This window comes from Notechis scutatus, chromosome Z (genome assembly GCF_049901735.1).
Source record: "Notechis scutatus isolate UNSWTSFEM ecotype Mainland chromosome Z, rNotScu1.2, whole genome shotgun sequence".
NCBI lineage: Eukaryota > Metazoa > Chordata > Lepidosauria > Squamata > Elapidae > Notechis > Notechis scutatus.
The window spans coordinates 108499843-108621023 of NC_142025.1; the positions used below are offsets into that span (position 1 = coordinate 108499843).

Genomic DNA, 121181 nt, shown 5'->3' on the forward strand with positions numbered 1-121181 from the left:
GTACATTCAAAGTATTACATTTCAAAATAGTAAAACAAACAAATAATATTGAGTTTGATAAGTAATAATAAAACTAAAAACAAATAAAAAAGAAATATTAAATTTGTAATATAATAAAAACAATGTTTCATAGGAAATTAAATTCTATTATTAATTCTTAAACAATAAAGATAATATTTCATAAGAAACTAAACTCTATAATTAAATCATCTTCCCTTTAATACATTTTTAAATCATATAATATTCTAATTTTCTAACTCAGCTGCAAATACTAATGTCTACAATGCATTCTTATGTACTTTTGCAGAATCATTTTTTAAAAAAAATTATCTCACCCCTTATCTCTGAAAAAAAATCGTTTTTTTTGCATCTTGTTTAAAGCCTTTATGACTTCTCTTTCCTTTCCCCCTTTCTTTCTTCTCCATTCTAACTTTCTGACCCCCCCCGTCTCTCCAATTTCACTCTCTTAGTCTTCCCTCTCTGTTGTATTTCTCTTTTCTGTTGCTTTCTGACATCATATCGCTTTTTCATCTCATTTTTCTTTTTCTTGGTTGCTTTTTTTAAGTTCTAAGTTCATCTTTTCCTTGCCCCCCTTCCGCTTTTCTTCCTCCACTAAGTGTGTTTGTCCATTAAAGATGGCTTCTTCTCCTTCATCCCAGCCTTCCTGTCGTCGCATTTCTTGATAGGTAGAAATCGACATTTCCAAAAAGCGAAAGATAGATCCAGAAGAGCCCTTATCCTCTTTTTTCAGTTTTTGAAATTCCATTTGTAGTCCTTCAAAAGATAATGCCATTTTTTCTTTCTTTCTTTTTAACGCAACCCTAATGTCTTTAGTCCCTTTTTTTTTAAAACAAAATTTCACAGAAATCTCAAAGTCACAAAGCAAACCAAATCAGAACAAAAAGTTTCATTTAGCACTTTCTTCTTTCTATATTTTCACCTCCTGGGGTAGAATTCAAATAAACACTTCAAAGATGATCTTCTAGAAGTCTTAATGTCTTTTAATCCTGTTCTTATAGACTCAAAGCAATCTCCTTCAGTACAATCTTATAATAAGTCTTTATCTCTTCCCTTCCCCTTGTAAAAAATAAAAAGAATTTTAAGTTTTTTTAAATCCAATGTCCAGAAATCCTTTATTCCTTGGCTTTAAATTTCAAATTGAGTTACCTTCTGTGCCCAAGTAGATTTTCCAGATCTCCGTCTGCTATTTCTATGGGGAGGGAGAGTGAAGAAAAAATTTTTTCCCCTTAACAGCTTTCCGATCTTCTTTGGGAAACAATGTATCCTCAGGCAATTCAAGCAGTTCAGTTTCCAGGGTATTTAAGAGTTGTTATTGTCACGGCTCAGCCAGCACTTTCACTTTTCCAGCTTCCTCCAGCACAAATCTTACCCGGCTGCAGGCTTCTTTGTGACGGCCATCACTGACCGCCGCTCCACCACCTTGGGAAAAAGGGGTTTTTCTGGCTGGGGAGGGTGTCTGCAACACCCCCAAACCCGTGTCCGGATCCCCTCTCTCTTCGGCTGCCTCTACTGGGCAGCCATATCCCCCAGACCCATTTGGATCGGGGGCACCTTGGCAGCAAGCGCAGCAGGAATCGCGGACAAGCGAATTCCTGCTGCTGCCGAAGCCACGTAAAACCGGAAGTCCGGGTCTTTTTTTTTTTTTGAGCCCCCAAAAATGGCTAGGCCATCTTTCGGGGGTGACTTAATCCCCCCTCCTTGCATCCTCAGGTGGGCGGGTGGAAATGTCTTGGGTATTGACCTCGGCGTTGGTGGGGCACTTCGTATCAGGAGACAAACGCCAAACGCCACGTGGCTGCGCCAAATGCCGCAGCGATGCTCCAAATGCCGCAGTGGCACAGGACCTTCTGCCACCGTTGCTTTCCCTTCTCCCCGTGCCACTGCGGCATTTGGAGCATCGCTGCGGCATTTGGCGCAGCCACGTGGCATTTGGCGCAGCCACGCGGGCCAGCCAGGGCTCCTCCCTGAAACCGGAGCGTGGCAGAGACACTCGGCTTCAAGCACTCCTGTCACCGCCTTCTTGGGCATCATTCGAAGGCAAAGCCCATTCTTTTAAAAATGACGCCCTACTATGACAAAGCCTCCCCTGCCTGAGAGGCCAGCCCAACCCCACATGGGGAGGCAAATCTCCCGGGGCTGCAGCACAAGATCGGCCCACCCCGGGAGAAGCACCCAGCTGCCATCCCTGCCTGGCACCGCATCCTCCGAGCTGAGCTCCGCCAAGTGAGCGCTGATGCCAGTGTCGCTGCAGCATTTGGAGTGTCGCCACCATTGGGAGATGTGTGGGGATGGGGATGGGCTGGGCAAGAGGTGGAAAGGATGAGTGGCTTTGAGCTTTCTCGACCCGCCAGCCAGGGGAGCAGCTCTGCCGGCACTTTGCCTCCCATCATTGCCTTGGGCGGCCTCTCCCAGTGGCCCCTTCAGGGTCGGGCTAGAGGGACTTGGGAAGCCAAGCTCGGGTCGGCCCGGCTCTTTTGCTTGGCAGGCGGACGTGCACCTGTGGCTCGCTTTCCCAGCTCTACCCAGCCCGCCTGGCTCTGGCGCAGCCCTGGCAGGATGAGTGGAGGGCCCGGCGGGGTGGCACTCGCTGCCTTAGCCAGAGATCTGCCGCCGGGCAGGAGGGCCCACCTGTCAGCTACGCTGGGCACCCCAGGCAAGGCTCTTCATGCTCTGCCCGGTGCCAGGCAGGGATGGTGGCTGGGCACTTCTCCCAGGGTGGGCCGATCCTGAGTTGCGGCCCCGGGAGATTCACCTCCCCACGTGGGGTTGGGCTGCCCTCTCGGGCAGGGGAGGCTTTGTTGTAGTAGGGCGTCGTTTTTAAAAGAATGGGCTTTGCCTTCGAACAATGCCCAGGAAGGCGTCGACAGGAGAGCCTGAAGCCGAGTGTCTCCACCGGGCTCCAGTTGCAGGGAGGAGCCCTGGCCAGCCCCGCATGGCTGTGCCAAATGCTGCAGTGATGCTCCAAATGCCCCGGCAGCACAAGGAGAAGGGAAAGCAATGGTGGCGGTCAACGCAGGCAGCACCATACCCTGGTGTGCAGCAATAGTACTTGGCAACAATAGGGAGGTTGGTGGCGAGGTATGGCTGCCAGCAGGGCGCTCCTAATGGCAAGCCCCCCGCCCTTCCCCCCCATTTCACATGTTTTAAAATAGGCCTTAATTTGGGGGAGGGGCTTGATTTATGCCTATAAAACATGCTGGGACTTCCTACTGGGGGAAGCCGTATTGTTGGAGAAACACTGTATGCTTTCTCTTTTCTATTGACCATTTACATAATATGGTAGTTTTCAATGTAAATATCAGCTCAGCATTTCAGTAGCATTAGACAAGCTGCTGTGTCTCATTTTCAGGGACTTCAATTTGTATTATTTGGACTAAATAGCATACTCCTTTACCAGACTGTTGTGAGATTCAATGATAATTGTGCATATTAGCTTTTCAATAATTCAGTACACAAAGTATTACCAGTGAATATTAAAAATAGTATTACAGTCAGTACACAGTGGAGTCACATAGATGACAAAACACGCATTGAAAATGCTCTCAGAGATTTGCCATATCAACTTCTTGGTTCATGGGAATCTGTGACTGAATAGAAATCTAGATCACTTTAGCTACATTTTATTATAAAATATTTAATGTAAGAAGTAAAGTTCTTTTTAATAAAGAACATCAGTTCTAATTTCATTCTTCTTTCAAGAAACTTTGACTAGCGTACAGGACTTCAATTCCCCTTTTATCCTTTGAATGATAGACAGGGAGCAGCTTGCTCAATGTAACCCAGCTTTGAAGTTACTAAACTGTTACCAGTCTTAAGGGGTTTGAAACAAAATCAGCCCTGGTTCAACACCCAACTGTTGTACCATCTGAGTAACTGATTAGACAGCTGCTACAACTGTCAAGTAGATCAGAAGATTTAAAACAACAACAACTAAAGATACACATGTTGGGGACTATAGACTAGTTCTATGCTACCACCAGGTGGTAACATAGAGTTACAACTATCTTCCCAAAAGAAGAGGGCCTCAAGGCAAAGTCTAATAGATTAAACCCTCTTTGAATTTTTTTTAAAAGGAGAAAATCTCAGTGAATTCAACAAGCATGGAACTTCCACTTTCAGCTCCTTTTCCATCCCCATATAGGGTATTAAAAATGGCAGGAGAGAATAACCTATAATATACATGGTAAAAGAAGAAGAAATATAGGTAAGAATGAATGAGGCAAGAAGGGAGACTGAATATTTGGTTGTTGAGAGAGAATGGATGTGGATCGTATCACAAAATATAGAGAAGAGTAAATGGTTTAAATGGAACAGCAACACTACTGTGCTTGGAGTTGATGAGATTCTCAAAAAAAGAAAAATTCAAAGTTCCAGCCTTTCAAGTTGGCTTTTTTTGTGCTGACACAATAAGGTGGAAGCACAGATATGTCCATGAGAATTCCCAGAAATATTTCCTGCATGTAAGGTTAGATAATGAAATTCACTTTTCTGTATGTAAACAAAGATCAGGAAAATCTACATCAAGCAATTGAACGTAATCAACCATAGCGCACAACTGCTACAAATTATGTTTTAATCCTAACACAATTTGTGTTTGAATTTCACATACCTGTAAGGCATTTCAATCTTTATCACATAGAATATTTCAAGTTCGTTTCTGTTTCTCTTTTCATGTAACTCTCAATACTTTCAACTTCTCTCTTGCCTTTTCTGAATACTGTATTTAGTAAAATACTGCTAGAGATACCTTGGCCTTGCATGCAAATAGCATTTCAGACTGAAATACAGCTTCAGAAATTAACCTTTCTACCAAATGTGACTAATAAATTTCTAACTGGATTGCTGCTCAAATATATTGGGAAAAGTTATCCCTAATATGGAACCCAGATTACAGACGATGTTAGGAGAAGCAGCACAGTAACATTACAGTTAGTCCTTGACTAACAACCATTTGTTTAATGATAGTATGAAGTTATAATGACACTGAAAAAGTTACCAATGACCATTCTTCACTTGTACAACCATTGCAGCATCCACATAGTCAAACAATCAAAATTTGGATGCTTGGCAACTGGTTCATAATGGTTGCAGTATCCCAAGGTCATGTGATCCCCTTTGTGATCTTCTGACAAGCAAAGTCAATGGGGAAACCAGATTTACTTAACAACCATGTTACCGTATTTGCCGGCGTATAAGACGACTTTTTTGCCCTGAAAAACATGCCTCCAATTGGGGGTGCGTCTTATATGCCGGGTCGCCTATACGCCGGCAAATAGTAATTGGGAAGCACTGCGGCTGCCGCGGCTGAGGCACTTTTTGCGCACCGTGGAAGCGAGATCCCGTGAAGCCGAAGGAGCAGCCAGCCTTCTCCCAGCTCCCAAGGAAAGCGAGGCTCGCACCGCCCGGGCTCCGCTGAGGTATCCGGCTGGGGCTGTCAGGAGTTGTTACCGCTGGTGCGGCTCCGCGCGGCTCCAGTCCGCGTTGCCTCGGGAAGGAAAGGCAAAACCAGGAGCCGCTGCTGCCATTGCAAGCGCCGCCGCTCCTTTTGCCTTTCCTTCCCGAGGCAACGCGGACTGGAGCTGTGAGCTGCGCCAGCGGTAACAACTCCTGACAGCCCCAGCCGGATACCTCAGCGGAGCCCGGGCGGTGCGAGCCTCGCTTCCTTGGGAGCTGGGAGAAGGCTGGCTGCTCTTTCGGCTTCACGGATTCGTTTCCACGGTGCACAAAAGTGCCTAAAAAAAAGAAAAAGTGCAAAAGTGGAAGGCGTGCGGAAGAGGGGCGAGTATATAACAAACTATATTTTGAGTGGAAATGTTGGGGGTCGTCTTATACGCCGGGTCGTCTTATACGCCGGCATATATGGTATTAATATATGCAGTGATTCACATATCAACTGTGGCAAGAAAGGTCATAAAATGCAGTAAAACTCACTTAACAGCTTGCCTTGCTTAACAACAATAATTTTAGGCTCAGCGGTAATCATAAGACTACCGATATTGTTCTCCAAAGAACAGAAAGAATTCTCACAGGTAGAACAACATCAACCAAAAAACTAGGTCTCTACCATCAGAAGTCTCTATATATCTAAGGGAAAGTTCCTAGAAGTATTTTTTTTTATTTGTCACTATTTCTCTTTGCAAGCAAAATACTGTCAACTAGCAAAATACAACTATCAAAAGTGTTTCATGATTCACTTTTCATCCTGATATTTTAAAAACAGCTGGGAAATAGAAAGTTCAGAAATCCTCGTGTTACCAGTGGACAATTTTCAAGCATTCTCAAGACTGGGCTGGTTAACAAAGAAAAGAAAACAAAGATACATGATTTTCTAGCACCATCTTCCATTTCTTTCTTTCTTTCTTTATTTATTTATTTGATTTGCCAATTGTTTACAAGATAATAAGTATAAGTGTATACATAGTTGTGAATACATGAAATGGGTACATATAAGAAAAATAAAAGAATAAGAGAAACAATAGGACAGGGGACGGTAGGCACGTTGGTGCGCTTATGCACACCCCTACAGACCTCTTAGGAAAGGGGTGAGGTCAATAGTAGACAGTCTAAGGTTAAAGTTTTTGGGGTTTGGGGAAGAGACTACAGAGTCGGGTAGAGTATTCCAGACATTGACCACTCTATTGCTGAAGTTGTATTTCCTGCAATCAAGTTTGGTGCGGTTTACTTTGAGTTTGTATCTATTGTGTGCTCTTGTGTTGTTATGGTTGAAGCTGAAGTATTCATTGACAGGTAGGACATTGCAATGTATGATTTTATATACCATGTTTAAGTCAGACCTAAGACGGCGTAATTAAAGGTTTTCTAGTTCTAGAATTTCAAGTCTGGTGGCATAAGGTATTCTACAACGAGTAGAAGAGTGGAGAACTCTTCTTGTGAAATATTTCTGGACTTTCTCAATTGTGTTAATGTCAGATACGTAATGAGGGTTCCAGACTGATGAACTGTATTCGAGTATTGGTCTAGCAAATGTTTTGTATGCTCTGGTTAGTAGTGTGATATTACCAGAGAAAAAGCTACGTAGGATTAGGTTAACAACTCTTAATGCCTTTTTGGCTATGTAGTTGCAGTGGGCTCTAGCACTTAGATCATTAGAGGTGAGTATTCCAAGGTCCTTTACAGAGCTTGGGTCATCAACAAGATCTTGGCTATTCAGCTTGTATTTTATTTTCTGATTTTTTTTTGCCAATATGTAGGACAGAGCATTTATTTGTTGAGATTTGAAGTTGCCATTTGTTTGACCATTCAGATACATAGTCAAGATCTTTTTGTAGGGTAGCAGTATTGTCTGTGGTATTGAACAGCTTTACATCATCAGCGAAGAGAACATAATTGCTCTTAATATGATCACAGAGGTCGTTTATGTAGAGTATGAAGAGAGTTGGTCCTAGAACACTGCCCTGGGGGACACCACTATTGACAGGTACTGGATTTGATAGGACGCTCCCGATTTTGACCATTTGTTGTCTGTTTGACAGGAATGCTTCTATCCAGTTATTCAGTTGTCCAGAGATACCATAGGATTTTATTTTTAGGAGTAGTTTGTCGGTACCACTGAATCAAAGGCTTTACAGAAGTCTATGTAGATTGCGTCTATTGCTTTGCCTTGGTCGAGTTGTGTCGTCCATATGTTTTTGCAGTGTAAGAGTTGCAGATTACAGGATAGTTTTTTTCTGAAACCAAATTGTTTATTGGAGAGTAGGTTGTTTGTCTCTAAGTGGAGGATGATGGATTGGTTAATAATTGATTCCATGACTTTACAGGTGACGCAGCATAAGGAGATTGGCCTGTAATTTTCAACTAGGCTTGGGTCTCCTTTTTGAAGATGGGGATGACTGTGGCTTGTGACTATAGGTTAGGCAAGGAGCTGGTCCTGAAAGATTTTTCAAAGATTATGCTTAGAGATTTGGCTATGGCAGTGGATAGCTTTCTTAAGAAGTAGGCACATATTCCATCCGGTCCAATAGATAGAGATGGTTTTAGATTGCGTAGTGATTTTTTAACATTGTCTTCTGTGAAATCGATATGTATTAGATCATTGTTGTTATCTGTGGTACGGCTAGGAAATACTGGGCATGATCCATTGCTGTTTACAAATACTGAGCCGAAGAATGTGTTAAAGATGTTGGCTTTAATGGTGTCGTCGTTGCAGTCTTTACCATCAGGTCCTATCAAGGGAGGGATGGACCTTGAGTCTTTTAGTTTGTTGTTTACAAAATTGTAAAAAGCACGGGTGGAATTGGTGCGTAGAAGGTGTTCCTCTTGTTTAATGTGATAATTGGTGCATTCGGTCTTTATCTGGTGGCATAAATTTTTGTATCGATTTTTGAAATTGGCAACGTGACCAGATTTGTTTTTCCGCCAGAGTGATCTCTTTTTGGATTGAAGTTTCCTTATTGATATGGGTAATCTGCTTTTTTGTTTTGTTTTGGGAGTTGTTGTTGGAACATATAGTTTGATGACTCTTTTGACTTCAAGTAAAAATATGTTGTAATGGTCTTCAACGGTATTGCATCCAGTGAATAAAGATTGCCAATCAAGGGATGAGAGATCGTTGCCTATAAGATCATAGTTGCCTTTTTTGAAGTTACAATTGGGGATTACATCATTGTGGTGATTTTTGTATGGACGTATGTTGAGACAAAAGTCAATCATATTGTGGTCACTACTGGAAAAGGGTTCTTTAGTTTGTATTCCGTAAATTAAATTCAAACTATTGCAGAAGATGAGATCGAGGCAGTTGTTTAGTCTAGTATTGTTGGTTACTAGTTGTTCCAGTCCCAGATTTGTAATAGCATTGTAGAAGGTTGTGTGTATGATTTCAGTTGTACAATCATTTAGGGTCCAGTCAATATGAGGTAGATTGAAATCACCAAGAAGGATAAAAGGGTATGGGCAGGATGCAGCCCATGTTAGTAATGTATTTAGCTTGTTTACATGTTCGATGTCATAATCAGGTGCTCTGTAACATAGTAAGAATCGAATTGTGATATTATCAACATAAAACAAATTATACCCAACCTTGGAACAGTACACAACAATGGGCTATTGACTAAGAGACAGCAAAAATACTATAATTCATTGGCAGAGCATACATTTAAAAAACCCACTTACTGGAGTGGACTGGAACAATGGAACAAACCATTTTTTTCTCAACCATGGCTATTTGGGTAATGAGATTGAAAGTGTCTTATATAATAATAGAGAATGCTGGATGTTCTGGAGATCCTTCTACTTTTTACTTCTGTTAAAGGAGTTAAGGAAATGAGGAAAGAAAAGCTAATGTGAGCAAATAAATTATTACATACATTATTAATATTTTCTGTTTCTGTTTTAAATTTGGTGTTAGCCTCATGCTTTGTTAGAATGTTTTTTTCTTCATCCTGATTGCTTGGGAGTCTGTGTTTATTGGTCTTGGAGTTTGCTGTGTTCTGCTTGATTGGTGTTTCTAATATCTTTTGTCTGTTTTGTAGCATTTTTTTTGTCTTGATTAGCTGGTAACATTTGTGTTTCGTGTATTGGGGCTTTCAGCATGGCTCATGTATTGACTTTGGGTGAATGGCTGGCTATCTTTTATTAGGAAGCTAGGTTTCATCTGGGTGGCTGGCTGGGGCGTGTTTGGGCTGGAGGTATCGGGGGTCTGTTTGTGCCCAGGTGTTTGCTTGGCTTGTGGTATGGAGATTTTTTTGTTTGAGTACACTTCCAGATGATTGACAGTCTGGTGGTCGTCTATTCTATTCATGCTTTCAGGTCGTTTTTCAATCTCAATGGCTTCTCTGATAATTCTGTAGCTGGGGTTTTCAATAGTGCCTAGGGTTTTAGTGCCATTGAAGTCGATACTATGGCCTGTGGTTTTCATGTGTTGGACTAGTGAGGAAGTGTGTTACAGCTTTTTTACTGCATTTTTGTGTTCGTCAAGGCAGGTACTTATTCTTCTATTGGTCTGTCTGATGTATGTGGCAGGGCATGATGCGCAGGGGACTTCATATATGCCTTGGTTTTCCAGGTCAATTTTATCTTTGGGGTTTCTTAAGATGGCTGCTATTTTTCTGTCTGTTTTGAAAGCAGTCTTGATGTGATGCCTGTATAGTATCTTACTGATTTTGTCTATTGTACTTCTTATGTCAGGCAGGACAGCTGTTCCATAGGTCTGTTCATCTTCTAGGTCTCTATTGTGTCTCAGTGTGTTTTTGTGGATCAGGCCTGTGATTTTGCTTCTGTGGAAGTTGTTGGCTGTCAGTACTTTGGTCAGGGTGCATAGTTCAGTCTTTATGTGTGTCTTGTCTGCCAGGCATTTGGTTTTGGCAATTAATGTTTTGGCCATGGAGTTTATCTGTGCTGGGTGGTAGTGGGATTGGGCATTGAGGTAGCAGTTGGTGTATGTTTTCTTCTGTTATATGGTGTGTCCTAGTGTGCCATCTGTTTTTTTGTAGATTAGTACATCTAGGAATGTTTGTTTGTTTCCATTTCCATGGTGAATTTGATTTTGGGATGTGTGCTGTTTAGGTGTGTTAAGAAATTGTTTAGCTTTGTTTTCCATGGGACCAAATAACAAATGTGTCATCTATGTATCTTAATCATATTTTGGGTTTGTGGGTGGCATTTGCCAGGGCTCTGGATTCAAATTCTTCCATGAACAGCTTTGCAATAATGGGTGACAGTGGTGATCCCATGGGGGCTCCTTCAATCTGCTTGTATACAAAGGACAAAGATACAAGCAGATTGATGATGATCCAAGCTCTGTAAAGGACCTTGGAATACTCATCTCTAATGATCTAAGTGCTAGAGCCCACTGTAACTACATAGCCAAAAAGGCATTAAGAGTTGTTAACCTAATCCTACGTAGCTTTTTCTCTGGTAATATCACACTACTAACTAGAGCATACAAAACATTTGCTAGACCAGTACTCAAATACAGCTCATCAGTCTGGAACCCACATTACATATCTGATATTAGCACAGTTGAGAAAGTCCAGAAATATTTCACAAGAAGAGTTCTCCACTCCTCTACTCGTTGTAGAATACCTTATGTCACCAGACTTGAAATTCTAGACCTAGAAAACCTTGAATTACGCCGTCTTCGATCTGATCTAAGTATGGTATATAAAATCATACATTGCAATGTCCTACCTGTCAATGAATACTTCAGTTTTAACCATAACAACACAAGAGCACACAATAGATACAAACTCAAGGTTAACCGCACCAAACTTGATTGCAGGAAATACGACTTCAGCAACAGAGTGATCAATGTCTGGAATACTCTACCTGACTCTGTGGTTTCTTCCCCAAACCCCCAAAACTTTAACCTTAGACTGTCTACTATTGACCTCACTCCTTTCCTAAGAGGTCTGTAAGGGACGTGCATAAGCGCACCAACGTGCCTACCGTCCCTGTCCTATTGTTTCTTTTATTTTTCTTATATGTACCCATTTCATGTATTCATAACTATGTATATACTTATACCTATTATCTTGTAAGCGATTGACAAATCAAATCAAATAAAAAAATAAACTTGAAAACTTAGCAGGAAACACTAGTGACAGCTTCATTATAGCTGAATCTTTCGGTATTGCCTTCTTATAGCAAAGCTCTAGGATCTTGAAATCTTCTACCAAGAGTAAGCTTTTAAAAAAACTCTATATGCCAATGGATATACTTTCTAACCAATGGATATACTTTCTTGAGACATAGGTGTATTGTTGCCATGCAACCACAAGATTCACTTTTCTGTCTATATTATTTCTATATTATTTCAGTGTGCCAACTAGACATAAAGAAATAGCAAATCTTAAGAAACCACAAAGAATAAACAAGCTCTTCATCTTTCAGTAAGTTTGGAGGTCACATGTAGATTTATTTTCAGATTCAGTGCTCATAGGTAATAGCACATATGGCTCTGAGTGCATAAAAAGTACATTTTACTTATTATTGATTAACCCGTTATTGGCAATCCACTTCAGAGAGGGTAACCTCCAGGCTGCAGGCGGTAATGGAAATATAAAAGAGGCATCTTTACTCTTCCTATCCCCCTGCCATGACAATTTCCCCTTCTGCCCATTTCATTTTGTTTTGTTTCATTTCATTTATAAAATCTTTTCAAAAATATGGGTTAAAGCAGGGATCCCCAACCTTTTCGACGCCTGTGCCCGGTTCAGCGTCAGCTGGGCGCCAGCCCGGTTCAGCGTCAGCTGGGCGCCGCCATCTTTTGACGAAAATCACTTCCGGTGACATCACGGAAGTGATTTTTCGTCAAAAATGGCGGCGCCAGCGCTTCTGGTGAGCTTTTTCGGGTAGAAATGGCTTTCTACCCGGAAAAGCTCACCAGCGCTGGCGCCGCCATCTTTTTGATTAAAAATTGCTTTTTTACCAAAAAGATGGCGGCGCCCAGCAACCAGCGGCCCGGTAAGGCTTGTTCCTGCCCGGTACCGGTCCGCGGACCGGCGGTTGGGGACCCCTGGGTTAAAGGACCTGACCTGCTTTCCCTCTTCTTCTTGTCTTAGGAGAAAACCTTCCACCAAGGCCACAGCCTGGGTGCAGGTCTCAGGCCCATATTTCTGAACTTTATTTTGGATTTCCTTTGATAGGATGGTTAAGAATTGCTCCAAAATCAGCAACTCCAGGATCTGTTCCTTTGTCCGTCTTTCAGGCTGCAACCACTGATGGCACAGTTCTCATAAACAGCTACAAGCTTCACGGGGTCCCCTGACTTCCAGGAACTGGAACCGATGGAAGTACCGATGCTGCAACTCCACATTTATAGATTCTTCTTGTAGAATGGTAACCTTTATCTCTCCACAAGTGCCCTTTTCGTTGGCTTTAGGACTCTTAAAGGCCTCCTGAGTTTCTCCATTGAGATTTGGCATAAGTTTGGCCATGTCCTCATTTGGTGGCCATTGACAAGCTTTGACTGCCCATTCAAATGCAGACACTCATTCCAGGGCAGCAAGTCTGACGATTGAAAATTTGCCTAGATGGAGTGAGAGGTCTTTACTGTTTTCAGAAGTCCTTGCCATTGGAGATCTTCATGGAGAGGCATTCCCTCTTGTCTTTCAATCCTACTGTGCTGGGAAGAGGCCCATCTTAAAAATTCATTCATTATCCCATTCTGAATGCCCCAATGTTTTCTTGCCCCTTCACCTGAGTCAAGATATTTTTCTCTTTGTGTGTATTGTTCACAAAGGCAGATAGATTGGAAGATTGAGTCTTATAAGTTTTCTTGTATTTAAATTCATTTGTCTCTTTGATATTAGCCTTAGCATGGATCAAGTCCACATCCCCTGAAGCCCTAGAACCTGGGACATTAACCACCATACACAGTATAGCAATCTTCCATTCTGAGAAACTCAACTTGTTCTGAAAAAGAGAAGGAAGCAGAAAGGGCCAAAATATTTGCACATTAAGATATACAACAAAAATAATTTCCTTCTATGCAACTCTTGCTCCAGTTGTTGGCTGAAGCTATGATGTCATAAAATATTTACCAAAATGGTGACTTCTTGTAGAAAGTATAACTGAATGTTGGAAAATCAAGGAAACAGAAGGCAAATTTTATCAGTGAAAGAAATATATTCTAAGACCTTGATGTGGGAAAGGGAAATTAAATACTGAAGACCAGAAATGGAATTTGGAAGACTTATAATATTAGAAAATTCAAATAAATGAAAAAGTTTTTAAAAGGGATTCCACAAAATGTGTTGGATTACATTTCCCTGAACTGCAGTTTCCAGGAAATGTAATATTTGAAATTGAAAGTGTTCACATGCAGCATTAACAAATCAGGTATGGTTGACTTAACGACCTGCTAAAAGAATGCAAATTTCCAGCTGTCTGCAAGGAATATAAATCCTTCCATTCCCCACCATCCAGCCAGAGCTGAAGAAGCTTCTTGAATGAGAAGTGAAACATCTTCAAAAAAACCCCAAAAAGTCCAGTTGCCTCTTGAAAAAGGCACCTTTGGGATGATTAGGCCCGCCTGCCCCCAACTACCTCAATTCAAACTACAACTGGCCTAAAATGCAAGCTACTCAATGCAAGAAGCCTTGTAAATAAAATACCCGAATTTCTCCTCTTACTAAATACAGCTAAATTCGATATCATAGTTGTCTGTGAAACATGGCTCAATGCATCTCTCCCTGACTCCATTACCTCAATAAGAGACTATCATGACTATCATCTGATCATGAAATCCATAGAGGAGGTGGTGTTGCTATCTTCTATAAAAAGTCCTTACATCTAAAAAACATCCAAGTTACCCAAGAGTTTGCTCTTCCTGAAGCCATTATCTGTGAACTGACCTTAAATATCACATTTCAGTTCTTACTATGTTACAGAGCCCCTGATTGTGACATTGAACATGTAAACAAGCTAAATACACTACTAACATGGGCAGCATCCTACCCACACGCTTTTACCTTTCTTGGTGACTTCAATCTAATTCATATTAACTGGACCCTAAACAAATGTACAACTGAACCCATACGTGCAACCTTCTACAATGCTGTAACAAATCTGGGACTAGAACAATTAGTAACCAACAATACTAGGCTTAACAACTGCCTCGATCTCATCTTCTGCAATAGTTTGAATTCAATTGACGGAATACAAATTAAAGAACCCTTTTCCAACAATGACCACAACATGATTGACTTTTGTCTCAACATACGTCCACACAAAAATCATCACAATGACAAAATCCCCAATTATAATTTGAAAAAAGGCAACTATGATCTTATAATCAACAATCTCTCTTCCCTTGATTGGCAATTTCTATTCACTGGATGCAATACTGTTGAAGACCATTACAACATATTCTTACTAGAAATGAAAACAGCCATCAAACTATATGCACCAATAACAACTCCCAAAACCAGGAAAAACAGATTACCCATAACAATAAGGAAGCTTCAATCCAAAAAGAGATCACTTTGGCGAAAAAACAAATCTGGTCACGTTGCCAACTTCAAAAGCCGATACAAAAATCTATGCTACCAGTTAAAAACTGAATGCACTAATTATCACATTAAACAAGAGGAACACCTTCTACGCACAAATTCCACCCATGCTTTCTACAATTTTGTAAAAAACAAACTAAAAGACTCAAGGTCCATCCCACCCCTGAAAGGACCTAATGGCAAAGACTGCAACGACAACACCATCAAAGCAAACCTCTTTAACACATTCTTTGGCTCAGTATTTGTAAACAGCAATGGATCAAGCCCAGTACTTCCTAGTCGAACCACAGACAACTACAATGATCTAATACATATCGATTTTACAGAAGACATTGTTGAAAAAGCACTGCACAATCTAAAACCATCCCTATCTATTGGACCGGACGGAATATGTACCTACTTCTTTAAAAAGCTATCCACTGCCATAGCGGAACCTCTAAGCATAATCTTTGAAAAATCTTTCAGGACCAGCTCCTTGCCTAACCTATGGTCACAAACCACGGTCATCCCCATCTTTAAAAAGGGAGACCCCAGCCTAGTTGAAAATCACAGACCAATCTCCTTATGCTGCATCACCTGTAAAGTCATGGAATCAATTATTAATCAATCCATTATCCTCCACTTAGAGACAAACAACCTACTCTCTAATAAACAATTTGGCTTCAGAAAAAAAAACCTATCCTGTAATCTGCTACTCTTACACTGCAAAAACATATGGACTACACAACCTGATCAGGGCAAAGCAATAGACACAATCTACATAGACTTCTGTAAAGCCTTTGATTCAGTAATACACAACAAACTACTACTAAAACTAAAATCTTCTGATATCTCTGGACACCTACATAACTGGATAGAAGCATTCCTGTCAAACAGACAACAAATGGTCAAAATTGGAAGCGTCCTATCAAATTCTGTACCTGTCAACAGTGGTGTCCCCCAAGGCAGTGTTGTAGGACCAACTTTCTTCATACTCTACATAAATGACGTCTGTGATCATATTAAGAGCAACTGCGTTCTCTTTGCTGATTATGTAAAGCTATTCAACACCACAGACAATACTACTACCCTCCAAAAGGACTTTGACTATGTATCAGAATGGTCAATCAAATGGCAACTTCAAATCTCAACAAATAAATGATCTGTCTTACATATTGGCAAAAAAAAATCAGAAAATAAAATACAAGCTAAATAGTCAAGACCTTGTTGAGGATCCAAACTCTGTCAAGGACTTTGGAGTACTCATCTCTAATGATCTAATTGCTAGAGCCCACTGTAACTATATAGCCAAAAAGGCATTAAGAGTTGTTAATCTAATCCTACGTAGTTTCTTCTCTGGTAATATCACACTGCTAAGTAGAGCATACAAAACATTTGCTAGACCTATATTTGAATAAGGCTCATCAGTCTGGAACCCATATCAGGTATCTGATATAAACATAATTGAAAAAGTCCAGAAATATTTCACAAGAAGAGTTCTCCGCTCCTCTACTCATTGCAGAATACCTTATGCCACCAGACTTGAAACTCTAGACCTAGAAAATCTAGAACTACGCCGCCTTCGGTCCGATCTAAGTATAGTATATAAAATCATACATTGCAATGTCCTACCTGTCAATGAATACTTCAGCTTCAACCATAACAATACAAGAGCAAACAATAGATACAAACTCAAGGTTAATCGCACCAAACTTGACTGCAGAAAATACGACTTCAGCAACAGAGTGGTCAATGTTTGGAATACTCTACCTGACTCTCTGGTTTCTTCCCCAAACCCCAAAAACTTTAACTTTAGACTGTCTACTATTGACCTCACCCCCTTCCTAAGAGGCCTGTAGGGGGCGTGCATAAGCACACCAATTGTGCCTACCGTCCCTGTCCTATTGTTTCTTTTTATTTTTCCTATAAGTATCTATCTCATGTATTCAAAACTATGTTTATTCTTATACCTGTATCTTGTAAACGATTGACAAATAAAATAAATAAAATAAAAATAAAATTTAGCTTTTCTTCTGTTCTCTGAGACTGCTCATGTGCTTTTAGGCTTTTTTCACAACTTTAAAGAAAAAATTCTTTTAGTGCTGATCTAGTCTAGTATCTCCCCACAAGCAATGTGACAGCAGGACATGTGGCCATGAATAATCTAATGTTCTCCTGATGAAAGTGCCTTGTCATGATATTATTCTAAGCAAATTCAGCAGTGTGGGGGTAGTGTTTGCTAACTTGCTAATAATTTCATATTCTCAAAAAGAAGTCACACAAGCATGCACATAATTTTATCTGTAATTCTTTGCCCGTTTACCTGGAAACTGCATTGAATACTGGTTTTCTTTGGAGCAGATATACACTATACTGATATTTTCTGGATTTTTAAAGAAAGGAAGATAAACAAAATATCAATAAAATACAGTACACGTGCTGTCCAGCCTCTTCTTAAAAACTTCCATCAATAAAGTACAATACACATGCTGTCCAGCCTCTTCTCAAAAGCTTCTAGAAGCTCCCACAACTTCTGAAGGCAAACTGTTCCATTGCTTAATGCATATGAACATAACCTCTAGATATTTGATCTGTGAGTAAATTTGCTCAAGGAAGGCAATGTACACAGTTAAAGCAATGCTGTTTATTGCAATCCATTGACAAAATAGCCAGAAAATATCTTTAGTTCTGTCCAAATGCAGAATTAGAGAGACCTATCTCACTGAATAGATGAAAGACTATTTCAAGATTTTTAGCTCTTCGTTTATTACAGAATGAATCGGACCATGAACCCTTTAGTGGAAAGGATATCCATTTCCCCCAAGTTTCTCCCAAATGCTGCGGGCCATCATAACAGACTTTCCTTATTCTTGAAGACTCATCTTCCCTCTTGTTAAGAAAACATGCATCCAGAACTGATGCACCTGCAAACCCATTGCTGACTCACCTCTTAGCTCCCCTTGGAGAATTCTATTGCCAGATCTGTGATCTTTGGTGTTGCTGGGGGCACAAGTGGGTGGGATCAGAACTATCCCTGAAAGAAAGGAAGCACTCTATTTATTTTATTTATTTTTTTATTTTATTTATTTATTTTTGTCAATTGCTTACAAGATAAGAGGTATAAGTAAAAACATAGTTATGAATACATGGATACATATAAGAAAAATAATAAAAGAAACAATAGGACAGGGACGGTAGGCATGTTGGTGCGTTTATGCACGCCCCCTACAGATCTCTTAGGAAAGGGGTGAGGTCAATAGTAGACAGTCTAAGGTTAAAGTTTTTGGGGTTTGGGGAAGAAACCAGAGAGTCAGGTAGAGTATTCCAAACATTGACCACTCTGTTGCTGAAGTCGTATTTTCTGCAGTCAAGTTTGGTGCGATTAACCTTGAGTTTGTATCTATTGTATGCTTAGAGGTTCGGCTATGGCAGTGGATAGCTTTTTTAAAAAGAATTACAATTATGCGTTCCCATGCCGCTCCCATGTGAGATGCATGGGGAGGATTAAATATCCATGTGCATTTGTTGGCTTTAAGGTAGCCGTCGAGTGGCGATTCAAGGCGAATGCTGCCTTATATCTGTAGTTCTTTACACGCACCTACAAAGTTCGTTCCATAGTCTGAATATCTTGACTGGGCCTTGGCTTGAAACCTTCTCAGGGCATTGATGAAGCAAGAGGCGTCCATAGATTCGATGACTTCGGTATGGACCACTCGAATGCTGAGGCATGTGAAGAGTACTTCCCATCGTTTGCTGTTAGCTTGACCGCCCCGGTCCGTCGGGCATACACAGACCAAGGGCTGAATGCATTGAGGCCTACATTGGTGAACGGTTTGTGAAAAGCTAGCCTACTGGGAAGCTGGCAGAAGCCTGCAACCCAAACTCCTAGATCCCCTGGGGGAAGATGGTGACCTGCTATGCATTAGAATCAAGAGGGTTGACTATAAATTTGTGGGTCAGACAGAGTAGGCTGGAATGTTGGCTTTTTTTCAATGTATATTTTACATTTAAATGGAGGGAATTTAATTAAAGTTCATCAGGAGATAGTGTGAGTTTATCAGTGTGGATTTTGTAGAAGTAGAAAAAATGAGGAAGTACTAAAATTCCTAAATGTGTGTGTAGGGTGCAGGGAGCACAGGATAGCTTGACCTGGCCTTTGATTCTGTAGTCCTAGAGAATTTAAGGAGTAGAAACCTGGAGTAGAAACCTGGAGCAGGAACTCCTGATTCTCTGTAGAACGTGTTTAACTTTATGGAATGTATTTAACTCCTGAGCCAATTAAAGGCTTGGCTTAGTCCACTCAAGACTCACACAACATTTCTGTCCTCTCCCTCTCCCCCTCCCCCCAAAAGAGGTTCTCCTTTCCTTGTAGAATCAGCTATTTCTTGATTAATATCTTTACCACTGCATTTTCCTTCCCTTTTTTTAAAAGAAAGAACTGATAATTATCATTCATGTCAGAAGAAGTGACTTAATTCTTACCGTACCATCTAGAACTGTATTACAAGTTGGCACATGAGGTCCCCTATCTGCAAGTTAGATCCAGGCAACAGAATTGCTGGCATCATTTGTTTCATCTTTTGGTTCAATGATGGTTTGCCAAACACACTATAAAGGCCTTGTTTATGAATAACTGTCAGCCCTAAGTGTAAGTTTATAAGCCCCAGTGGTTGCTTATCAGTTGAGTTAAAATTCCAAATAAGCTATCCTTACAGCTTAATAACAACAACAACAACAACAATAATAATATGTAGTAGTAGTAAGTAAATAAGTAATTTTACTTAAATTGTTCAATGCTTGTATAGATTTGGGTTTTGTCCTGTCTCATGCACAGAGGTGGATTTGCAGCTGTGCAGATGCAGATATATATTCCACAAAACATCCATAACAAAGTACATTTATTGGTACATCAGGTATCTTCATGACTCACATTTGTGACGGTTCTTCTATAATGACCAATCTTTTGTATATCAGCCTTGCAGGTAAAAGATGGTTATTTTCCTAACCCATCTCATAGTGGTAAGCTGCTTATCAGTTCATGAGTCCAGGCAAGAATGGAGGAAACCTCCCTCAACCCCTTGAGGGTCAATTTAGTGACCAATCAGGATTACAGATGTAGCCACGTGACATGAACTACATTTCCCAGGATACCTTTAGCTACATTTCCCATGATGCATTTCCTTAAGGGGACAACTCACAATTCCTAAGTAACTATCCAACTCCCATAGACTGGCTGGGACAGCACAGGTTTGAAGGAGAATGAGGGAAAAACTAAGTTTCTGGAGGTTGTTGGGTGTTAATGTAAGTTCCTTTTTGGCAGGAGGACACAACTTCCTTCCATTTAAGCATCACAGTAACCCCACTGAGAGACGGTGTGCCTAAAAGCAGACAGGAAAGGACCCATTTTGCAGACAACTTCAGTCATTTTAATGCTGTGTTTCTCAGCCTTGGCATCTTGAAGATGCATGGACTTCAATTTTCAGTATTTCTCAGTCAGCACGCTGTTGTAGTTTGAATTATTTTTTCTGCATCTTTTCTTTTCTTTCTATTCAGAAACATACAAACTTTTCTTGGTTGAGGGCTCTTGGCTTTTTAACTGCTTTGTAAGCTGCCACTTCTGGGTTAATAAGAAGACATCTTCATCCAGTTTCCAAAGTAGGAATTGTGCAGTTGTATGATGTCTTTCTTTTATTTATTTGACATTCCACACATGAATTTGGAGACAGCAGGCTTAAACTTACTTGTTGAGAGTTCGGTCTCTACGCCTCCAGGTGGACAGAGGTAGATTCTCTTCTGAGGAACCCAAATCTATGTGACTTTTTTTCAAGATGGAAAAAGACACCCAAGAAGGGCCTGTGTCAGAAGGGCCTGATGGACCAGGAAGAAACACTGTCTCAAAACATTCTAGTGGTGCTTGAGACCGGTTCTGTGGGCATGGCTTGGTGGGTATGGTGTGGCTTGTTAGGCATGGCAATGGAAGGACACTGCAAAATCTCCATTCCTTCCCCACTCGTGGGGGAAAGTTACTAGAAAATCCCATTCCCTCCCCACCCCACTAACCTGCTTTAGAGCTCCGTTGTGTAGGGCAACAAAAGAAGACCTAGCCAATCGGCTGAGACTCGGGAAGCAGAGAATAGATGGGGATGGGGCCAGTCAGAGGTGGTATTTGCCAGTTCTCCAAACTACTCAAAATTTCTGCCGAACGGTTCTCCAGAACTGGTGAGAACCTGCTGAATACCACCTCTGCTCAAGATCTATTTCTGCGGGCCATATCAACAAGGAAGAGGTTCCTCACTGCCTCGAAGGTCGGTGGAAAGAATATTTGAAAACAGTCCCACATCCAATCTCAGGATGAGAAGCTTCAAAGTTGCCAGATCTGATCTTGTGGGATGATCTGGCTACCTTTGACCATGTAGTTGGTGCCTGCCAGTGGTCTCGGGAAGAAGTGAGCCACCTCCTGCCCACCCTTTGGGCTGAAACCCAGCAGATCTTAAGTAATCTGAATGCCAAAGGGGATGATAGGAGGATTAAACCAACTTCCATAAACAACAATTCAAGTACTGCTGAGATTCAGCAGCACTGCTTCCACCGCTTCTGTTATCAGCAGGCTGAGGGACCCCAAGAGGTCTGTAGCCAGTTCCAGGAACTCTGCCACCACTGGTTGGAACCAGAGAGCCTCATGAAGGAACAGATCCTGGAGCTGCTAATTCTGGAGCAGTTTCTGACAGTTTTGCCAAAGGGAATCCAAAGCCAGGTCCGAGAACGTGATACTGAGACATGTGCCCAAGCTGTTGCCTTGGCAAAGGAGTTTCTTTTGCATCAGCAGTAAATTTGGAAAGTGAGCCACAGGTGGGGAGATTTATTGTATAAATTATGTAGAAAACAGGGGTAATCTATACTTGAGAGAAATAAAATACCAATTATGTTGCATAAAAAGCCAATCCATGTTAGCAGCATACATGTATACATCTTTCGGTTTATGATGGCTGAACTCACACAACAAGCGAAACCTCAAACTGGATTAACAGTATAAAATTACAGGTGACTTACAACCAAAACGGAGGTGAGAATTTATATTGTTAAGGCAGTTGCCAAGTGAGACATGCCCAATTTTACAACTTTTTCTTTTGCCATGGTTGTTAAGCAAATCACTGTAATTGATAAGTGAATCATGTGATAATTAAGTGAATCTGGCTTCCCCATTGCCTTTGCTTGTCAGAAGCTGGCTGGGAAGGTTGCAAGTGGCGATCCCATGACCCCAGGATATTAGAACTGTTGTAAATATATATTAATCACCAAGCACCCAAATTTTGATCATATAACCATGTGGATGTTGTGTCAATTGCAAGTGCGAGGACCAGTCATAAGTCACTTCTTTCAGTGCCATTGCAAGAATGATTGTAAGTCAAGGGCTATCTATGGTGAGTTCGTGTGCAGTTATGCTCAAACTAACCTTATGATGACTTAATGCATGCTAAGACAATGATTAGGATTTCAGAATACACAAAGCTTATGAACCTTAGTCAGTTCTAGTGCATTGTTCCAAACCAAAAATGTTTCCATGTGGCAGTTATCTATCCAGGAAGGAATGTTCACACACACACACACACAAAGCTATCATCCATATTGGTCTTGTGGATTGTGTTATGTAGGACATTTTGTATAGCAGGTTGTTCAATCATGTTAGTCTGTGGGATTGCTAAGAATCGACACCAACTTATTGACACACCATCATGGAATGCTTCCTCACTACCACCACTTTTACATGTGGACCACATTCTGAAGTGTTAAGTTTCAGAAACAATTACATAGCTGAGTTTTTTCAGAGAACCTCAGCTTTCCTATTCCCCATGTTTGGAACCTTGTGGTTTTCAACATGTAACTCTTCTACCCACAAGAAACCTCTTGAAGAAACAAGGTGAGAAAAAGCTACTGGCTTTACCTCTGATATCAGCATATTTGGCCGTGGGATACATTGATGTGCATATTGCTTAATGCAAATTTATTTATTTATTTATTTATTTGATTTGTCAATCACTTACAAGATAATAGGTATAAGTATAAACGTGAGTAAGAATACAGGAAATAGGTACAAATAAATGGGGACCAAAGGACAGGGATGGTAGGCACGATTGTGCACTTATGCACGTCCCTTACAGACTTCTTAGGAATGGGGTGACGTCAATAGTGGATAGTTTGAGGTTAAAGGAGTGGAGGTTTAATTAACCAGGGGAAGTCTGTTTTTAGACATGGTGCGGTGAACTCTGCAGAGTTATGCAAGGGGAGAGGAATTATGATTCAGCCAAGCTACTCAGAAGTGCACACACAGCATTCCATACTATTTTCTCAGTAACAATGAGATTTAGTCTCACTTCCTTTTGCTCTCATAATGTGTGCTAGAAACAATAACAAAAACAATCTTCTAGAGATCAGCTCTTCTGATCTTCTAGAGAACAGCTGGGAGGAAAAGAAGGTTGAATCTTTCTTTCCAGTGGTCCTTAACAAAATTGATTTTTGCCACTCAACTGAAAATGCCCCTAAAAAAGATAGATATCCTGGGATTTGAGAGCAGGTAGATTATATATATAGTATCTCACATATTATCCTTATTTGACATCAACTGTAGCCACCTGAGTTGGTGTTCATATTGTTAGTGTGCCTATCAATACTTTTCTTGGTGCCTCTTGTATACCCTGTCCTACCTGAAAATTTATACATTTTAATGGAAATCAGTCCCTCCATACTGCTACTATTGTAATTAGCTATGCATGCCATGATGCCTCAGAATGCCTGTTATGCATTTTCAAAATTCCAAATACCCAGATGGAAAAAATTCCAAATGGGTCCAGAAAGTTTGAAACTTTAGGCCTAGCCTTGCAGTCTAATCATGAAGAATTTTTGGAATTTCAGGTTGGGCAACTTGCAGGCACAGCAGGGGCCTCTGGTGCCATGATAGCAGCAAAAAAAAAAAAAATCCCAGCTGATTTTTTTTTTTAAGATGGGGGAAAGCCAAACAAAAATTAAGTGTACTAAGACCCCAAAGGTGCCATTGGAGTGGATATCAATTATTGTATGTATATATAGCTTTAAAAAAGTAGGAAAGGGGAGAGAAATCCTAACTCTTCTGAAATCATTATGTTACTTATTTTCCTTTGCTTTGTGACCCACAGTTGCCTTCCTCCCTCTGAAAAGAAAAAAAATGTTATGCTTTGGCCAAATATGTAAAACCACTGAGTTAATACCACTGAGTTTGCACATGTTGGTCCCTTCATTTCTTTTTTAAAAAAAAAATTTTTATTGGTTTTTAAAACGAACATAAACAAAACATAAAAACGTCAAGCCATCTTCCATATATATACATACAGTGTGCCGGTTGGTTTACAAATTGTTTTGTGCTTCCATTTCATAGTCTTCAATTACAATTACATTGTATATATTCTCATATTTTCAATCAAGTATTAAATACATTAATATCATTATTAATCAATCATTTATACTTTTATTCATTCATGTTTTACGAAGTAATCATATTTTATTTAATTTGTTTTATGACAGTTCATATTATCATCTCAAATCTATCCTACAATCATTTTGTAGATATAATAAGAAAAGAATATATCTTTATATATTTATTATTTTCTAAGAATCTACATATTTCATTACTATGTTTTATTGTCTAACCATTAATAGAATAGATCACAAATTTTATAAAATTGTTTATCATCTTGTTCTCTGATTTCAAATGTCAATCTACTCATTTCAGCACATTCCAATATTTTCTTAATGATTTCCTCCTGTGATGGTATTTTCTCATTTTTCCAGTTTTTAGCAAATACAATCCTAGCCGCTGTCAAACATTTACAATCAGGTATTTCAATTATTTACTATATATTTCAGGTAAAATTCCCAATAAAAATATCTCTGGTTTCAAATCTATATGCTTTTTTGTCATTTTTTCCAACCACGTGTGGATTTTAGTCCAATATTTTTTAGCATCCGCACATGTCCACCACATATGGTAATATGGGCCAGGTGTCTGATGACATTTCCAACATTTTTCAGATTTATTCTTGAACATTCTTGCTATTCTTGTCAGGGGAAAATGCCACCTGTAAAACATCTCATACAAATTTTCTTTATATGCTGTTGATATTGTCATTTTATAATTTTGAGACCACAATTTTTGCCATTTCTCTAGATCAATCCCATATCCAAAATTCTTCCCCCAAGCAATCATTGTTTCTTTAACTTGTTCTTCTTCTAGTTTAATTTCTAATAAATATCCATACAATTTTTAAATCACCTTTTCATCAGTACCTGTCAAAATCTTACCTAAATCAGTCAGTTTATCATAGAAACCTTCTGTTTTAGAGTCTTTATCATACCTTGAATGTATTTGCGCATATGAAAACCAATTCATCTTTATACCTTGTTCCTCTAATTTTTGTATAGATTTAAGTTCACCCTTTTCATTCAATATTTCACTATAACTAACTGTTTGTTCCTTTTTATATATTATAGGATAAGAAAATGCTTCAATAGTCGATAGCCAGACTGGAATTTTCAAATAACATTGTCTTTTAGTCTTCTCCCAGTTTAACCACAGAGACTCCCGTATATAATGTCTTCTAAAAGCATGCCACCCCAACAACAGATCATGTCCTTCTAATGTCAACAATCTAGTATTTCTTAATGTTATCCATTCCTTAACCCACATCAGCTTTGTAGCTTGGTAATACAACTCCCAATTAGGCAAACCAAATCCTCCTCTTATTCTAGCATCTTGCAAAAGTTTTAACTTTATTCTCGCTTTCTTACCTTGCCGTATATATTTCAACACAATTTTATTTAAATCTTCAAAGTAATCTTTTCCAAGCCTAATTGGAATTGTTTGGAACAAATATAAAATTCTGAGTAATATATTCATCTTGATTGTTGATATTCTCCCTATTAATGACAGTTGTAAATTTTCCCATTTTGCCAAATCTAGCGCTATCTGCTGCTTAAGTTTGATATAATTATTCTCTTTTAGTGTCCTGCATCTTGCTGTCAAATGTATCCCCAAGTACTTGATCTTATTCGTGACCTGAATTTTCAATAGATCTGCCAGTTCTTCCTTTTGTCTTATAGAATATTCTTTGTCAAGATCTTTGTCTTATCTTTATTTATTTTCAAACCAGCCACCTTTCCATATGTCTCTATCTTTTCTATCAATTTTGATGCTGTTTCTAGTGGATCTTCTAAAATGAAAACCAGATCATCTGCGAATGCTTGCAACTTAAATTCTTCCTTTTTAATTTTCATCCCTTTTATGTCCTTTTCTTCTCTAATATTTCTGTTTAACACTTCCAAGGTTAACACAAACAACAGAGGTGATAGTGGGCACCCTTGTCTTGTTCCTTTTCTTATATCAATAGAGTCTGTCAGTTCTCCCTCTATCATTACCTTTGCTGTTTGCTTATGATATATAGCTTCTATTGCTTGAATAAATTTTTTAGAAAAGCCCATCTGTTCCAGCTGTAATAACATGAATTGCCAATTCACATTATCAAATGCTTTCTGTGCATCTAGAAATATCAAAGCCATTTGTTTTTCAGGATGTGCCTCGTAGTATTCCAAAGTGTCCAAGATTACTCTCATATTATCCTTAATTTGTCTCTTTGGCAGAAATCCATTTTGATCAGGATGGATAAAATTGTTTAAGTATTTTTTAAGTCTTTCTGCCAATATTGAAGCAAAAATTTTATAATCTACATTTAGTAGGGAAATAGGTCTATAGTTCTTGATTTGTAATGGATCGGCCTCCTCTTTTGGGACAAGTGTAATATAAGCTTCTGACCATGATTTAGGTATCTTCTTCTTTAACATAACTTCATTCATAACTTCTAGCAATGAAAGGTTCAACATTTCTTGTAATGTTTTATAAAATTCTGCCGGAAGTCCGTCTGGGCCTGGTGCATTTTGCTTCTTGAGTGCTTCAGTTAACTCCATCATCATTGTATTGCTTTCTAACATTGTTTCAATCTCTTTAGGTATCTGGGGTAAATTAGCATTCTGTAAATACTGTTTAACTCTTTCATCATCAATATTCTCTTGTGTGTATAGTTTTCCATAATAGTCTCATATGATTTCCTTCTTCTCTTTGCTACCATAGCAAATTTGGCCTTGGTCATCTATTAATTGCAATATTTTCCTTGATTCTTTCTCCTTTCTCAATTTATATGCTAACCATCTACCTGGTTTATTTGCATCTTCAAAGTAGTTCTGTTTAGCACCTCTGATTTTCTGTGCTAATTCTTCTTTTTCCATTAGCCCCATTTTATGTTTAATTATATCCATTTTTAACTTAATGTCCTTTTTCTGTGGCATTTTCTGTAGCTCTTTTTCAAGTCCTTTATACTCATCCTCTAATACCTTAGAGGCTTGTCTTTTCATGGTATTTCTTTTCCTTGTATAGTCTATTATCAAGCCTCCGGCATATGCCTTCATTGTATCCCATACGTTCTGGATTGATGTATCTTCTTTTTTGTTTTCTCTAAAGAAGAAAGCCAATTCTTTCTCCATCCACTGTGTGAAATCTTTTTCCTTTAATATAGTATTATTTAACGTCCATCTAGATCTTCTCCTTTGTCCTTTCCACTTAATTGTCATTGGATTGTGATCTGCCCAAGTACTTGTTTCAATATTTATTTCTTGAATATTAGTTAACAATTCTGTTGACATCCATATCATATCTATTCTGGACCATGATAAATGTCTATTTGAGTAGAAGGTGTATTGTTTAGTTTTAGCATTTCTTTCTCTCCATGTATCTTTTACGTTTATTTCATCTACCATTTATAAAAAAAGATTTAGGGAGAGTCTTTCTGTTTTGCTTTGTTGTTTTCTGTGCTGTATAGTCCAGTTTATTGTCTACAATTCCATTAAAATCTCCCATCATAACTATATTAGCATAGTCCAGTTCAATTATTTTCCTATGTAATTTTTTATAAAATTCTTCTTGCTTGTCATTCGGGGCATAGATTGCAATCAGAAGTGTTTTCATATTATTGTCCATTATTTCCACCATTAGTATTCTTCCATCGTCATCAGTATAGATCAATTTTGCTGGGATAATATCTTTAATGTATAAAACCACTCCTCTTTTCTTGCATTGTGTCAAAGAAGTAAATATTTCCCTAATTTTGGCTGTATCAACAATTGTTCATATTGCTTTTTGATATGTACTTCTTGTAGGCGGATTATATCAAATTTTAAATTCTCTAATTTATGGAAAGTTTTCCTTTTTTTAACAACTGAGTTAAGTCCATTTATATTAATTGTAATCAGTTTTTTCTCTTCCATGATTATACTTTATAGGTAGGTTTGGCAGCTCTCGTAGATCTTGGTTCATGTTGTTCTTTAACTTCCACCTTTCCGCCTACTGCACCTTCTTCTTTTTCAGTCGCTATTTGGCAGTCCTCTTGGAATTCAATTAGTGAGATTTCTTTTTCTGCCTCTTCCTCTTTCCCTCCAAAAAATTCTGTGTAAAATGATTCAGCTTTTTCAACTGAGTCAATTCTATGTCTCTGTTCTTGCCATGTGAACATTAAACCTTCTGGAATCAGCCATCTATAATTCACCTCTTTTTTAAGTAGCATTTTGGTCAGAAATCGGTATTCTCTTCTCATTTCTCTCATTCTTCTGGGTACTTGTTTCAGGACCACAATCTCCTTGTCTTTATATTTCAATGTTTTCTCTCTTGCCACTTGCAGTATTTACGTTTTAATGGCTTTCTTTGTAAATCTGATGTGAACTTCTCTTGGTAAGCTATTTCTCATTGCATAACTTGTGAAGCCTCGATAAACCTCATCTATGCCATCCATCATCTTCTCTTTAGTTATTTCCAAAGCTTCAGCCAAAATTTCTATCATTATCTCAGCTAGGTTTTGTCCCTTTTCTTCCTCTATATTTTGGAATCTGAGATAAAATTCTGATCTGTCCATCTCCCATCTCAACATCCCACTTTTATCTTGTTCAACCACGGTTAATCTGCTATCAATATCTCCAATCTTCTTATCTCTTTGTTTATCTTCTTCAATTTTTTGGAATCTCTCATCATACTTCATCATCATTTGTTGAATGTTCTCCACCTTTTCATCAGTTTTTCCTGTTCTTTGTTCAATGTTCTCTGTTCTCTGTTCTCTTTTCAATATTCTCTGTTCTTATTTAAATATTTTGAATTCCTTGTATAATCATCTGCAGGGTCACTTTTTCCTGTTCTTTTTCTTGCTGTAACATCATCTGTATTGAGCGTTGTCCTCCAGATGGTGAAAAGGAAGAAGTAGGAGTTGAGGAACCAGGGGCTATTAGTTTCCTACTCATTTCGGACAATTCAAAATCTTCAGGTTTTTCTAGACCAGAGGTCTCATTCTCATGGCCCACGGGCCAATTGCGGCCCGCAGGGTGATGTCCTGTGGCTCCCACCGTGATATGAAAGTATAATATTAGTGCGGCCCGCAGGGGGAATGGACCTCTGAAGGAAGTCCCGCCCGTCGTTCCTCGTCATGGCTGACATTCGGTGCTAGGCTAAGCTACACCGACTTCATGCACACTACGCTTGTAACAACAGTGTGGTGGATGACGAACAGTCCGGTAGCAGTCGCCTTTTTTTGCAGTCGCCATTCCGGTACTTTCTACCATCAACAAATGCCACGATCAAACGGAGAGAAAGGCGACTGCTACCAGGCTGTTCGTCATCAGCCACGCTGTTGTGACAAGTAGAAGCAGAAATGATGTCATGCGTCGAAACGTTCTCCATGCGTCACTAGCTGGCTAAACACTTCTATGAAACGTAGAACAAGAGCGACGCCAAGTGGAATAAACTAAATTTTGTCACACCCTCATCATGTCTTTGTCAAAGCCTGCAGTGAAGAGAAAGATAGGTGATGAGCACAGACAATTTCAGCAAAGGTGGGAGACACACTATTTCTTTGTTGAGCACAGGGGTATCCCGACATGCCTTATTTGCTCTGAAAAAGTTGCAGTGCACAAGGAATACAACCTGAAACATCATTATTCAACTAAACATGCTGAGGAATGTGCAAAATATCAGGGGGATGAGAGAGCCAACCAGGTTGCCAGCCTTAAAACATGTCTAGTGAGGCAACAAGCTTTCTTCAAGAAAGCAACCAAAGAGAATGCTGCAGGAGTCAAAGCTAGCTATATGGATAGTGTGATGATTGCTAAGGCAGGAAAACCATTCACAGAGGGTGAGTTTGTAAAAGAATGCATATTACAGGCTGCAAGTATAGTTTGTCCGGAAAAGAAAAGTCAGTTCAGCAACATCAGCCTTTCTGCCAACACAGTGGCAGAGCGCATTTCTGATCTGTCAAGTGACATTTATCATCAACTGTGTGAGAAAGCCAGATGTTTTGATGCATATTCAGTTGCTCTTGATGAGAGCACAGACATAACTGACACTGCTCAGCTCACAATTTATGTCCGTGGTGTTGATCGCAATTTTGAAGTGACAGAGGAGTTGCTCAGAGTAATTCCAATGCATGGCCAGACCACCGCTCATGAGATATTTCGCCAGCTGTGTGATGCCATTGAGAATGCCGGTTTGCCATGGAATAGGTTTGTTGGAATAACAACCGATGGAGTGCCATCAATGACAGGGAGGAAAAATGGACTGGTGGCACTTGTTCAGAGAAAACTTGAGGAGGAGGGTGTAGAAGAGGCTATTGCTCTGCACTGCATTATCCATCAGCAGGCTCTTTGCAGCAAATGCCTGAAGTGTGACAACATGATGTCTGTTGTTGTGAAATGCATCAACCACATCAGATCCAGGGGCTTAAAGCACAGGAGGTTCCGTGCTTTTTTAGAGGAAATGGAGTCAGAATATGAAGATGTGCTCTATTTCACCGAGGTACGTTGACTCAGCAGGGGAAATGAAAAGATTTTTTTGAACTGAGAGAAGAAGTGAAAGCCTTCATGGAGAAGGATGGGATGGCTGTTCCTGAGTTGAATGATCAGAAATGGCTCATGGACTTAGCTTTTCTTGTTGACATCACACATGAGCTGAATGTACTGAACAAGAAGTTGCAAGGCCAGGTGCAGCTTGTCAGTGCTGCCTATGACAACGTGAGAGCATTCTCCACAAAACTTGTGTTATGGAAAGCCCAGCTCTCTCAGGCAAACCTTTGCCATTTCCCAGCATGCAAGGCACTTGTGGATGCAGGCACACCATTCAGTGGTGAGAAGTATGTTGATGCTATTTTGAAGCTACAGAAGGAATTTGATCACAGATTTACAGACTTCAAGACGCACAGAGCCACTTTTCAAATTTTTGCAGACCCCTTCACCTTTGATGTACAAGATGCCCCTCCTGTGCTTCAAATGGAGCTTATTGACCTGCAATGCAACTCTGACCTCAAGGCCAAATTTAGGGAGGTGAATGGAAAAGCAGACAAGCATGGGCAATTTTTGAGAGAATTGCCCCCCAGCTTCCCTGAGCTTTCCCGAATGTTCAAGCGGACCATGTGCCTTTTTGGGAGCACATATTTGTGCGAAAAGTTCTTCTCCATAAACACACACAAAAAAGAAAAAATTGTTAAATCCTGAAAAAGGCAGAAAAGTAAAAAATAAAAAACTAAAGAAGAGAAAAGAAAAGTTCTTCAGGTTCTTCAACACCTTAATCCAATTAAAAAGTCTCAGGTATAAAAGGATGCATAAGAAAAAAAAAGAAAGCCACAAAATAAAAATAAAAAAACAATATGGAAGGTAAATAGAAAGAAATACAAGGGAGGGAGAGAGAAAAAAGAAAAGAGACTACTCCCTTAAAAAGAAAAGGAAGGAAATCATTAATACTAAAGCTTTTCCTTTAAAATAAAATGCAAACATAAAAATTTAACTTCAAAAGACAAAAAGAAAGACAAAAACAAGTTCCAAAAGGCCAAAAATCCAAATAGCTATTACGAAAAGTAAACTAATGAGGAGGGGTAGCGCAGCTTAGAAAAAATAAAAAGAGCACACTGCACCTTGTTTGATTATCCAAGGCTTTTGTTAAAATTTATAACTCTCTTCTCCAGAGTCTTGTCACCATTTTTTCCCCTATAAGCTTCAACACCAGACTCCAGCTGTTGATAGAAACCCAGAAGAGCACCTGCAATAATACTCTCCCATGCTCTTCCCTCTATCTTATCAAATAGCAATGTCCTTGAAAAGAAGTCTCAGTTCTTTCTCAGCTTTGTCTGGTCAAGAAAAAGAAATAGAATATTTCCAAGCCTCTAGTTGGCAGTGTTAAAAAGTTTCTTTTGCTTTCACTTTCCTTCTCCTTTCCCAAACAAAATATAATAAAATTAATTAAAAAGGGGAAAAGATATTTAAAAAATGACTAAAAGGGAGTCTCTAGCCTAGAATATTATAAAGTCAAAAAGGAGAAAAAGAATAGGTGAAAGAAAAGGAAAAAAACAGTCCAGTTTCAAAATATAAAATCATCTGTAGAAAATCCAGCAATGAGAAAAAAAAAGAAAAATATTACTTTGACATTCCTGTTTAAAATTGCTGCTTAATCACTTCTGTCAAAACTTTTACAGATTCTTTCTTTTCCTTAGGGTGTTCTTTCAAATCTTAAAATAAAAAGTTCTCACCAAATCGGCACACTCTCTCTTTCCGTTCTCTTTCATTTCGGAGCTGTCCCAACTTCAGCAGCTTTAATGGCTGCCTCTTTGCCTCTGGCAAAAAGAGCTTCTCCTGGATCTACCAGGGACTTTGCGGTATCCCTGGGATTGACAGGATGCACTCTTTACATTCACCATCTCTTTGGGACAGTTTAGATCCAATTGGACTGTCCAGGAGCAAAGATATCAGCAGCGATCTCAGACCTCCGAGATCGCATGCCGTATCGTCACGACACCAGCTCCGCCCTCCCTTCATTTCTGACCATATACAAAATGTTCAGAAACACCTAAACAGTATTCTGTATAATAGCTAATGTTTTAATGCATGACTTCTTATCTGTTTTCATTTCTTTTGGCTTTATCTGTTGGCATGATATCATTTTGCTAAAAATTGTTTTTGGAAAAAGGGGCTTGGATATTAACTTACAGTGTCATTTCAGGAGTCTGACTCATTTCAAGAGGCAGCTGTAAATCTCTCTGAAGACCAGCAGGCCGTGTCAGATGCCAGACAAAGGTTTCTTGCCAAGGAAGTCAAGAAACTTGATAATGGGAAAGCAAGCTTGTTAGGTAAGCCTTTAATTTGCAAGTGGTGATAGTCTTGCTCTATTCAGCTCAGTGTAAGGTCATATGGTCAGGCCCATGCCTCATTTTAGATTGCAATATTCTGAAAAGGACTACGAAAATGCTGGAAATGAGGCCAGCTTCACTCTTGAGATGTCCCTTTCAAACTTTGAATAGGCCGTTTTATAAAATTTCACTCAAAACATTTTAAAATTACATTTTGCAAATTCCTAGCTGTATTTCAAAAGAAGAGACTTTCTACAGCAAAGTTAAGAATTGCAGCTTGTGAAGCCTTTTTTGGTAACTCCTGGCACCAAAAACTTCTGACTTTTGCTTTTTCTCTGGGTTGGAGCAAAAACATACCCAAGTAAGTCCGAAGTAGGAAAACTAAGTTAAAATCCCAGTCTGTGCTGTAAGCATCATATAAAGTAAGGTTATATTTGAATCAAACTTGATACCTAATATTGGAAGAAATATCCTTTTTGGTTCAGTTCCAAGTGGGGAAAAGACACTGGATTCATGAAAGTTGCTTGGAAAGAAGATTTCATCTTGGATAAGATCACATACCTTGGAGCTCCTGGGTGAAAAGGAAAGAGATGCTGAGAGTCCCTTGGTTTTACACCCTCTCTAAGCTTTGAACTTCCTGGGATACAGGAAGAGTATCCTGATTGGATGCTGTCAGGGGTCATAGTTAGCTTTGTAGGTTGTATGTGTGGTTAAGTTTGGTTGAATCCTGCTGGGTATACAATCTTCCCAGGTGCCATGTGGTGAGATGAGTAATCCTATCATTTACTGAGGGCCATGTCTTAATCTCATCACCCTGGAACTGAAGGGGGGGCAGGGAGCTGCAGGAAGCTGCTTTGTCTTTAAAACATGTTTCTCCTTTTCTTCATCCAGAGAAATATGATATTCTGCCTTTTTAATATTTCCTAGTAGAACATTTCATTCTTCTAAGAGATGGAGAGATAGAGTGGGAATAAGTAGATGGCTTGCAGGCAGGGCTTGAGGGGAAAAATATCAGTACTACAGTTATTAAACAGATAAATCAGTTTCAACAAAATGGAGACACAACAGATGAGAAAGAAAAAACTGGATTCACATGCTTCAGGAAAAGATGGTAGATGAAATAGTTCAAACACACAGTAAATGCAAGAATGAAACTTTCCCTGTAAATTAACTTAAAACTTTTGCTCATAACCTTGGGCTTTTCTTAAAAGCATAGAAAGGAAAGGAAACTGAACTCAATGTTCTTCACTCTGTCTAGTTGGCCAGATCAGATTGGGTGAAGGCATTTTCTTTCAGTGCTTTTAATAATTTTTTGTAGCAATTTAAAAATTTTGTCTTTTGGATTGGAGACATTTTTCAGTTACACTTACCTCAAGGGCACACAAAGATTTAGACATATACACACACACAAACAAGGAGAACAAAGAGAGGAAAACAGAACTCTGAGGAAAATAAACAATATACCTTTTATTCAAATACACATGCATCATGGTCTAGAATAGATATGATATGGATGTCAACAGAATTGCTTTCTAACATACAAGACATTGAAATAGAAGCAAGTACTTGGGCAGATCACAATCCAATAACACTTGTATGGAAAGGACAAAAAAGGAGATCTAGATGGACTTTAAATAATACGATATAAAAAGAAAAAGACTTTAAACAGAAAATTGAGAGAGAATTGACATTTTCTTTAAAGAAAAATACAAAAGAGGATACATCATTACAGAACCTCTGGGACATGATGAAGGCTTATACAAGAGGTTTGATAATGGACTATACAAGGAAAAGAAATATAAAACAGAAAAAAATCTTTAAAATATTGGAAGATGACTACAAGAAGTTGGAAAAATAACTACAGAAATTTCCACACAAAAAGGACATTAAAATTAAAATGGACATAACTAAGCATAAAATGGGGCTAATGGAAAAAGAAGAAATAGCGCAAAAAATTAGAAACGCTAAGCAGAACTATTTTGAAGATGCAAATAAGCCAGGCAGATGGTTAGCATATAAATTGAGAAAGGAAAGAGACTCGAGAAGAATAAATCAATTAATAAATGAACAAGGACATGTATGCTATGGAAATGTGGAGAAGAAAAAATTATTCAAGATTACTATGGAAAACTGTACCATCAAGAGAATGTTCAGGAAAAAAGAATTCAACAATACTTACAGGAAGCAAATTTGCCCCAGATACCCAAATATATTGAAACAATGTTAGAAAGTAATATAACAATGATGGAATTAACAGAAGCTTTAAAAAAGCAAAACATTGGGAAAGCACCAGGTCCAGACGGTTTGCCAGTGGAATTTTATAAGACATTCCAGGGAACATTGAATTTTCACTTATTAGAAATTATGAATGAAGTTATAACAAAGAAGAGAATACCCAAAACATGGTCAGAAGCATATATAACACTTGTACGGAAGGAGGACACAGATCCACAGTAAGTTAAAAATTACAGAGCTATATCACTATTAAATTCAGATTATAAAATTTTTGCTTCAATTCTGGCAGAAAGACTGAAAATATACTTAAACAATTTTATTCATTCTGATCAAAATGGATTTCTGCCGAAGAGACAGATTAAAGATAATATGAGAATAATTTTAGATACACTGGAATACTATGAGGCACATCCTGAAAAACAAATGGCTCTGATGTTTATAGATGCACAAAAAGCCTTTGATAATGTGAATTGGCATTTTATGCTGTTACAATTGGACCAAATGTGCTTTGGTAAAAAATTTACTCAAGCCATTGAAATGATATATCATAAACAAACTGCAAAGGTTATGATAAATGGAGAGTTGTCAGACTTTATAGATATAAGAAAAGGGACCAGACAAGGCTGTCTACTGTCGCCTCTGTTGTTTGTGTTAACACTGGAAGTGCTGAATAGGAACATCAGAGAAGAAAAAGAAATAAAAGGAATGAAAATTAAAAAGAAGAGTATAAATTACAAGCTTTTGCAGATGACCTGGTATTTATATTAGAGGATCCATTGGAGTCAGCACCTAAACTGGTAGAAAAGATAGAAGAGTATAGGAAAGTAGCAGGTTTGAAAATAAATAAAGATAAAACAAAGATTTTAGCAAAGAACATGTTAGTAAGACGAAAGAAAGAATTGGAGGAAGTTTTGGGGATCCAGGTCACAAATAAGGTTAAGTATTTAGGGATACATATAACACCAAGATGTAGCACACTTAAGGAGGACAATTATCTCAAACTTAAACAACAGATTGCAACAGATTTGATAAAATGGGAAAATTTAACAATTTTCATGATAAACAATTATCACTGATTGGCAGAATATCTACAATTAAGACGAATGTATTGCCCAGAATCTTATACTTATTCCAGACAATTCCAATCAGATTAGGGTAAGAATTTTTTGAAGATATAAACAAAATAGTGCTAAAATACATTTGTCAGGGGAAGAAAGCGAGAATAAAACTTAAATTGTTACAAGATGCAAGAATAAGAGGAGGATTTGCTTTGCCCAATTGGGAATTATACTACCAAGCGACAAGTCTGATGTGGGTAAAGGAGTGGATAACATTACAGAATACTAGACTTTTGAATTTAGAAGGACATGACCTGCTGTTAGGGTGGCATGCCTTCCTTTGGTATAAGGGAACTAAAATGCAGGGGTATTTTAGAAGACATTATATTCGAGAAGCATTGTTTCTAAACTGGGAGAAGATAAAAAAGCAATATTATTTAAAAATTCCGCTATGGTTATCTCCTATTGAAGCTTTTTCCTATCCAATAATATATAAAAAGGAACAAACAGTTAGATATGGTGAGATATTGAACAAAAAGGGTGAACTTAAATCTATGCAAGCGTTGGATGAACAAGGTGTAAAAATGAATTGGTTTTCATATTTGCAAATACAATCTAGATTTGTTAAAGATGTTAAAACAGAAGGTATCTATGATAAGTTGACTGATTTAGATAAAATTTTGACAGGTACTGATGAAAAAGTGATAAAAAACTTTATGGACATTTGCTAAAGTTTAAATTAGAGGAAGAACAAGTAAAAGAAACAATCATTGCATAGGGGAAAAATTTTGGATATGGGATTGATTTAGATAAATGGCAAAAATTGTGGTCTCAAAATTATAAAATGACAATGTCAACTGCATATAAAGAAAATTTGTAGAAAAACTTCCGGTTTGTTGGCTTCAGCAGCGGCAGGGATTCGCGATCCTGCGCGATCCCTGTTGCGCTAGCCGTCTTGGTGCCTCCGATCTGGACGGGTTTGGAGGCTAAGGTTACCCCGTGGAGGCAGCCGAAGATAGGAGGGATCCGGACAGGGGGTTGGGGTTTTCGCAGACCCCTTCCCCACCCGGCTTAACCCTCTTTTCTCAAGGCGGTGGAGCGGCGGTCAGCAATGGCCGCCACAAAGAAGCTGACAGCTGGACAAGATTGTGCTGGAGGAAGAAGGAGAAAGTTCTGAAGCGAAAGTTTTTTGGCTGAACTGGGACTATAAGATACAAGTATTATCCTGAAAATCCTGATTTTTTGAAAGATACTTTGTTTCCAGAAGAGATTTACAAGCGGCGAGTGAAAGTGCTTAAAGAGAAAGTTTACTCTCCTTCCACATGGATTTAACAAATGGATATTGAAAATCCTGCTATTTTACAGAAGGTAAAAATTTAAAGCTTTCTGTTATAAGTGGGAAGGGAGAGGACAAAAGGAAATTTTTTATTAAGATTTTGTTGGAGGAGATGCCTGGAAGATTTTGAGATTGGAAGTTAATTGCAATAAGACTTTAAAATACAGATTGGTTTTTTTTTTTCCCTTGCCAATTGATATTACCCCAGGAAGAAAAAGTGTGAAGAACTTTGTGCTCTGTTTGGATTGTTTGATGACTTTGGGATTTTGGGGAATTGTTTCAAGCTTTGAATTATCTTGGTTGTTTTAAGAAGAAGAAGAAGAAGAGAAAAAAGAAGAAGAAAAGGTTTATAATGGCTTTATCTGTTGATGAACTGAGAGAGGAATATGGTAAAATAAAAAAAGAAGGTAAAGACGGTGTGAGAGAAATTTTTCGCTTTTTAGAAATGGCGCTTGCCACTTATCAACAAACAAAGCAATTAATGGAGGAAGAAGAAGAAGAAGAAGAAGAAGAAGAAGAAGAAGAAGAAGAAGAAGAAGAAGAAGAAGAAGAAGAAGAAGAAGAAGAAGAAGAAGAAGAAGAAGAAGAAGAAGAAGAAGAAGAAGAAGAAGAAGAAGAAGAAGAAGAAGAAGAAGAAGAAGAAGAAGCCATCTTTAACGAGTTTACAAAGTTGATTAAAAAGGACATAAGACTTAAAAAAACATCCAAGAAAGAGAAAAATAAGATGCAAAATCAATACAATGTTAGAAAGCAAAAGAAAAGAGAAATACAACAGAGAGGGGAAGCTAAGGGGGGGTAAAAAGACCAGATGGGATAAGATAGGAAGGAAGAAGGGGGGGGGAGCCACAAAGGTATGAAACAAGATGTGGAAAAGAAATCTTTTTTTAGGGATAATGGGTAATGCATAATTTTGTTCCAAAATGTTTCTGCAAGGTACATGATAGTATTGTAGTATTTGTATTAGAAATAGAAAATTAGAATTTTATAAGATTTAAGTAAAGATTAAAACATTAAAGGTTTAATAATGATAGATTTTAAGATTTAATAAAATATTAAAAGGAATGTTTAAAATACTTAGTTTAAGTATAGAGTTTAATTGACTATTGTGTGGATGTGTGTATGAACTTATTATTATGGTATTTGTTTTTGAGATAGATAACTGGAATGCTATAAGATTTAATGTTTAATTATATATTTAATTACTTTATGGATTTACTATTTTAGTAAGTAGAATGTACTAAGCAGAATTAGATAGGGAACTAGGTGTTACCTTAAATGTTAATTTAGGGGAGCGATGGAAAGGCATCATACTTCGATTAGTGATTTCAGGAGAAATTTTTTTTTTTTCCTAATATGAATGAGATAAATGGATAATTGGAAAAGAATGGACAAAAGATACAAATATAATGATTTAAATTAAGATGAAATAAATAAAATAGAATTAAGAAGAGTGGAAAGCGGGGAGAAGTTATAATGAAGATATAGAAGGGTAATAAGATAGGTAATGGCATATAAGTTGAACATGAATTTAATTGAAGTCCATACAAAGAGAGGTAATCCGGGGCCAAGCTACTTTTTAAAAAGAAGTTTTATGTTTTTGTGTTTTGTGTGTGTATGTTTGATTGAGATTTAATAAAACCTTGGGAGAAAGCGAGAAGAATATTTGTAAACAAGGCAGAGGGAAATATGAATATGATGAGTATAAAATGGATAAATATAGAAGAAATGTAATTGAATAAGAGCAAAGAGAAATAATGAGAAATTTGCTAAAAAATATTTAAGTGGAAATGGGATATATTAGAATTATATTGTATAAAATAATGTTTTATCTGCCTTGTAAAAATCTATAATGGAAAGAGGTTTAATGTCTTTAATGTCTAATGATGCTTTGTTTGTCTTTAAAATTAATAAAATTTGTTTCAAAAAAAAAAATTGTATAAGATGTTTTACAGGTGGCACTTACCCCCGGCGAGAATTGCGAGGATATTCAAGAATAAAATGGGATAAATGTTGGAAATGTCATCAGATACCTGGTTCATATTACCACATGTGGTGGACATGCTCAGATGCAAAAAGATATTGGACTATAATCCACACATGGTTGGAAAAAATGACAAAACAACACATAGACTTTAAACCTGAGATATTTTTATTGGGAATTATACCAGAAATATATTGTAAAGAATTGAAATATTTGATTGTAAATGTTTTAACAGTGGCTAGAATTGTATTTGCTAAGAATTGAAAAAATGAAAAAATACCTATGCAGGAGGAAATTATTAAGAAAATCGTGGACTGTGCCGAAATGAGTAAATTGACATTTGAAATTAGAGAACAAGAGGATAAACAATTTTACATGATATGGGATTTATTTTATCAATGGTTAGATAAAAAGACATGGTAAAGAAATAGATTAGTAAGCCTTTCAATAAAAGTTAATAGACTGATAAAGAATACAATATAAAATATATAACCATTGGATGAATGTATAAGATTAAATCATAATGAAAATTAGAATATCTCGCATAAAATGATGAAAAAATAGTCAAATGAATGTTTAATAATTGATACTATATAAGCACAAGCTAGACTGATAAGGTGGGAATTTATATAACTTGTGAATAATGGTAAAAAAAAAGATAGCACAAAATATTGTAGCCATCTGACACACTGTATGTATGTAATTGAAAGAGGGCTTTATGTTTTTATGTTTTGTTCGTATGTTTGTTGTAAAAAATAAAAACTTTGGGGGAAAAAGTTACCATTCTCTGCTGTACAATATATAGTTTGGCTTATTTCTGGAATCCTCTAAGCAACTTGTTTAGAATAAACTGTAAATTCCCATGTTAAATAGGTGTGGAATATCCAAAGCTGTTTATTTATTTATTTTTTATTTATTTATTTATTTATTTGATTTGCCAATTGTTTACAAGATAATAAGTATAAGTGTATACATAGTTATGAATACATGAAATGGGTACATATAAGAAAAATAAAAGAAGAATAAGAGAAACAATAGGACAGGGACGGTAGGCACGTTGGTGCGCTTATGCATGCCCCCTACAGACCTCTTAGGAAAGGGGTGAGGTCAATAGTAGACAGTCTAAGGTTAAAGTTTTGGGAGTTTGGGGAAGAAACTACAGAGTCGGGTAGAGTATTCCAGACATTGACCACTCTATTGCTGAAGTCGTATTTCCTGCAATCAAGTTTGGTGCGGTTAACTTTGAGTTTGTATCTATTGTGTGCTCTTGTGTTGTTATGGTTGAAGCTGAAGTATTCATTGACAGGTAGGACATTGCAATGTATGATTTTATATACCATGCTTAAATCAGACCGAAGACGGCGTAATTCAAGGTTTTCTAGTTCTAGAATTTCAAGTCTGGTGGCATAAGGTATTCTACAACGAGTAGAGGAGTGGAGAACTCTTCTTGTGAAATATTTCTGGACTTTCTCAATTGTGCTAATATCAGATACATAATGTGGGTTCCAGACTGATGAACTGTATTCGAGTATTGGTCTAGCAAATGTTTTGTATGCTCTGGTTAGTAGTGTGATATTACCAGAGAAAAAGCTACGTAGGATTAGGTTAACAACTCTTAATGCCTTTTTGGCTATGTAGTTGCAGTGGGCTCTAGCACTTAGATCATTAGAGGTGAGTATTCCAAGGTCCTTTACAGAGCTTGGGTCATCAACAAGATCTTGACTATTCAGCTTGTATTTTATTTTCTGATTTTTTTTTTGCCAATATGTAAGACAGAGCATTTATTTGTTGAGATTTGAAGTTGTCATTTGTTTGACCATTCTGATACATAGTCAAGATCTTTTTGTAGGGTAGCAGTATTGTCTGTGGTATTGAACAGCTTTACATCATCAGCGAAAAGAATGCAATTGCTCTTAATATGATCACAGAGGTCATTTATGTAGAGTATGAAGAGAGTTGGTCCTAGAACACTGCCTTGGGGGACACCACTATTGACAGGTACAGAATTTGATAGGACGCTCCCAATTTTGACCATTTGTTGTCTGTTTGCCAGGAATGCTTCTATCCAGTTATTCAGTTGTCCAGAGATACCATAGGATTTTATTTTTAGGAGTAGTTTGTCGTGTACCACTGAATCAAAGGCTTTACAGAAGTCTATGTAGATTGCGTCTATTTAGACTTCTGTAAGCTGTTGTTGGTAGAAAATAACTTTTAAAAGATTGAGATATCTTTTAGCTATTTTCAAGATCTTGATCATATCAGTGCATTAAATACAACCTCTGAAATTCTTTCTGCGCTATCTCATAGGTTCTGGAGTCACAAACAGAGGAGAGGAGCCATTCAAAATCAAGAGATCAAAGACGAGGGGACACATGGTACTTTGCTAGGGGCTCTCAAAAAGGAGAAACCCTACAACTCTATTGACTGTGGGAAATGTTTTGTGAGGCCATCAGACTTGGCAAAACATGACAATATCCACACGTGCCAAGCCTTTTCACTGCATTGTCCCACCTGACTAGATATCAGAGAATTCACACAGGGGGAAAAAAAAAACCCCACACATGCACTTTATGTGGTGCATCATTTGCTCAGAGAGCGTCACTGGTTAGTCATCAGAGAATCCACTCTGGAGAACAGCCTTATCATTGTTCTCATTGCCAGCAGTGCTTCAGTCATCAGTTAGCACTTAAAGTGCATGAACCTATCCATATGGTCCAGAAACCTTATATCTGCCTGAAATGTGGGGAAAGGTTTGTTTCTTCTTCTACCCTCAAATACACAAGTGGATCCATACAGGAGAAAAACCATTTTCCCATGTCGAGGGTGGGAAACTATTCATCCAACGCTCTAACCTTATTTCACACCAATGGACACACTATGGGGAGAAACCCTTTTGCTGCACCGTGTGTGGAAGAAGATTCAATTATCCATTGGACCTCACCCAACACCAGAAAATTCATACGGGAGAAAAACAGTTTCCTTGTGTTGAGTGTGAGAGGAGATTCACTAAGTTTTCAGATCTCCTTATACATTGGAGAATCCAATGCCAGGGAACACCCATATCACTGCCTGGAATGTGGGAGGAGATTCCATCAGAAAAGTGCATTGGTGACACACCAGAGAATCCACATGAAAGAGATGGCAGCAGGAAAAATCAAACTGTTACAGAAAAACAATGAACTGAAAATCTGTGAAACCGAAGAGAAGGCAGGAATAAAATGCTTCAAAGTTTCAAAATGCTTCAAAATTCACCTCAGCTTGTCTTCCTGATTCCAGGTCCATGAGATGATCTTAGGGAAGAAAGTCTAGAGAATGTGAAGAGCTCATATATTGTTCCGTCAATCACTTTCATTCCTCCTTCAGTGCTGATCTTCAAATTTCATCTTTATCTATATGTCTGTTTGTCTATCCACACACATACAAGCATGCATACACAGATATTTTTATTCATTAGAATCATTATTAGGTTTTTCTTTTGATGGCTGAATGATTGGTGTCTGAAATATTTTCCATCCTTGCCTTCTGCACCGGAGTATAATCTTTTCTGGGAATTTGAATCTAAACAAAGGTACCTGCTTTTTGAAGAAAGGTACTTGGAGCCTCTGAAAAAGTAATACATTTCCTAATATTATTTCTGGATTTTAGCCCTTTGGTATGTGCTGTTCTTTTAAACAGTTGCACACTTTTGTTTGATTTGCACTGCTATACTAATTTGCTTTATATTAAGAAACCCATAGTTTCACTGTACTGATCATTCTTGGTGTGATAGAAATGCCTAGATATATTTCTAAATGCACCTCCATTTCCTAGTTTATATATACATAGATGGTAGCTCTGAAAAACTTTCTAGACCTGTTGGGGAAATAATCTACTCTCCTTTTCCATATCTGAGTCACAAAGATTCTTCCAAAATAAATGAAAATGTTATTTTTGTAAAATCAAGAAGAAATACAATCTAGCTGTTATTTTACTTTGCTGCTTTCACTAATATAGTTGGAATTCATGCATTTGTATTTGACTTCTTGGCTGGGATTCTGGGAAGTTGAGGACATCAAATTAGAGGAAATTATTCTAGGTGATAATGCTGGATTCATCCAGAGACAGACACTACATAGAAGAAGAAAGTAATCTATATATTTAAAAAAAAATCCTACCACTTTAGAGCTACCTTCAATCACAGATATTTGTACATATCCTGAGTAAACAAAAACATACATTTGTTCTCCCTTTTATGACTTGCATTACTGTTGCTGCTACTCTTTAATTATTTATCTTTTGTAATAGGTGTCAGACTGTGCTCCCTCTAAATCCCAAGAAAGAAATACTCAGACTCCATGGTGTAGAGCAGAATTATTCTTTTACTGGAAGATGATGTGGTAGCAACAGAATCAATTCCGAAACTAAGAAACTGGCGGGCAAAACACATATACAAAAGGATAGAATTGTTCCCCCCCTCCAAAGGATCAAATGATTCTTCCAATTAAAACTTCTGAATAGGATCATGTGGTCATCTCCAGGTGATGATGAGGCTACTGTCAGTGACCTTGACATATTTTGATAAAAGTTCGCAGTTGCGCAGAAAAGGACAGAGGCTAACGAAGAAATGGAAAGTTAAGGAAAAGAATCCCCCCCTCCCCTTCTTAACCCAGCAAAGGAATGCAAAACACCTCCTGCCTTCTTCCCTTCCAAGATTCCCCCCTCCCACCATTTCATGGCAGCCGAAAGAGAAAATGGCATAACAGCAAATAAAGAATAGAGAGCAGCAAATAAAGAATAGAGAGGGGTGAAGATATCTTGAGGCTGACATTAGGTAAACTAGGGTCTGCACACTGGCTAAAAATATACTGCATTATCTATTTACTACATTGTATTGGGCTGAGAAGGAAATGAAAATAAGAGTGTTTTGGCCCCACCCTTAGTCCTTCAAATATGTAGAATGGAAAACAGATCATAAATATTTACATATTTAATAAGAGATAAATAATTATTCAATTTCAATTATTCTCAATGTAGAGTCATGACATAAGTTGCATTTAATTTTCCAAATTTAAAAATTCAGGGTAAAATGAATATCTACATCTAGCTATAATCTCCATATTTTTTTAGTTGAAGGGCATAGTTATAATTTTGAACATAAACAAAATGGTTGCTGAAGAGTCATGGCCATTCACAAAATGGCTGCCCCGAGGAATATAACTTGGTAAAAAGCAATAAGTTACTAGAATGTAACTTAACTTTCCCTCTAACCAGCCTAGAAGATACTTCTTGCTATCCTCATTTCATGTACTAGGGGAAGGCACTTGCAAATCAGATATAAGGTTATGACCATTCATTTTTATTTCCTAAGTATAGGTGGCCTATAAAGCTATTGAAATACATATTAACAGATAATCAGAGTTGGAAGGGACCTTGTAGGTCATCTAGTCAAACCCCGCTGTCCAAGCAGGAGACCCTACACCCTTTCTGACAAATGGCAGTCCATTCTCTACTTGAAAGTCTCAAGTGATGACACTTCCACAACTTCAATTGGTTAATTGTTTGTCAGAAAGTTTCTCCTTATTTCCAGGTTAAATCTCTCCTTGTTCAGTTTCCATCCATTATTCCTTGTCTGGCCTACAGATGCTTTAGAAAATAGCTTGACCTCTTCCTCCCTGTGGCAGCCCCTCAAATATTGGAAGACTGCTATCATGTCTCCCCTGGTCCTTCCCTTTAGTAGACTAGCCATGCCCAATTCCTGTAACCATTCTTCATATGTTTTAGTCTCCAGTCCTCTAATCATCCTGGTTGCTCTTCTCTGTACTTTTTCTATTTTATTTTATTTATTTATTTTGTCAAGCGATTATAAGATAACAGGTATAAGTATAAACATAGTTATGAATACATGAAATGAATACATATAAGAAAAATGAAAAGAAACAATAGGACAGGGATGGTAGGCAGGTTGGTGCGCTTATGCACACCCCCTACAGACCTCTTAGGAAAGGGGTGAGGTCAATAGTAGACAGTCTAAGGTTAAAGTTTTGGGGGTTTGGGGAAAAAACCACAGAGACAGGTAGAATATTCCAGACATTGACCACTCTGTTGCTGAAGTCGTATTTCATGCAATGAAGTTTGGTGCAGTTTATCTTGAGTTTGTATCTATTGTATCTATTATTCTAGAGTCTCAACATCTTTTTATACGGTGGTGACCAAAACTGGATGCAGTACTATAAGTGTGTTCTTATTAAGGCTTTAATAGAGTGGTATTAGTACCTCACTTGATCTTGATTCACAATGTGAGTAACAGACAAGAGCTGGTGAGATCTAATACTACTACTATTCAGTCTCAATCCAATCAGCCCTCAGCATCACTTATAATGATAATGGGTTAGACTTCAATTCCTTGGATGAAGGAAGAAGGGATCATAAACATATATAAGGTATTCAGATTATATTTAGACTAAGTTAGTGATAGCTAAAGTTTAGCTGAAGTTTAATCCCTTAAAATTAAATGCTATGATTTAATTGCAAGGTTCAATGGCGCCAGCCCCCTTTTTCCACTGCCCTGAGCTTAAAGCTGTACAAAATCCTTTGTACAAAATCCTCTATAGGATTCCTCTTCTGTGTTTTGATTTTCCTTCTGGAAGGATTACAGATCTCTGAAGCTGAGCTATATTTGGTGTCTCATATGCCTCAAAAGGCCACCAAGTTCTGAGACTTTCTTCTACTCATGTATATTCAATTGAAAATAGTACTTAAATATAACTGGGATGACTTCTTAATCTCACAGTCCTGATCTGCTGGGAGATGGTCCACTGAAGGAACTCCCAGATTGAACTAGTCAGGAAGCCGCAAGACACTTTTCTAAATTGTGCCAAGTTGGTTTCCAAATAGGGCCAAGTAATGTCCATCATTGAAGCTAACAGGACAGTCTATAAATTCTTAAACTAATGTAAACTTCAGAATTGCCACTTGCTTTCTGGCTTATTTTATTCCACATGTAGAGTTACTGTCACACAGAAGAAAGTGGCTTTCTCCACATGTATTAATATGTTTGTGAAAATTGGCTAGATATAGGATAGAGCATCAGATGTAAATCCTGCCTCTTTTGTAATACATCAACACATACATGTTCAAAAGGGACAAGGTTTGGATTGTGATGCTACACCCACCACCTTGTAGATTTTGCATTCTTATATGCTGTGGTGTATCTTACATTTCCTGGGGGAAAAGTTTCAGGGGTTTCTCAAGACAATGCAATCTCTTTTATTGTTATGGAAAAATCCACAGTCTGTAGATGGAATGCTCTGAGGAAACCATCACTTCATCAGCAGTGATGCCTACTGTTGATCAAACAAAGGACCAAAGTGACAGAACAATGACAGAGAATCTAAAGAGCCCTGTGGATACTTGTGGTCAAGAGATAGAAATTATGTCTGAGGGAAGATAACAGATAACAGATAAACAGATAACACATAACAGATAATCAGAGTTGGAAGGGACCTTGTAGGTCATCTAGTCCAACCCCCTGCCCAAGCGGGTGACCCTACACCATTTCTGACAGATGGCAGTCCAATTTCTTCTTGAAAGTCTCAAGTGATGGCGCTCCCACAACTTCCGGGGGCAAGCTGTTCCATTGGTTGATTGTTTTTACTGTCAGAAAATTTCTCCTTATTTCCAGGTTAAATCTCTCCTTGTTCAGTTTCCATCCATTATTCCTTGTCTGGTCTACAGGAGCTTTAGAAAATAGCTTGACGCCTTCCTCTCTGTGGCAGCCCCTCAAACATTGGAAGACCTCTATCATGTCTCCCCTGGTCCTTCTCTTTACTAGACTAGCCAAGCCCAGTTCCTGTAACCGTTCTTCATATGTTTTAGTCTCCAGTCCCCTAATCATCCTGGTTGCTCTTCTCAGTACTTTTTCTAGAGTCTCAACATCTTTTTTGTAACGTGGTGAACAGAACTGGATGCAGTACTCTAGGTGTGGTCTTACTAAGGCTTTATAGAGTGGTAGTAGTACCTCACTTGATCTTGATTGTATCCCTCTGTTAATACAATTTAGGATTGCATTAGCTTTTTTGGCTGCTGCTGCATACTACTGGCTCATATTTAGCTGGTTGTCCACTCAGACTCCAAGATCCCTCTCACAGTTACTGCTATTGAGCCTGGTTTCACCCAGTCTATATGTGTACTTTTGGTTTTTCTTGCCTAAGTGTAGGACTTTACTTTTCTCTACATTGAATTTCATTTTGTTAGATATGGCCCAGTGTTCTACTCTGTCAAGATCCATCTGGATCTTAAGCCTACCTTCTTGGGTGTAAGCTATTCCTATCAGCTTAGCATCATCTGCAAATTTGGTAAGTTCCCCTTCGATTCCCTCATCTAAATCGTTAATGAAGATATTGAAGAGTACTGGGCCTAAGACGGAACCTTGTGGCACTCCACTGCTTACTTCCCTCCATGTAGACTTAGACCCATTAAGGACTACTTGTTGAGTACCATCTAGTGGTGGTGCTATCTATTCCACGTTTTTCTAGCTTACTAAGAAGTAGGTTGTGGTCTACTTTGTCAAATGCTTTGCTGAAATCTAAATATATTACATCCACAGTATTTTGCTGGTCTACTAATTTAGTCACTTTGTTGAAGAATGAAATAAGATTGGTTTGGCATGATCTGTTCTTAACAAACCCGTGCTGACTGCTAGTTATTACTTTTCTTGTTTCTAGATGTTGGCAGATCTGTTTTTTTATTATCTTTGTCAGCAGTATCTTCCCAGGTATTGATGTTAGGCTGATTTGGTCTATAGTTTCCTGGGTCTGTTTTTTCCCCTTTTTTTGAAGACGGGAACCATACCAGCTCTTTTCCAGTCCTCTAGTAGTTCTCCAGTGCTCCAGGATTTTTGAAAGATATGGTGCAGTGGTTCTGAGATGACCTCTGCCAGCTCCTTTAAAACTCTGGGATGTAATCCATCAAGCCCTGGTGATTTGTGTTCATCAAGATCAGACAGGTGTTCTCTTACTATATTTTTGCTTATTATAACTTTTATTTCTGGTCTGTCTTTTACAGTTATTTTTTTGATGGGTTGAGCTATAGTTTCTTTTTGTGTGAAGACCGATGCAAAGAATGAGTTAAGCAGTTCTGTTTTCTCTCTATTGCCTGTTACTTCCTTGCTGTCTTCTCTCTTTAATGGACCGACTGTTTCCTTGATTTTTTTCTTGTTATTTATATGTTGGAAGAAACTTTTTTTATTATCTTTGACTTTTGACAGTGGAAGACCACTGCCCTGCAAGGAAGACTGGTAATATGGAAATATACCATACACTTTTCCTACCAAGAGACTAAGAACTAAAGATATAAACAGATCTTACAGAAATTCTTAGCCACATACCCTAAGGAAATCCAAACCATTTTCAGGAAGCTGGCCCAAAGACCTGAACAGGGAGTTTCCTGCTAAGGCTGAAAGAAGGCAAGAGAGAACAGCAGACAGTAATATTTATGCCTATTTGTCACAATCCTGAGAACTCCAGCGGCAACAAAGGAGAAGTAATATCTTTGTTAGGAATTAATTTCATGCCCTTACATATCAGTAAGCCTCAATGAAGGGGTAACTAATGTCTGACATGCAAATTTTGGAAGACAGAGCATCAGGGGAATACTCTAGTGAAGAGTGTGGAAATGGGAGGTCAAGGCCGCCTTTAGTATTTTTAGTATTTATTTGATTTGTCAATCGCTTACAAGATACAGGTATAAGAATAAATTCAAACTACAACTGGCCTTAAATGCAAGCTACTCAACCCAGACAGAATTTTCGTAAGCCATTTTAGAACCAGTCGGCATTAGGATGGGATGGAAGCTTTTATCTGTAGTTTTGATTATGGTCACCAAAGGAAACAAACCAACATGATACAGATGCTACCAAGTCACAAACGTACAGGAAATTTCATGGATGCCTCTAATCTATTTTTAGCAAGTGTGTTCGCTAACTATAAAGATAATAATTAACAGCCCTAAAGGATTTTCAGTGAACCATGTTGTTGAACTTTTCTGTATTGATCCTAGGTAATTGGTAATCTTATTTTTTGGGGGTGTTTTGAAATACATTCTCTGAAATGTTTCAAAATGCACTCTCTGAAATGAACATAGTAATCAGCATCACCCTCACCTTTTTTGGATATTTTTGAAGCAAATGAAACCCAAATGTTTTAAAGTTATTTGATGTTTAGAATCTACATTTCTGTGGTGTCTTAAATGAACATAGCCCTTGAATGAACATAGAAGCCATAGCAATGCAAGAAGAACAAGAGTGGGGCTTTGTGCTATCAAAGTTGCCATCTTGACTTTTGCACTCTGCTATGCACCCCTCAGTTTAGATGAATTTTAAAAGCCTTTCAGGTCACAAAGTGGCCCAAAACAAAACAACAAGACTCCCCCAGCAATTATCAATCAGGAAGAAAAAGTAAGCAAGAGATTCAGGGAGTGAAAAGCCAGAAAGAGGAAGGCAACTGAAAGGAAGAGAGAAAAATGGCATCAGAGAGAGGAAAAGGGAATGCCCCAGTTTATGACAATCCACATTGCTCGCCTAGACTTTGGATTCTGGATCAAATGGGCTATGGAGCTTTACTTAGTATATAATGATCTTCTGGCAGGGAAAGATGGTCAATCAGTGATAGTCAATCAGTATTGTTTGAAGAATTTCAACATCTAAATGCCTGTGTTTCAGACATTTCCTGCTCTTGCTCCTGTAGAAAGAGCAAAGAAAGGCTAATAATTATGCCAAAATCCTAAGACAATTCTGCTGAAGAAAAAGACATTATCCTGTTTCATTATCCAACCCCACTCCTCTTACTAACTCAAGGAAGAACTATAGTAGTATAATATCACAGATACCTTGTATTTCTGTTCTAAAATCTTTTGTCTTGAATCCGTTTTTGCTAAGTCTCAGTAGATTTCCTGAAAGGCAATCTTCAGAAAAAGAAAAAAAGCCCATCTCCTCAACAATTAACTTTAAATATCTAATTATTTAAAAGCAGCTAGAATATATAACATTCAATGGAAAGACTAAGGTGAAAGAAGTGGGAACAGATTAAGTGAAAAAGATGGAGTTAGAGAACTACATTTAGCTTGACTGGAAGGGTGCATTACTTTTTAGTACATTAAAGAGTAATTCAGTTGCATTTTTGGACAGGCCCACAGTCAAATTTTAGGGTCCACCAGTTGTACACCTTTATTTTTTGAGACAAACTTTTGGATTGTTGAAGGGATTTCATCAGTTACATTACATCTTAATTATAGTTTTTTTAATATTATAAAAAATAATTAATTACAAGTTAGTGAATTTCAAATTAAAATTCCTGGTTTTATGGTTGTATTCTTTAAATAGATAGAAGGAACATGGTCCCCTCTTCCCTTCAAACCTGCGTCCCATGCTTGTGGATTGAAAATTTTCTCTTCACACACCTTCTTAACTAGGATATCGCAGCTTATTGATGGACACTCTCCCTTTTTCTTTGGTTTATTAATGTTTATTAATTTCCCCCAATAGTGTATTTTTTATACAACAAGAAATTTTGGTTATACAGATTGCTCCTAGTAGAAATGCTCAGAATGAAGTTACATAACAAATATCTATGTAGTTTAGCTTTAAATGTAAAATTCATCTAGATTACCATAAGCAGCTAAACCATTTCCCCCATTAGACCAAAGATTAAAGTAGGGAAAATTATAAATGGGAGTGAAGTTTTAGATAGACATACATGGGATGGAAAAGAAATTATGTACAGATTTTAAGGGATATAAATGTTATTATTTGTAAAAAATGGCCCCTGGTGCAGCTTGAAAGCATTTGCTTTTCTCTGTCTCATCCCTCCAAAAATGCACAAAAAGGAGAATATTTGGAAAAAATAAATTCAGAAATGCCCATTTTGAGGGAACAAAAATACAATTTCCTTGAAGATGAAATTGGCTTCTGATGACAACATGGATATGTCCATGCTTGGGTTTTTTTAATAGTAATACTGAAATGGTTTCTTATTGCTGTCTTCAAGAATTAGCCTACATCACTGAAATTTCCTAGTAGTTTTTCATCCAATTGATATTACCCTTAGTTTTGTGATATCAAATAAGGTTAGCTAAATTCTACTACTAAGATAACTGATATATTTGGAGGAGTTGGATATAAAAAAATGCTATTTATAATTTAGAAAAAATATACCCAAGTGATTTTAAGATTTTAAGAAAGTTGTAAACATCAAATGTGCCTTGTCTAGCATTAAAATAATACAAAGAAAATTTTGGTGGAAAGTAAATAAGTTTTGCACATCCCTGACACCAAGATGGACCCTATTCAGGTTGATTTGTTTATCCTAATATGCTTCAGGGATTGTCTAAACCTTAAAGGTCAGTTAGTTCAACTCTGCTTATATTTCGATCTGGATTTGTAGGAAAGTTGATCTAAATGTGTGATATAGGATTTGTCTACACCTTGTACAAAATCTGTACTGTCTAATATTTTTTACACTGAGGTACTTCATCCTGTTTGTACGTTGGCTTTTTATTATTTTATTAGGGATTGGAAGTATAACTTCTGGATCTACCTTTTTAATATGCAGCAAGTGTGGTCTGTGGTGGTTCTAACGAGGATATTAAATCAAATGTTACATACAACGAACAATAATGAAAACAAGGAGTTTGAAAGCAATTTCCCAAAGCCCCATCTTGTAAGAACACTAGCATCATGTATATTTCTAAGTACATCTATGTTGTCTTCAATCCTTGCCTAATTACTTCAATTTCTGGAATAGTGAGGATAGTGTATGATCAATCCAAGGGATACCAGCAAAAGAGTCAAGTTTCTAAACATTCATGCTAACAACATGAGAACTGGTGACATGGTTATGCCATCCTGTAAATGGATCACAGGATGACCAATTTCTGATAGTTTGCTTCTGTTTATCTAGCACTTAAGTTTTTGTCCCTTCCCAGTCTGTCAGTCAGTACTGCTTGCTGAAGGATCAGATGAGGCTTTCACAAGGCAGATGGTATCCCCTTCAGGGTCCCCTTCAGAGGTGATTTGTTCTCTTCCTCGACTATACATTTCTCGAAGGCCGTTAACCATATTTGACCCAACACTGATGTTTTCCATGAATGGCTCTGCAAGAACAAAGAAAAGTGTTACACACAGCTTCTATTTCGATTGGATCCTCTTTTCTTCTACTTGTTTCTTCATACATTTTAATACTGAACTATTTGAAGCATCCCCTGGTCATGTGACCATGATTTACAATCTTTCTGTAGGAAACTGGTGTTTATTTCCAGTTTCCAGCAAAAAAATACCTTACAGCAAATAACGTGTGCTTTTTTAAAAAAAATGACCAGACCATTAATAACTGTGGCACTTGCTTTACGGCCGCTGCAAAAAAGGTTGTAAAATTGGGTGTGGTCACATGGTGACCTGCTTAATGACCATCAGACTTAATTATTGTAATTGGCTCAATTAGGGCTGTATATCTAGGTGTATTTGTATATTTTTTTCATTTAGAATCAAGTTCAGACATATTGGAGCATGTCAGAAACAGATGTCATCTTCCATTTTTTCCTCTTACATTTTCATATTAGAGAATTTTGTGATTGTTATTGGTCTGAGCCTCATGCTATATGCCTTCAGACTATCTTCCCTTAAAGACCATGGAACAGGGCTTATATACCATATTTTCAGTGTATAAGACGCACTCTCCCCACAAAGTGGGTGGAAATGTCTGTGCGTCTTATACAGCAAATGTTGCTGAAGTCCCGCCCACCCACTGCCCCCCCCCCCTTGGCCTCTGCCTCCCAGCAATTTGCCTCCTTGCAGCAAACAGCAAACAGCCTGGTCAGCCTCAGCACAGCCTGATTAGTACAAGCAGCTGATTGTCATTTGGATTGGCCTCCCGCTATAGCCTATTGCCATCTCCCTGCACCCCATTTTCAGCCTCTTCATTCTGTTTTTAGTCTCCATGTGTCCCATTTTTGGCCCATTCCAATCCCTGCCTCCTGGAATGGGCCGAAACAGCTGATGTGCTGAAGCTGACCACACTTTTGCTGTTTGCTGCAAGGAGGCAAATTGCTGGGAGGCAGAGGCAGATTATTTTTTTCTTGTTTTCCTCCCCAAAAGCTAGGTGTGTCTTATACTTCGGAGCATCTTATAGTCCGAAAAATATGGTAGCTTCAGATGTTAAATTAGCCAGTGACTAACAGGAGGCACTCTGTGATCAGATTCATCCGTATTGGGACTCTTCAGGCATAAGTATTCTCCAAGGATTTGGGTTCAAATCTCATTAAAGGGTTGAATAAAGAACATCTAATATGGAGGATGCCTACACCAGAAAATGTCCAATAAGGACAAAAGATATAGTGCCTTCTACTGATCACTAGCTAATATAACATCTATAGGAGAAGACTTTGTCAGCTATTCAGCAAATAGTGAACCTTGTACATAAGCAAATAAAATCTGGGATACCCTGCCAAGTGGTCAAATATTGAAAAACTGTTGTTAACTTCTTACCTCGTCTCTGGTTGAAAGGATTCAGTGCAGATAATTTCACTCCCTTTTTCCATAGGTAAAACAATAAACCCCCAATGAGTAAAACAATAGCTAGCAGAATCAAAATGACTGCAGTAGTTGTACTTGAGCCTGGAAAGTGGGCAAGAAGAAAAGTCAAGAGTAAGAGAACTGCAGTATTGTTCCCTTCCTGATCATAATTCCTAAAATTTGGACAGGATGTATACCTGGCTGTCTTTCACATACAGCTCCTGCATACAAGCCACAGATGCACTTCTTGGCACCTGTGGTTGCGGCTTGGCACTCAGCAAGGGATGATTCTGTTCCTTTACATTTCACATTATCCAGAAACGCTGGGCCAATACCCATGCCATATTCATTGCCCTTGGGCACAGACAATGCTGAACCACAGCCCAATTGTCGACATATCACTGTGGCTTCATTAAGACTCCAACCCGAATCCCCAATCGAGAGCCAGGAGCCATTATAGTTCAACTCTACTCGTCCAGTACAGGCATTGGGGCCATTTGCTAATCGTATATCCAGGGGACCTAGAAAACAAAAGAGAGTCATTCACACAACTTGATCTTCCAAACTGATATGGTGTGTCCCAGTGCTCATTTCAGCCACAATTAAGATTTTTGAAATATTTGTTTTCCTCTCTAGCATTCTAAGAGAATTTAAGAGAATAATAGAATTGGGAGGGACCTTGGAGATCTTCTAGTCCAGGGTGTCAAACTGGATTTCTTTGAGGGCCAGATCAGCATTGTAGTTCTTCTCCATAGGTCGGTTGGTGGGGTGGGGGGAGACAGGACAGATATCTCCTACAGAAACCTGATGGCCAAAGCTGGACATGGCGGGGGGGCCTCACGCACCCCCCCCATGCCCTATTTTCAGCCTGGATGGCCTCCTGCAGTACCTTGCCAACCAAAATGGGGTGCTTTCTAATTTGAGCATATGGTGCAAAAGACTATGATTGGCACAGTTTTGTAAGAAACGCTTTCATATAAATTCACCTAATTCATTATTCAATTACAAATTGGAAATTAATACTGAAAACATTTAATCAAGCAACAAAGCACATCAGGCAGCATATACACTTTCTTAAAGTTCATTTAAAATTCAAGTTGGAAGATGTTAGTAAAATAGTTTACTGGGGGTTTTGTTTTTTGTTTATTTGCACTATGTCTAAAGCAATTTATTAAGTGAAACTGACAAATTGGGGACAGGAAGAGACCTTTATATAATACTACAGAACATTAGTGCAAAACTTTTTTTTTTTTGGCAAATAATTGGGTGGGGATAGAATAGATAGAATAGAATTATTTAATGGCCAAGTGTGATTGGACACACAAAGAATTTGTCTTGGAACAAATTCCAAATAGAACAAATCTCATTAAATTGCATTTAATTAACTTGAACTACAGGATAACTAGGGAGTAATCATTCACACAATTAGCCGCCATTTATTTAATTAGGTCTTTTAATCACATAATTACAATTTCGTGGTAAATTTAGAAAGTTGCAGCTAAGGCATCAAGATGTCACTTTGGGCAAGGCTGTGCATCCATTCTAATGTATTTAATGGGAAAGTATAGATCCTTGATTTATGCTTGGTTCACACCAAAAGAAAAAACTCAGGAAATTTCATTTCCACTTTAAAGTAACCACAATTCCCTGCTAAATTTGGAAACTATGGTTTGTTAAAACAGACCAAAACCCAAAGCACAGTTTGGTGTGACTTTTTTTTTTTTTTTTTTGCAAACTAGTTTAAAGGGGAGGAGATCTGTTAGGCTATGTCTAGCCCACTGATCAAAAGGAGTAAAATAAATTGCTTTAGTAGGTTTGCTTTTTTGCACATACTTACTAAGTCTTTAAGTGAGGGCTAAGGGATTGGGGGGGGGGGGCATATCAGATTTGCTTTGAAGCTCAGAGTGCTCCATTTATATCGTTGTGGGGAAATTTATAACTGCACAGACTTTTGTACATAATGGAAAATCTGTAGTTACATTTAAATTGATTTAAATTTCTGGACAGGCATATTAATGCAGAGGAACTATTGCCTTTATTGAAGAAGGATATGCAATAACAAACTGAAAAGCTATAGGAAACAAAGATGTGTATGTTGTTTTGCTCTAGTTCATCTGCCTTCCATATTGCTTTCCATTCTCCATATTTTCAACTGTGCATTTCAGGGTAAATACAACTCTGGAACATTTAAAGGATTTGGGGGACTTCCTTTATTCCAAACTGAAGTTGCACACACCAACAATATTAAACTTTAAACTACAAGCATTCCTCCATCTGTAAGTTACCTGAGCAAATTGCACCAGCATCTTCTGCATGATCACAATCATGCTCTCCTACGGAACGTCCTCGGCAATCTTTGATTGACATTTCTGTCCCAGTGCAGTTCACGTCATCCAGAAAAATAGGGCCAGAACCTCTTCCAAAGTGGGCCCCAGACAGGGATTCCAAAGGAATACCACACTTTAACTGCTTGCACACCACAGCTACATCTGAAAGGCCCCATCCATCATCACACACAGTTCCCCATTGCTGTTGGTGGTAGACTTCAACCCGACCTGCACAAGAGTTTGGACCATCTTCCAATCTTATCTTCGCCACATTGAGGGTGAAAGTGTCTACAGAATAAACAGATTTCATACAAATTAAACAGTGTGTTAAGGCTTTCAATCCACCCAGATAGAGCTTTCTGCCCTCTCCTCAGAAAACCTTCCTGATTACCTCCCCTTATCCCAAGCACGTGACAGTGCAAGTACAAAGTTTAGAAAGAATCTCCTCTTATTCAGAATAGACTCATGACTTCTCTTCTTAGAAGACCCCTCCCTACTCAATTGCCTCAAAATCTTTTAGGCATGCTATTCCCACACTGAAAAAAATCTGGAAAGCCACTAGACAGCAGCATCTCTTCATTATCATGTAATAATTACCCAGATGTTTGCAATTCTCTTTACCCTCATTCTGCATGAGCTGGAAATTAGTGGTGGAGGAGAATCAAAAGAGAGAGAAACCAGGCCTTAGCAGATGCCAGGGAAGCATTCAGGGTCTTTCACCAGCAGCAAAAACTGGGGCAACAGCATACTGTCCCTGTCCTATTGTTTCTTTTATTTTTCTTATATGTATCCATGTATTCATAACTATGTTTTTACTTATACCTGTTATCTTGTAAGCAATTGACAAACCAAATAAAATAAATAACAGGAATAGCAAGAGAGAAAGAACTGGGAGCAACAATATTCCTTCCTTCCTTCCTCCCTCCCTCCCTCCCTTCCTTCCCACTCATTTGACAATGTTCCTATTGAGGCCCAGCATTCCAGGTAATCACAAGAAATGGCAGTGAAGACATATCTTATTTTTTTGCTTTCACATAATAATTATCCACATTTTTGTGCCCCAGATGTAGAACTCTTTCCCTGAGCAAAGATTTGATGAAGGTGTGGGGCAAGGGAAAGTGATGGAGACTTCTTGTATCTAGGCTCTAAGGAGTCTAGCTTACTTGCCTTCACTCTATTTCCATCATTGCCTCTATCTAGCAACTTACTAGAACATTAGGACCTTTGAGAAAAAAAGGAAATTGTAGGCTCATCCTGTCTGTTAGAAATGAATGCAAGGAAGATATAGAGCAAGAAAAGCTCAAATTTGCCAAGAAACACAGCTGAGCTAATATGGCAAAACAGTTTCCATTAATTGAGGCAACTAAAGTCTGGGGTCAGTTTGTTACCAATATCTTTGCATCGGAAAGCTCAGTAAAGGATTAAACTGACATCAGGAAGTCTTAAAGGAAGATGTTAAACACAGTTGCTGACAATGATTATTCTTTCTTTATAGTATGCAAACTTTGTATCTCTTATGAATTAAGAGTGTCCAACCTAGGTTCCACCCCAATTTGCAATCTCAAAATACTACTTCTTCCAAATAGAAAATTTGATAGTAAATGTATTGTGTTTTCTTGGAATTCGTATAGCATAGGCATATTATACATCTGTAGGACTTATGTAGGACTTAGCATGCTTAAGAATTTTTTAAAAAATACCAAGTCTTGTGAGATCAATGCCATGCTGACCTGAGTTGAAAAGTGATAAGCTGGATTGCTAAAGAAAATAATAAAATTTAGTAGTGTTCCTTAAGATAGAATCAGGTACAATTGTCTGGAAGTTGAGTCATGGCAACTAGAGTTCTTTTCTTATTGGTTTGAAATGTTTAACCACTTATCCAAGTAATTTCTTCAGTCTGAGCAAATTGGTTAGGGGGACCTCATATATGTCCTCTAGGGAGGTTTCATTACTTCCCTTATCCAGATAGACTCATTAGGTGACTAGATAGAGTCGTTGGGGTGTAAGTGTTCCAACTCCTAAACACTTTACCCTAGGTGATTCCTTAAGTGTAACTTCCCCATGAACCTTTGAAGTGGTTTTAATCCTCCTGAGAACTGATGAAAGAGCAGCATGAAAAGGGGGAACAGGTTGTATCTGAGGCCTCCACCTCTATTGAGGAAAGAATTTTCCTCTCTGTCAAGATGTGAACATTATTGTCCTCAAAACACAATAGACAATGGGCTGCAAAAATATCAAATGAAGTCCAAGACTAAACCTTGCCAAAAATATCATTAGAAGCAAAATCACCAAACAGAGGCTTCAAGTGATATTTGTTTCACGTGATACTTTGGCTACGTCATGTGAGCTGACTCACCTGAAACGTCAATCATACTAGGAGTGATCAGCCAAAAAAGGAGATGGGGAGATCCCAGTTTCTGCTGGCTGGACACTATAAAGGATTACACTATAAAGGATGGTCATAGTGGATCTGAGGGAGATAGCGTGAGACAGAGGAGAATGGAGAATGCTAATCCATAGACTAGCTAAGGGTCAGACATGACTGAATGGTTGACAACAATGAAAGCCAGAACTTTTTCTGAAGTATGCCCCAAATAATATTTCTAAAACAATGCCACAATTTAGATGCTTATAACACTTACTGTATATCTGGAAGATCCTATTTGCCATTTCATACCAATCTCCACTGCTATTAGTTTACCCCCTTTTAATATGTTTAATAAAGCTATGTGTTATGAAGATTTAGTCACTAATGCAAAAATGATCACAAATCACAACTTTGCTATCATGAATTACCTGAACAAATAGCACTTGCATCCTGACTATGAACACAGTTATTTGTCCCCTGGGTATTTGCTCTGCATTCTTGAAGGGTATTTTCTGTGCCTTCACAATTGACATCATCCATCCAGATGCGGCCTGATCCACGCCCAAAATGAGCTCCTTTTGGAGCCGATCCAGCGCTTCCACAGCCCAATTGCCTGCACACAACGTCTACCTCTTTTAAGTCCCAAGTCCGGTCACAGACTGTCCCCCACTCATCACTCCCGGATGTTCGAATCTCTACTCTTCCACTGCAGCGATTTGTGCCATTGACCAGTCTGAGATTCTCTGAAAAAAACAATCAAAGAGATAAATGGATTAGTCTCCTAGAAAATGTGTTTTAAAAGATCAAGATGTGAATAAAACTTTTCATGAGAGACAAAAAGCATGTTTCAAACTGAGCTGGACCTACAATGCTCTTCAGAAAAACCAGCAAGATCAGAACAATTGAGAGAGATGATTTGTTTTGTAAGCATACACTTTGCTTCAGATTATGGAGATACATCAGTATTGTTTTTACATACCACTCTTTCTAGAAGTTAGAGTTACCCTGAGGTTAGATGGGTGGCCAATAAATTTTATAAGTAAATAAAATGATCTCCTTTTCCTGTGGAAGAAATCATTATTGCCTGGCAAAATATAAGAAGAGACAGGACTGGATAAGATCAAATACCAATGTAGTCAATATTCTATTTCACACAGTAGAGAAACAGATGCCCTTGTGAAATCTATATGTAGAACATCAGTGTAATGCTCTATTACTCCTGCTTGGCTTTATTCTGAAGATTTTGGTGAAGAACAATTTACAAAGTAATTCTAACCAATAACTTCTCTGAAGATCAGGAATTGTTGAAGATTGAACATCAGTCTGATTATCTGTCCTTGTGTTTCTTTCTCTTAGTATAGAATGCATATTCAAAACCAGTTACCTGAACATACAACACCAGCATCTTCCCCATGGTTACAGTCATTAGTTCCCCAAGGCTTGGCCTTGCAAGAAGTAAGGGAAGTTTCACTTCCTATACATTCAACATCATCCAACCAGATAGCATCATTTCCTCGACCAAACCGAGCTGAACGAGGGGCAGAAATGGCTGATCCACAATCAAGGTATCGACACACTACAACAGCTTCATTCAAGTCCCAGTTGTCATCACAAACAGTCCCATACTGCTGGAGATGAAATACTTCTACTCTCCCGGTACACCGGTGTGAACCATTGACTAGTTTGAGCTCCACTGGGTCTGAAAAGGTAGAAGATATTATCAGAAGACCATTGACATTGAAGAAATTCCCCACAAACAACTTTTATAACCTTTGATCACGTTGTCCCAAAATTCTAACAATCCTTATATCCACTAAAAAAGTTTTTGGCAAGGGAACATGTCGAGGAAGTCTGCTATAGACTGAGATAAGCACAACTTATTCTGACAAAATTTCATTTTTCAAATGTTGCTTACCTGTAAGCATACATGGTAGAAACTCTCATTATAAAAAAAAATCAGCAATTGTATCTGGAGGTGCTTATTCTTTTTTAACCTAGTAATTATCTCTCCAAATATATCCTGATTGCTTTAGATTATTTTTTTCTAATCTAATTAGAAAATAATCTAATTATATTTTCTAATCATCTTTAGAATAAACTGGATCATGTTCATCTTTAGAATGAACTGAATTATGTTCAGCATAATTCTTGTTTGTTTTTAATGAAAAGAAGGGCTAGGAATGGCATGATAGCAGTGTTCCAAGGGGGTGCCATAAGGGGGTGCTTTATTTGTCCTCTCTTATTTGCCTTATTTGTCCTCTCATTCTTTTGTTTTTACAAAGAGGGAGAAATAAGGGTTTCCTAATAACTGAGAATAAAAAAAATTGTTGCCATGATGTGGCCACGTTGTAAAAAAAGAGTGCAGAGAAGAGCAACAAAGATGATTATGGGACTGGAGCTTCTTATAAAGAATAGTTAGAGGAACTGGGCATGGGTAGTCTAGTGAAGAAAAGTTCTAGGAATGACATGATAGACGTGTTCCAATATCTCAGGGGCTGCCACAAAGAAGAGGGAGTCAAGCTATTCTCCAAAGCACCTGAAAGCCATACAAGAGCAATGGGTGGAAACTGATCAAGGAGAGAAGCAACTTAGAACTAAGGAGAAATTTCCTGACAGTTAAAACAATTAATCAGTGGAACAACTTGCCTCCAGTTGTGGATGGGCCCACACTAGAAGTCTTTAAAAAGAGATTGGACATTTGTCTGAAATGGTATAGAGTTTTCTGCTTGAGCAGGGGGTTGGACTAGAAGACCTCCAAAGCCCCTTCCAACTCTATTGTTCTTGTTTTTCAGCATCAGATTTTCATTGTTTCTGACTGTTAGGCTTTGGGTTTATGGTAACAACCCACTGTTACTTCTCCTTTCTTTGTAATTTAGTTATTATTATCTATCATTAAATTAAATGTGACTTTGTTATTATTAACTATGAAGAACAATGATATTGTTTTTTGGTTGCTAGCCACTGGAAGAACATTACTGAAGATTATCCTCATTCCTCCTTTCTTTTCTTTGCTGGGAGCTTGTAAGGCGATAGATAGATTGCAAGATAAATAGATAGATCAATATTTTTTCTCAGTTTAATAGAAGGAAAAGCTGAGCAGAAAAGTTGTCTTTTTGACAAAAAGCCAGGTTGATCTTTGTGAATATAAGACTGTAAAACCTTCCTCAATCATTATGTCAGTATTGCAGTAAAAAGTTTATAATCATTATTGAGTAATGAAATTGATCTATAATTTTTCATCCTCAAGACATCTTGACTCTTCTTTGCTAACAGTGCAATGTTACTTTCTTTCTAAGTTTGAGGCACCATTGCTCCCTATAATATACTATTCATTATGTTTGTAGGAGTTAGTCCTCAAAACATTTATAGTATTAATTTGTGAGACTATCTGGGCCTGGTCTTTGCCTGTTTTTATTTGTTTTTTAATAACTTCTGATATTTCAAAGACAGTTGCTGGTTTGTTTATAAATTGCCACTGAGCTTGTGAGAGTTTAATGAAGTGTTGCCTTTATAAATAATAATCTAATTTTTGCATGTCCAGTTCCTGTTTCTTGTAAACATTGTAGTAGAAATTATAAAAGGACTTTTTAATGAGGCTAATGTCTGTTTTTACCATGTTGCCATATTGGATTTTGTCTGTTTCTCTTCTTTCCAACCAATTAATTTAGCCAAAAATTTAATCATTCTCAGTCTAATGTTTTCTCCAGTCATTTCAGGAACTGCTCGAAAGTTTAGTTTTCTGGTGGAACTCTAGTTGCAAGAAAGAAAGCAACCTCTGGAAAAGTTTCATCATTTTGAATAATATTTCTCTCCCTTTGTCTTTATGATATTTTGTGGAAAGACTATATTTGCTAAAGAAGGACTTTCTGCCTACCTTCCTCTTTTCCAGTAAATACACCACTATGAAGATCCATCTGAAAGCTTTTTTGTTCTACACTTCACGACTAGTGGAAACCAATCTTTACAAATTTAGCTTTCCTACACCATCAACTATTCCCAAGGAGCACAACCCTAAGCTGCATTTGCTTCTAGTTGTTCCTACTTAATTCATGTTGCATTTTTCAGGGTGGGGGATAGAAATGACAGGGAGTGTGAATCTTCTTTGTTCTTTCCATTGCTTATGACAGAAATGGTTCTGCTTTCAAATAAATAAACACCTAACCAAGAGAACCATGTGTTCTGTACTATGGAGTTGGAAGAAAGCAAAACCTGGCTCTCCTGCCTGATCAGTAGTCAGATGCAGAGGTGGTATTCAGCAGGTTCTGACCAGTTCTGGCGAACCGGTAGCGGAAATTTTGAATAGTTCAGAGAACTAGCAAATATCACCTCTGACTGGAGATTTTACAGTATCCTGCCCCTGCCACACCCACCAAGCCCACACAACCGGTAGTAAAAAATTGTGAATCTCACCACTGGTTAGATGAGGTGTTTTTTGGTTTTTTTTGCATTTTATTCTGTGTTTCCATTCTTTAGTATCTAGAATGTCAGGAGCTGATATGGTCTGATGTAGATAATATGCTCCTTATGGTGGGTCATAATATAGCTTATTAGTTTTCAACTTAATGCAATGTGTGAAGTCGGTCACCATAACTTGCAAATGATTGATCATGTGTATATATCAGGGGTGTCAAACTCGCCACCCACAGGCTGGATGCGTCATGTGTTGGCCCCACTCCTGTCCAGTTTAGCGAAGGGGGAAAAAGTCCCGATAGATCACGTGATGCCGCCGTGATGATGCAAGTTTGACACCCCTGGTACATATTATGTGAACTATAAGAACTCTGTGTCATTTAACAAACTACTTTTTTTAAAAATACCCTTATCTTTGTGTGATATGAAAATCTGTAACCGTAAGACTCCAGTCTGATTTACTAAACATCAGAATGAAGCTCTCTTCACCCTCTCTGATAGCAAGTTGATGCTCAGCCATGAGTTTATTTAAAATGTGTGAGAATTGCTTGTCTTTCTTGGAACTATCTTCTTGGAGGTTAGAGGAAAATCTTGTAGATTAGCAAAAATATTATTTCAAAAGATTTGTATTTTATGTTTCCTCCATATTATAAATGTCATTTCATTATAGATTTATGAAGATTAGAATTTATATTGCAACATTCAGCCATAATAAATATGCCCAAAACAATTGGAATAAATAAAATATAAATCCCAAATCAGCTAAAACTAACCTGCACACTCCACCCCAGCATCTTCTCCATGGTGGCAGTTATTTGTTCCCCAAGTGCTTGCTGTACATTGACTGAGGAAGTTTTCTGTTCCTTGGCAGTTCACATCATCTAGCCAAATTGGCCCTGTTCCCTGTCCAAAATATGCCTTTCTTCGGGCTCTCAAAGCAACACCACAGCCCATTTCCCTGCAGATCACCTCAGCATGCTTGATGTCCCACCGGTCATCACACACAGTCCCCCACTGCTGGTCATGGAAGATCTCCACTCTTCCTGAACAGTGGCCTGAGCCGTTTACCAGTCGGAGTTCTGATGAGAAATAAAAGGTTGAAAAACCACAACATCATAAAATAAATTGTGGGCAAGGTTTTTGAATATCTAACTGCTGAGCTGTTTAACCCGAAGGGGAGGAATCTAAGAAAAATCAGCTTCTTGCTAAGAAGCATGGTGTTTCTTCTTCCTCCTCCTCCCCTCCTCCTCCTCCTCCTCCTCCTCCTCCTCCTCCTCCTCCTCCTCCTCCTCCTCCTCCTCCTCCTCCTCCTCCTCCTCCTCCTCCTCCTCCTCCTCCTCTTCTTCTTCTTCTTCTTCTTCTTCTTCTTCTTCTTCTTCTTCTTCTTCTTCTTCTTCTTCTTCTTCTTCTTCTTCTTCTTCTTCTTCTTCTTCTTCTTCTTCTTCTTCTTCTTCTTCTTCTTCTTCTTCTTCTTCTTCTTCTTCTTCACATCTAATTTTTGTTTTTCTCCATAAGGAGAAGTTCTTGACCTTTTTTGTTTCCAGAAATCTTGGTTCCTGACATTTATAGAAGAGCATTTTTAAGAAACAAATTACTTACTTGAGATGAATAAATTCATCCTTACTGAGGAAACAACTTTTTAATCTCAATATATAAGAAATAGAAGCAACAGAAGATGAGAAGGAACAAATACTAATTGAATAGGCACTTAAAGCTTCTTCAACTCAACAGCTACATTTGACTATTGGATGACATACCAAGAGCCATATATAGGGCAATTGTATGTAGGCAGCCAAAATCTAAATGAGTAGTAGATGCAGAGCAAAAAAGAAAACAAAACAAGGCTGACTTATTATTTGGGTCAATCTCCAAACTCATTACCCCTCCTAAGTACACACCTGAACATACAGCACCAGCATCCTCTCCATGGTTGCAGTTGTGTTCTCCCCAACTTTTTAGACGACAGTCATGGAGAGCAGCTTCTGTTCCTTTACATTTGACATCATCCAGCCAAATGGGATCATTTCCTTTTCCAAATTTTGCTCCTCGTGGGGCTGATAAAGCTATTCCACAACCCAATTCCCTGCACACAACTTGCGCATTGGTGAGCTCCCAGCCATCATCACAGACTGTTCCCCACTGTTGGTTGTGCAGCACTTCAACTCTACCAGAGCAACGACTTGTGCCATTCACCAGTCTGACTTCATTGGGATCTGAAATGGTTAGAGTCACTGTTATTTTCCTACTTTTCACAAGAGCCTGAATGAAAACTAGGTAGAATCGACACAGGAGTCTGGACCTATATCTGACTTCATGTGTCACACTGAGCCATAATATCTTGTTTAATTGTGATTTGTGAATGGTCAGGAATTAAACCATGATTTATTCTAACATAGTAACTCATGATCTGTCATTGTTGACTTCAACTGTTGCTTAACATGCTGGGTCATCAGAAATATGCAATTTGTTTATCATTTCCTGATTTATTCCTGATCAGTTTTATGCCCCACTCGATATTTTAATGAAACCTAAAGGACAAGGACACAAGAACAACAAAACTGCTAAAAAGGAAGGAACTAGAAACTGGCCAAACAAAATACTACTTTCCTGATCTGCAAGATTGTTTTCTTTTGTCTGGGTATGGTCTTGAAACAAGCCATGGCTTAAAGGGATGCTTCAAACCATGTGTTTTTAAACAATTTCCAAGCTTATAATTAGTGGCATCTATGGTGTGGAGTCAGGAGATTGTCGAAGGAGAGAGAAGAGGGCATCCAATGATGGGATTCAGCCAGTTTGCACCACTTTGGGAGAACCGGTTGTTAACTTTCTGAACAGTTTGGTGAATTGGTTGTTGAAAGAAATCATTAGGGCAGAGAACCGGTTGTTAAATTATTTGAATTCCACCACTGAGGGCATCCATGACATCCCAATCCAAGACTGCTCATTTGGTAGTTAGTATGTGTGTTGACATGCACAGAGGACAAAAGTTGTACAGTATTGTTGCAACTGCCATCTTTGTTGTTGTAACAACTTCTAACTTCTCCTCCCATGTTGCTGCTGATTATAACATTTCTTACTGTTTTTTTACCAAGACTAAACAGCTCAAGCAATCTTTGATTATGTGTTATGTAGTGATTGTTGACTTTAAATGGCAGGTGGTTGTTAGATAATTGCTTGTTCACATACCAGTTTGGGTTCCTCCCTCCTTTCTTTCTTTCTTCCCTACCTCCCTGCCTCTCTCCCTCCCTCTTTCTTTCTTTCTTTCTTTCTTTCTTTCTTTCTTTCTTTCTTTCTTTCTTTCTTTCTTTCTTTCTTTCTTTCTTTCTTTCTTTCTTTCTTTCTTTCTTTTCTTTCTTTCTTTCTTTCTTTCTTTCCAGAGGAATCTGATGAGAAACCATTTAGCTACTTTTAGGACGATTGACACAACTTTAAATGCTGCTATAATCTGCCTGCATGTCTGCCAAATATTTCTAACTTATTTCAAGAAATCATTCTTTACCCTCAGCTGAACCAAGCCATGTCAGTTTTATCCAGAAACTGTGCCATGGCTGAACAACTGGCAGCTAAACCAGGAGTCTGATCTTGATCTGAATTACTGGTTACAATATAACTGACCTGAGCATTCCACACTTGCATCATTGCTGTGGTCACAGCTATGCTCTCCCCAAGGCCTTTTGTGGCATTCATTCAGAAAAGCTTCTTTCCCTGTGCAGTTTACTCTGTCTAGCCAAATTGTTCCAGATCCTTGGCCAAACTGTGCTCCTCCAGTGGCCTTTAGGGCAGTTCCACATTCCAGTTCTCTGCACACCACGTTGGCATCATTTAAATCCCAGTCCGCACCACACACAGTCCCCCATTGCTTGTTGTGGTACACCTCAACCCTTCCTGCACAACGAGTGGATCCATCTACTAGTCGAAGTTCTGATGGGACAAAAGAAGTAAGCAAAGTGGTATATCCTCCAAATACAATATCCACAACTTTGAGGAGAAACATATTTACCAAGGGAAAACAAAAATATCATGTAAACTTTGAACACATATTAAAAAATATAACCAGAAGTCAGATAATAATATTGGAGTAGCAGAAAGAACTCTGTGAGCAAAATCACATCTGATTGTTTCTGATATGTCCAAGCCAGCCCATTCAAAGTTCCCCAGGGTTTTTGTCATCATCCGCATCTACACTCTCAGTGACCATCTGAAAGTCTTCAAGCTACAGTCTTTTGGACAAGTTTTTGCTACATCACTTAATTTGAAGTTTTTCTTTTCTCTCTAAGAGGAGCCCCACTAGGTAGCAAGACCTTGATTAAAAAGTCAAGCAGCCCTGGATCTAAATGTCATGTTAGTGTTTGAATGGGAGAACCCCTGGAGATAGGTTGGACTGGTATGTCAACAAAACAAATAACATACAGAAAAGAAACTCCCTCCTGGAAGAAAGCAATGGCTAACAACTTCTATATTGCTTCAAAAAAGCAACATGATACGTACACACAGTCTACTGGAATCAAAGCTTATTTCATACTTCTTCATTATTCTACCCTGACAGGAAAACAAGTTTTATGTTGCCATGATTCCACCTCCAATTCTCTTGACAAAAATATTTATCAAGAGAGGGGAAAGACTGCCTTATTTCATTGGCCATGTCCTTTTCTCACAAGCATTATTGAAAGTTTTCTGAAATAAGAGGTGACAACTTGTTGATGTGCAAGTTTCAGAAATGTTTGCATCACAACAGGCCTTTGATAGCTCAGTGAATTTTACTGCACTGGAATTATTTTGAATACTATATTGATTATTTATTTTGACATGTTCTTCCAGGCTTTCTTTCCTCTTAATAAGGAAACATGAAGGGCCTCTCAAAATTACACACCAGTTTTAACCACTTCTGCTTTCCTATTATTTTTTTCCACTTATTTCTTTAGCATTCTTTTCTTACATTAAAACTATTTTGGGCTTACCTTTAAAAGAAAATGATAAAATAGATCCAAATATAAAACAAATAAATGTATAAATCAAAACAAAAAAGAATAAACAAATAAATGTGTAACTATTAAGTAGTATATTTATCCACCAAACTATGTAAACTGAATTTATTAGATGTTTTCAGAAAAAGTGATACAACCCCCACACACACACACACTCAGCTTCCTGAGTTTTTAGAAGTACTTCTTACCTGCACATACCACACCAGCATCTTCTGAATGAGTACAGTCATGTTCCCCCCATGTTTTTGCTGGACATTTGCTGATGGCTGTCTCTGACCCTGTGCAGTTCACGCCATCCAGCCATATGGGACCAGCTCCAGGTCCATAGCGAGAACCACGTGGGGCTGACAGTGCATTCCCACAGCCTAAATACTGGCATACAACCTTGGCGTCATCAATGTCCCAGTCGTCATCACAAATAGTTCCCCAGAGTTTTTCATGCAAGATCTCAACTCTCCCTGCACAATGATTGGGACCATTTGATAATCTGATCTCAGGTGGTTCTGAAGAGAGAAATGTTGATAAAGAATGACTATTTCTGGAGATGGTTTACTGCACAATTGGTTTTCTACAATATACTAAGGTCTCTTTTAACACTGTAGCCCTCATTATGTTTATACCTGTAAATGAATATGATATTTTAATATGGCATTCTAGGATGGCTCCATTCTTATTGTTAATATTCACTCTCTCCTATGCCTCTTTAATATATATTAATAATAAGTATTTTCTAGTTTATTCATGATTTTTATTTTATTGATTTATTACTTGTACACTGCCCAGAATATGTTTTTGTGAGATGGGTAACCATATAAATTTGATAGATAAATAAAATATGCATTGTGGTTACGGAAAAGAGCAGTAGCCTATGTTTGATTCAAAAGAGGAACTTTTCCTACTAATGGTCTAAACCTGTGACATGATGCCCCTCTCATCAACTACTATGAGTAGTTTTGCAACCTTTGTAAAGTTTCATAATGAATTTAATATGTTATTTTAAAGTGAATATTGGACAAAATGCATCCTGCATCGTGCTTTTCTTTGCCACTCCAAGTGATCATTTGTATATCATTCCTAGTATTACAAGTTGCTTATAATTCCATACTTCTGTAGTTATTATGACCATAAAGTACAAATGTTCCTCTTTATATTTCCAGGTACTAATGCCCAGATATATGAATGCAGGCATATATGTGTAAAAGTAAAAGGGCTGATTATCTGAGTGGTATTTGGGGGGGGGGGACCAATAAAGGAAATTAATTTTTATTTTTCATTAAAATATAAACTTTAGACTTTCCCTTCTCTGCAAATCAAATATTTTCTTCCTCTTATGAGGTCTTAGAGTATCACTGAACTTTGCTTTCAAAGGTATAGTGGGAAATAAATAATGAATTTTCATAAGAAGATTTAGAGAATCTTTACCAAGGCAACATTGAGAAAAACAATAGAGAAACAAAGAGATGACAGTTAAACAGCACATGTGCCCCATCTTAATTTCTAGAAGACAGCAGCTACCCATAGAAGATTTTTTATTTCATCTTTATGATTGGTGAGTGCCATTTTCAGAAAAAAAGAAAGATGGAAATTTGGTGGATTGTTTATCTCTTTCAAGGAGACTTGGACAAATTTCCAATTATTTCCCTTCCCCATGACAATAATTGCTATTTCTTTTTGGATTTGTTGTCATTGTTTGTCTAAGACCCTTCCCCTTTTTAATTGCCCTATATCTTTGAAAGACAATTACATCTTTGGAAAGACAAAAAACAAATGGAGATCACTCTTCAAGGAATGACATTCATTATCAATCTGCCAAACTAATCCAGTTTGGTGCTAGAATTGATTTCACAGATCCAGAATTAACCACTACCACCACCACCCCAGGGTGGACAGAATATCCCACAAACAAGAAGAACAGAATATACAATATTTTATGATTATTACCTGCGCACTCCACACCAGCATCTTTACTGTGGCTACAACTGTATTCTTTCATGCTTTTTGGTGGACATTTTCTTAGACTGTCTTCTTCCCCTGTGCAGTTTACCTGATCCATCCATATTGGACCAGTTCCTTGTCCAAATTTAGCTGCACCTGCTGCTGCTAATGCATTGCCACAGCCTACTTCCCGGCACACCACATTGGCATCAGCTAAATCCCAGCCATTGTCACATATTGTTCCCCATCTTTGGTTAAACAACACCTCAACTCTACCAGTACAAAGGCTAGAACCACCTGCCAGTCTCATCTCTGTGTGGAAAGAAAAAGAGAGAATAGAAAACTAATTTAGTGTAGGGGATTCTAACGTGGCAGCCATCCAGAGCAGCCATTCCTGGATTAAAAAGCAAGCAAAGAAAATGTTTATAATCTACAAACAAAAGCAGCCACAGCTTTAATAACACCAGCACTCTCTGCTCTTGACAGGAGCCCATCTAGGTATTTGTGTGGGATCACCATCAGCATACACTAACAAATGCATCATCTTTGTTTATTCTAACCTCATAGAAATCTACCAGATTTTTTTTATTTTTAGTAGCTGTAAATTGACCTACCTTTTGGGAATCAGCTGAATTTTTTTAGAAAGATATATGGACCACATTACATGGCAAAATGATAAATAAGTTGATGGTGGAAGGAATGGTTTTGTTCTGAGCAAATATTGGGAGATTTTATGTAACAAAAATTTTCACTTTCCCAATCCTTAACTGCTATCTTTCCAGAACCTGATCCCATCTGAGGTTAAATATTTGGGGTTTCATTACTGAGTGTCATTCCATTTCCTTTCCCTCATGGAAGAATATCCTATATGAAAAATTATTATATCCTTCTTGAAGATATTGTACTGTTTGTAGTTTCTGACAGGAATCCGGCAAAAAAGATTGAAGTCCCAGCTGCACAGAAAGTAACCGTATTCTTCTTTCATCAATGTTCCCCTTCTTATAATGGTACTCAAGTTTGGCCAGTCTCAGAAGCTAAGTAAAATTAAACCCAGTTAGTACTGAGACAGGACTGTATGGCAATCCAGAAATGTTAGATGGATTGAAATAACAAAAAACCCATTCTCAGAAAAAAAAAACAATGATCAACTATCTCTATAATGTTGCCAGGCAAACTACAAACACCAGAAATCAAATTTAACTAGAGGATATCTTTACAATTTTGAGCTCTTACATTGGTTCATGTGTTTTTCTGATGTTTCAGAAAGTTTAATGAGTTTAATTCCAAGGGATAGATAAACTGTCCTCTTGTAATGTCCTGGAGCTATTCTATGCATATGCCTTGCCTTTGTAATAATAAATACTATTTATCATCACATGAGAGAATGTTTTCACTAAAGTATGTACAATACAAAAGTTATATAGTACATTATTACTTGCGGTAAATTTTATCATTCCAAGGTTACCATTCCAAAGATGCTAACCATCTATCTATTCTGTAATGCATATGGACATTTAACTGTTGGTTGGTGCTAAAATATTAATGGTTACAATAATTCCACCCATGCTATGAAAAGCTTTGACCTGTTGAAACCTTCATTATCAATCAGCTTTTATAATACATACACAGGCCATGCCAAATATGACACAACTCTCAGTTGATGAACTCACCTGAACACACAACGCCAGCATCTTCTCCATGATGGCAATCATTGTCTCCCAAAGCTCTTGATGGGCATTGATTGAGGAAGCTTTCTGTCCCAATACATCGAACTTCATCCATCCAGATGCGACCAGTTCCTCGGCCAAAATTGGACTCCCTTGGTGCTGATATTGCACTTGCACAGCCCAACTGCCGGCAGACCACACGGGCATCTTCTATGCCCCAGTTATCATCACAAACAGTACCCCACAACCCATTATGGAGTACTTCCACTCTCCCTACACAGCGACTTGAACCATTCACCAGGCGAATCTCTATTGGTTGTGTAGCAGTTGGTTGGACAGTCACAGCTAAACCTATAAAAGCCAAGTTTACAGAGTGGATTAATAAGGACAGGATGAATAAAAGAAAAGCTTCCTTTGTATAATTGCTTTGAGAACATAGCAACAGGAGAGAAAGAAGAACATTTGGGCAAAGGTTTGAAAAGCACTTGCTGAATCAAGGATACTGCTTTTTTCCCTTCAATTCAATTAAGTCCAATTCTCAGAGTACCTGGACAAGTCTCTGCAGTTCTCTGGGCAAGGGTTTTTCACAAGTGATTTGCCATTGTCTTCTCCATAAGGGCAAGAGAAAGTGACCAGGCCAAGGTTATCCAGCTGACTTTGTGCCTCAGATGAGACCAAAATTCTTCTTCCATCACCTTTGGTTGAATGCAAATCTTACTACTTATTTCAAAACAAAATAGGTTGTTCAGGAATTTAGAGTAAACTAAGAAAACAATAGTAAAGGGATGTTGACTAATTGAATAGATCCTAATATTTTTGAGATTTTTCTTTTTCAGAAATGTTCTGTGGTTTACAACTCTGTTTAGTACTGCTCTAAAGAAGTTAAAGAAATTATTAGGAACTTACCTATAATTGTCAAGATATATTTTAACACCGATAAGGTAGTAAGACAGAAGTCATGTTATTAGGAACTTACCTATAATTGTCAAGATATATTTTAACACCAATAAGGTAGTAAGACAGAAGTCATGTTTCTAAACTGAAATATAATTTATGAACTAAACTGAAAGAACTATTAATGTCCACCAACTACTTTACTTTGTTTAGCTTTATAAATAAATTGAATTTAATTACAAAAGTACAAATGATGCTTTATACATTTCTCCCAAGACACTTTACTTCAGATCTTAATTTTGGAAAAAAAGAAATTTAACAGCACAATTGATGAAGAAATTACTGAACTTACATCCATCAAAGATTTCAGTTATTTGAAAAGACCTCAACAATATGTATTTTATAGCACATTACAATGGTTAATTGATCTTTTGTGATCTATAAATCTGCCTTCCTTTCCCTGCCTTCTCATTCCAATTTAAATTCTATATTAGTTTAGCCCAGTTTTTCTCAACCTCAGCAACTTTAAGACATATTGACTTCTACTTCCAGAATCCCCCAGACAGCATGGGAACTCAATGAATTCAGAATTTTCAGACTTGATGTGATAAGGTTTCTAATAGCTTTAATATAGTTAATAAGTGATTTCCTATAAAGAGGTAGATATTTGCAAATCTTATGGTTTTTAAAAGGCTTTTCTCTGATTGAGATCAAGAAGTCTGATCTGATCATTTCCTGGTGCTCAAACCCATGGAAAACTGTTTTCTTGCAGTCCCCTCCTGAGCAGTAGTTGTCTTGAGTACATCTGGATGATCTCCTGCTCTATATGGAGAGGTGGCAAAGATTTGGTTTATTCATTGATTTCTCAGCCTTTGCTGCTGTAATCAGCTTTGCTTTCACTGAAAGATTTGGATCAAAAATTAATGTTTTTTCAGTTTCTCAGAGAGATGTAATGTAATTGCTAGCCTAAATATTCTTATAGCTATTGGAGTTCTGATATTTATTTATTTATTTATGTTCTGTCTATCCAGCTTTTATTATTTTTACGAATAACTGAAGACTGTGAACATATCCAAGTATCTTCTTCCTCTTATTTTTTACCACCACAACAACCTGTGAAGTGGGCCAGAGTGACTGGCCCACTTAGCTGGTTTTCATGGCCAATGCAGGACTTCATCTCACAGTCCCCTGTTTTCTAACCTGGTATCTTAACCACTAAACCAAATTTATTCTCTTTTAGTGTATTTTTGGTCATTCAAATGTGTTACTGTTCTTGCCAAATTGTTTGGGAAAAATATTATTTTTTTGTTTAGTTAAATAAACAAAATAAATACAATTGTTAATTTTATTTTAATCTTTTATGGAGCCTTCCATCTCACAACAGGTTCTGGGCAGTATATTAAATCCATTATAATAAATGCAAAATCATTCTGCTCTGATTAAATAGTAATTGCCAAGACTAAACTACATCATTAACAGTGCTTACCTAACTGCCTGGTCCAAAAGCTTGGAAGAAATGTTTTACAGAATGTTTCTTTAGCTAGTTTGGATCTGTTGAAGAATGTCTGGAATATAAATATCTTAAATAATTATAAAGCATAATAGTGTACTAAATGTGCTAGAGGGCGTGAACCAGGGGTGGGATGCTACCGGTTCTGCCCGGCTCTATAGAACTGGTAGCTCTGAAGAGCAGCAGACACCGAACCGGTTCTGTGTTTGCTGCTGTTTGGCCCGCCCACCTGCCTGGGCTCTTACCTGTCCTTTATTTCCTGCTTTTTCAACCTCAGCTGCTTTGTGCAGCACAGCTGAGCTTGAAAAAGCAGTAAAAAAGTGATGTTTCAAATGCTGCACACCTGCATGCAGCGCTTCTCAGTTGTCCGAGTGGCACAGCTTAAGGTGTATTACACGTGTGCACAGCGTGCATCAGCTGTGCGTACACGCAAACCGTGCATGCACACGCAAAATGTAATCACTGAACCGGTAGTAACACCAGTTGAATCGCCCCTCTGGAGTGAACAGTTTCATAAAAATAATGTCATAGGTTTCATGTTACACGTGAACCCATTGTTGAACTACATAGTCCATACTGCATGAACAATTACAAAATTTTGATACTTCTCAAAAGTCCATTGCTGAATCTTGCACTGCAAAATACAAGTTTCCCACATATCACTTTAGAAATAAGTGTTTTAGTAGAAAAACCCATTCCATTCCTAATCTCGTCATACCATGTAAGTTCTACAAATCTAGTTTGCATCCCTGAGTCCTTTAGGAATCTGACAAATCTCAGGCTTTGTATGTAAACGTTTTGTTTTGTTCAATGGTAATGTTTAAAAAATATGCATTTCTAATAAATCATTTTCCTATTTTAATTTTTGGTTAACATAAGCTGAGCCAATAATTAATTTTTCCCTTTTCAGAAACCCATCCTGTTCACTACACTTTTTACATACATAATAGGTTTATATGTTCCAACATCAGAATATTCCAGAATATAAATGTCTTATTGGCTCATCTCTTCATCCTGTTTGCATTTTTCCATACCCTTTCTTTGGTTGTTTTTGTTTGTGTATTTTTGAAATATTCTTCCATGACACTCAACAGAAAAAAAATAGGCAGCAAAATGGGAATCTAATTTTTTTCTCCCAAGTCAAAATCATGCAAAGAACAGGTGTAACTTAGAATTCAAGGCCACACGAATCTTTCTTATTCCCTTTGCTTACTCCCAGACAAACCCTTGGTCCAAAATTGTGATGATTTCCAAAGTCAAACTTTTCCAGCCCCAGAAAAAATAAAAAACCAATTTCTTTCATGGGATCTGGAATGCCATCATGAGTTTTTTCCCCTTTATTTTATAGTAATTTGAATTGGAGACTTCTTAATACCTACTAATAATATAATTAATGAATTCTACTTTCAGAGACAATGTTGTCTCTCATCCCCTGGTTGAAGAACTCTTACTAACTTTAAGAATATAGCAAGTAATTGAAAAGGGATAGTTATAATACAATTGATCTTAGCACAAAATTTGAGCTATATCTCTTTTTTTTCTTTCCTTGGATTTATCCTCTAAATGTGTCTACTACAGATGGGCTGTAGTAAGCCAGGACTCAGATGATGGTTCTGAAGTTGAAGAAAAGGCCCCAGCAGAACCTGTGAATGTTAGCCTCAGGAAATACAAAGTTAATGATCACCTGAGGCTGATCAAACACAGATACCATCTAAAGAGCTGGAGTATACATAATGATGACATACAGCCTCTCAGTCCCTGCACCTGAGGAGTAGAGTGAAGAGCATAGTAAAGACATTCTGTGAAGCTCCTTGCCAAGTAAGGGCATACGTCTCTTAAATAAAGGCAGCTGGCTGCAGCCTGATTTAAGAGGTAGCTCTGACCCATGATCCTTTGTTGGAATCAACAGGTGTAGTCTCCAGTTCTTGTGTGAGATTTATTTGTATTCTGCCCACCTCTGGACTGATTGATAACCTTGACATGACTCTTGGAACTCTGGACTGGATTTTGTTGCTCTATATATTCTTGTTAAAAACAAAACCACTCAGTAAGCTTCTTTCAGAAGCTGTTGTTATTTCCTGAACCTGAGTAATCTGCTAATATGTGAAAGTATAATTGAAACCAAAAACATGGCATGAGCAAAAATTGCGGAAATGAATGCAGATAATATGTCACCAGGCACATTTCTTGACAGCCCTATGAGACAGCCTAGACTAAGAAATAGACTCCATTAAAGTCTAGTAAACCACTTCCATTTAGATTAGCTACAATAACATCTTGTAAATCTGATCTTTCTTCCCTTTTTATATACACGTGAATTAGGGAGATGCCTGTCTGAGATTTTTTTATAATCCTCCCTCATTATTTGGATTTAAGCACTATTTCCCTTTTTTGTTGCTTTGGAAATGGATCTTCCCTCTCTCCACCCAGGTCATCCTCTTTATTCTCTGCACTATTATATCAAGTCCCATGTCCTCCAATGAATTGAACTATTCTGCTTGCCACTTAATCTGCCTCTTCCCTCTTTCCTCCATCAATTCATTCCTTGAAGACTGAGAAAAGAAAGAAAAAATGATCATTAAACCCTGGGGAGAGGGGAGAGAGGAGAGAATTCAGTTATCTGAAAATATTCTGTAGTATGCATTCATTTGAAAGTAATCTTACATAATTATTACAATCTGCAACCCTTTTCAGGTTGAATCTCCCAGTAGTACAATCATTATTGCCTACACAGGTCTCTTGTTTCTAGAGATGGTAGTTTTGCAAAATGTGGCTTTTACTACTTTGTAGATGGTGGCGTAATTCAATGTGAGCAGGGTAGATATAACATGACCTTGGATTTCTACCTCCCCTTCAAACCCACTACAGGTTATTGCCATTCTAAGTTCAAGAAATACAACAAAGGGGTTGATTATGTAAGGATCATTGTTTGTACTGGGGTTAACCATGGATTGTATCCACAAGTTTCCTAATCCTCTGATAATTTCAGTAGAAATGTGTGTGTGTGCATGTGTGTGTTAACTAAGTCTATATGTTTAAATGGTCAGTGAGATGGACAAATAACATTCTGCCTCCTTTTCCATTCTGCCCAGTCTGGTATACCTTTGGATTGTTTTAAAAAAATTGCCATTAAAACTCTAGATAGGACTGCTGTGCAAAAGACAAATAACACACATATTTAGAAAAGTTAACTTTTTTTCTCCATGCTCAAAATGTGAGTGCGCAGTTGACCAAAAACTCTGAAATGTTCTGTAAGAACTAAGAGGTTTCATACAGGGCAGTTTGAGAGAAACAGAAGCATTAGTGAAATTTGCAATTAATCTTAGCTCAAGAATATTCCCTTTGAAGCAGCCTTGCAAAGATAATGGCCCTCTTTCTGGGAAAACCAAAATAGTACACAATGATGAGTTTAGTGGCAATTACTGAACTTTGGAAGAATGACTCAATATGTCAAGTTTGAACTGCAATACAAGCAGAACTCTGTGACAGTCCAAATCAGTTTTACTGGAAATCCAAACTTGGGTTTTTTTCACAAAATTTATTCTTCTCTAGCTGACTTTGTGCATTTATTGAAAATGACTAAATAGCATATAGAAGTCCTGTTGCTTTAATCACAGTCCAGATAAAAATTACCTGCCTCTACTATTTGAAAATTCCCATTGACTTTGATCAGTGAGACTAGTTTTTTTCTCCCAAGCCTTGCTTTTAATAGTCGGGAGAAAAAAGACTCACAAGGATAACTCATCTTCAAGTTTAGCATGACTCTATAGTCTTAAAAGTTGGTTTTACAAGGCAACATTTCATAAACTCACTGAATTCCTAAGAAAGGGGTTGTTGCTTGGAAAATTTAATCATGAAATAGAAAATGGAGAATATTGCTTAACAATCCTAACTGGTTTGCTCTATGAGAGAGAAGTTGCTTCAAAGCTCAGCTGCAAGTGCTAATATTGCTTGCTGCAGAGCCAGAAAATTTCCATGCAAGATTGTTTTGAGTGCAGCCATTGAGTGATCATTGCAGCAATGTATTGAAATTAGAAAGGGAGGTGCCTTAGGAGAGAAATATTGTCTTTCCCGTTCATATATTTTGTTTTATTTGTGATACTCTTGCTCGTGTTCAAAAATCTTTATAGAAAGTTTTTCTGTCTAGAACTCTTTAGAAAGTACCAGGTTAGAAAAATTGGCATAATTTTTGCTGAAATGCTAAATCTGTAGAAAAGGAACAAGAAAATAAAAATACTGTCAGGAAAAAACTGGAAGACATAAGCATTAAGAGGTACGGTATAGTAAATTTGCTTTGAATGAAAGAAAAGAGCAAAGCCAGAACCACTGAAGAAGTGGTCCAAGGAATGTAAACTCATATTATGTAGAACTGTTGTGCACATGAGAAGAAACTTCACTGGCCAGCTTTTCTAAAACCTATGAAAGAAGATGGAGGTATAATTCTTTGCTTCTATGCACCCTTAATAACCTGTGCTAAAATAGCAGATTACAGACTAGAGTCTTCAATGAAAAGAATTTCATCCTACAATGAATTGATTTGGACTGATAAAGGATAGAGAAGAGAGAAAGACATGGACTGAGATAGAGAAATAACAAAAAGGAGATATATTCTATTTGGCAGCCTGAAAAGAGAGACAGGAGCATTAATGCAAACAAGTTTTTTCCCCTTTAAACTTTCAACCCTTTTCATATTCTTAGGAATGGAAATTACTGATACCCATAGTAGACTTGGGGAAGTGCATTTTTCTAGGGCTAATTTGGAGTTCAAAATTGTCCTCTTCATCATGATCCCACTTTTAGCTCCATTCCTGGTTGCCACTGTTTAGAAATTATTTGGAAAAAAAGTAAAATAATAACATACAGGTCCAATCTTTGGATAGTTTGGCTTGGATATATTTGGTTTGTGAGCCTGTTCTAATTTGGCAACCTTGTAATCAATGATCAAAGTTTGTTTCCTTTATCCCCCATTTTTATTTCATTTATTTATTTAGCCAACAGGAAATGCTCCTTGCCAATATTTGTCTGATGGCTAGATGTGGGTGGTCCAAGACACCCCACTACCACAGCTGTTGAAGTTTCACAAGCTCTTATGCGTGAGTATAGCCTTGTATTGATCATAATCACCAATCTTCTCAAAGAGCAGCATGTACTCAAATAATCAGAAACCCCATTTTCACAACTTACAGTTGCTTGCATTGCTAGCTGTATGTGCACCTACAAACTGAAGATTAAAACCCGACAATAGATACACATATACATACATACTATGGGATCCTTGAATTTGGTTGTTTCTTGCAGATATTTCATTATCCGATTAGATAAGTGCTAAAAGGATGTGGGGTTTGCTGCATGAAATCAGTTGCTGTTCTTATTTCAGAGACACAATGAGATTAACAACTGATAAAGTAGAAAGACTACTGACATACTTTTCCATTGTCTGAGAAATTAGATGAAAATATATTAAGATGAAGAAGAGCCCTCAGAACTTTAGACATCATGGCCAGTAATAAAGGACAATATTGGGGAAGTCCTATTTCCTAAAATCTGGCTACAGGGGGTCTGAATCCAATTTGTATTTATGTTTGTTTATTTACATATGTACAAAAGTACAGTGAGAGCTTAAAATCAGATCAAGGGAAGGGGGCAAAGTTCATTCATTGCCTCCATTACAAGAATTGTGAAATCTTGGTTCCAAAATTCCAGTCAACCATTATTATGCAGCAAAACCTATATCACTTTCTTATCATCAAATTTCATCGGGATTTTGCAGCCTCAATTATTTTCTCTTGGATATTTATGACTCCTTTCAATGTAATTTCAGTTCCTCCAAGCTGAAGAGGGGAAGAACTTCCCCATGGAAAAGCAAATAATTTGTTTGTCATTTAGCTGGCTGTTGAAAAGTAGGTTATATGCCTTTGTTTCTCCTCCTATCTTCCTAGTATAAAATTTAGATAATATAAAGAGGATATGGATTCTATATGCTAATTATTTGCATACCAGCATGATGTTCCCTAAGCTAACAAAGACTCATCTAAACTCTAGAATGGTTGTATGTCAGATCATTAGGAACCGCATAGTTCAAAATGGAGAATATAGTCCAAGACTGATAGCTTAAGATATCCTCTCATATTTTGGACAAAATGAATTTCCAAAAAATGAATGAGAAAAGCAAAGCAAAAGCAGTCCATAATTTATGACATTGGAATACTTCTGATCCATCTGATCCATGTTTTATTCACTCAGGAGTTGCAAGGGCCTTTTCATGTGCTTCTTTGCTGTAATTCTAATTTTTAGTGGCTCAATGAAAACTTTATCAGGTTTCTAAAAAAAGATATATATCACTTAATGGTTAGAACAACTTTATAAATGCTGAAAGCAATCTTCATTTTAGAATGTATTTATTCCAGAGCTGAGATTTAATAGCCTAATCTGAGAATGCATTTATTTATTGTATTGTATGAGTAATGCTATTACTATTAATATCATCATCATCATTGAAAGACACACAGGTAATCCTCAATTTACAATCATAACTGAGCACAAAATTTCTGTTGTTAAGGGGAAACATTTGTTAAATGAGTTTTGCCTCACTTTACAACCTTTCTTGTCATAGTTGTTAAGTGAATCACTGCAGTTGATAAGTTAGTAACCTGGTTGTTAAGTGTATGTAGCTTCCGCCTTGTTTGTCAGAAGGTTGCAAAAGGTGATCATATGACCTTGGGACACAGCAACAGTCATAAGTATATGAATCAGTTGCTAAGCATCTGAACTTTGATCAGATGATCATGGGGATGCTTCAAAGGTCATAACCATGAAAAATGGTTGTAAGTCACTTTTTTCAGTGCCATTGTAACTTTGAATGGTCACTAAATGAACTGTAGTAAGACGAGGACTACCTGTAGTTAAGGCACAAGAAATTAGTGCAAAGCATTTCTAAGCATGTACTCTTTAAAAAGAACATTAAGAAAAGTTACCTGATCAGACTAGCCTTTATTTAGTAAACATTTCTTTGTAAGAACTTTGGCAATCATCAGATAATAGATATGCCGCAAATAACTCTTCATCCATCTTTTACCCACTTTGGTTTTACCTTGAAAGCTTATATTCTGGTAAGTTGCCTTGATTAAAAACATAATAGAAAAGCTAGCAAGCACCAAACTGTCCATTAGAAATTAGCTAGTGAGACCAATAAGTCACCATGAGTTACAATCATTGATTAGCTGGCATCAAGAAGTCCACCAGAAAGGAGTCAGGAAATTACCAGTAGTCAACAATTACTTTATTTTAACAACTGGCTTAGATTGATTTCTAGTAATTAAGTACTACACAGACAAACACATGTATACATAGGTGCATATTGGCAGATGGAGAAGGAATTTGTTCTGTTACTACCTGTAACAAAAGGAGTGGAGGGTGGGGGTTAAAGGAAACAACCTTCTATTGCCTTAAAACCTGTAGAGATTCTCAGTCATCCAGATCCTGGTTGTCCCAAAGGTGCTTTTTTTTTTCCAGGAGGCAACTGGACTTTCTTGTTTTTTTCTTTTAAAGATGTTTTGCTTCTCATCCAAGAAGTTTCTTCAGCTCTGACAGGATAGTGGGGAATGAAAGGATTTGTACTCCTTGGAGACAGCTGATAATCTGCATCTTTTTTGCAGGCAGCTGGTAATCTTCAACAACCCTCTAAAAGGATGCAGTTTACCAGCTGTCTTCAAGGAGTACAAATCCTTTCATTCCCCACTATCCTGCCAGAGCTGAAGAAACTTCTTAGATAAGAAGCAAAATGCCTTCAAAAGAAAAAACAAGAAAGTCCAGTTGCCTCCTGGAAAGAAAAAAAAAGCACCTTTGGGACATATATTAGCTTGTTGCAGAATTAAAAAAAAAAAAAAAAAGGATTACTCACCCCAAAAACAGGTAAAGAATAAAAGGGTCAAAGTAACCTCTTTGATTCTCTCTCCTAGGTATTTCTCCCCAAAGGGGAGAGAATAGGAAGCCATAGATCCCAATTAGGTAGAAGCAGATTATTCACTTGTTGTAATGGGCGAAAGCTTGGACTTAAACTGCAGCTTGTCCTGATGGGACACTCTCATAGGTCAATGCCACGGGCAAAGCTTGGGAAGCAAAATACCTAGAGGGGGCTGGGTGAAACTAGAGGGAGGAGTCTAATCACTTGGTGAAATATACCATTTGCCAGTACTGCAGATATTTTCTGCGTATCGGACATTGAGAAATAACTTTCAGTTCCCCACAAATACCAAGAGATGAAATGCAGGCGTAAATGAGCATTGTGTCTCGATTCCAGGATTAGTTTTTGCTGTCAGTGATAAATTTTAGAACACGCTAGAAAATGGCAGACGTGTTTCTGGGCATATGAACTCTGGTTTGCTTTTTTCTTCATTAGTGATTAATGCACCTATATACCAAAACCCTGATGTAGGTTTGAGTACCTAAGTAGAGTTTATTTTCGAAATAGCCTGTCTTTCCCTCTTCCTCTCCTTCTCTCCAAGTAAATTAATGAATTAATACCAAACAGTAGCATTGTGCAGAGTAAAATCTTTCCAGATGATTAATATAAATTGTGGCAAGTAGATTACTGAATGGAACTGATCATAATAATTGTAAAATGTCCCTCTTGTGATATTTATTGACAGGTCCAATTCAAAGTATAAGCAGTCCTATTTATATGCACAATTGGGACTAGGACTTCTGTTGATAAGCAAGCTGGTCATTAAATAAGTTATGAGTCATATCAGTCATTAGGTGAACCACATAATCGTTAAGTAAATCTGACTTCCTCTCATTGACTGTTTGTTGGAGGCTATCTGGAAAGGTCACAAATGCACATAAACAAGCATGTTGCAACTGTTGTAAATATATTCTGATTGTCAAGTGCCCAAATTTTGGGTTGTTGGGTCACTGTCATGGCCATAGTGCAAGGACCTGCTCTAAATCACTTTTTTCAGCACTGTTGTAACTTCAAACAGTGACTAAACAAATGGTTGTAAATTGAGGAGTATCTGTATTGCTATTGGCTGGGTAACAGTATTTCCTCCCTATGTTCTATGGTGATAGTTTACAGGCCCTGCTCATCTTAGTGGTTTCTTATTTTTAATTGTTGTCCCAGAAAGACACAAGAGGTGCTAACACCAAAATCATTATTACTAAGCAATTTTTTTTTTAGTATTTTGTACTACCAAGTAGTCTTTGAATAAAACGGATTTTGCTGTTTTCCAGTGCTGTTTAATGTTACTCAGAAACGGGCTGATGAAGTGCATTACTTTAAATTTTTGTAAAAAGATCAAACTTTTACTATGCAGTTTATTTTGTGATACTGCTTTTAATTTAGATTTTTATTTATTCTAATAATCACTCATGCATACACATGCATATAGACATAATACGCATTTTCATATTTTGAATATATCATCATTATTTTCCTCTTCTGATTTGATCCCTGTTCATAATAAAATCATCTTTGTATCTAGGCTCAGTAAGGATTTCTCAAATGTTGGTGGAATATTTTTGTAACTTGTATTCTGTTCCTGCAGCAATTCATAAACTAGAATCTAAGGGGCCCCTTTATTCTTGCTTATCATGTGATTATTCAAAGGTGGTGTGTGCTCTAACAGTTCATTGACATGGGATTGGATCTAAATTTTGTTTTCATTAATTTGTTCATTTATTTTATTGAATCTAAGTACATTCTCAGAGTCAAGCTCAATCCCTAGTCTTCATGGAGACACTCATATAGATTTTTTTGACAGCAAACACAAGCAATCTGCTATTGCCTTTTCTCACATTTTTTTAAACTACTCATATTAGGATGTGTCCTTCAGTTCCTGTTGGTCTCCCATTCAAATATTAACCAGCTCCACTTCTTATTTTTTAAATCAGCAGACAATGAGATACTGCCAGTTTCACTGAGTTCATCTTATCAGCATAAAAACTGGTTCAATCCACTATAAATGTTAAGAGTTTTTGCTTAACTTGAATACTTGTAATTCTTGTACCCACCAATAATTCATTGATAAAGGATATCTTCTTTCTTGTGAATCATCACAATGATGTAATCCCCAATTATAACTTCAAAAAAGGCAACTATGATCTTATAGACAACGATCTCTCATCCCTTGATTGGCAATCTCTATTCACTGGATGCAATACTGTTGAAGGCCATTACAACATATTTTTACTTGAGTCATCAAACTATACGTACCAATAACAACTCCCAAAACAAAACAAAATAGATTACCCATAACAATAAGGAAACTTCAATCCAAAAAGAGATCACTCTGGGGGGAAAACAAATCTGGTCACATTGCCAACTTCAAAAGCTGATACAAAAATTTATGCCACCAGATAAAGACTGAATGCACCAATTATCACATTAAACAAAAGGAAAACCTTCTACACACCAATTCAACCTGCGCTTTTTACAATTTTGAAAACAACAAACTAAAAGACTCAAGGTCTATCCCACCCCTGATAGGACCTAATGGTAAAGACTGCAATGAGAACACCATTAAAGCGAACATCTTTTACACATTCTTTGGCTCAGTATTTGTAAACAGCAATGGATCATGCCCAGTATTTCCTAGACGAACCACAGAAAACTACAATGATCTAATACATATCGATTTTACAGAAGACAACGTTGAAAAAGCAGTACGCAAAATAAGACTATCTCTATCTATTGGACCGGACGGAATATGTGCCTACTTCTTTAAAAAGCTATGCACTGCCATAGCAGAACCTCTAAGCATAATCTTTGAAAAATCTTTCAGGACCAGCTCCTTGCCTACCCTATGTCACAAGCCATGGTCATCCCCATCTTCAAAAAGGGAGACCCCAGCCTAGTTGAAAATTACAGACCAATCTCCTTATGCTGCATCACTTGTAAAGTCATGGAATCAATTATTAACCAATCCATCATCCTCCACTTAGAAACAAACAACCTACTCTCCAATAAACAATTTGGTTTCAGAAAAAAACTATCCTGTAATCTGCAACTCTTACACTGCAAAAACATATGGACTACACAACTTAATCAGGGCAAAACAATAGACACAATCTACATAGACTTCTGTAAAGCCTTTGATTCAGTGGTATATAACAAACTACTCCTAAAACTAAAATCTTATGGTATCTCTGGACAACTGCATAACTGGATAGAAGGATTCCTGTCAAACAGACAACAAATGGACAAAATTGGGAGTGTCCTATCAAATTCTGTACCTGTCAATAGTGGTGTCCCCCAAGGCAGTGTTCTAGGACCAACCTTCTTCATACTCTACATAAATGACCTCTATGATCATATTAAGAGCAACTGTGTTCTCTTCACTGATGATGTAAAGCTGTTCAATACCACAGACAATATTGCTACCCTTCAAAAAGATCTTGACTATGTATCAGAATGGTCAAACAAATGGCAACTTCAAATCTCAACAAATAAATGCTCTGTCTTACATATTGGCAAAAAAAATCTGAAAATAAAATACAAGCTGAATAGTCAAGACCTTGTTGATGATCCAAGCTCTGTAAAGCAGGGGTCCTCAACCACCGGGCCGCGGACCGGTCCCGGTCCGTGGAGCACTCTTTACCGGGCCGCAAAGAAAAAAAAATAAAAAAATGGCGGCTTTCTTCGCCTTCGGTGAATGCTGCTGGGATCGGGGATCAAGGACACAAATGAGAGAAGGGAGAGAGGAAGCAACCGAAGCCTGTCCTGCTCTCTGGCTCAACAGCTTCGGTTTCCTCCCGCCTCGTTCCTCTCTCAGTCGCTCTCTCGCTGCTCCACCAGCCGAGGAAGAAACTGCTTCAAAGAAGCCGGGGGGTGGCTTTTCCTGTCGCCGCAGCTCCTCCAGCGCCCGTTCACCCCCACCCGCCCGCCCACGCGCGCTTCAATCCACAGTGCTCCGTTCTGCCTGCCTGCCTGCCTTCTTCGTTTCTGGTGAGAATAATAACTATTCGCCTCTTTTTATCAGCTGAACCTGCTCCGAAACGAAGAAGGCAGGCAGGCAGGCAGGCAGAATGGAGCACTGTGGATTGAAGCGCGCTGGCGGGCGTGGGGGGTAAACGGGCGCTCGGAGGAGCTGCGGCGACAGGAAAGCCACACACCCCCGGCTTCTTTGAAGCAGTTTCTTCCTGGGCTGGTGGAGCAGCGAGAGAGCGACTGAGAGAGGAACGAGGCAGACACCTGCGGGAGGGAGGGAGACACCTGAGGGATGGGGCTGAGGGAGGCAGGGCCGAGGCGCCCTGAACTTGGTGGTTTGCTGGCAGATCGTTTTATTACCCGACTAGGTAACAACATCAGATGTTACCTAGTCAGGTAATGAAACGTCTGCAAGCAAACCACCAAACTCGGATTCTCTCCCCGGTCCTTGAAAAAGTGTTTCTGCTTGAAACTGGTCCCTGGTACAAAAAAGGTTGGGGACCACTGCTGTAAAGGACCTTGGAATATTCATCTCTAATGATCTAAGTGCTAGAGCCCACTGTAACTACATAGCCAAAAAGGCATTAAGAGTTGTTAACTTAATCCTACATAGCTTTTTCTCTAGTAATATCACACTACTAACCAGAGCATACAAAACATTTGCTAGACCAATACTCGAATACAGCTCATCTATCTGGAACCCACATTATGTATCTGATATTAGCACAGTTGAGAAAGTCCAGAAATATTTCACAAGAAGAGTTCTCCACTCCTCTACTTGTTGCAGAATACTTTATGCCACCAGACTTGAAATTCTAGACCTAGAAAACCATCTTCGGTCTGATCTAAGTATGGTATATAAAATCATACACTGCAATGACTTACCTGTCAATGAATACTTCAGCTTCAACCATAACAACACAAGAGCACACAATAGATACAAACTCAAGGTTAACCGCACCAAACTTGATTGCAGGAAATACAACTTCAGCAACAGAGTGATCAATGTCTGGAATACTCTACCTGACTCTGTTGTTTCTTCCCCAAACCCCAAAAACTTTAACCTTCGCCTGTCTACTATTGACCTCACCCCTTTCCTAAGAGGTCTGTAGGGGGCATGCATAAGCGCACCAACGTTCCTACTGTCCCTGTCTTATTGTTTCTTTTATTTTTCTTATATGTACCCATTTCATGTATTCATAACTATGCATATACTTATACCTATTGTCTTGTAAGCGATTGACAAATCAAAATAAATAAATAGTGTTAGGTATAACATTGATACCAAATATGGTTTGGGTGAATAAATATATAAAACTTAGATATCATGGTTTAAGTGCTTATCACTTTAAGCACAATGCAGCAGGCAATTAGCCGATTAAGGGTGCGGTTAGAAGTTACAATATAAGGAAGCATTAGAAGCTGGAAAGCTTACTGTGAGTTTACTGTCTGTAACTGGCTGTAACTGTAACTGTGTGCTGCTGTGACTAACTGTGATTACTGACTTTGAGTGCCTGTGACTGAACTGTTATTGTTTGCTACTGTTTGCTGAATATCCAGCGTTTGTTTCTCTGGAGAGTGAAACCGGAGGAGGAGAAGATATCTTTATCGGCTGATAAAGATATTGCAAGGACTCTTAACTTGGACTATACTAGTGAGTCTTACTGGATGGAAATACTGTGAATGAATTAATGGACTGAATGACAATGCTTAAAATCTAACTGGATTAAAAACTATTTAAACTACAAACAGTGTTTGTGTTCAGTGTGTGTATACTCTGGGGCCCTTCCGCTCTCCTTTGGCTTCCTGGCTTGACTACTGCTGCAATACTCTGCTAGGGGTTAATTCTCCAAAAACCCTAACATTGGTTATGGGCCCAGCAGCATAGTCTAACTAACCAGGATATAGCAGAGAGAGTTGGTGTGAGTTGCACATTACTGTAAAAACAAAACTGTTTTAATTAGTTTAAAATAGTCAAAATATCTGAAGAGTAATGGCACAAGTAAATTTGTCACAACTGTCCATGATATCCAGGCTGGATGGAACAAACTATGTTTCATGGTCAATGAAATGTAGTTTACTTCTACGTAAAGAAGGTTTGTGGGACATTATAGCAAACCCACCAGATGTGAGTAGCTGGGATCCTGCTAATGATGATGATAATGAAAAGTTACAAGACTTTAAACTGAAGAATGAGCAGGCTTTATGCATCATAGGACTGACTCTCTGTGATCAGCAGCTTGTCCATATTCGTGGAGAAGAAAATGCTGCAAACTGCTGGGAGAACCTCAGGAAGATTTATGTTGGGACAGTGTAGGAGCACATATAAATCTTACACGGAAGCTTTTTTGAACGCATCTTCAGAGGAATGGAGATATGTTAGTTCATTTAAACTGTATGAAGAGCATTTTTCAAGATTTGCAAGAAAAAGAGCTTATATTTAATGAACTGCAACAAGTCTACATAATATTATCTTCATTAGATCAAAGCTATGATGACTATGTGACTTCGTTAGAGGTATTGCCAAAAGAAAGCCTCTCATTAACCGACATAACAGGCAGGCTACTAGAAGAAGCCAGAATAAGGCGTGAGCGTGACGAGCTGAGAGAAGATAAGAAAGAAGAGAAATTATCTTCAAAGCTTGAAAGAAACCAGCAAAGCAAAGTAAAGCACCTGGAAGAAGAGAATTTATCTTCGACGGCATACACAATTAAAAAGTGTTTTAATTGTGGAGGCAGAGGACATCTGGCAAAGTTCTGCAAAAAGAGAAAAAGCCAGAATGTAAAAAAGCCAAAGAAAGCATTTGAACTAGCCATGTTAAGCAACTCTGATGTGAAGAATAATTTATGGGTGGTTGACAGTGGCGCATCCCACTGCATCACAAGAGATAAGACAAAATTTATAAAAATGTCTACAAGCTCTCAACATATATCACTTGCAAATGGCTGGAACCTGAAAGCGAAAGGTCAAGGTTTTGCACGTTGTCCGTACATAAACCAGGATATAAAAATGTTGTATGTACCGCAACTAAAGTTTAATTTGCTTTCAGTAAGGGTATTAGATAAATTAGGTTATGTAATTAATTTTAAGGATAATAATTGCATAATTGAAAAAGATAACAAAAGGGTAACTGCAGCTTTAAATGGAACATTATATGTATTAGATAATAGTAAGAAAGGGGAGGCTCAAACTGTATTTAATAATATAAAGCCTCATGAAGAATGTATCCATTTATTGCATAGGCGTTTGGGGCATGTAAATTTTAAAATGCTAAAACGTACAGTTGAGTTATCTGAAGGAATAAGGTTAAAACCTTGTGATAAATATTTGCGTTGTAATGTTTGCTGTGAAGATAAGAGCAAGGTATTGCCTGCAAATAGGCTAAATGGTTTCAAAACAAAAGAACCTTTAGAAGTAGTATTTGCAGACATCATAGGTCCAAAGAAAACCAGTATGGGGGGTGCTAGATATATACTGAGCATTATGGACCATTATTCTAGATATGGGTTTTGCTATTTAATGAAAAGCAAAACTGAAACATATCAACATTTTTTCAATTGGCTTAGGTTTGCTGAAAGAAAGTCTAAACGACAACTGATAACCCTGGTGACAGATAATGGCACGGAATTTATTAATAACAAATTCCAGAACAGACTTAAGGTAGCTGGAATAGAGCATAAGAAGTCTGCTCCATACAGGCCAGAACATAACGCTTTTATTGAAAGAAAAGGCCAAACACTACAGGCAATGGTTAGAACAATGTTAAATGATTCTGGGTTACCTGATTCTTTGTGGGGGGAGGCTACAATGTGTGCTAATAACATATTGAACAACGTTGTTAATACAACAACAGGTGAAATTCCATTTACCAGATGGCATGGCAGGAAACCTGATCTAAGTTACCTGCACACATTTGGTGCACCAGCATGGGTGCATATTCCTGCACAACTCAGGAAAAAAGGGCAACATAGAGCTAAAAGATTTTTGTTCGTTGGTTATCAGGCAAACCATAGGGCATATAGATTTTGGGAGAAAGGCACATCTAAAGTGTTATGTAGTGCTAGTGCCCAATTTCTAGAACATGAAGGATGGGAGAAATTAGAACAGGATGCCAATAAAGATGTAATTATTGAATCCTATAGAAATCCCATTAGTTATCCCTGTAACTTTAAAAATAAAGTAAAGAGACAAATACAGGATGAAATAGTGCCCATAAAGGAAGAAACAGATTCAATAGCTGAACAGGATGAGGAAGATGAACAGGTAGTAGTTCAACAAAGTCCTCCTGTAAGCCCTGTAATTCCCAGAAGAACTACACGTATATCTAGACCGCCTGATAGGTACCAGGCGAACACAGTGTGCCAGATTAATCAAGTTCCTAATTCTGTAGAAGAAATTAAAAAGTATCCTAATAAGGAAAAAGAAAGATGGTATGCAGCAATGAATAAGGAACTGAATTCATTAAGAGATATGAAGGTGTATGAAAATGCCAAATTACCTGTAGGAAAGAAATCCATTGGCTGCAAATGGATATTTAAGGTAAAAACAGATAAAGATGGTAATTTAATCCATAAGGCAAGGTTAGTAGCCCAAGGTTTTAGGCAGAATGCTAATGACTATGATGAGGTGTTTGCACCTAGTCTTAAGGCAGCAACCTTGAGGGCAGCTTTAGTGTGGGCAGCTAGTAAAAACTATATAGTTAACCATCTAGATGTGGAAACTGCTTACTTGCACGCCCCATTAAAACATATTATTTATATGAATAAACCTGTTGGTATTAAAAGTGAAAATAAGGATAATAATGATTGTTGGTTGTTAAAGAAAAGCCTCTATGGTCTTAAACAATCAGGCTATGAATGGAACCAGTATATTGTAAAGGAACTAGACAATATAGGATTTAAAGCTGGTTTAGCCGATCCATGTCTGTTTAAAAGGGAGACAAATGGGAAAGTATCATTATTATTACTATTCACAGATGACATTGCTTTGATAACTGAAACTAATGATGAAGCTAATAAAATAATAGCATCATTAGGAAAGAGAATTAAGATCAAGCAATTAGGGGAGATAAAGAAGTATCTCGGTTTGAATATAAAGAAAACACGGAAAGGTTTTAAGATATCTCAGGAAGATAAGATAAGCAAATTACTAAAAGATTACAAGATGGAGCTTTGTAAGCCAGCTAAGACTCCAATGAGTCAGGAGTTTAGCAACACTGATGTACAAAGCCCTGAGTTTGATAAGGTGATTTATCAATCTTTAATTGGTAGTTTGAGTTATATTAGTAATTGGTCTAGACCAGATATTTCGTACTGCGTGAATCAGTTGGCTAGATTCAATTCTGCACCATGTGAAAGACACTGGATTGCAGCTAAGAGGATATTAAGATATCTTAAAAAAGACAATGAATTATTCATTGTATTTAGAACCAAAGGGTGATTTAATTTTGTGTGCTTATGCAGATGCTAGCTTTGCATCAGAAAGAGACACTAGAAAGTCGACTTCAGGAACAGCCATAATGCTGGGTAAGACATTAATAGGCTGGAAGTCAATAAGACAACAGCATATAAGTTTGTCTACTATGGAGTCAGAATTCTCCTGTTTATCATTGTTATGTACAGAGTTAATAATGTATAAACAAATGTTAATTGATATAGGTATAACTGTAGATTATCCTATAATTATACATGAAGATAATCAGGCAGCAATTCAAATGGCCACAAATATTGGAGTAAAAACAAGGAGCAAGCATACAGATCTAAGATATCTAAACGTGAGACAATCTGTAAGAAGTAAGATGATTCAGCTAGAGTACTGTATGTCGGAGGACAATTTAGCTGATAATTTTACTAAAGCCCAAGGTGCCAGTAAGCACCAGGAGAGTTGTGAAAAATATGGGGTTAGATTGTAAAGTTATTATATATTTATTTCACCCAAAAGGGAGTATGTTAGGTATAACATTGATACCAAATATGGTTTGGGTGAATAAATATATAAAACTTAGATATCATGGTTTAAGTGCTTATCACTTTAAGCACAATGCAGCAGGCAATTAGCCGATTAAGGGTGCGGTTAGAAGTTACAATATAAGGAAGCATTAGAAGCTGGAAAGCTTACTGTGAGTTTACTGTGCTGGCTGTTACCGTCTGGCTTGACTACTGCTGCAATACTCTGCTAGGGGTTAATCCTCAAACCCTAACAAATAGAATAAATAAATAAATATATTGAGTTCTATTGAAATGTTGGAAGATAAATTAAGCATGATGAAAAGTGTCAATTCTGATGCAAAAATAAACACATTGACTTCATGATTGTATGTTTGTATCTTAACCATGTAATTAAGAATAGGAAATTAAGAGATGGTTTCATGAAGAAAGAAGATAAAAGAAATAGACCATCTTTCCTGCTTTATTGCTTACATTTGGAGGAAATAGCCCACACATACATTTAATTGCTGATTACCCTTTCTATCACCTATGCCCACAATCTATCAGAAAAATTTCATTTAGCCTCTATTACTTATTGAAGAAATGCATTGCTAACTACATTGCCTTCGACCTGGATGTGTTGACATTTTGAAGCGGCAGGATCAAACAGAAATTCCCCTTGGGCTAAAGGTGTCTGTTTGCTGAAGCTAACTTTCAACTGTAAACAAACATGAGAGAGAGAATTACCCAACATGAGAAATCTGGTTCTCCAGGTCATAACATGAAAAGCATGAGTGCAAATCCTTGAGCACAACCTGGTTTTCATTAACAACTTTCTTTTCATATGTTAACTGTGTGGATTGAAGCATAATTTAGATTCAATAGAAGTGCTACTGTTGGAGAAGTAGCTGAAAATGTATTTAGAATTTTGGTGGGATTGCATTCTTACTGAAGGATCAGGTTCACAAATTGGGTATGTTAACTCTATCTTACTGTGGATTAAAGTCCTCTGTAACACATTTACTAGATTTGGTTGGAATATTAGTTGTACCTGGCATTTACAACATAAGACCTGGTTCTATTCCAATGAAATTATCTACTTTAATGTTAAGTGGGACTCCATTCTGAGATTCACCAATTAGAAGTGACCTTTTCAGTTCTATTTCCAGAAAATTTGGTTATGTGATAATGTAAAGAATAGAATATCAAATGTATTCTAAAACAGTATATCTATTCAGCAGGTTCTGACCAGTTCTAGAAATTTTGAGTAGTTTGGCGAACCAGCAAATACTACCTCTGACTGGCCCCGCCCCCATCTATTCTCTGCCTCCCAAGTCCCAACAGATGAGCTGGGTCTTCTTTTGTTGCCCTGCACAGGAGAACAGAGCTGGAAAGCAGGTTAGTGGGGTGGGGAGGGAATAGGATTTTGCAGTAACCTTCCCTCAGAAGTGGGGAGGGAATGCAGATTTTACATATCATTCCCCTGGAGTGGGATGGGAATGGAGGTTTTATCGTTTACTTCCCCTGCCATGCCCACCAAGCCACACCCACCAAGCCATGCCATGGCCACTAAGCACAGGACTGGTAGTAAAAAAATTGAATCCCATCACTGATCTATGAGCTTTCCTCAGTAACTCAGTTAGTGCTCTTCATCTGTCCTTGAACTAGCAAAAAAAAATAAACTATTGCTTTCCCTACTGCTGATCTCTATCCTGTCTCTATAGCCATTGTTTTACCTAGCTACCAAATAGTAGAATCCCATTTTAGGATGGGAAACTCTTTACAACTCTCTCCCTTTCTCTGCATCACAGTCTGGTAGGAAACCACCCTCTAATCACATTATTGTAACTGCTGAGTGCTTTTGACAGATTGCTAGATCTGTGGATTTAGCTTTCTGTCAAAATCTAGAACCAAGACATCTACTTTGTGAGATGAGACATTTCCTTTTTCTTTTTACAAATTTGTAGCTGACTAGGATGCAAAGTGTATAGTAAGCAGGAAATAGATAAATTGTGGAAGAAAGAAAACAAGTTAAACTTGTAATTTAAATGAGTAGACATGTCACAGAGTTTGACCTGGAAAATAATTACAGTAGAAGTTCAATGTAAGAAACAGGTCCAATAGATTAAATTTATATGAAAGGAAACTTAAGGTACTAGAGGGAAGAAATAAGAGATATTATATAAACTGAAGAGGAAAACAATATACATAACATTAAAAAATATTCCAACCTATCAAAAGCTGTACCATGAAAGACAGACTAGGAATACAAGTCAAAATAAACAAGAAAATGGTAAGACAAAGCCTATCCATTCTAGATTAATTTAAATCACCAGCATCAGATGGATAACATCTCAGAGTTCTAAATGAGCAGGCTGATGTGATCTCACCATATTTTTTAAAGATCCTGAAGCACAGTGGATATACCAAAGGACTTGAAAAGAGCTGATATGGTTCCCATATCCAAAAAGGAGAGAAAGTGGATCTAGGAAACTACAGACCAATCAGCCTGACATCAATACCTGGGGAAGATCCTAGAAAATATAATCAAGCAATAGATCTCTGAACATTTAGAAATAAAGCTATTATAAACAAAGCCAACATAGGTTTGTCAAAAACAGATCATTCCAGACAAATCTCATCACATTATTTGACAAAATGACTAAATGAATGGACCAACAAAATGCTGTGGACATAAGTATACTTGGATTTCAGTAAGGCATTTAACAAAGTAGACTGCAACCTACTTCTTTGTAAGATAGATAAATATGGAATAGATAGCATCAGATAGGTTTATAATGCCTTCAACATGTAGTCTTCAGTGGAACCTCATCTACATGGAGAGAAGCCATGTCAGGTGCTCCAGTACATTTCAGCATCTTCATAAACAATTTAGATGAAGGGATAGAAGGGAATCTCATCAAAATTTTCAGAAAACACCAAGGTGAGGGAAATAGCCAACTCTTTAGAAGACAAGCTCAAGATCCAGAAAGATCTTGACAGACTTGAACACTTGGCCCTCACCAACAAAATACAATTAATTGAGAAAAATAAGGTTTTACACTTAAGCAAAACAACAACAACAACACAACCAGATGCACAATTATAAAATAGGTGGTACGTGGCTCAACAGCAGTAATTATGAGAGGGATCTAGGAGTCCTAAGGAGCAATCACTGAAGTAAGAGCCAGCAATGTGATGCAGATGCCAAAAAACCCAATGCACTCCTAGGTTGTATCAACAGAGGGATAGTATCAAAAGCATGTGAAATATTAGTACCCATTTATTCTGCTTGGTAAGACTACAGCTGGAATACTGCATTCAGTTTTGGTAAGCATAATGCAAAAAAAAGATGTTGGGATTTTACAAAGAGTGCAGAGAAAAGCTACAAGATGATTAGGGGACAGGAGGTTAAATGGTTGTGGACATTGGGTATGTCTAGTCTAATGAAGAGGACATGATAGCAATCTTCCAATATTTGAGGGACTGTCATAGAGAAGAATTGATCAACTTATTATCCAAAGTCCCTGAGGGCAAGAAAAAGTAACAGATGGAAAATTATTAAGAAAAGAACCAATCTAGAACTAAGGAGAAATTTCCTGACAGTGAGAACAATTAATCAATAGAATGGCTTGCCTCTAAGGTTGTAGGTACTCCATCATTGGAGATATTTAAGAAGAGATTGGACAACTATTTGTCTTGTCCTTGAGCAAGGAATTGAACTAGAAGACCCTCAAAATCCCTTTCAACTGTGTTATTCTGAAGCAGAAAGATATAAGTGGATTTCAGAATATGCCACCTTGATATTTAGGGAAAGATGGAGAATAAAGATCTGGGGCCACAAAAAGAAAGTATGGTGACTGAACACAGACTCTCAAAATCATGCAAGGAAACCAGTGAAAGAAATGTAAATTAAAAAATAGACCAACAGGGGAAACTATCAACACTAACAGAACAAGAAAGTGTGAAATGTACCTAAGATTAATAGGATTACTAAAGAATAATAATGGATCAAATTTGGTAGAAGAAAACATAAAATTAAGGTATAGAAAGATTTTTGAAATAAATAATAAAATGACAAAATATTTTGAGAGACAATGCAGAGGAAAGGTAAAACTAAAGCTTTCCCTCAGTTATGTCTGACTCTAGGGCAGTGGTTCCCAAAGTGGGCAGTACCGCCCCCTGGGGGATGGTGGGATGCCTTAGGGGGGCGCTGAGAGGCGGCAGGGGGACACTGGAGGTGAGCGGCAGTGCACAATTCATGGGTGAGAAAAAATCCCGCCGCCGCTGTGTTCGAGACAAGTCTTCGCAGGATCACCCCATTGACTTGCATGCTCTGGTGCAAGGAGCTCAATGTGGTGATCCTGCAGGGCCTCACCCCGAATGAAGCATTGGGAAAGAAAAGAAAAGCCAGAGTGGCTTTGCTCTCCTTTTCAAACATCCCTCCACCGCCACGTTCGGGGCAAAGCCCTGCAGGTCCACCTCATTGAGCCCCTTGCATTGGAGGCACCTGCCCAAGCAAGTCCAAACGGAGCAGTGCACAAAGTCAATGGGGTGAGCCTGAGAGAGGGAAAGAGAGAGGAAGAGAGAGAGAAAGAGAGAAGGAAGACAAGAAAGGGAAAAGGGAAATAAAGAAAAAGGGACAAAGAAAGAGGGGGGATGGAAGGAAGGGACAGAAAGAAAAAGAAAGAAAAAAGGAGGGAGGGAGGAGAAAGATAATGAGATATCTATTCTAGTCCAATCATCTGCTCCAGCAGGGTTAGAAGGTGTGTGTGTGTGTGTGTGTGTGTGTGTGTGTGTGTGTGTTCTCCTTGTAATTTACCAATACATTTTGGTTTTGCCTTCTTCAGAATTGGCACTGTAATACATTGGGAAAAAGTAATTTTTTAGGATGGAGATCTGGTCCAATGGATCCTGTTTAAAGCCTCAACAAAATGTGAGAGCTTCCTGATAGTCTTGGCCATGTTTTGTCCACAAAACCTTTAATTAATAGAAGCCAAAGATGTTTCAATGTGCTGGCAAAGATGCTGGCAAAGATGTTTCAATGTGGAAAAGGGCCTCTAAACTAGGCCTCATTTCATTGATGCATCAGGTCTCTCTCTCTCTCTCTCTCTCTCTCTCTCTCTCTCCATCCATCCTTCCATCCCCCCTTTCTTTGTCCCTTTTTCTTTCTTTCCCTTTTCTCTTTCTTTTCTTCCTTCCCTCTTTCTCTATTTCTTTTCTCTCTCTCTCTTTCTTTCCCTCTCTCAGGCTCACCCCATTTATTTGGTGCACCGCTCCGCTTGGACTTGCTTGGGCAGGTCCCTCCGGTGCAGTGGGCTCAATGGGGTAGACCTTCGGGGCCTGCACCTAGAATGTGGCAGTGCCGGCACATTTGAAAAGTAGAGCAAAGCCAGAGGTTGGTAATTTTTGCTCCAAAGAATCACAAAAGCTTCTGGGTTGTGCACAAGAAGGGACACACATGTCAATGCAATTCAGCAACATAAAATAAAGAAATATAAATAAGACAAATCAACAAGAATCGGCAAAGCATCTCTGATTAGATTTTATTCACTACTAGAATCTAATCAGAGATGCTTTGCCGATTCTAGTCCAATGACCTGCTCCACCAGGATTGGAAGGGAGTATGTGTATATGTGTGTGCATGGCTGTCAAAACTCCAAAAAAAGGTCATATAGCTCTGGGGAGGCTAGTCATAAATTAGAATACTTGCTAAGCAACTGGCCATTAAGTGAGGACCACTTGTATTTGGTTTGCCAGTCACCAAACCATGCCCACCCAGTCACATGACCAGCAAGCCATGCCACCAGTCACATGACCAGCAAGCCACGCCCACCCAGTCATGTGACCAGCAAGCCACACCCACCTAGTCACGTTACCAGCGAACCACACCCTCAAATTAGGCTACGCCCACAGAAATTTGAATCCCACCCCTGGGTGGGGGGCATTGAGGATGAGCTTGTAGCATGAAGGGGGCGATGGACTGGAAAAGTTTGGGAACCACTGCTCTAGGGCATAGTGCTTATCTCTGTTTCTTGGTCAAGGAAACCAGCATTGTCTGAAGACAATTTCCATGGTCATGAAGCCTGCATGGCTAAATACCAAAGATGCATGGAATACTATTATCTTCCCACCAAAGTTGTATCTATTAATCTATTTGCATTTGCATCCTTTTGAACTACTAGGTGGGCAGAAGCTGGGGTAAGTAATGGGAACTCATCCTTGTGCAGAGCTTGGATCTCAAACCCAGGCTCTCGGCTGAGGCTGAAAGCTCAGTGTCTTTAACTGATGAGCCATCATGCAGATATGGGAAATGAGAGGGCTGCTGTGAAATAGAAAAGTAAAGGACACAGATAGAATATCCATTGAACTTTTTAAAATTCTGAGAAAAAAGATGGATAGCATGCTAATTATGCTGACCAGTATGAAACAAAATTCTCTGGCCTAGAGTCTGGAAATTATTAGTGTGCGTATCCATGGCAAAGAAGGCAAATGAAAAACGTATCAACTCATTCTATTAATATCTTTTGGAAGCAAAGTTCTGCTGAACTATTCTCATGAAGAATAATATAATTATATACATGGAGAAAAAAAATACAAATGAGTAGGCTGGGTTCAGGAAAGGCAGCCTAACATTACATCAAATACTTCATATATTTGGGAGAGAACAAGAAAATTTAAGGATTTTCTTTTGTGTGGGTGTGGGTGGGTATTTACAGCAGGTTCTGAATTATGTAAATCATACCAGAAAATGAAATTAAAGCTAATAGAAATGTCAGAAATCTGATTTTTTATTATCAGAAACTTTTTTGTATAGTTTTAATGAAAACTTTTAAGCAAGACGTTTAAAACCACACAAACTAATAGAAAGCAAGGAAGAAAAAAGTAAAAGAAAGAAATCAAAATTAGAGATACATCGTGGTATGTAGATCTAAGCTATTCTACTGAAAGTGGATATACATTGTGAATATAAAATGATCTACGTTAATGTTAAATATGAAGAAAAAATTGACTATCATGCTTAGTGAATTCACCGGTGATCCCAAAATAGGTAAAAGGATAGAATTTTTATTTCCGTTTGCTCAAAACTAGAGATGGACTCTGATGGAGCAGTAAAGAAATTAATCCTAGGGAGAATCAAAAGGTAAATGTAGACAAACCTTGAACAATATTTCTTTTTTCTAGATGAAAAATTTTTCTATGGAAGTTGATATAATACCTGCCATTTTGTCACGTCAATACCTACATACAGACCATTCTTGCATTTTGATCAGCACTTACTGGGAAAATATCTTAGGAAAAAAATAGCTAAGAAAATATACATAGAACATTCTTGAAAGAAGAAGGGTGGGGTAATGAAAAAAGATGAATTCTGATGAATTGGCAGAAATAAAAGTTAGACTTGATGTAGAAATTTGGGAAGAGAAGAAGATCACTAGTAGTGGCTTTGGCAACTTTGAATATTAAATATTTCTCTGTTCCAGAACAAGATATAGAAATCTATCAGAATTCTATCTGTCTGTCTGTCTGTCTGTCTGTCTGTCTGTCTGTCTGTCTGTCTGTCTGTCTGTCTATCTATCTATCTATCTATCTATCTATCTATCTATCTATCTATCTATCTATCTATCTATCTATCTATCTGCCCTCTCAGTATTCAAAGCAACTGTGGGCAGCTTATAAATTGAATAATTGAAGAATACTATATCCTGCCATCCCAAGAGACCAGTCAAGTGTAATTATTATCTTTACTTAATTCTAACAAACAGAACGGTTTTTAAACTCATGAGTATTGGCGTTCTAGTTTTAGAAAAAGCCTAGCTTTGCAGAGAAAGTAAATAACTGAGAAAGGCTTGAACCAAAGCATCATAAATCAGGCTACTGTTTTTTGTTGAATGCCTATACCTTTTCTTTATTTCTATACTATTTTAGATAGGAAGGAATGATTTTATTATTGCATGTCAATTGAAATTTCTTAATTCATTTCACTTGATTCATTTCAAATAATCTAGAGATATACCAACTGATCTAGAGCTGACTTTTTTCCCGTGCTCTTTAATTTGCTGATCAAGCTCATTCATTGCAATATTTCCTTTAACATTAGATTATTTTGAATCAGCAATTCTGAAGTGCTTTTCATGTTCTTCTTACTGACAAATATTGGGCAAAACTAGGATCTCTGCAGCATTCAGCATTTTTTAAAAGAAACAGGAAATCAGCTATGAACATTGTGTAAATTTAAATGGATAATGCTGCTGTGTAGACAATTCCTGCAGAATTGTAAACTAAGTTAATATAAAAAAACAGGAAGAGAGGATCTTTCTGGTTATTCAGGATAAAATGTTTGTATTTTATTGCCATATCCTGTTTTGGGGTGGGTTTGTTTATTTATTTATTTATTTGATTTGATTTGTTAATCACTTACAAGATAATAGGTATAAGTATAAACATGAGTAAGAATAGAAGAAATAGGATGGGGACAATAGGACAGGGACAGGAGGCATGATGGTGCACTTATGCATGCCCCTTACAGACCTCTTAGGAATGGGGTGAGGTCAATTGTGGATAGTTTGAGGTTAAAGGAATGGGGGTTTGAGGATGTAACAATAGAGTCAGGTAGTGCATTCCAGGCATTGACCACTCTGTTGCCGAAGTCATACTTTCTGCAATCAAGTTTGGAGCGGTTAACATTGAGTTTGTATCTGTTGTGTGCTCTTGTATTGTTGCCATTGAAGCTGAAGTAGTCATTGACTGGTAGGACATTGTAGCAGATAATTTTGTGTACTATGCTTAAGTCCAACCATAGGCAATGTAGTTCAAGATTGTCCAAGCCCAAAATTTCAAGCCTGGTGATATAGAGTATTCTGTTGTGAGCAGAGGAGTGTAGTACTCTTCTCGTGAAATACTTCTGGACTCACTCAATTGTATTAATGTCCAATATACAGTGCGGATTCCAGACAGATGAGCTGTATTCTAGTATTGGTCTAGCAAAGGTTTTGCATGCCCTAGTAAGCAATTCAATATTTCCAGAGGAGAAGCTTCGTAAGATTAGATTTACAACTCTTAATGCCTTTTTTGGCAATGCTGTTACAGTGAGATCTAGCACTTAAATCATTAGATATGAGTACTCCGAGGTCCTTGACAGAGTGAGGGTCATCAACGAGACCATATCGCCTAGCTTGTATTTGGTGTACTGAATTTTTTTACCAATGTGTAGGACAGAGCATTTGTTGGTCGAGATTTGGAGTTGCCAAATGTTTGACCATTCAGACACATAATCAAGGTCACTTTGAAGAACAGTAGCATTATCGGTGGTGTTGAATAGATTTATATCATCTGCGAAGAGGACGCAGTTGCTTATAAGGTGATCACAAAGGTCATTTATATAGAGTATAAAGAGTGTGAGTCCTAGAACGTTGCCACATGCCACATCTGCTTGCCTTTGAATCTTGACTCCTGGTGTCCAAATGCATAAGTCCATGCAGTTTGCTTGCCAACATTTTTCAAAAGTGATTTGTTATTTTTTTCTAGGATGAGAAAGAATTTCATCAGAATATCACCTGGGTTGGCTTTGTGTCTGAAGCAAAACTAAAACTATATATTTAGCTCAGTGTCTTTAATCACTATATCATACTGGTTCTCTATGCCTTGGTAGAGATATATTTATTTGTTTTGAGCAAAATAATAAAATGCATCTCATTCTCATGGAGAAATGTATGAATGTGAGAAAGAAATATTGTAGCACAGTATTGTATGTTTGTTGATTTAGAGAAATCAATATGATAAAATAATGTTTGATGGATATGTAGTGGAAAATTCTATGCTGAGCCTCATAAAACCAGTGTATGCTAAAAGTAAACCATGCATGAGAATGAATGACTCATTTAGAAGAAAAAATGTATGTATGCTGAGAGAAAAGCACCCATGAGAATAAATGGCTCATTTAGAAGGAAAAAGAAATGCCTTGAGGGACAGAAGAAGAAGAGCTGCTGCCAAAACAACAGTCAGATCAAGAAATCTAAAGTTGGAACAGAACTGTAACATAGAGAAATATCTCAGTCAAACCTCTCACTACTTCAAATGAAGATAAAAGGAGAGGGGAGTTGCACTCAGACTTGCAAGCTTCTGTTACTATAACTTCACAATATAAGTAGTATTGATATAGGTGCCTTTGATTTCCTAATCAAGTCAACTTGGATGACACTGAAAAGCAAATGGTCAACACTGAGCAAGAGGTTAGATGAGGATATGTGAGGTCTCCTTGCTTTTTAAATATATTAACCATCTTTCTGAGGAAGATGGGCAGTTAAGAAATAAGATGAGAGAGAGAGAGAGAGAGACAGAGACAGAGACAGAGACAGAGAGAGACAGAGAGAGATACATGCATACATACATAGATGATAGATAGATGGGATCTTTGTGGTAATGTTAAAATTATGTTGGTTGGGAATGAGAAGGCATGTGCACTTTATTCAAGTGCTACAAGTTGTCCAAAAACCTGAACAATTTGAAGAAAATGTTAGATTATACAATGTTACAAAGAGCATGAACTTGAAAGTTAATATATCAAAGACCAAGGTGATTGTTTTTAATACGTAGTATAAAGTAAAAAATTGCAATCAAATATAAATTGAGGAAAAACCTAGAGCAAAAAACTACATTTGTGATCTTTAGCAAAATGTTTACTAGAGATGCAGAAATGCATGACTGCTTCAGTTAGTGTCCATTTGCAAATATGTCAGTAATAAATGGTAATAAAATTTCATTTTCTGATCAAACCATGCATTTATGACAATTTCATGTACCTGACAATAAAAATGTTCAGTGTGAATCTGATGAAAGTTTTGTCAGTTTCAGGCAGCAGGGTGAGCTATAGGGGTCCTAATCAACAAATTAAGATCAGAGAGCTAAAGACATCTTAGGGAAATTGTACAGAGAAAAAGCATTACAGGAAGAGATATCTCTCCGCTCTGAGATGTCCTAAAGAAAATGAGAATCCCAGAAATCTCATTGTTTTCATCAGAAGCTACAAAGGACAGAAAAAATATGATATAATAGACTAGATCCAGGCTGGAAAAGGTGATAGAACTATACATTTATTTATTCAACCTATATAAATATGGATTAAGGAAAGATAGATTGAAAAATGAGCATGGTTTTAAAAATGGAAGAAGAAACACCAATAAGCTGCATTCTGTTGATGGTACTACTCTGGTAGCTGAAAAAAACAAATGATCTACAAGCTCTAGTTATGAAGACATTTCTCCAAGAGAAATGTTGAAAAGGGGACTTAAGTAAATTTAAAGACCACGTTTATGACAACACGCTTAGGGTTTTATTTGATATTAGCAATTATCTAGTTCTAGTTGATTTAGTGTTTAGGATAAGCAAAACAAGATTTGTTCATCATTTTTCTGGGCCAAAACTTACAAGTTTTAATAGTAAAAATAAAAATAAATCAGTGATGATGTGGACTTAGAAATTCTTTAAGCCACTGAAAGGTAGCACTTCAAGGGAAACCTTAAAATAATTTAATATATTTTAGGATAATAAAATATCATTTTATAATGATGTAAGCTGACTAGTGTTAGTATAGGACCTGTTTAAAATGCTGTTTCTAAAATCTAAATTTGCATAACTACTTACAAATATTTATTATATATAACATCCCTTGACAGTTATGAAATATGTGTCTGTCTTATACAGAATACCAATACAAAATACCAGAGTTAAAAGGGACCTTGGAGGTCTTCATCCCCCTGCTCAAGTACTAAGGAAAGAGAGAGAGATAGTCTCTCCCTTTATGCACACAAGTATCCTCTCTCTCTCTCTCTCTCTCTCCCTCCCTCCCCCTCTCTCTTCTAAATAATAATCATTCTACTTTTGAACATCTAAAGATATTGGACACATCACCATCTAGTGGCTAATTAGATATTTTATAGATAATAGGTGATCATGGATTTTCTTGTGCCCCCCCCCATCTAAATCAAATGGCCACAGTCCTAAATAATTTTTATAAAGATCATTTGTATGTGTATCTGCAAAAAAAGACATTTTCTGTTTTACAAATGGCAAAATGCAATTGCAGGAAGTGCTATGCCATCTGGCTAGAAAAGAAGAATCAAAACCCCAGTTTCTTGCAATAAAAAAGCCATGAGGAACTCTCTGTGTGTGTGTGTGTGTGTGTGTGTGTGTATGAAAAATAGAGTTCTATTAATTAAATGTGGTGGGCTGTCTGCTAACAGAGCAAGGTTATGCCATACACTTGCAAGGAGACTGGGAAACCTGTAATTGTGGAGTCAATCTGGCAAGAACAAAGAATGCTTTTTCACAGGGAATATGCACATGTAAAGTGTTGCATCATGGGAAAGAAAGAGCCAGAGACAAAGGATCCGCAATCAATGTTTTACTGGTAAGTATTCAATTCTAACTGCAACACAACTAGAGCTAACAGCTGACGGGCTCCCTTATACAGAGGCCTATCATGCCATTAGCCAATTAAGTAACTGTGTTTTCCCACACTACTAATGGTGGCTATTCTGTGTCTGCAGATGCGCAGACACAACACCCCTCACCATCCAGCTGGTACTTTAATACTTAACTATTATTTTATTATTACTTACTACTAATAGTATACTTTATTAATGTTTAACTTACTTAATTAACTTATTTATTTATTTATTATTATTATTATTATTATTATTATTATTATTATTATTATTATTATTATTATTATTATTATTATTATTATTATATCAAAGTTTAACTACAGACATAGTCTTTAAGTAGACTGGTCATTTCCGGGATCAATTCGACCTTTGATCCTCCCGGACTCTGGGTTGCTCGTTACACACATCAGTGTCTTTTTGTTGAATTTCAGAGTCACTGGATGTGTCCCTCAGGACTTCAGCCAGTGGGGGCTTCATGACAGGCGTCACCTCGGGTACTGCGATCTCCTTCTCCAGTAAATCTCTCTCCTCGTCCCCCTGTGGTTCAGTGTCCCCCAATTCACCATCGGTCAGCCGCGCTGGGTGTCTCCTCAGCTGGTTGATGTGTCTGCACCACACCTTACCATTGCTGAGCTCCACATGGTACAACCAGGGCGCTGTGACATCAAGTATGTGGCCAGGTACCCAAATAGGTTTCCCAGCATAGTTCTTGGCATACACCCTTTCAACTTGTTGGAACTGTCTGATTGTTTCTTCCTCTCTTTGTTGATTGTCTGCCCCATAGTCGGGGTGTATCCTATCCAACTGTGTTCTCAATCTCCTCCCCATTAACAGCTCTGCTGGGCTTCTGCCTGTAGCCATGCATGGGATGACGTGCTAGGTTAATAAGAACGCTCTAGTTTTTTTTTGTGAATTGCCTTGCCCCATTCTGCTCAGGGCCTCTTTTGTTGTGTGGACCATCCTCTCCACTTGATGATTTCCTGCAGGATGAAATGAAATGGTGAGCACATGGTGGATACCCATTAGCCAGAAATAGTTCAAATGGCCTGGCTGTAAACTGTGGCCCATTTTCGGATACCAACACATCTGGCAGGCCATGGGTGGTGAACAGTCTGTATAATACATTGGTGGTGGCATCTGTAGTGGTAGTGCTCATGACAGCCACTTCCAAGCATTTGGAGTAGGCATCAACAATAATTAAAAAGTATTTACCATGTACTGGCCCGGCGAAGTCGACATGTAGTCTGGACCATAGACCTCTTGGCATCTCCCATTCTCATGGTGGTGTGATGGGGGTGACAGCAGGTTTGCAGCAGGCCACTCACTGTTCGATGTCTTTATCCATGGATGGCCACCACAGATAACTGCGAGCCTTCATGCGGATGATCCTGGGATGGCCTTCATGTAGCATCTGCAGCAATGAGTCTTGCAGTTGGTGGGGTATCACACATGGCTCCCCCACAGTAGGCAACCCTTCTGTACTGATAGTTTGTGTTGCCTCACTTTGAATGGCCTAAATGCTGTACTTGTTGGATCTTAAGGCCACCCCCTCCACAACCAGTTCAGTACCTGTACTATAGTCAGGGCCTTTCAGCTTGTTGGGGAATTCCTCGTGAAATTGGTTAATTAATCTATTGGCATGTACATCCCAACTTTTTACTCAAGTAGCCTCCGAGATCAGGTAACCCTTCCACAATACTAAGTATTGTAATCGTCCTTGGTATAATCTGGAATCGAGGATTCTCTTAACCTCATAATGCTTCTCATCCTGTACAATTAAAGGCAAAGGGGGAGCGGTTGGCAGTGGCCTTATCGTTGATGTAATAGCTGGTTTTAGTAAACTACTATGGAACACTGGGTGTATTTTCCCCAGTAACTGGGGAAGACTTAATTGGACTGTGATTGGCTTGATTACTTTTGTTGTCGGGAATGGGCCCAAAAATTTTGGACCCAACTTCTTACTAGGAAGTTTCAATCTAAGATATTTTGTTGACAAATATACTTTGTCTCCCACTTTAAACAGTGGTTGGAGGAATCTATGTTTGTCTGTCTGTTTTTTGTAATCCTTTGCAGCTTCAGTCAAAGCTTTTTTTGTATGCTCCCAACCTTTTTTTAATGAGTTAATCCATTCTGTTATAGACATGGATGTAGGGGTTCTCTAGGTAATTCTGGCATAGGGACAAATTCCATGCCAGTGTTGATTTGGAATGGAGTTAACCATGTGTTGCTATGTACTGCATTATTATAAGCAACCTCTGCAAATGGTAATAAGTCCGCCCAGTTTTCTTGTTGATAATTTATATAGCATCTGATGTATTGTTCCACCATGGCATTGGCCCTCTCTGCTGCTTTGCGTGCTGGATGGAATGCTGAGGATAATCCTTGGGATGAGCCAATAGATTTTAAAAACTCCCTCCAGAACTTAGCGGTAAATTGTACCCCTCTATCTGAGATTACTATATGAGGTACTCCGTGTAGCTTATAGGTATGCTTCACAAACAGTTTTGCAAACTTTTTTTGCAGATGGGAGTACTTTACAGGCTATAAAGTGGGCCTGCTTAGAGAATAAGTCTATAACAGTCCAAATGATTGTATTCCCTCCACTCTCAGGTAATTCTACAATAAAGTCCATTGTGATTTCTTCCCACGGCTGTGTTGGTTCGGCTACTTGTTGGAGGAGACCAGGGGGGTTTCCAGTTTTGTTTCATTGTGGCACAAATTGAGCAGCTTTTCACATAGTCAGATTTCATTTTTGGCCACCAGAACTGTCTTCTGACTAAATGTAGGATTAAGAACTTGAAGTGTCCCCACAGCCGCGAGTCAGGGTTATGCTTTAGTACAATTAGTCTTAGATTTGTGGGTACATAAAGTTTAGTCCCCTTCCAAGCCAGTCTGTCATTCATTGTCAATTCAGGTTGATGCTCCAGTTAAAGATCGGTTAATAGGGCTGCTTTCAACTCAGTTGTCAGTTTGTCTTCCAGGTGTCTGGGGTTACGGTTGGCTTGGTTTTGAATAGTTACTTGTCCTGCTGATTAAGCTTCTGATATCAGAGCCTGCACTATTTCCTCTCAGCAACTGTCAGATTGGGGTTTCCTGGACAGGGCATCTGCCAATATGTTTTTCCCTCCAGGGATATATTTCATGTTGAAGTTGAACCGCTTGAAGTATTGAGCCCAGTGGACTTGTTTAGGTGATAGCTTCTGCGGTGTCTTTAGAGCCTTGAGGTTCTTCTAATTAGTCCATACCTCAAATGGCTCCTTCACCCCTTCCAAGAAATGACTCCAAGTCAACAAAGCCCATCATACTGCAAATGCTTCTTTTTCCCAAACTGCCCATCTTCGCTCTGTGTCTGTCAGCTTTTTGGACACATAAGCGCAAGGCATCAGTCGGTTCTGAGAGCCCTTTTGGAGAAGATCAGCTGCAACTGCCACATCACTAGCATCAGCTTGGACTATAAAATATGTGTGGTCAGGTCTGGGTGCTAGAGAATGGGCTCAGCTGCAAGGAAGCGTTTTTAGGTTTCAAAAGCTTTCTGACAGTCAATTGTCCAAGCAAGGGGTTAACTGGACTTCAGGTTGGCAGGTGAAGGGCCCATTTTAATAACTCTGTCAAAGAGAGAGCAACCCTGGCAAAAGAAGGAATGAATTGTCTATAGAAATTGGCAAAACCCAAAAAACGTTGAAGTTGCTTGCGTGTTTGGGGGGCTTGCCAATCTAGCATGGCTTTCACCTTCTCAGGATCCATCTCAATTCCCTGGTTAGATATTCAGTAACCAAAGTAATCCAATGACTCCTTGTGGAATTTGCATTTTGACAGTTTTACATACGACTAAAAGTTTTTTCAGCACTTGTCTGACCAATTTGACGTGTTCTTCGATGGTTTCACTGAATATAAGGATGTCATTCAGGTAGACAAGGACCCCCTGGTACAGGTGCAGATGTAACACTTCATTGATGAGTTGCATAAATACAGCGGGGGGGCCCTTGGAGTCAGAAAGGCATGACTCAGAATTGGAAACTACCCAAAGGGCAGTTGAAGGCAGTTTTCCATTTGTCTCCTTTTATACGAACTCTGTAGTAAGCTTCTCTCAGATCTAGCTCGGTGAAGACCTTGCCTTTTGACAGGGGTTTAATAAGTCCTTCATGAGGAAGAGGGGGTACATGTTTTTGATGCACACAGCGTTTAAGCCCCTAAAATCAACACATAATCTCAACCCGCCATCTTTCTTTTCTTTGAACAGCACTGGGGCAGCTAACCTAGATTTGGCAGGTTCAATAAAACCTCTGTCCAAATTGTTATCAATGTATTTCCTCAATTCAGTCATTTCAGCTGGTGTCATTGAATACATCTTTGGTTTTGGCAGTTTTGCCCTGGGTTCTAATTCTATGGAGCAATCAGTGGCTCAATGTGGAGGTAAAACATTACATTCCTCTTCACTGAATGCTTCAGCCAAGTCTCTGTATTGTCTGGGTACTTGGGGAGTACTTGGAGAAGGTTCATGGCTGTGGCTGCTGCTTCCATTTTTGGATCCAGGCCGGGTGGTGTTTCCTTAGTGGGAGGAAGGGGGGCAGTGGGCCTACCCCTATAATGATTTTCCAGAATCCATCCTCCCACTTGATGGTAGGGGCCCATTTATCTATCCAAGCAAGTCCCAATATGACCAATTCTGACATTCTTGGAGCCACTATAAAGCATATGAGTTCGCGGTGAGGACCCATCTTCATTTTGATTAACTCTGACATTTGGGTGGCTGGGGTCCCCCCACTTAATGTCCCATCCACTTGCTCAAATCTGATTGGGTGTTTTAGTGGTTTAGTCTTTATGCCCAATTGTTCAATGATAGGGAGCCCAATAAGGCATCTAGAACATCAAGTATCAATGACAGCTTCTAATTCCCCTGCCTCCCCCGTGTTAGGTACCACTAACTTCACTTTGACAGTAAAAGGTATGATGGGAGCACTCACAATAGGGTTATCTTCATCGGTGGGTTTTCCAGGGAGGTAGTGTTGGTTTGGAAGTGTGTTGCTCTCTTCTGTGTGGAGAGGACCTTCCAGGATGTGTCTAGCAAAGCAGCTACTGTCAGGAGGCTTTCCTTGATTTTTCTGAGCCCTGATGGCTGTGCTAGACTTTGATTGTGGTGCTTGTGGAACAGGTGCGAGGGCCAGACAGTCGGCTGCTTTATGGCCATCCTGGCCACAACAGTAACACTTTATCATCCTGTTGGGTCAGATTGGCATAGTTCAGCTGACTGTCTGGCGCCCGCATCTGTTCCACAAGTTTTAGTTTTGAAATAGTGTCAGCATTCCAGAGCTTATCCATTCCATTCAGTAACTCTAAGACAACCATAGTCTCAAAGTACTTTTATTAGAATAGAACTTGGTACTTCTGTGGAATTCTGAAACTAAAGTTTCCCCCCCAGACTTCCCACAAAGACCCACCCTACAACCCATCCCCTTTTTCCCACATCATACATCATGTGAACCAATCCTCCTTCAGCCCCAATTCTTGCTGCGCCGTTCACAATGACCTTGAATACTACAGAATCTATTTTGTCTACTGAGGGCTACTAAAACATCAGCCCCCTCCAATCCTCCGCAGCTGTGTGGCAGCTTTTAATAATGATTCCAAAGCTGCAGCAACGGATGCATACACTGTAAATTTTATATTCAGGCGTGATGGTGCCTTTGAAATTAAAACAACAGTAAATAAAAGTTACTATAGTCAATTGTTATAGAAGAAAGAGATTGCATATTATCATGATTTCCTATCTAGAAATAACCTAAAGTGCACAATTATTTTTCAAGTAAATTTTGGGTATAGCAAAACCAGAGGAAAGAGAAACAACTAAGGGAACATCCTACAAACAGAATATACTATGGAATATACATTAAGATTGAAATAAATTTAGCATGTTCTAACTATATTTAAGCCAATGATTAATAGAATTGTCATAATTACCTCAGTTTGAGGGAATCCCTCTAAGGTAGCATCTGAGAAATAAAAGAGTACACACAAAGACATAAGTTACTATGATAAAGTTTCTCCAAAGGAACCACAACCACAGTTTGTTAGCACTTTGAAAGTCTTTCTAAAGCTCTATTATCACAAAGGTTATGGATTCTGTAAGCCTGTCGTACAGTCCTATTCCTAATAACAATTACAGAAATGCTGGAAAACATTTTTCAAGTAGGCTCTGAGAAAGATGTAAACTTGAAAACCTACTTTAAACATAAAGGTGAATTTTGGAAATTTCTGAAATTCTGCTTATAGCAAAATTAATTCTTTTAAAGATAAGATTATTAGCTTCATATATATTCAGGTCTGATGCCATGTTGACCATCCAAATTCCAACATATCTAGTTCTATAGTCATAGACCAAATACAACCACATTGTGTGCCTTGTTTAAGCTCTATTAAGAAACACAGCACTTATATATTAAGCAGCCTTGAAAATGCAGTTAGCTGGCACATTAGTAAGAAAGTAAACACTGTTCATAGTTCAAGCATGTAAAAATATCTTGGTAGTAATTTTGGTTACTCTTCTCTTAACTTTCCTGTGTACTTGCTCTGAGCGTCTATATGAAATTGATTGTGTGACTTAAGAACTACAGGGTGTAGAGTAATTTACAAATTGTATAAATAATCCCATTTCACCAAATTAGGTTTTATGGTATTTGAAGAAACATATGAAATGGAAACTTTAATGAAAAAGAAATGACCACAAACATATATTATCTTCTACTAAAGAAAAATCTAAATGAACGTATATTTAAATTCATTATCAGGATGATCTATTAAATTGATAAGTACTGAAGCTGCATGTTTGTTATCATGTAATATAGTTATGCCACAGCTGAGCATTTTACATGGTATTTCAGGAGAGCCAATCTAAGAGCTCTGGGCAGCATGATAGACCCAAATATATTCCTTCATGCCCATGAGGGTTCAATCCAATTTATTTTTAAAAAATATGATAAACGAACAAAGAAAAAAGAAAGATGCCATAGGTGGGGAAAAAAAACCCTAACTCTTTTATCCTGTGATTTAAAGGAGCACTTCTGAGACCCACAAAGGCTGGGTCCATGAACTAAGACTGAACATTTTGAAGGTTTCTTTAGGTTTTGGTTTACAGCAATTTTGTGAAGAATTTCACCCACCATGGCAGCCTCTTCCTGACTACAGTAACCAAATGCTGTTTAAATTTCAAAAGCACCCACAACTGTAAAACCTTGCCTATGTCTCTTAGATTAATGGGGCGTGGAGAGGGACCTCCTTGAAAAGAGACAAGTTCTCTTTTCCCACAAAATAATGTGCGAAATATGATCCCCTTTGATGCTTAGTAATTTATGAATTTTATGCCCCTCATTTTTAAAGACAAAAGAATAATAAGTTCTTACATTGAACATCTGCTATCAGATGTTCTTATTTATTTATTTATTTATTTATTTATTTATTTGATTTGTCAATTGTTTACAAGATAATAAGTATAAGTGTATACATAGTTGTGAATACATGAAATGGGTACATATAAGAAAAAATAAAAGAAGAATAAGAGAAACAATAGGACAGGGACGGTAGGCACGTTGGTGCGCTTATGCACGCCCCCTACAGACCTCTTAGGAAAGGGGTGAGGTCAATAGTAGACAGTCTAAGGTTAAAGTTTTTGGGGTTTGGGGAAGAAACTACAGGGTCGGGTAGAGTATTCCAGACATTGACCACTCTATTGCTGAAGTCGTATTTCCTGCAATCAAGTTTGGTGCGGTTAACTTTGAGTTTGTATCTATTGTGTGCTCTTGTGTTGTTATGGTTGAAGCTGAAGTATTCATTGACAGGTAGGACATTGCAATGTATGATTTTATATACCATGCTTAAATCAGTCCGAAGACGGCGTAATTCAAGGTTTTCTAGTTCTAGAATTTCAAGTCTGGTGGCATAAGGTATTCTACAACGAGTAGAGGAGTGGAGAACTCTTCTTGTGAAATATTTCTGGACTTTCTCAATTGTGCTAATATCAGATACGTAATGTGGGTTCCAGACTGATGAGCTGTATTCGAGTATTGGTCTAGCAAATGTTTTGTATGCTCTGGTTAGTAGTGTGATATTACCAGAGAAAAAGCTACGTAGGATTAGGTTAACAACTCTTAATGCCTTTTTGGCTATGTAGTTGCAGGGCTCTAGCACTTAGATCATTAGAGGTGAGTATTCCAAGGTCCTTTACAGAGCTTGGGTCATCAACAAGATCTTGACTATTCAGCTTGTATTTTATTTTCTGATTTTTTTTGCCAATATGTAAGACAGAGCATTTATTTGTTGAGATTTGAAGTTGCCATTTGTTTGACCATTCTGATACATAGTCAAGATCTTTTTGTAGGGTAGCAGTATAGGAAAGATTTTCCTGGGAAAAACATGAGACAACAGATTTGTGATATTACATGTTTTCTTTATTTACAAGTGAAAAAGACAGGAATTATATATCACTTTCTAGAATCAGGAACATGATAATACATGACTAACAAACTATTTTAAAGCCATGACTTTCAAGAATTCATTTGATACACATGTATCTAAACTGAGGTATAATTTAAAGCAGGTTGAGGAAGAGAACATAAGGTTATACAGATATAGGCTACATGGGCAACAGATTGAAAGTACTTTATCTGTTAACAATACACACACACACACACACACACACACACACACACACACACACACACACTTAGAAAAGCCTTCACATACTCTTCCTCTTGTTGGAAGAGTTATCCTTCTGGGTTCACTTCCAAGTGGGGGAAAAGACACTGGAAACATGGAGGCTGTTTGGAAAGATGGTTTAATGGTGGACAGGACCACATGGCACGGAGCTCCAAAGGAGGATGGATGATCACATGCTTCAAGGTGAAGGAAAAGAGAAGGAAGGGCTGAGATGCTGAGAGTGCCTGGTTTTATACCCCCTGTTGAGATTTGAATTTGAGCTTGTATTCTGATTGGTTGTTAGACTCCCATAGGGCCATGCAGGGGCAACTCTGTAGGCTGTTCTGAGTTCCAGACTTGGTTTAGCCTTGCTGGATGATAATGTAATGAAAAGGGTTTTGGGCAATTGCTATAGCTTTACCTGGAGATCTTTGTTATGTAAAATATTCTGGCCCAGGCCTTAATGGCCCACCCATTAACAAAGGTGGGGGTGAGCTTCTACTTCTGAGGTGAGTTTCTGCTTCTGAGTTTCTACTCTTTTTAGGGGAAATATTCTGCCTTTTTAATATTTCCTAGGATATTTCAATTTTCTAGGAGAGGGGTGGGTGCTAACTTCCTACACTCTAATGTATTCTATCATCTGCCAACAAGTCATCTCTGGATTCTACATAAGACAAATGTAAGAAGCTTTGTGCAAGAGGAATTAATGGACACAAATTTGATAGCAGAACTCAAAACAAGAGCAAAGAAATATTAGAGTACTTCCATATTTTAGAACACGCTACTTTGAAAAAACAAGACTTTAAGAACACAACTCAAAAAGACTCAGTGCATACAAATGATTTTTTGCATGTTACACTTGTTACATACTTGTAATCTTTTGCACATGTAATCTGCGTAACCAACCCATTTTATCCTTGTTCTCCCTTCTTCTGGTTCAGGCATAACATATGAAGACAACAGTCTTTTTTCTTTCCCAACAGTCACTTCTACACCTACATGGAGCTTCAGTGGCACAGTGGTTAGAGTGTAGTACTGCAAGCTACTCCCACTGCAATTTGGCAGATCGAATCCCACTAGGCTCAAGGTTGACTCAGCCTTCCATCCTTCCAAGGTAGGTAAAATGAGGACCCAAATTGATGGGGGCAATATACTGACTCTGTAAATCACTTTGAGAGGGCTGTAAAGCACTATAAGGCAGTATATAAATCTAAGTGCTATTGCTACATTTTTCTCAACTAGGGAATATGTGCAGCTGGTTATTTGTTTTCATTTTCCTTTATCCTTATAATTAATCAAGGAATAAAATTCAATTAAAAAAGACTTCCCTAAAATTTTTATGTATTTTTCAGCCAAGTTGGCAGGGAGCTCTTTACCATTTTTCATCAAGTATAGTCAATGGGTTATATCTGGAAAAATGTTTACATAAATATTGATTAGATATAATCAAAAACAAAATAAAAATAATGTGCAATACTGTATATGTGTGTGACAGTGTGTGTGAATGACAGTTTCATATTCTAAGAAAATAAGCAAGAAAACCACCATTTGATCTATTATTAATGATGAATTATTTTTGAAAGTCCCTGTGATTTAAAAATGAGAGGATGGAGGCAATATATATTTAATATAATTTTGCTTTGGTGATAAACTTACCAATTGCATCATTATCTATAGTTATTATATGGATTTTTTTTAGTGTTAATCCATTTCCTTTCACACAATAGGATGAGCTTCTCTTACTTGCCTTGATTCCTGCCTACCTAGCAGTTTCAAAACATGCAAATGTGAGTAGATAAATAGATACACTTTGGTGGGAAAAGAAACTGTTCCATGCACCTCAGCATAGAGTCATGTGGGCCTGTTGACTATGGGAATGTCTTCAGACAATGCTGGCTCCCTTGGCTAAGAAACAGAGATGAGTACACACATACACACAAACCCCAGAATCAGAAATTCTGGATAGGGGAAACCCTGACCTTGACCTTGACTTTTTCACTGTATTTCTCTGTGTGTGTTTGTCTCCATCCCTCCCCCCTCCCTTTCATTTTGTTTTTCATCTATTAATGAATAAGTAAATAATTTAAGTATTTTGGAAATTATTGAAAGAGAGATCTCTCATTCCCAATCAAACACTTAACACATAGGATATTATTGTTTTTCACTCCTTGTTCAACATACTAAGTTTATGTGTCAACATTTATGATTACATTAATACAAAACAACAAAATACATTTGGTAACACACAGGCCACTTTCTCTATTCTTTTTGTGCCACCAATACTCACCTTTCTTTACCAGATTGTTGCAGGAAATTACGAGACTCAGACTGCCAGTGGGAGTGCAACTTGACTGGGTGGGGGCAGAACACAGCCAAGCCCCCACCCAGTCAAGTCGCACTCCCACTGGCAGTTAAAAGGAAGAAGCAGCTGCAAGCTCACATTACTCCAAGAAGCACAAAGCCGAAGACACAAGCCTGAAGATGACGAATGAGATTTCGTCAAAACGTCGCCAAAATACTTCCAATTTTACGTGGGAGAAAACCCGAATAACCAAAGATCCATATGTATGTATGTATGTATGTATGTATGTATGTATGTATATGTATATGTATATGTATATGTATACCTTTTTCTATTGTCAAGGTAAAATAGAAACCTATTTTTTCCTTTTTTTTAAATGAATAATTTTTATTGAATTTTACACAGTTAAAAACAACACAAATACAAAACAACACAACAACAAAACAACACAAATACAATCTTTGCAATGTTGTAACATTGCCTTTTCCAGTTTCTACTAATTATATACATACATACATATATACATACATACATACATACACATTTATTTGTTTATATTATTTTTTATTTTTACAATCCTATTATCCAACCAGTTACACCATTTTTTCCAGACTGTACAATATTCCTTCTCTTCCCTCTCTTGCAATTCTAATGTGAGTTTTACCATTTCTGCGCAGTCCATAATTTTCTTTATAATCAACTCAGGGGTGGGATTCTACCGGTTTTATCCGGTTCTATAGAAACCCCTTGTTAACTTTCTATGCAGTTCGGAGAACTGGTAGTTAGAAGCAATCTCCCTTTGTTTTTTTCCACCCTTATTACATTCTTGGCAGACAGCGTAGACTTGCTGTCTCCAGAGCTTGTGTGGCTTGGCTTTCTTAAAGGGGAAGGGTTGTTTTAAGATTTTTACACTGCTGTTGGGAGGAAATACTTCCCTGGACAATCAACACTTTGAAGAAATCATTGAATAATGAATAATGAAGCAAAGCTTTTAGTGACAGGGAACCAAGATGAGTGACATTCAGCAAGGCTTCTTAACTAGCTAGAAGGATTGACATTCAAACGTGAGTTTACATACCCTTTCTGAGTTTTGGTCTAAAACTTTTTTTTGATGAAGCTTAATTCTGTGCTTGGTGAAGTTTAATCCTGTGTTAATTGATGGGATAATTTTCCCTATTCAGCTTCAACAGGCAGCAGCTACTGTTGTGATTTAATTATTTGTATTTGAATTTTTGAGTTTGAATTTTTTCTTGCCTCATGGTTTCTTTTTCTATTTGGGGAGGGAGTTTTCCTTCACTGCTTTAATACTATCTGGCACTGTCCTTTTGGGGTGTACTTCCAAGAGGCAGGGTGCAAGCTTGGCGCTGATTTTTTTACTGCCTTTCTGGGGGGCATGTGACCTTTCCTTAAATCTGGATGATTTCCTTAGGATATCTTGTGAGGTGAGTGAGATCAGCTGATATTTTTAAATGGTGCAAATGGATCTAAGGATTACTTTTCCTGGGTCTGCTTTTTCTGGAGAGCTTAAATGACCTCTCTGTGAAAGGGTTTCACTTGATGAGCAAGAGTTGGCTGTTTGATAGTTATCACTGCATTTTAAATATTTTCATTCCTCAAGGTGCTCTGGCACCCTGCCTGATTTGTAACTCTGGCTTGCAGGTATTTTTACTCTAGTGATTGGTATTTAGGGCAGATTTTTTGCAAGCAAAAAAACTTTGTGTGTTTTTGAACAGGTGATCCTTGACTTACAACAGTTCATTTAGTGACCATTCAAAGTTACAATGGCACTGAAAAAAGTGACGTGACCATTTTTCACATTTATGACCGTTGCAGCATAACTGCAACTGTTGTTCTTGGTTCTGATCTGGTTCAATAGCTTGTGGGGGCAGAGAGAAAGAGAGGGGGATACAGAAAGAGAGAGAGAAAGAGGAGGAAGATACAAGAAAGAAAAAAATGAGAAAAGGGAAAGAAAGAAAAAAGGAGAGAGAAAGGAAGTGAAAGGAAGAAAGGGGAATAGAAGGAAAGGGTAGAAAGAAAGAGAGAGAGAGAGAGGAGAAAGTAAATGAGATATATGGATGAATAGATAAATACATGGAAGGAGGGAGGGAGAGAGAAAAAAAGGAGAGGAAGGAAGGACATAAACCCTGGCTTCAGAAGACTTTGAAGCAGCACAGCAATCTAGGGATAGCCTGCAAGGGATCTTGGAGGTCATCTAGTCCAACCCCCTGCTCCAGCAGGAGATCCTTACAGAATCAAAGACTAGCAGGGTTAGAAGGGGTGTGTGTGTGTGTATATGTGTGTGTGTATGTGTGGTTGTCAAAATACCAAAAACAGGCCAAGTAGCTCTGTGGAGGTCAGTCATAAATTAGAACATTTGCTAAGCAACCGGCCATTAAGCAAGGACCTGGTCATTAAGCGAGGACCACTTACATTTGGTTTGCCAGTCACATGGCCACCTGCCCGGGCCTCGTCCTGCCCTCTCCAGAGCTCCCCAGGCCTTGGAAACTGGCAAAAAACACTTGCTAAGCAACTGGCCATTAAACGAGGACCTGGTCATTAGGCAAGGACCACTTATATTTGGTTTGCCAGTCACATGGCCACATGGCCATGCCCACCCCAGTCACATGACCACCTAGCCATGCCCAATCAACAAGCCACTCCCATCCCAGTTACATGACCACCTAGCCACACCCATAAATTAGGCCATGCCCACAGGTTACTTTCACTGTCTCTCCACCATGTGAGATGCTCATCTATCTTCTTCTGCAATGAGCGGATGTTCTTGAGGAACAACATGCCTATAGAGGCATCACAGATCTTCACCAGTTCCATTCATGAGTCTGTATTGCGTTGATACGGCCAGTTCCAATCTTCCCTCAAGTATGACTCCATGGCCTCAGTAGGCTTTCTATGTTGAGGTCATAGGCTTTCTGAGGTAACATTGCCTTTTCAGAATTTTGGACATCCGATTCTGGGTTTTGGGAACCAAGCTCCACGTTCACATCAAGGGTGGATGGAGGGTTTGAGTCCTCTGGTACATCTGAGACATCTATGACGGCTGCTTTAAATTGGCAAAGGGTGAATTTAGCAGTTTTCCGTGCAATTCTCTTTTTTCACTAGGGTGCACTGCAAGCGGGTAGATGAATTTAGGAAACTCCTGTGAAACTCACTACTTGACCACTGGGGTGCTTGCAAGCGGGTAGATGAATTTAGGACCCTTGCACTGCGTTGCAAGGGGGTTGCTGAATTTAGGAATCTCCTTTGAAATTAATTACTTGACCAGAAGGTGGTGCTGCGAGCTAGTAGCTGAATTGCAGGCAGTTATGCTATGAAGAATAGTCATCAAAGGATGCTAATGTTTGGGGCAAACTATGATCAGGTGATTCCCTTTTGTTAAGGAATGTACGCTGGTGTCTTTTGATTTGAGATTGCCTCTAATTCCAGTAAAAGGAAAAACTTCTTCAGCTTTGCCATTAAAGATAAAAAGGGGGGAAGGGGGGGTTATGGCCCATTTCTATGGAGATGGCTCATCCTAAAGAATTTACTACTCTGTTGCTTGGAGACCACCATCATAAACTTGGGTAGAACAGGTCTCTTTATGGCTCTCTTTCCTCCCGATGAGCAGAGGGAAATCTACCTTTGTTTTGGACTGAAGAGCCCCTTTTTACGCAAAATCTGTCTCGTTTGCAAAACAGTCACTAAGGCAGCAGAGAGACACCGAATACAAAGAGCTAGAGAGGATTCTACTTGTTTGTCTCTTGCTAATGGGGGATTTCTGGCCCCTCCCAGTAATTCAAACAGGCTTTTTAAAAAAAGACTTCCTTGCTCAGGGAGAAATAGAGATCGAATGCAGGGTTTAAATCCTTCTTCTTTACTTTCCTAGGATATCAGTTTAATGACTTTTTTTTACTCTTTCATGGGCAATCAGATTAACTTATATCTTCATTTTGTTTAAGATTCAAATTAATGTATCCTTTCACTGTGGGAATTCAGATTTCATTATACTTTTCATTCTTCTCACAGGAATTCAAATTGCACTATATTTTCACTATTCTTAGGAATTCAAAAATATAACTATAATTTCACTGTTCTGTCTTTTAATTGCTGGCTGAATATAAAGACAAGCAGGCAAACTCTAGAAAGGCTTCCATACAAAGTTTCTTTATTGGATCACAAGGCATTCTCAAGGTATAACTCAAAGTTATGTCGAGATTAACCTAATGTCCAAATCTTTGCATAGCTGACCTCATAGTGTGAAATTATAGTGATCTTCATCCCATAACGATGGAGCAAAGGGTGAAACACCAGCACGGTGCTGGGGTCCAAGGAAGAGTAAAGGAAACTCCCCCAACCCAACCAAGGGATAATTCAGTGACTAATCAGGATTACAGATATGACATGACATGAACTACATTTCCCATGATGAATTAACTACATTTACTATGAGGCATGCCCTCAAGGAGACAGCTCCCAATTCCTACTTAACTATCCCAATTTCCAATTAACTATATACTGTCTGGACAGCACAGTAAGAAAGAACATCACAGGTGCTCCAAAAGAAAAATTATTCTGCATGGGCAAGTTCATTGAGAAGTTCATGACACAGTCTAAGGATATTGTTGCAGGCAATAAATGTTTTCTTCCAAAGAGACTTAAAAAATGAATACTTTGGGGAGATAATTTTGAGATCAATAATTACTTCATCTTAATATGGTCTGTTTGGATTTAGCTTAAATATATTTCTGAAGCTATCAGTTTAATCATATAAGGAACTCTGAAAAAAATATTAAAGTTATCTATGTAATTTGCTCAAATATATCAAGGAATTGGTTATTTCTTTGGTGACTTTCTTTTTTATAGTTTACAGGTCATTTCAATGTGGAGGATGTTTGCAATGAAGTGTGATGTGAAAAGACTGCATATCATACCAAAATGGGAATCACAAATTCCATGTTGAACAATCAATTCAGTAATCTCTCAAAATGGGATTTTGCTACTGTTTTTATGGTGCTGTTGTTTGATGCATTAGTATTGTACAATCAGGATTGTGTCTCAATTTTTGGTTGACTTTGCATCTTTCAGAGAATCTCCCAAAATGAACTCTCGGATGGGTCCAACTGAATTAACATACTTGATCAAAGCAAAAATGAGCAACTCAGGTTAACTATTTTTCTTCTTTTGGTGCAAATATGTGCAAACACGGTTCTGCCACATATTTCTTCAAATTCTCAGGGCCATCTGACTGAGGGAAACAGGCTTTTGCCTAAGCTTCACCAGCAAAAGTAACAATATTCCAGACTGTCAGTGTGGTTAAGAAGCCGTTCTGAAAGAAGAAAATTCATGCGAATCTTACTCATTTCTGGACATGAAGGGAGGTAAGAATTAGTCACAAAATCCTTCCTTGAACCAGGTTGGACTACAACGTGGGCAAATTGTGAGAACCTG

The 121181-nt window shown here is 38.0% G+C and overlaps 1 protein-coding gene and 2 pseudogenes across 1 annotated transcript; 1 reads left to right on the top strand and 2 right to left on the bottom strand.

Annotated features, from left to right (window-relative positions):
* Positions 1-11791: 11791 nt before the first annotated feature.
* Positions 11792-13135, bottom strand: LOC148129088 (SCAN domain-containing protein 3-like; annotated as a pseudogene).
* A 7662-nt stretch (positions 13136-20797) lies between these two features.
* LOC113423010 (uncharacterized) lies at positions 20798-43079 on the top strand (annotated as a pseudogene).
* Positions 43080-51285: 8206 nt separating this feature from the next.
* Positions 51286-82549, bottom strand: LOC113423007 (scavenger receptor cysteine-rich domain-containing protein DMBT1-like). Its single transcript, XM_026684211.2, has 13 exons — positions 82348-82549; positions 72047-72394; positions 70383-70688; positions 68630-68944; positions 67072-67377; positions 65355-65669; positions 64230-64535; positions 60431-60745; positions 59475-59789; positions 56637-56966; positions 54549-54872; positions 54325-54453; positions 51286-52934 (listed from the first exon to the last, which is right to left on the bottom strand). Exons 1-13 carry the CDS (start codon positions 82439-82441, stop codon positions 52771-52773), a joined length of 3567 nt encoding a protein of 1188 aa, XP_026539996.1. The 5' UTR covers positions 82442-82549; the 3' UTR covers positions 51286-52770.
* Between the last annotated feature and the right edge of the window lie 38632 nt (positions 82550-121181).

Coding starts and splice junctions, on each gene's coding strand:
- LOC113423007 (XM_026684211.2), bottom strand. CDS start 82,441: ATGGCTTCCTATTCTCTCCCCTTTGGGGAGAAATACCTAGGAGAGAGA. Junction 72,395..82,347: donor ATTCTTTACCTGTTTTTGGG/GTGAGTAATCCT, acceptor TGGCTTTTATAG/GTTTAGCTGTGACTGTCCAA. Junction 54,873..56,636: donor TGCTGGTGCAATTTGCTCAG/GTAACTTACAGA, acceptor TTTGTTTTCTAG/GTCCCCTGGATATACGATTA.